The sequence below is a fragment of the Denticeps clupeoides genome, chromosome 3, assembly GCF_900700375.1.
Source record: "Denticeps clupeoides chromosome 3, fDenClu1.1, whole genome shotgun sequence".
NCBI classification, from domain to species: domain Eukaryota; kingdom Metazoa; phylum Chordata; class Actinopteri; order Clupeiformes; family Denticipitidae; genus Denticeps; species Denticeps clupeoides.
In genome coordinates this window covers 11,119,815-11,263,993 of record NC_041709.1, presented here as the reverse complement: position 1 = coordinate 11,263,993, position 144,179 = coordinate 11,119,815, and the positions used below count along the sequence as shown (strand labels likewise).

Below are 144,179 nucleotides of genomic sequence, written 5' to 3'. Positions count from 1 at the left end.
GCTGTGCGAATTCTCTACAGGGAACTCATTGGTTTACGTTCACAATTCAGCCCTCTGGGTAACTGAAGCCAACTCAATATGACCAACGGCAAGTGATCTTAGACATGGTCAGATGGTCATGATGCTTTCATATTCTGACTGTGAGTTTGATGTAGCAGGACTTTCGTACACATGAAGTTCACATAAAGTACACCAGACTCTGACAGGCTTTCAGCCAAAACTGGAACAGCAGAAACAAAAGGCCAGAACTGTTAAACTTCTCACCTCACTATATCAGGTCCTCAATGAGCTCATATCAGCAATAACAAGGTCTTATCCGCCGCAACTTTTCCATCATGTTCTCGGGATCACGAACATCTCTCTGTATTTAAACTGGCTTCGGCGCAGATGTCTGTGGCTTTCTGATCTCACAACTCAGCTGACTGGCCACACAAAAGCAGGGATAATTTTACTGTGTCTGTCCTCGTTTACAGAGATGGGCACATCAGAAGATTACCCGCAGTTTCCGTGGTGACGTCCGAGCGCTTCCTTTGTCGAGAATGGATGCGGCATATATATATCACCGAGCCCTTGCCAGCTACAGTGGATTTGTGAAAGGCTTTTTGGCAGTTCTGGTTTCTGGTTTCTCAGATCAGAGGGAGTCATCAGAGAGCTCCCGGTCCGCGGCAGGCCGCACACCGCATCTGTGGGGGGATTAATGGTCAAAGCCTGGTCTGTTTGAGGGCTTTAAACGTCCAGCCATGGTGCCCTTTCCCCAAAAACATGTGTGAGTGATTATTGCTGCGGAGGGAGACTGTGAGAGGGTGTGTGTTTATTTAGTGTGTGCAACAGCGGAGAGATCAGCAGATTTTGTAGATGCAACACACACACACACACACACACACAAACACAAAGACATACTTCTGCATACCTGCATCCTGTGGCAGACAACAGTCATTATTCCCTCTGTGAAAAGCTAGAGATGATGTCAGCCATAAGGTTGTGACATGAAAAAAGGGCATGTGTGTGTGTGTGTGTGTTAGCGTCCTCTCTTCCTTTTGTGAGCGAGCGGGCGTGTGACATCAGGTCGTGTCAGGCTTTGTGGCAGAACTGGGTCAAAATTACCGTTCCCTTCATTGTTTATGAATGTTAAATTGCTGTAAATGCTGGTAGTTGGCGCTGACAGACGTTTGTTTAAGATGAAACCCATTAATTATATTTCTAAAGTCTGAGAGCCTGAGAGAAAAAGAAAAACGTTTCATTTATTGAAATGTATAATCATTTGGCTTCATTGTAGAAGTCCAGTTGAACCAGAAAGGTGAGGATTAACTTTACTCCGGTAAAGGCATTGATTTGCATTTTCAACAAGGTTGCTGGTATTTCCGGTTCTAGCTTCTGCCCCTAAAACATGGCCCTTAGGGGTAAGCAGGGAGGGAGAATAACACTGTGTTCTGTGGGGCAATTATCAATCCAGTCCTGTTACATGGGGGTGTGACCTGAGGACATTTTGGCATCTGAAGGCAGCAGTGTGAAACTGTTCTTTAATTTTAACCCTATAAAGCACCGTATCACTGAAAGGAGTCAGTAACATGCAGCATTATTTTCACAGCATTTTACACTGTACATTTGCTGACACACATACAAATGTATGCTAGTGTACAGACACACTGTCACGATCCGGTCCGAAAAGGGGTTACCCCGGTCCGGCATGCGGACCGCAGTTTCATTGTTGTCCTGTGTAATGTTCCCTAATCGTTTTACATTTACATTTACATTTACGGCATTTGGCAGACGCCCTTATCCAGAGCGACTTACAACGTGCTTTCAAGTTACCATCGATGAAGAGATCAATTCCGGTTCACTAGGACCCCAACTATGAATACATCTATTTAATTCACTCTGTTGTAGATTCTGTACACAAAGTTTGACAAGAAAATTACAATTTAATCTAAATATTCTTTAAAGAGGAAGGTCTTGAGCTGTCGTTTGAAGGTGCTCAGTGACTGAGCTGTTCTGACCTCGAGGGGAAGTTCATTCCACCACCGAGGGGCCAAGACGGAGAAGAGTCTAGATGAATGTTTTCCTTTTACCTTCAGAGATGGAGGGACCAGGCGAGCAGTACTGGAGGCTCGGAGTAGACGAGGTGCAGTGCGAGGTGTAATAAGGGCTGTGAGGTAGGATGGTGCTGCTCCATGTTTGGCTTTGTAGGCCAGCATCAGTATTTTGAACCTGATGCGTGCAGCTACTGGGAGCCAGTGGAGGGAACGTAGCAGAGGGGTGGTATGGGAGAATTTGGGAAGGTTGAAGATCAGTCGTGCTGCTGCATTTTGTATGAGTTGTAGAGGTCGGATGGTACATAGTGGTAGACCAGCTAGAAGGGAGTTGCAGTAGTCCAGTCGTGAGATTACTAAGGACTGAACCAGTAGTTGGGTGGCCTGGGTTGACAGGTAAGGGCGGATTCGTCTGTGTCAATTGTATAAAGCTGTTCGTTTCTGTTCGCCGTCAGGTCTTTAACGTTATGTTCCATGTTCACCACTGTCAACGTCTCGGATGTCTCCCCTGTCCTGTGATTCACCATTGAACCCCAGTTTCGTGATGTCAGGTGATAGCGTCCTTCATTCCTCGTCACTCTTCATCCTCCTCTCCGTGCACCTGCCTCGTCCTGCCCGCATGGACGTGACACACACACAAATGAAACAAATGCATACACATGCAAACAACCATTGAGTAAATTACTCATTGACCAACCTATACACCAGCATACATTATTTAACTGTGGGTTTGTGTGTGTGTGAGACAATGAAAGCGAAAGAATGAGAGAGAGAGAGACCACAATGAAAGAGAATTGTAGTGCATCGCAGACAGTAAAGGAATAAAACAGCAGGAAATAGTTGTCCAGAAACATCGTACCAGTAAATCCTGGCAGCAGTGAGTGCAATGAAAGACACGGCATCATCATACAAGAGAAGTGAAGGAAGCTGCAAAAAGGAGCAGATGGGATAGTGCAGAATGGTTGGTGTAATTTAGAGAATTGAGGAACTGCAAACAGAGATTAGGTGGATTGCGTGGTAATCAACAATCCTGACCTGTTCACCACGGCAACATGACAAGCAACAGTTCCAGTCTACCTAGCGCTGGGGACAAGAATTATCGGCTTGGAAAAATTACAGCGTATCTCCTCTCTGGTTACAAAGTGCCTAGAGAATACAGAATTCAGACATCATTTACAGACAAATCTTACAATGTGCTCTAAGTCAGCAGAGTTAGCAGAGTTGAGAGTGGTGGTGAGTCAGAGCTGATGGGTTTTAGATGAACGAGGAGGCTGGGAATTTCCAAGCGTTCGCCCTACAGGAGGAGGCCTGCTGGGAGCGGAGGCGTTCCAGTGGGGAAGAAGTTTTATCTGGAAGGAATGGCTGTCAGGTCGGGTAATGGGATGGTACAGATAAGAGATGTCTGGGAGTGAAGATGTGCAGGAGGTTACGTGCTGTCGGCTTCTGTTGCTGGGATGGACAGGAGAACTGTGGCTCCAAATGCTCTAGGGAGAAAAAAAGGATTTAAAAAAAAAGAGAAGGGGATAGTAAGACTCGCTGAATACAGTTTAGTCAAGCTCCATTTTTAGCCATTGTGCTTTAGTATTCATTATAAAAAGGATTGGAGAGCTCAAAGATTTATATTTTATGATTTGACTCCCCTTGAACTTCCATGAGACTTCAACTTAATGAGTGCAGTTAATCTAAGTCTGCAAATAATTAAAATGTGATCAGCAATAGAATTCCTAATAGCAAACATGTGAATTTAAGAGGTTTGATGATGCCAGGGCAAGACAATGGGCTCATCAGGCCCATCCTACTGTGCAAGTGAACAAATGGAAAAAGGAAACAAATTTAACAGTCTGCCACAATGTTTTTTTTATTTCCCCTTTCTCCTCCCCTTCACATGCAGACAAAAACAGACAATTAACTCAACCATGAGCATTTCATGCTGTCCTCCCATAAGTGCAAAAAAAAAGAAATGAGACAAAAGCCACCCCTTTCTTTTCCCTGCACAGAGCGGATGACTTAAATAAAGAACAGATCTGCAGTCACAGTCAGAGGCATCTGGAGACATATGCTGCTGAAACCTGCTGCGCTCGTTTTTTTTTTTTTTTTTCTCTCTCTTTTGAGGGTCTCATTTTCTCCCCCCAACTGCTCTCTCCAACTCTGCTCCTCTTGCTATATCCTGTGAGGCAGAGAGAGTCTCATGGCCGCAGAAGGCCTCATTAAAGTCTTGCTGGCCTTATTTTCAGGAGGACTAGGAAATTGGCTTTGCACAGTCCCCTGACTGCATGCTAAATGTGTGTAAATGGGTGGTACTGTAAAATGATAAGGACCACCTCATCATTTAAGTCATCATGCATGTAAACAGGTCTAATGCAATGGGTGCACATGACTGTTCCGTTCTGGTTCTGGTGCATAAAAATGGAGCAAGGATTTGACATTCAAGCTGCAAACAACACTGCATGCAACCATGTACTACTTATTTTGCATAAATTAAACTAAACACAAACTGGCCTAAGTGCTCTACAAAAGCTTCACAATTTTTTTGCTGGGCTTTGAACTCGAAGTTGTATTGTCTGCCTTTGGATAACACAGTTACAACAATGGACAATGATACGGATATGAAAGTGATGTGATTGTCATTGTGATACACTGCAGTACAGGACACAGTGCACCCAACAAAATGTGTCCTCTGCTTTTAACCCATCTACCTTGGTGAGCAGTGGGCAGCCATGACAGGTGCCCGAAGGGACAGTCTGTGGGGACGATGCTCTGCTCAGTGGCACTCACTGAGGCCATCCACTGAAAGAGGAAATTAGCAGAGAATGGTTCATTTAAGATCCTATATGATGCTTACAGTGCACAGCCACAATGGACTGGTTCAAGTAAATAAGATATTTAAAACATTTGCTTATATAAGATATATATAAGCAAAATGTCAATGTGCAAAATTAGCAGATTTAGTGTGTAATGTCAAAAGGTTAAGTGTACTGGAAGTGTACTGTATTCATATAGCTCCATAGCTGTTGAATTCTTGATACCAGTTTGCCACCTGCTAAATTTTTGTGTACTTTTTTGGTCTGTGACATAATAGATCAATTGGAAAAAGCACAATACTGTCAACTTGCCACCTGTCAAGGTGCAATTAGAAATACTTCAGTTAAAAACTGTATAGATGTATACTAAGGCAAGGACAATAGTATGATTAATCAATATTTTGGCTAAACTGTGCATGGAAATGTACAATAGGTAAATTATAAACAATCAGCTTGCTTGTGGTTAATAATATTCTCTATAAAATCAACATTCATTATAAGCTTGGCTAACATGTGCATGGAAATACCAATACAAGTCAACTGTAACAAGAAATTGTGGGCCGGCACTAACTTTGCAAAAAGGTGATCTAGGTACCACATAGGGGCAGTGGAGTCGGGTAAAGAACTGTCCCCCGTAATGATAAGGTTGTTCAAATCACGATTTGCCAAGGTGCCACTGAGGTGCACACACTGCTCCCCGGGCACCTCTCATGACTGCCCACTGCTCACCAAGGGTGATGGTTAAAAGCAGAAGACACATATAGTTGTGTCACTGTGTGCTGTGCTGCAGTGTTTCACGATGACGATCACTTCACTGAACATCTGAACAGCTCTGACCATGGCTACCATTTTACTCAACTAGACTATTCAGCTTTGTCTTCAGTCTTTAGTGTCCTAGTATATGGTTCAGGTTTACATGCACAATAAATCACCCATCCATCTTTGTAAAGCAAAGCATAATGTCACCTACAACAATTCTAATATTTCATAAATATTAGAATTGTTGTTTATTACATTTTTCTGGCTAGTCAGATGTCCGAGGCTTGAGCCTGACTTGAGTAAACTCATGTGACTCATGTGCCCCCCTTATATACCTTATATACCTATTAAGAGTTTATGCGTGTGTCTGGGCTTGTCCACATGTTCGATTGTGGATATAATGCATGCAGTGCACACTAGTGACCATGTCATTGAGGCTCAGCCAATTCATAATTCATGGAGAACTATTACTGCTGAATCTGCCCGCCCACCTTAAATGAAAATCTCTTTTATTATGAATAATGTCTTTGCAAGTAAACATATAAATAAATTAAACAAATGATGAAGGACGCTCAATTCATCATCCTTCGCCCCAGTTTTAAGACACTGTAATTTTAAAGAATGAGATGCTTGCTAACTGATAGTTGACAGTGAATGATATCACACCCTTCCCAGGCTCTTTTTGCAGTTTGTCACAGTACAGTGGCCACCTCAAGGGCATCTTTCATCCGCAAAACCTTTTAGTGCAGTCAGTGAGCTCCAGTCCATGCTACTTTTTCATTTAAATTATTATACTTTCTCATTTATTTTGAATATGAGATTAAACTCATTAGTCATTTAATGCACAGTGAAGACACCATTTTAGGGCCATAATCCATCGAAACAAGATATTTTTCTGTTTTGGATGTATGGGTATGGTGACTACTCTAGGTAGCCATCCTGGTAAAGCCCCTGGTCAGTTAGCTGTAACAAACATGATCTACCAGCCATTTAAATGAATGGGCATTGAGCTATATAGGGACTTTCAATGGCTACCATAACATAAAACTGATTGTGTTAAAAGCATCTTAAGTATTATGATCTTGAGTTCCTTTTGGTTTGTTTCCTCCCATATAATGCATCTAGTACAGTTGATGCTTTCACAGTTCATTTTAATATTGTCCTGAATAGATGTGAAGTTGAAGATGTGAACGGTACATTTAAGACATGTAGGTGGGGTGCATTTTCAGCCTGCACTTGCGTGATTTTGCATCAATTGCATTGTATGCCAAGCTATGCCCAGGTTTTCCGGCTTGTGCTGAGCCCTTTCTTTGAGACCAACAGTAACAGTATGGAAAGCGTGACATCTATATTGTTTCAGGTAAGTAAGATTTCTGCTGGCTCATCCATACATTCGTATTTCGCAATACATCCACTAGAGGCAGTTCAGAGGTTTCCAACATTAGAACTGTTCCAACACTAGGTTTTTATAATGTATTAGTAATGTATAATATATATAATGTATAATAATAATAATGTATTTTAAAACAGGCAAAATGGGAGGCAGCAAAGGTGTTGGTCTATGAGACTATTAAACAAATTTCAATATTTGGATGGCTTCGAACTTTTTTCCTAATTTTCATTTTCTTTACTTTCTTGTATTATCGTCTGTACAAGCTTCCCAATACTTAAACAAAAATGGACAAAATGAATGCAGCGATAGATATAAAGCTTTGTAAATATACATTGGTGGAATTTGGGTTTTCCACTTGCTGTAGATATCACAAGCATAGTCAGTCAGTCAGCCGTCCTCAACCCACTGAGTGACTCCCTGCTGTCTCTCAAGATAAATTGCCCCCTGCTAATCTCTAATTAAAACAGTGATAATAGCTGTTAGCTCACCCTATAACCCCCTTCCCCTCCAGTCCTCGTCTCTTCCCTCTCTTCCTAGCCCTTCCCCAACAAATCCCACACCGGGGATTCAAGTGCACACTCACAAATATCTCTGGTCGCGCTTTGGAGCGTCCCCGAAGGATTGACCTAGAATAGGTCTGATGCTCTGGCTAATTTCTGCTAACAGAAAGGGGGATTAGAGGCGGATTAAGACAACGGGGTCCGCGGGGGTAACAGACGAACGCCAATTATAATCCTCCCCGTTTGCCCTGTCCTTTACCCGCTGCTACTGTTCCTCTTCACGAGTAAATGAGCGGGGCTGTCGCCGTGGTAACTCTGCTGTAACATCGCGGCTGGGTTCAGTGCTACTTCGCTTTTTCGGGCCCACATACGCCGCTAATCCCGTAAATTTGGCACAGTGGTTGAGTTGCTTGCCTGTTCAGGCTCAAGTGTTGAGGCAAGAGGATCTTAACGGGGAGGCTAAAGCGGTTTAATTGGCCCAAGAACATTGCATGTGGATGAGAATCAGGTTTGGGGGATTTGGATTGCTGCAAGCGCACACAGTAGCAATGCTTTCTTAAGATCAGAGACCAGGGAGGAGTGCCAGCATAGAAATAGCCTGGCTGATGTGGGTCAGGCTTGTGAAGACTGGAAGGTTTAAAAGTTTAGCAAATAGATAATGACAAGGACCATAACACTGGAATACATTTCTCCGACAAGTAGGAATAGTTCCCCGACAACGGAAACAAGGAAAAGGTATCCTCAATTGGGGGTTCTTAGGTGGAAACACTGCTTAGGTCTTCCTGGAAACAGGACAGCAATGGTTATGCCCAGGCATGTTCCGAGAGAGGTTAAAATCACAGAAGGGGACTGAAGCATCTTCATATATGGACAACAAAATGACAAAGTACCCCGAAAAGCTTATGCTTTCATAGATAAGACCTGACACAGTTTTCAGGAATATTTAGGGCAGATTCACCACAAACTCACAAAAGTGAGGAGGTTTTAAAAGTTGCTGCTGAAATGAATTTTGCTAGCTCAGATTTGCCCTTATCTGCCATGCATACGTAAAGACAAACATGCATATGCAGATGCGCTCTTGCATGACCTCATTAAGCTGGCGTAAGTGTTTTTCTTAATTAGCTAAAGTGCTGGTTTGAGGCAAAGCGTCTGGGCAAAGTACTGTGCAGACGTCTGGCTGTTAAAATAAGGAAAAGTGCTTTGATGTGGCTATATTATCACACACACCACACTTTCATCTCATACATTTCATACCAAATTCAGCCCTTCATGCGTTGAGGAATGTGCTCAACACATGTGCGTCAGTGTGCATGTAAGTGTCTGTTTAGTGTATTTTTGTTTGGTATTTTGCGTGTGTGTGTGTGTGCATTTTGTGCAGGGTGATATATGTCCTCTCCAGCCTGTGTGTATGTTGCACAGACACATAGAAACGCAGAATGTAGTGAGGTCTCGCACTGACCCACAGCCAGAGTCGCTACACGGCTGAGTTAGAAGCTCTCTCAGGACAACATTACAGCTCCCCAACAGAGTTTAGCTGTTTAGATATTTCCACGTCTGGAGTCTGGAATATTCTGACCTTTTCAGACTCTCAGGATGAAAGAGAATTCAATTTCCCTAGCTGTCAGAACCAATATAAAAAACGAAATTATGAACTCATGTAATAAGACTTGGAGTGAAGAAGAGTGGAAAAAGAGAGCATGAACAGCGTATACACATAAAGGTGGGCAAGTATGAAGGGGGTGATTGAAGAAGGGAACAATGCGAAGTCCGGCTCTACAAAACTTCATCTGAAATACAGATAAAAAGCCGTGGGGCTTCCCCACAGACAGACAAACACACTTATACTCATAAATGCACACTCTCTAACACGTGCATGAATGCAATCCCCCTCAAAAAACACACTCAATCATATAATACATTCAAGCACACACACACACACACACACACACAGTCAAGAACACACACAAGCACAGCATGGGGCTACAGGCAAGGAAGATGAAAACAACCAAAATCCCAGACATCTGTTGGACGTCCTGCTCAGCTCAGCTAATTACAAACTCTGTGGCCTTCCTCTCCTCATGTAACCCCCCCATCTCCTACCACAACCCCCTAACGCACACGTATACACCTAAACATACCTAAAAACACACGCAGGCTCTGACCAACACACTCACATGCATACAAGCAAATTCGTTTCCACAAACAGACAAAACAGACCCAAACACATGACTGCAATACTATCTACACAAAACCATTCAGGCCCACTTGCATACAATCCTTTATGCTCCATGCACACACATATATTCCAAACACATACACTGAAAAACAAAACCATGCACGCACGTTCATTCACACATGGACGCTCCATCTGTTTGTGTGCCGTTTAATTAAGGCTCCTGCAAAGGAACGGCAGCCCTGCACATCAGACCACAGAGCCTGGAGCCCAGAAGCTCGGGGTTCCCTTCAGCCCTTCATTCCTAATAAAAGTAAACAGACCAGCTCACTGCTTCCTGGAGGACGTTTTCCTTTCTTCTCGCAGGCTCATTAGCCCAGGCCATGCTAGCTTGTCACGTTACAGCACGTTCATTTATCAGGCTCTGATGTAGAGGGGCTCTGTGACAGCATTAAACACCCCCCCCCCACACAACACACACACACACACACACACTTGTGCCGCCGGTGTCTGTCAGACACAGGGAATCATGTCTGGGTGGCCAACAAAGCAGTGGTCTGTTAGGGTTAGCATCGTTTTAAGGTCACTGCAAGCTCGAGAGCCTAGAACTGATTTGCCGAAGAAGAGATAATAACTCAAGCTTGGGAGGAGGGGCTTCTAAATGGCAGGTTTGATGAGGTACAATAAAACAAATATTGACTGTGTGTAAAAAGGCTCATGGAGAGTCATGGGTTTATGTTAAAATTTGGCATCTTCTCGTGGCATGTAGCCCACCAGTGATTTAAAGGGTCTGATTGATTGTGTTTGGGAGGGGCTTCAGTCAATAAGATAACACCCCAAGTTATCTTGCAAACTGTGCCTGAGGTCATGGGAAAATCTCATGCAAGTCCTGAAATATCTAAACATGTTTTAGATATTATAGTTTTGGATGCTGGACATTTGTCCCCCCCAATCTCTGACCTGGCTTTGTGTGTTTATTGTTTGCAGTGTGTGAGCGTATGGTGTGTGTGTCTCGTGTCCCTCTCCTCCCAGCAGTGAGACTGATATGCTCCTACTATTATGACACCCACTTAATTGTCACTGTTCTGTCACTGGTCCTGGTCCTTCTCAGAATATGGTGTCATATTTGGTGCCAGAGTGATAGGCAATATGTGTTACGGCTGCCATCATTGATTCCCTGGATAGTTCCTGTAGCTTCAAGTTGCCTTCAACTTTTGCTGGCCACGCCTCTCAGGCATTAATCAAAGGCGGAAAGATGTCAATAACACAGTGAGCGGTGACTCATAAACGTGTTATTAAAAACAATAAAAGTCTGTTCCCAGCGCGTTCTTATCTCACCGCCTCGGCACCATTTGCCTGGGACAGAAAAGATCAAAGCCCCAGACGTGTCAATATATGACCAGGTCCAGATGGGTCGATACCGAGGATACCCTCGCCACTCCTAGACATGTAATTACTTTCCCAGTCAGCTGGGAAGCAAAGTCCCTAATGAGAAAATCACTGAGGTTGATAAGAGTGAGGGATGGCTTTTTTGGCACATTCCTGTCTTTAATTAAAGACTTATAAAGCTAATGGACTTTTTCTTTCAGGGTGTGTCCCCGCTGGCTTCGAGAACAGCGCAGGCTTGCTAACTGTATAAAGCCCCACTCACATACACCCACCACCATATCATCGCACACTCGGCGAGTTCAAAGCCCCCAGCCCCCACCCTTCCGCGGTCAATTTTCCTCCCTTCTTATCCAACCTCAGCCCCACCCCTGCAAACAGCCATGCAGCAGCAGCAGGAGCAGTGGCTGAAATTGTAGGGCAAACACTGTTTAGTGTGACAGGCTGATTAAAAGAGCAATTTGACCGTGTTTCAAAGGTAGGGTAAACAGTGCTGCCTGAGTCACATCATCACAGAAAACGTATTTGCAAGTACGGTCGGATTGGTGCACGAACAAGAATGTGAATCTCTGAACATCCTCTGGTACCTGGGCCTCCACTGCTGTGTTTCTGTACAGGCAGGTCGTATTTGTGGGTGGAGAAGAGCAGACCAGTGGCACTAAAAGGCCTCGCTGAAGCAGCTAATAACAACGCTTTAACCACAGCCTCCATCAAAATCAAAAGGCTGGGAGAACACTCCTACCCCATGCGGGCTCTGTGTTTAAATGGAGGTGGCGGGCGCGTGCTTTACTAGGTGCTGAAGGGTGCTGTCGAGATGAAAGGGAGGTGTGGTTATCTGCTCAGCTGATGTGAGGGCTTGGAGAGTGGGAGAGCTGGGTGCCGTGGGGAGACCCACTGTGTTCTGACCCCATTATTTATTTATTTATGACCCAAAAATCGTGTTCTTTTCAGGATTTAGATGAATAATGTAATGTAGTTTAAGCAATATATATCTATATGTGTGTGTGTGTGTGTGTGTATATATACATATATATATATATATATTTTTTTTTGTAGTTCAGGAGGTACGAATGGTTGCAGACAGTGCCTGAACCTGACTTTGCCAGTACCCTTATCTGTTAATGCACACAATCAAACAAGGAGAGAGAGAGAGAGAGAGAGGTCACAATCAAGGGGTTATCTCTCTCGCTCACCTGTTAACCATAACTCAAGGCTGATGCTGTGGTCGTCGGATTTGGTCTTGTTTACTCCAAGTGCCTTGCTGCCTTATTGTCCAGTTCCTGTGAGAGGATGTGGTTCCAGACATGGGTGAAGAGGTTGAAGAACAGCTAATCAGTTAATCCTATGGATAGTTGACATCCTATTATAAACTGAAAAAGCATAACTGTTTAAACAGCTGCTGATGTAATCACACATAGTGTACTTAATCTTAAATATATATAGTTATGTTTTTATCACTGATTATTTTTATATCTTATGTTATTCCTATAATTGTATATGTTTTTAGAAACAAATTGAACTTAGATGTGGACAGGATGAACTATATTACACATCATCTAAAATGAAGTATTACTATAAAATTGTTTCCTGTTTGACAGTTTTTTATGGCAACTGTGATGCCCAGGCGCCAGTGGGCCTAGCCAACTGGTACCAGTAAACCTCATTATTGGGTCCTGAACCCTCCCACACTCCCCTGTCCATCTTTTCAAGTAGGTGGTGCAATGTGTGTCTTTAACTTGTGTGTTCCTTTCAGGCCATCGAGCTGTCTTTCAGTTCTCATTTTGTGTCCAACTTGTCGACCGTTAAATGAATAAAGAAAAAGAAAGCGTCCAAACTCCAAAAAATCTGGCATAACAGCCGCATGGGCTTAAGTGCCGCCCCACATCCACCTCTTCTATTTTATAGGCTGTTGTTGGACGGGCCGCAGTCAGGCTTTGTCTCAGCAGGATCCTGCTCTTGTGTGGTCTGCATCGCAGGACTCTAGAGATCAGCACTCTTCTCCTCCTCCCTCTCTCCATCCTTTTCCTATCACTAACTCTCTCTCCCTCTCCCCATTTGCACGGCTACTTGCCCATTCCTTTTCCTTACACTGTTATCTCCTAATGTTCTCCAGGTGGGCCTGCTATCAGGCAATGTGGAGGTCAGCCAAAGGGGTCCTGTTTTTCTGCACAGACTGATGGCAGGGTGAATTAGCACATTACAGGTCCTGTGTGGTCCAAATGAATCATGTAGGTCTTGGATTCACACATTAGCCTCCATCCTCTAGTGCTGATTCTGTAAATATGTGCGTACCATCAGTGCATTAATGATGTCTCATCCACATCCTGCCCTTTGTCTTCTATGGCAGACAAGCAGACCTTTGGCACACAAGCAGGAGAGGCCATATTCTCTTGACATTAAATTATGTTTTTTAATAATAATATAATAAACAACAATATAATAATATATATAATAATAAATCGTGATTTTAACAAATTTATCTGTTGATAATGCTTGAAATAAAGTATCAGTAATGAAGCTACTTGACTTGGTCTCAGTTGTGCTCCAGAGAAAAGTGGAGCCCTAAGAAAAGTGGTGGGTAAGGGAACGAACCAGAAGGTTGCCAGTAGGTTGAATCCTGGCCTGCCAAGGTGCCACTGAGCAAAGAACTGTCCCCACACACTGCTCCCCTGGCGCCTGTCATGGCTGCCCACTGCTCATTAAGGGTGATGGTTAAAAGCAGAGGACACATTTTATTGTGTCACCTTGTGCTGTGCTGCAGTGTTTCACAATGACAATCACTTCACCTTTCACTTCAGAGGACATTTGTGCTAACATCCTGTGGAGAAAGGTTACGAGGGTTCGAGAATGAAGGGAGTAGACATTGTGCAATCCATCGCAATTCGGATCTCAGAAATAACTGCACCTAAACATTTGAGTTTATTCAGAGTTTATTCATCCTCTCCAAAATGAATCTAAATAGAAAGGCAGTTCTGTCTTGTTTGTATTTTACTGCAAAAAGTACCTCACATGGCATTAGCAACAAAACAACCATTAGTGTAACTAGAGAAACTTTTGTCAAGATGTTACAATGCTGGCCTTTTGCTAAATGGCAACAAAGACATTGATAATTTCACATATGAATTGCTGATGTTTATTACATTATTTAAATTGCTACTTTCTATATAATTGTTTTACTTTCTGCTCTGTTTGTACTGTATGTAAAATGTCCTTTTGGTTCACTGCCAACTTCTAATAATTACCATTATATTTATATTCCATGGGACATCTTGCCAAACCAGAACAAGTCGTTACGCATGGTTTGCTGAGTTGAGTGTTTCTGCTCACAGTACATTTGATTGGATGATTGTCAGACCCCTCTTTGCATCACCCACTATGATTGGCTGACTGACAGAGCGGACAACGCAGGACGAATCCAGAAGGCGACTCCAGGGCTTCACTCGGACAGGCTTCACAAAGAGCGCGTGCCAAGCTAAATGGAACCGCCAGACACGTTGCTTGGCAACAGGAACCTGTGGTATATTGTGTCGCTCTTAGCGCGTGGGCAGTGTGTGTGTGTGTGTGTGTGTTTGAATGCATATTCTAGCAGGCTTGTGAGTGTCTCTTTTTCAGTTTTTTTTTTATGTCTTTTTCTCATTTCACATTCAAGCAGCAACAGTGTGACCCTGTCGGAAAGCTGAAGGTTGAAGAGTGTAAACTTCAGTGAAAAAGCCACAGCCACATTTGCATCAGGCAGCTGCAAGGGAGGTCATTTTTCAAATGACCTCTTTCCGAAGTTGCCTGGTCATGAGGCAGCCATATTGCTTTACCTTTCCTGCTGGACAGAAGACAAAAGAAGCCTTAATGAGATTCATCTATTTCAAGAGCTTCATAGCCATAGTTTTAGTTTTGTGCCTTAATAAAATGCAAAAACATACTCTAAACACTAATCTTGATCCTTTAGGTTCCTTCAAGAATTTTAATGAAATTGTGAAAATGTTGCTTTCAAACTACATATTGTGCTGTGTCTCTGTAAACAGACACATTTATGAGCGTAGTTTTATGATATTGCAGTAATGGTAAAAGGAGAACTAACAAGGTTAAATAAACAGCACCACATGCAAGTACCACACTAAACTGACGGCAGCTGTGTGAGTGTGTGATGTTTGTCTGTATACCAGTTCCTTCTGAGGGGTCAGGACAACATCAGTGTTCAATGCCCAAAACTTACCCGAAACAGAAAAGGATGAGGGGAGCATTGTGGAAGGAATGCAGTAGGGGGGGCTCAGAAAGTAGCCTCTAAAACCCGAACAATCTCCAGGATAAAGTTTTCCTGCTGATTGTAGCTTTCGATGAATAAGAAATTCTGATGATTCCTACGGTCCAGAAGCACAGTCGGATTTAACATTTCAGGTCTTCCTTCAGGGAAAAATGGCTTCATAATACACACACATTCTTTTTAATGCAGGCCAGCAACAATAAAAGTCCTGAATGCCTCCTAAAGCTTTGTAGATATGTGAAAAATGCAGTAATGAGGTTGGAGCAGAGTCCAGTTGTGCTGGAATGAAAGGCTGGCCACCATCAAAAGCTGCTGCTCCATCCAGCACTGAAATGACTGTCTACTGAACCAGACCTATGCTAATCCACAGCACATTTCATCATCCGTAGGAAATATGATCTTTCATTTATTCTTTATGGTTATTTTTATGTTTGAAGTCACTTTGGAGCACAGATCACTGAGCACACTGAGGACAAACAAACTGATTTCATCAAGAGGAAAAACTCTTTTATTAGCCATGAATTTCACATTGTGAAAAAAAAAAAAAAAAAATCACTTATACAAAATAAAGTTAACCGCTGTGGTTGAACAACCAAACAAAAATAATCAATGAAATAAATGAAATTACATTAAGTCATAACCATAGAAGAACATACCCACATTGACATTGTTGAGATGCATTCTGTGTGTGCTTTTGCAATTTTTTTTTTTTGAAAGAGCACAGCAAATAACTACCAGACGGCCATATGATGTTTTTTTTTTTTTAAATAAATCAATCGCAGCACATAAGCAGATTCCCGCCTTCAGCTCTGTAGAGAAAACGTGGGAGCGGGGCAGGAACAGGAGAAGGAGGGAAAAAAAAGAAAAAGAACAGAACCCTCAACAATTACAAGTAAAATGCTCATTCATTGTTGATCGTTGCTGTGGCAACTCCACTCGAGAACGGGAGGAACCCTCTTATCTGATTGGCATGGGGTGTTGCGCAGCATTCTGTGAAAAGGCTTTTTTTTTTTTTTTTTTAAGGGGTCGAGACCACGGGGCCGTGCCGAACATCCGCGCAGGAATTCCCGAGTTCAGTGGGGTTGGGTGGGAACACTACAGGAATGCAAAAGGCCAGGGTGACTAGTCGAGTGCAGCCGTGCCCCCGACGTGCTGAAGCTAAAACAAGGTGGGGTGTGCTTCTCTTAGGCCTGCCTCTACCGCGGCAGTGTTGCCATGCAATGCTGTAGATGGCGTGTGGATGGCCTGGCAGCAGCGTCAACCTTTCATAAAAGCACATTTCCGTACGCTGTTGGCAGGGCTAGCACCTGTGTGTGAACGAAGGCCGTCACTGCCATCTATGTCTCTTGCTTCCTACAGCTATGCATACACCACCACAGCTGACAGAGTCGCATTGAGAGACGTTTTCTAGCCGGTTCTTCTCGTCTTTTCTCAGTGGTAAGAAGCACAATGGTGTATGCCCTTTTTTTGAACGCCTGGGGTGAGGCCTTTGGATTTCAGCTTGTTCTTTCTTTCTTTCTTTCTTTCTTGTCATCTTTTGCAGGGGACAGATTAAGAACGCAGTCAGATGCAGGCCAGTGGAAAGTCTTCCTGCATGTGTTTCGCTCTCCCCTTTCTCAATTTACACACAATGACTCAGAGAGGTGTCATTTCTAACGCCGCTCGTCACCCACTGGGTGCTGCCGATGGTGTGAGTGTGTGGCGGTGACAGTTACAGCTGTTCCCCAAACAGCTGTAGCAGCAAATTCCATACATACCGCCACGTGGTCTGATAGTGTGGCTGCCATAGGAGCAATATGTAAAAGTGTGTATGTATCATGACATAGTAAGTGACACAATGGAGGACAGCAAATGTCTCTGACTGATGTGGAAATGCAGGGTCCTCTGAAGGCAGGGTTGGCTCAGTCCGTACTGAATGGACACACTTGAAATCCAATTCCGGTCCACTCATGTTGCCTACCTCACCAACATGACCTGCCAACCTCTGCACTCTGGGTCATCGCATGATGTCACCCCCCCCCACCTCGTTCAACAACCTTTGGCCTGTGATGAGATCACATGACCAAGAGGCACTGGGTTCTCAGGCGGCCTCTGGCGGTTTCCCTCCCTGCAGAAGCTCAAAATGTGCAAAACTAGCAGCTCAAAGAGAGAGAGAGAGAGCGAGCAGAGCAGAGCAAGGACAGCACGGCCATGCACATTACCAAAAATAATAGAACATAATACCAGATACTGAACAGAAGCACAGAAACAATAAATACAAAAATACAAGCTTATTAAGGAACAAACTCATAAATTAAGACCAAGAATAGACGTAGAATATAGTTCTTAAGACAACGATGCTGATATTCAGAGATAACTTTGTGAGTTTTGATCCAGTTCCTTTTTTTTTTTTTTGGTTGTTGCCATGGAGATGAAATTTCTTAAGCAGTCAGTTGGTGTGGTTCTCACCTTGTGCACCAATGTTCTGTGTAACCATATGCGCTCAGAATAGTTTGGAATCAACAAGGGCAAAACACCAGAAATATCCTGAAGACGCATAAAAAGCAAGCCGGTACACACGACAGGACACGCAAACAAGGACGTAAAGGTTCTGTACAGTTACTGCACAGTCTGTCATCTGTTGTCGTTAGACGCTGGGACAGAGGGAGTCACCTTCAGTCCCAAACTGGCCGTTTTTCTGAGGGGGGCAGTGTCCAGGACAGCATGGCAGACCCCTACCCCGTACCCCCACACGCAAGGACACGCACATGCACAACCCAGCTGGTGCTAAATCTCTAGAGCGTAAGCAAGTCCAATGTTGGCAAAATGCTCCTCCCTGGTAAAATAAAAAAAATAAAAAAAACACTATCTAGCCAAGCGAGCACGCAGACACCATCTGCTCCAGTAAACTGCCTGTCTGCAGGGGGCTGGTGAGAAGGTGACTCGTCCAGTTCTCCCCGTCTCCTTGTGTGTGAGCCAGAAGAAAAGTGGGTAAAAAAAAAAAAAAAAAAAAAAACCCTCTCTGGGGCAGATGTGCGTTTTTAAATAACCAGAGGGTATGGAAGAAAAAGAGAACATCTGAAACCAACATGCTAAAGAGCCCAATCCCAACATTCTCCTGCTTCCTCCAGACAGTTCATCCTTCATGCAATATACAGTACTCAGCTTCCTGTATATAAGGCTTTTTTTTTTTGGGGGGGGGGGGGGGGGGGGGGGGGGGGGGGGGGGGCATATCTCTCTCCTGCTATTGGGTTCTCAATCACAAACGCTACAGATGATGCAAATACAGGTGGAAAGGGCCTTCGGCGCTTGAAGGTGATTGGTCTTCTAGGGAGCGAGCAGCTGTTGGTTTGTTTGACTGGCACGAGGGACTATTATTTGGCTAATCCCCCTTATGAAAAACAGTGCATGACATCATTCTGTACAGACATCCTTTTTTTTTTGTGAAAGAGAAAAAAACTATTCAAAGTGTCTTTGTGTGTTTGGAGCATTGCAAGAGAAAAGGAAAGAAGCCTGGCTGCAGGTTTGTGCCATTTACAGTTGAGGGGGAGGGGTGTTTTAAAGTGTGCTTCTTCACATTTTTGAAATCCAGTAGACAATGACACGACAAGAGCAGAGGGCGAATCTGTGGAGAGAAAAAATGAACAAACGTTAGTCCCATTCAGAAGATGAATGAGCATGGGAGAGCTTCAGTCAACGTGAAGAAGTACAAGCCAACGGCAGTGAACTAGACCCACATGCACAGATAAAATTCCCTCCCTCGTCTCTGATGGCACCATTTGTTCCCTCTCAGCTTTGGGGGGGAAAAACAAAAGGAGTGAGAGGCCAAACAGTCCCACCTGTGGCAATGCGGACATGCTTAACATCATGCTGATGGGCTCAGGGTCTAGGGGAGCCAGTCCCAAATGACAGCGCCATGGCCGACCCCCATATCAGCTCAGAAAGAGCCTGTTGTGCTTATAAATCCAAGTTGCAGGGCACAGCATCATTTTCTAGTATTTTCTTTTTCTGATAATCTGCATGGAAAATGTTGTTTTGCATAATTGAAAACAGTCCTCTTACTTTTCGGTCTTTGTAAATACACAGCAAGCAAAGCACACAGTGTACACAACAAAATGTGTCCTCTGTATTTAACCTTTAGTGAGCAGTGGGTGGCCATGAAAGGCGCCCGGGTAGCAGGTGTGTGGGGACGGTACTTTGCTCAGTGGCACCTCAGTCGGGTCAGGATTCGAACCGGCAACCTTCTGATTACGGGGGCGCTTCCTTGGCCGCTAGGCCACCACTGTTGATTACTTATTGTGAGCTACGTCTTGCTGAGGACATTTCATTTTTAATGCCTGTCCCTTCATCTATGTTTTTTTTCAAGGAACGCGCACACTAATTTGATGAGAATCCAGTTTTTTCGAAGGCATCTACAGCTAGTCACCGGCTTTGAGCCACTCTTTGAATAGCCACGTTGGGGGAACATGTAAAGAGAAGCAGCCCCTCACCCACACTGGCTCCTAGAACTGAGCCAAGGGCCATAACCCCCACCCCACACGACACCTTCCACTAAGCTTCAAACTAGTCAACTGGTAACCTGCCTCATACTGCTCATCCCAGCCTGACCATGTACACTAGTGTGAAAATCCAACGGAGCAGAAGGATTAGTAATTAAAAGTCGTCTGGCTCACCAGCATTTTTCACGGCCTGGAGAGGGCCCACGCGTAACGCCGGTCTCATATCCATTTTAGAAAACAGGTCCCCCCCCTCCTCCTGCGCCTTATCCCCTTTCCCTCCCAATCCCCCTATCCCTGTCCAGCCTCCGGCTACAAGTATGGACAGAATCGTTCGGGGAAGCGCCGCGGCTGCCTTTATTTCCCCCCACGAGAACGGAGTGTGTCAGAGTCACCCAACCCCCCCGCAGCCGGGGCTCAATGCGGTCTCGCAGAACCGATTTCGCATCGCAAAAGGGCGAGCTGGTCCCGCAGTCACAGGCAAAGAGCAAATTCTTACCGGGTCTTTATTTAAAAGAAAGAAATTTCATTTGAAAAAAAAAAAAAAAAAGCGAGGATGAGCTGGAAAGGCTGGGAGAGAGACCACCAACCACCCGCACCCGAACCGTTAGATAGACAAAGGCTGCACAAGGCTTGGCTTTAAGACAAAGCACCTTTTGAACCATAATCCCCTTTCAGAAATCACCATGGAGCCTTTTTTTTGTGAATGAAGCGTTGCTAAGACTAATGAGTCCGTATCTCCCCCCCACCCCACATCAGCAGCCCCCCCATCGCTGTTTTAAATGTGGATGTTGGGAGTAGAATCTTGAATTTGTCAGTTAAGATTAAACAGTGTGTGGCGAGAAGCGTTCTGTCGAGCGAAGGCTGGGTCTCGAAGCGTGCCGTGTTTATGCGTCTTTCTGCTCCAGTGAGTAAATGAAAAGTGTGTGTGTCCATTTAAAAAGACAAATGTGAGAGCAGCGAAAAAGGTAGGTTCTCTCTAAATCATCGGGATTTTTGGTTATTGTTGGTGAGTAATCTGTGTGTGTGTGTGTGTGTTTTAATGAATCTGAAGGACAAACAGACCCATCTGTGGGAGGGTGGTGCAGCCAGATCCCAAGGGGTGAGTAAACATCGCGAAAACACTGTGAAGAGCGAGGAACGATGGAGTCCGTCCTCTCCTCCCAGAATGTCCCCCCTCGTCCTACCAGCCCCCCCCCGAGTGTCATGGTGACCTCATTGTCTCCTCTGGACCCCTGGTAAGTCCACTTCATTGTTGTTTAAAAGCATGGGAATAGTTACCCATTGAAAAAAGTGACCGGCTGTGTTGGGGGGGGTGGAGTTGGTGCTTTGAAATTTACTGCCCGTGTCTTTCTAGGTGGGCAACATTCCACTCGCGGGCCGTGGGGCTCGCCCTGCCCTCTTGTACCAATGGGAGGCTTTAAATCCCACTCGCCAATGAATGGGAGACCACGGGGGCTCGGGAACGGCTAAAGTTTTCAGGGAGGTCACTATGGTGCCTTTGCCGTTTAAAAAAGCAGCAGTTTTGGTGATTTGTTACAGGGTGATTTTGCCCTGGGGTCCGTCAGTAGACCCTCATTGGTGGTCATTTAAATGCATTTATTTTTCCTTGACTTTTTTTTTTTTAACGCTCTAATTTAGCACAATGCATCTTGTCCTTTTAAGTCATCTGGCCCACTGTGACACTCATTACGTTCTCATGGGGGAGAGGAACCATGACAGATGAAATAATAAGAATTGGGATCTCACCCCATTCATTAACCTCTAGGCCAGATCTGCGAAGAAATGAGAAAATAGGAAACCGGCGGCAACATTCGGCCCTTGGCCCATTACTCTGTATCCGTCCCCTCGGCTCATCTCCTCCAGGACGGGTCCATTTCAGAATGGGTGTGTGTGGGTGTTCCATTGTCACAGGCCAGGTTTAATATAATGGCAGCAAATAAAAACTGCTTCCCTGTGCGATTACAGCGCATATCAGCTATTCCGCTCTCCCTCGCTCGCCCACCCGCCAGGCAGAGCGCACCGCGTGTGTGTGTGTGTGTGTGTGTGTGTGTGTGTGTGTGAGAGAGTGTAGGGGTGTGCACGTTATAGTTAATGCTTTCTGGCATGTGGGTCCATGCGCATGAGTAAGTGTAGACGCTGGTGTGCGTGTGTGTGTGTTCTTGGTGACACACGTAACGTGTGAACGCTTATCTGAGGATGACATAAAGAAACGCATTTCTATTCCACTCTTTCCTTCTCTCCTCATCACTCGCTCTTCAGTGTGTCCATCCTGGCCAACCTCGCGTTCACCCCATGAGAAACGGTGCAAATTTATCGCCATGAGCAGCTGGTGTGACCTATATGATTCGGAAAAGTAGTTAAATGCCATGTTCCACATTTCTCTTTCCTTTTGTTCTATCCATCTTTCATAACACCCTCTCATCATTTCCTTATCCCCATTTCTCAGGATACAGGCAAGGATTTTACAACATAAGAGGCAGAGATTTCCCGACTGGACCGTTCCCAGAGCTGCGTTTCCGCCTTTCAGTGAGATACACTCCTTACTGCCCCCCTCTCTCTCTCCATTCCACGGACCAATATCCCCCTCAGGGACAATAAAAGTATTCTATTCTGTTTCAATTACCCTCCGAGCTAGAGCTCACACAGCGTGCTCATAACTCACAAGGCCTTCCCCAGTCTCCCCGTGAACACTTTACTGCTGAAATCTCATTTACAACTTACAACATCCCAGACGGATGCACAGATCTGAACAGGCCCCTCGATCGGGACGAAGAACAGTGTCAATCAAAACCAGTCCAGTCCTGCTTTAATGCAAAGAGCTAAAAGGTCACATAAAATGATGACACTGTGCACACACCACAATATTCTCTATAACAAAAGAACTTAACACACACACACACACACACCTCTTGTTACAACCACGAACATAGCGCCGAGTTCAAAACCCGGGGTGTGGAGCGGACGGCTAAACGAAGAGTAATGAATAAACGAATTTCAGGAATTAGCCGACGCATAAAAAGAAAAACCGAGCAGCGGAGTGCGTGATTAGCATTTGGGGCACGACGGCCGCTGTCCTTAAATCACCGTCCAATCTAATTACTCCATCGATACTCAATTTGGCCTTGATTTAATAGGGCCTTTGTCCTTGTAAACAGGGTGAGGAAAGAGACCAAATGAGATTTGTCCACCAGCTGCACTTGTGCAACCGCGTACATGTATAAATCAGACCGGCGCTGCCCGCCAATCTTCCTTCGACAAAACGAAACCGGATAATTACGCAAATATAATCAGCAGCGGCCTCTTGACTTATTGTCGCTCATTAGCACTTTTGTTGGTTAATGGGTCTGAAGCCAATTAAAAGGAAATTAAGCGAAACAAAGGCCTTGCTAAAGGAGACACGGACCTCAAGAGGGTTTTGCGACATTGGATGGGGGGGTTGCGGGGTTGTTGTTGTTGTTGTAATAGATTCGGGTCACATTACGTTTGTTAGTTGTGCTCAACACTCCGATGGACATTTGTGGCACCGGCATCTGAATAAGAATCGGATATTATTGCGAAATACTTGAGCGGCCGTCAGATTTGGGGTGGTAGTAGCCTAGTGGGTAACACACTCGCCTATGAACCAGAAGACCCAGGTTCGAATCCCACTTACTACCATTGTGTCCCTGAGCAAGACAGTTAACCCTGAGTTGCTCCAATGGGGGACTGTCCCTGTAACTACTGATTGTAAGTCGCTCTGGATAAGGGCGTCTGATAAATGCCGTACATGTAAATTTGCCCGGAATTTGTGGGAAAATCGCTCTGTGCCAATGAACTCGTACCTCATCCGGGGACGGCCGGGTTTTTCCCAGCATGCATCGCTCAGGCCGGTAGGTGTTTCCAGGTGCTGACGAACGCGGTGGGTATCAGAGAGTAGGGTACCGTGGTGATGCTGTTCCAAGCGTCCAGGGTGGGATCGTAGCAGTCCAGCGTTTTACACCGCTGCGTGCCGAAGTAGCCGCCGACCACGTACAGTTTATTCCCCGAAGCCACCGCCTGGCAGCTCATGCGCTTGGCCGTCACGTCGCCCACCTTAGTCCACTGGTGGTTCTCGCTGCTGAACTTGTAGGCCGAGCACGCGGAGAACTCCGTGTCGCCGCCCATCACGAAAATCTGGTTGCCGAGCACCGCGGCGGCCGTGTACCGCCACGGCTGCGGGCACGAGGCGGGGACCGTCCAGCGGTTCTCCAGCGGGTCGTAGCACTGCACCTTGGGGAGCTTGTCGTGGGCCACGCTGGTGCCCCCGAAGGCGAAGAGCTTGAGCTTGACGCTCACCACGGCGGCGTTGCTGACGCCTTCGCGCAGCGGGGCCACCATGCTCCACTTGTTGGCGGCGGGGTCGAACTGCTCCACCTGCTTGAGGGAGACGGACGGGGAGGCGGGCAGGCAGCCGGTCGCGGCCGTGTGGCCCCCCACCACGTACAGGCAGTGCCGGAGTTCGGCCGAGCCGTGGCCGAACCGTGCGATCAGCATGGGGGCGGCTTTGGACCACTCCTCGTGCAGAGTGTCGTACACCCAGACATCTTTGGACACGCCGTTCTCCGAGCCTCGTCCGCCGGTCACGTACACCTTGCAGCCGATGGCGCAGGCGCTGAACTCCTTGCGCGGGCTGGGGATGTCGGCTTTCGGAATGATTTCCTTGGCCTTCTGGTCGACCAGGTACAGCTTGTCGCACATGAAGGTGGGCCCGCCGAGCAGGAAAAGGGCGTGGCTGGTCTTGCGCGGGCGGGCGCACAGGCTGTTGACCACGCCGTCGTTCTGCAGGATCCTCAGCTTGCACCGGATGGCCTCGTCCACCAGCTCCTTGCTCTTGGCCTGGGCGTTGATGAGCTCCTCGGTGGAGACGTTCTCCATGAGGAAGATGGCGGGCAGCAGGGCCAGGCGCACGGTGCGCAGCAGCTCGGGGAGGTGGCAGTGGCGGCGGTCCAGGTCGTAGTTCACCCAGTTGAGGGCCGACTCGTACACCAGCCTCTCGTCCTCCGTCTCCAGCTCCTCGTGGGACAGCAGCTGCGCCAGCATGTCTTTGGGCAGCTGCAGGAACTCCTCGGTTTTGCAGATGGCGGGGAAGTTGCTGAGGCACATGCCCCAGGACAGCTGAGAGAGCTGGGCGCACTGGTGGGCGTCGGACAGCAGCAGCATTCCCAGGCAGTTGCTGGGGTGCAGGTTCTTCTCCAGAAACTCGGCGCAGGCATCCCGGATGTCCTGGAACTCGAGCATGTCCCCTGCCTCTAAAAGCGACTCGGCGTTCTCCTCGTTTATGACCACGCGCGAGGAGTACGCGTAGTCCAGAAGCAGCTCCAGCACCTGTTCAGACAGACAAGCAGATCGATGGGCTTCAATTGTCCCAAACCAATGGAAACAGAAAATGATTCGGCATTGGCTAAAACCAAACCATTGGGTTAGTGGAAGAAGACAAATAATAATAATAATAATAATAGTGAAGTGATACACAACAGCACATCACACGGTGCACACAGTCAAATTTGTCCTCTGCATTTAACCCATCACCCTGAGTGAGCAGCGGGCAGCCATGACAAGCGCCCGGGGAGCAGTGTGTGGGGACGGTGCTTTGCTCAGTGGCACCTTGGCGGCTCGGGATTCGAACCGGCAACCTTCCGATTACGGGGCCGCTTCCTTAACCGCTAGGCCACCACTGCCACCTGTGTGAGGAAGACGGTCTCGGCAGCGACGGTACCTCCGGGTGGATGGAGTCCCTGAAGTCCACCTCGCTGGCCTGGCTCTCGCGCAGCCCGCCGCTGAACATGGCCTCGAAGTAGCGGCTGCACGCGGCCAGGACGGCGCGGTGGCAGGGGAAGGAGCGGCTGCCGGCGTGCAGCAGCACATCGGTGAAGAGCTGCTGCTGCCGCAGCGCGTTCAGGTGCATGAGCACGTTGTCGGCGTAGGACGACTTGTGGAACAGGTAGATGTTCATGGAGCCCGTGCTGGCACGGGACTTCCGGTTCTCATGGACGCAGACGGACATTTTCATTGAATCCTGGGAGGGAGGAAAAAACATCAACAGGTTTCAGCCACGAGGTTTCTACAGAGTAGGAAAATCTGCAGAAGAAGAAGCAGGGACAACCCGGGGAAACGTGGCGAGCGGTAAATTCTGTAGTTTAATCACGTTTAACCGCCAGGAACGCGGGAGACTCTAAACATTCCCAGGTGCTCACATGCGGAACACGGATTTATAAAAAAAAAAAGGAGGAAGCAAGCAAATAAAAAGAAAAGAGGAAACTTTCAAAAGTCGACATCCGCTCTCCGATATCTGCCGAAATAAATACATTTCGGGGGCGAAGGGCAGGGCGCGTCCGCCATCTGTCCGGCCGCACTCGAACCCCCCGATCAGTCGCCATTTCCCATGTAACCGATACGGGAGGCGCTCGGTCCCGGCCGGCCGCCGGCGTCCCTCCGGGGCCCGCGGGCGACGCGCAGCCTCTCACCTCGCCGAGCGACGCGGGGGGGTTCGGTCAGCGCCATTGATCCGCCGCGCACGACGCGTGTTCCACCGTCACGGCTCGATTCTACGAAGAACGGAGGTTGCTGTTCGTAACACGGCGAATTATGATTATTAAAAAAAAAAGATGCACGTGGCTTATAACGTACTCGTCACATCGCCACATCGTCGTAAACAGCGAGCGAATTTGGTTGACAGTGCGTGTGCGTGTACGTGGGGGCTAGACCAGGCGTGTCCCCGCGCGGATCGCCTCCACGGTAAACACTGGCACGCACCTTGACACCCACAAACTTCTAAAACGGAACAATTTGAACTGAACGCAAAATCCCCCCGATTAGTTGTTTTTTTTTTCATTAAGTTTGCAATAATCGCGGCGAGTCGTGTTTTTATTTGCGCGTAAAACAACAACCCAAAAAAAGAAAAAGTCTTTATTTACCTGTTTGGGTGAAAGCAGGAGTTCAACTCTGTCCGCGTTGCTGCTGCTCGCACATCCCAGTGTGGCACCGGGCGCGCTGACAGTGGCTCCCGGCGCCGCGTCGCTCGCGTGGGGCTTGCGGTGGAGTCGCGCGTCGCCGCGCCGCGTCGCGTCGGGGGTGCGCGGGGTGACGCTCGCGTCTGTGCGCGCAGCTCCGCGAACGAGCGCTTTTTGGAGGGGAGGGGAGGGAAGGGAGGGGGGACGAGGAGGACCGTGTGCCGCTTCTGTTTGGGAAGTGATGTAGGAGGAGTATGCAAAGCTGGCTGGGGGGGTGGAAATCCAGTTTACCGACCGATCGGGTGATAAAACGATAGAAGAGTTTCGTTTAACCCGGCGCCATATGGCAGACATGTATATTAATATATCTGCACAGACGCATGTGGAATTTTGCGCGCTTTGAATGAAACGTGTAATTAAATGCCGAGCATCGTAATCTTAACACAAGCCAGTTATTTCAGCCAGTTGTAGTAATGGAATGATTCGATGCGGATAAAACGGCGTTTTTTCTGATGCGTTAAGCGCCGCGGTAATGAAACTGGGCTGTAGGTCATGAGCGACGGTGGGCAGGACTGAGACAGAATCTGCGACGCGTCCAGGATTTTGTTGTCAACGGCGCCTCCTGCTGGATGTGATGGGTACTGCGCAGAACACGCAACTTTTTCGACATGCTGCAGTGTCGAAAAGTGTCTTGCTCAGGGGACACAATGGTAGTAATGGTAGGGATTTGAACCTGGATCTTCTGGTTCATAGGTGGAGTGTGGTACCCACTAGGCTTCTACCTTCATGTGTGCAGCTGCAGCGTTCTGAATCAATCAAACATGCAAAAAGAAAATTTTAGGTTTATACATACAAAAAAACAAACATGTGTAGGTAAAAGACAACATTGTACAGTTAACACGACTAAAGGTCAGGTGAGAGAGGAGAACGTCATATATTATTAGACATTAATATAATAAATACGTAGTTGTTTTACATACATACACATAAATATCTCATAAATATGATCAGATGGGGTCGAAGAGGCTCCTTGGGAGAAGATGAGCCGCCTCAGATAATAACGGTGCTGTTGTGACAAATTTTGGAGACATTGATGAACACAATGGTCGTCTGAGATGTCGATGTTGTGTAAATTGATGCTGCAGTCTGCTGGTATAGTAACCTCACTATAACAAGAGCAGTGGTGGCCTGCAGGGACAGTGGTTAAGGTAACTAGGCAAGGATAAGGAAGTGGCCCTGTAATCAGAAGGTTGCCGGTTCGAACCGATCCGCCAAGATGCCACGGAGGTGCCTCTGACCAAAGCACCGTCCCCACACGCTGCTCCCCAGGCACCTGTCATGGCTGCCCACTGCTCACTAAGGGTGATGGTTAAAAGCAGAGGACACATTTCGTTGTGTGCACCATGTGCTGTGTATCACTATGACAATCACTTCACGTTCACTCAGTATCAGAGAGTTTTGAGCGTGACCAGTAAGACCAGTGGAAGTGAAGTTCTGTCAACAGTTCTGTTGGGTCATGGCGAGCATGTGTTTATATCTGCCACTCATCTGCTGAATGCAGGATCTATACTGCTTCCACCTACCTTATGCTTCTCTTTAGCAGATAAACAGAAGAGATGGACCCCTCTACTCTGTTTATTTAGTTAATACTATGTTATTCTGAGCCTGTTTCATTTTTCATTTGAAAACTTTTACATTCATACTTATTATGTTGTATATTCCTGTGTCTCATAAACTGGCTTTTAGGGACAAGAATGAATTGAGTATGTTTAAAAATGTGTAGAGCTGCACAGTTCGAATCCCGGCTCTGACCATGTCTGACCACGCCTATGAACCTTGAATAAAATGATGCAGTATTCGAGACAAAGAAGTCCTGAAAAAAAATCTCTGGGGGATGTAAACACACCTTCTTTTAAGGTGGTAAACCTACTGAATTTTGGAACTAGTGAATGGAATGAGGAATTTTTTTAAATTCCATATCAGATTTGATGCACCAGTGGCCATTGAAGGTGGTTCTTTTGTGTTCAAGTTTCAACTACATACATGTTAGACAGTACATAGTGAAACACAACAATGTTTCTCCAGAACCTGGTGCTACATGTAACATTTAAATAGTTACGTGCTGAAATAAAGATCACATATGGTGCATTAAATAAGAAGTTGTGTGTGTATCAGGTCAAAGAGGAAAGTCCCTGAGTGTTCAGGTGTCTGATGGCCTGTGGCAGTGAGGGCCCGAATGCTTCGATACCTTATCCCAGCTGGTAGGAAGGTGAAGAGTGCATGTGAGGTGAGTGTGGAGTCCTTCACAATGCCGGTGGCTTTCCTGATGCAGTGGATTTGGTACATGTCCATCATGGAGGGAAGAGAGACTCCCATAACTTTCTCGGCTGTCCTCACTATCCGCTGTAGGGTCTTGCCGTCTGATGTGGGACAGTTCCCAAACCAGACAGTGATGCAGCTGATCAGATTGCTCTTGTGGCAGTATGGGCTGTGGCTGCGATATGGGTTGATAATTCTAACGGTCAACCAAGCCCCAGATAGACACTCCCCAATAAAAGCTTAGTACAGGAAACAGGATGTTCATCCATTGGTTGTTCACTCCCACTTCTGATTGTGTCATGTCATTGGCGAACAGCAGGGTGTCATACCAGCAGGGTGAACTGCATTGGACTGAGCACACAGCCCTGAGGAGCTCCAGTAATCAGTGTGGTGGTGCTGGAGATGCTGCTTTCAATCCAGTTGCAGAGGGAGGTGTTCAGGCCCAGCAGGCTCGATCAGGTGCTGAGGAATTATGGTGTTGGGGCAGTGGTGGCCTAGCGTTTATGGAAGCGGTCCCGTAATCAGAAGGTTGCCGGTTCGAATCCTGATCTGTCAAGGTGCCACTGAGGTGCCACTGAGCAAAGTACCGTCCCCACACACTGCTCCCCGGGCGCCTGTCATGACTGCCCACTGCTCATTCAGGGTGATGGATTAAATGCATACTTAAGTTAATAATAAAAATAATGTATCTTTATCAGTTGAATGTAAACGTCAGTGTTAGAATGTGTTATTATTATTTCTTTCTTTTTTTAATTGCGAAAACCCAGTTTCCACATCTAGACAGCGTGGTCTGCCCACTCGCAATATGGCGGACGCTCTGACGTATTGCGTCACCGGAACACGCCCAAATTCACGCTGTGCTCATGGTCGCTCCACCCCCGGCCAGCCCACTTCCGTGTTTATGCCATTAGCTCCGCCTTCCCAGCCCATTTACTCCACCGGAGTCAGCTGGCAGACCAGAAGTGTGCCATGGCAGCGATGGGCGCTCTGTTGAAGTTCGGGGCTCTGCTGTTGGCGGCGGTGGCGGCCTGTGTGGCGTGGGAGGACGGCGACGTTTGGGACTACGACGGACACAAGCTGAAAGACTCGGACTTCTTGGCTCTCTGGCCGCTGCCGCAGAAAGTGCAGTCGTCCGCGGTGTCTTTTCAGCTGAGCGCTTCCCGTTTCCAGTTCACCCACGCCGAGGGCTCATCTGCGGGGTCCGACTGCAGTATCCTGCAAAATGCGTTTCGCAGGTAAACCGCCTCTCCGCGCTGACGTTCCGTTTAATGGCATGACGACGTGCGTGTGAGTGATTGATGGAACATCTGACGTGCAGATACTTTGATTATATCTTCGGCTTCACGAAGAAAGACCGGGACCAGCGCCGGAGGAATGCAGCCGGCAGTGAAGTGCTGGAGCTGCAGGTCGCGATCACGTCCCCCGACGCGGAGTGCGACGGGTTCCCGAGTCTGACGTCCGACGAGTCGTGTGAGTGTGGCGCGGCCCCATCTTCCGAGTCCTCTCCACCCGTAATCGCCTTTCTGACCCAGATTACCCAGTGCAGGGCTCGCCAGATGCACCAGAACCCACCTGTCCACACTGTTTCAGTTGCTACGGAGTTACAACTTCATTCCTCCTCAATCTCGCCGATTATAGCACAGGATCTTGGAGTCAGAGTGGACGCAAGTGACATTTGGGGTTAAACCTGTTAAACGAAAGCGCTTTAGCATTGAACAAGTGAGATCTGGCTAGTGGAAGAACGTCATGAACCACAGAAATACTACAGTGCAATCAAATAGGATTATTTTTTTGTACAGGAAACAGACCACGTAAATTTAAAAACGAATTTGAAGCACGGCAGTGTTAATGGATTCCACGTAGTAGCCTGCTGGGTTTAGCTGATCATAAATGTTCTGTGGGCTTATGACACAAATACGTGTTTTTCTTGTTCTTCTGCAGATGAGTTGTCAGTGGACCAGCCTTCGGCCGTTCTGAAAGCTCCAAAGGTTTGGGGAGCTTTGAGAGGTAAAGTTTTTTTTTTTTTTTTTCTTCTTCTTCATTTTCTTTAATTAAAACCCACGTAGATATTTTAACGCTTTTATTTCATTGTCAGGTCTTGAGACGTTCAGCCAGTTGGTGTATGAAGATGCATATGGCGCTGTGAGTGTTCATTTGCATTCTCTTTTGTAAGATGTCATTGCCATGACTAATGTGTTGAATTTTTCTGTCTTTCCCGGCAGAGGAACATCAATAAAACCGGGGTCTCAGATTTCCCTCGCTTTGCCCATCGGGGGGTCCTGTTGGACTCTTCTCGTCACTACCTGCCTCTCAAAGTGATCTTGGCTAATCTGGTGAGTCGGTCGTTCTTGCTGAGCGCTTCCTTCGGCCTGTGCAGTAGCGACATTGAGATCATGCGTCTGAAGCATAACGACTGAAAAAACACAAATTGACAAGGAAAAGGAAGTTGTAAGCCCAGATCACAGGTTTTGTGGCGGATCATAAACAGGTTCAGTCTTGTGACGGTCACATGGTGTCAGCAGAACTTCCTTCACTGTGTCAAGTCAGCTTTTCTCAAATGCAAACCTTAGATAATTGTACCTTATCATCTGAAACTTTTTTTTTTTTTTTGTGTATAAATTCAACTGAGCTGATATTGAAGTTCAATCATTTACAGAGTCGTAATTGCACCAATAGAATCCGCATGACGGAACAATGTCTCTGTTGGCACTGCATTCCTTTCACTGCTTGTGAGCTGACTTACGTTAGAGTCTGTAAAACATTTGGGTTACGTACTGATTAACATCTACATTTACTGAGATTTGACAGTATGAAATATCTGCCATGTTGCTCCTTACTACTTTTCTTAGCATGCCATACCATCATGAATAGAAATGTGAATTTACAGATGGATTCAAAAGATGGATGAATTGTGTTGTGGTATTACTGTATGGTTAAAAATTATGTCTGTTATAGACCACACTTACATGGAATGATACTGCATTATACACTGCAGATTTTTTTTACATCACTGAATCTGTCTTGCATAAATTGATAATGTTGCATAGCTTGAAGATTTTCCCACATGCTTCTTTGAGTTGATTTATTGCATGCATTTCCTGGCAGGAAGCCATGGCCATGAACAAGTATAATGTTTTCCACTGGCACATCTCAGACGACCAGTCATTTCCTTACGTGAGCCGCATGTTCCCTGACCTCAGCCAGAAGGTAAGTCTTGTGCAAAATTAGCACTTTGCGAGTGCATTTGCTTTTATCGATTTTCACTTGCACACCTTTCCTGTTTGGTGGCTCTTGGTGGTAGGGTTCATATCATCCATACACACATGTGTACACACCAGCTGATGTGAAGATGGTGATTGAGTTTGCCCGAATGAGGGGCATCCGTGTCATTGCTGAATTTGACACTCCAGGTCACACGCAATCCTGGGGCTTTGGTGAGTAAGGATGAGAGGTTTGATTGGTTTTGCGCTTTATTAAGGAATCCATTTGCAAGCAAGCTTATGAAAATGATGTGCTAATCGTTCGTTCATGGTAATTTAAGTAGTAATGATTAGCCTTTTCATTTTCTCTTCCAGGACAGAAGGATCTGTTGACCCCCTGCTACACAGGCAGCTCTCCTAGTGGCACCTATGGGCCTGTGAATCCTATCCTGAACACTACTTATGACTTCATGGCCGGTTTCTTTAAGGAGATCAGCACAGTGTTTCCTGATGCCTATGTGCACCTTGGTGGCGATGAGGTCGATTTCTCCTGCTGGTGAGCCACTAATTGGCATTAGACTCATGTGTAATCGCTTTTGTGACCGGGACACGGGCTTAGGCCTGTCCTCCAGTCATGAGAGGACAATGTCCACATTTACGCGTAGAGTTACTTTTATTGTCTAATCACCTACTGCAGTCGTTTGGAGGAGTTGGACTTTTTAGATGATGAGTGTTCCTTAGTTTTTATAACACCTTGAGGTATGTGACTAATCTGTTTGCTGTATCTTTCGGTCATTCACACAATTTTTTTTGTGTTACTGATTTCATTACATTTTCCCGAATTTCATAAAATCTTTATTAGGAAGTCCAACCCTGACATTCAGAAATTCATGGACCAGCAGGGCTTTGGAAAAGACTACAGCAAGTTGGAGTCCTTCTACATTCAGAGGTACTGTAAGCGTTTCCACTCCACAGCGGATCAGTCGGAAATGTGACCTTTCCACGGTTTCCCCACCTGCACAGTGGTAATCTGCCTGTCTACTGTCTGCAGGCTGCTGGACATTGTCAGTTCAACCGACAAAGGCTACATGGTCTGGCAGGAGGTGTTTGACAATGGAGTAAAGGTCGGTTGGGTGCTGTGGCCTACTCGATGATCATCAGAGATGGGAATATTTTAAAATTCTGTTTGGGATTGAAGATCTGCATTCATAATAATGTGGAAAAATGACTGTGGTGCTCTGATGGTCATATGTAGGTGAAATTGCGCAGGCTGCTTCTGCTAACATCTCCTTTAAATAATCGACTAATCTTGGCCTTTGTTACTATACCAAAAAACATATTAAAATAAGTAGATAAAATTGCCCTTCCTAATGCATTTACTCTTCTGGCTTTTGGAGCTTGCTTGTCTGGCCTTTTTTCAAGGCCTTTTTGGGGTTTTGATAACATTTTAGAAAGTTTGAATATTGTGAAAAGGTCATTTCTAGCCCCAAACCATTGATTGTAAAAATGAACCCACATTTCTCTGTAGTGAGTTTCCATTGACCATAAATAATATAATCTAATTATTGAAAATCCTGGTTTTCATTAGCTGTAGATTCTAATAGCCAAAATTTACCTTATATGTACACTTAACCCTAAATTGCTCCAGGGGGGCACCGTCCCTGTAACTACTGATTGTAAGTCGCTCTGGATAAGGGCGTCTGATAAATGCTGTAAACTGTAATGTAAAGTTATGAAAATTAATGACCTTTATCACAATATTAAACATTTTTTTTATAGATGTGTTCATACTTTCAATGAGCTAACTCTTTAGTTCAGTCATTGCTGCCTCTCAACACCTCTTACACTGACAGCCCAGTCATTAAAGTACCTTAAAGCATTGGCTGCTAGAACGTGGAACAAGCTGCTTGATTCGATCAGTGAGCAGCCAATAAGACATGTGGTTGTTGCAGTTGAATCAAAAGACGGTGGTGGAGGTGTGGAAGTCGTCTGAGCTGGAGGAGGAGCTATACAACGTGACTGGGGCAGGATACACCACCATTCTCTCAGCCCCCTGGTATCTAGACTACATTAGCTATGGCCAGGATTGGCAGAACTACTACAAGGTGGAACCCCTCACTTTCAAGGGTTAGTTTAGTAACCACCCCATCCTCTTCCTGTTGACCTAGAGAGATGTAGAGCATAGATAAGTACATTACTGGAGGCTGGCATTTTATTAGTTAGTCCAAGTGCTACTTTCTCCTAGCACTATTGGAAATGAGAAGACTTCACTGACAGGCTTCCTGAAAATAAAATGGAGGAAATCACTGAGCTGCGTTTGATTTTGCGGTAACTCCGTAACATGACTCACCAGCTATACTTTACTACTAATTCCACCTGGATCTGGGTGGAGGCATCATGATTGGGGAGGATTTTCCACGTTCTGTTCGCTTTCTCCCCCTGAGCATTGGTATTGAAGGGCTGTGTTGGTCCTTGGCTATCTTCCTCTAAAGCGTCCTCAGGTAATACTACCTTTGTTACACTATGTGTACAGCTGAACCCAGATGCCCTCACCTATGTATGGCAGGAGGATTTAAAGCTGAGCTGGCCTGAGTCTCTGCTCCCAGGTACCTTAAAGTAATGGCGTGCAGACGTATTACAAGGAGGAGTCCTCCTTGCACTTTCCTTTCAGTCGTATTAGTCAATTTTATATAGCGCCTGTAAGGGGACAGTCACTGGTTCGCTTCTGAAAAAAACACTTCTAGTTCCTTATTCCTGCATCAGAACTCAGGTTCAAGGCAAGTTCAAGTGAGCATTATTGACATTTCAGCTACATACATGTAACTGAAATGTTAATAAAGGGACACAGGACTGGTTGGTTTACCTCTTCATATATGGTCTTTTGGTAACCCTGAGTGTCTCCAGGGGGACTGTCCCTTTATCGAATGATTGTAAGTCGCTCTGGACAAGGGCCTCTGCTAAATGCTCTAAATGTAAATTGCTCTGGGCTGTTTTTTGTGTTCTCCCGTCAGAAACTGGGCCCAGGTCACTTTCTGTCGGGAGCAGTTCTGGTTGTCCTGGCCTTGAGCTGTTTTCTGTGTGTCTGTCTTGAAATCAGCCAGGAGGGTTTTTTTTTCTCCCATGTCTGCTTTCTGTTTGATTTCTGTTTGGGTGAAGGAGGCGCTTGTGTGAAACATGTCCTCAGGTATGCCACCTGTCCTGCTCTCTGTGTGCAGCTGAAGTCAGATGCCCTCATCCACGTGTGGATTTGGTATCAAGGCGGAGGATATAAAGCTGAGCTGGCCCGAGTCACAGCTGCTGGGTACACAGCGCTGGTCTCTGCTCCCTGGTACCTTAACATAATGTCGTACGGACAGGACTGGCAGACGTATTACAAGGAGGACATTCAGGATTTCAATGGTGTGTTTGCCCTTCAGAATGAGTATGCGAACAGTGATAGGTTTGTCTTTAGATTGCGGTCAATGGCTACAACATTTTTTGCAATGAATTAATCATGGTAAAAGTGCGGGAAAGCGGCCCATCTGTGTTTTGTTTACTTCCTGTGTGGCAACGGATGAAAATATTTAAACATGCAGAGTACCATTTTTTTGTGTCTGAAAAATGAATCATGATGTATTCATTGCAAAATGAACAATTTAATGTGTTTTTCTTAATGATCTACTGCTCCAGAAAAACACATCAGAACTAACCTTAATAGTTCATATATTGAATGCCTTTTATTGTCACTATACGCATGTGCATGGAGATTAAAAGCTACTCCTTCAGTGCAAACATGAATGTAGTAAATAGAGCAAGAAAATACAAATATGCAAAAACAAAATACAATAAGGGCCAGGGATTACAAAATGAAGTGTCAGCGTTATATACATATGGGAAGAATAAACTGAGTATGGCTTTATATACAGTGTATATTATATATAGTATGTGTGGGTTACATTATTGCATATATATTTCACATTGTGTGCAAGTATTCACAGCAATGATGAACATGTAGTGAGTGTTGGACTGTGAGAATAATGCTATTGAACTGTGTACAGATATTGCACAGTATTCAATGTTAATAAATATTGATATTGCACAGCTGGAGGATGGAAGAAAGGAAGTCTGGGGGTTCGGGCGTTCTAGTCAGTGCACGTGTGATTTTGGAGTGGTTATGGCTTTTGGGGGATTGTTTTTTTTTTTCTCTGCTGAGGCATCGGCAGATGTAGATGTCCATCAGCGAGATGAGAGGGTGGTCAATGATCTTCTGTGCTGCCTTTACTACTCTTTGAAGCCTCTCCCTGTCTGCCATGGTGCAGCTGCTATATCATACTGTAATACAGTATGTTGGCAGACTCTCAATGGATGAGCGGTAGAAGGTCAGCAGCAGGTTGAGTCCAGGTTGAGCTTTCTGAAGAAAGTTTAGCAAATGCTGAGCCTTCTTGATAATTGCTGTAATGTTGTATGTCCAAGAGATGTCAGCGGAGATCAGGGTGCAGAGAAACTGGTGATGTAAAGGAGGACTAAGTCAGTTCTGTGCCTCTTGAATTTGACTGATCTCCTTTTTTTGGTATTCAGAACCAATTGTTTTTTGAACACCAGGCTGTCAACTGCAGAACCTCCTTTACCTCCTCTCTCTCTCTCTTTCTCATCTATAGGGGATGTGTTGTATTTTGGAATATTTGCTGTAAATGTGCACTTAATGTGTACTATTTAATTCATTCGGTTGCATTGTTCTTGGCTCTCATAATTTTGGGAACCACAACACAAAGGTCATTCCAAATGACCCTCTTCAGCATCAGAATCAGACAGCTCCATCTATAAACCTTTATGCTCCATGATGTTACTGATCATAATCAACTATGCTGCAGCCTTTTTAAAGAATGTAATGATATGTGTCAAGAGTTGATTTTGCTTCTAGATCCCCAGAATCAGCCCACAGCTTTTTGTCATCGCCAGCATGGCTGCTCACTGCTCTGCTGCATGGTGCATGCTTTCCCCCACATCTGCCATGATATCTGTTTACCAACAGATTTCTATAAGAGCATAAAGAATCCATTCAATTCTGTCAGCTCATGGCTCTGCAGTCAGGAAGTGCCAGTTTTCAGCGGCTTTGGGGCACAAACGCAGCCCATGAGCCCTTAAGCTCTCTCTCACCTGTGTGTTTTGTGTAGCTGAAAATGGACACACTGATCCATGTGTGGAAGGGAAATGAGGCACAGTATCAGGCTGAGATGGCCCGTGTTACTGGGGCGGGGTACCGTACCCTGCTCTCTACACCCTGGTACCTAAACCGCATCAGCTATGGCCAGGACTGGCGGGACGCTTACAAGGCTGACCCCTGCAACTTCACGGGTGTGTGTCATACTTTCTGACCCCAGTGTGGAACAATTTCCCCCTGCATATGGTTTTTATGTGTGTCCAATAATAGTCCAATAGTCCACTTCGATATAAGCTGTTTTCAGGGTCATTGTTCATCAGCTCTCTGTCATTAACAGCGCTTTGTGTGTCCGGTGCTTTGCAAGGTTCCTGAGTGGAACCAAGCCGGTTCTCAAGGCTCAGTTTTATTGTATGGTTGAAGACTGAAATGCAGCTATTATCTAAAATCTGTGCTGTGTGAAGCCTGTTAGTGAAGTTGCTCATTAAGCAAGTCAAATTAATTCAAATGTTTGTCACTGTTAGGGTGCATTTTAAAAATGGCCAGCCATGTTGATCATATAATAAATGGCAAATAGTTGTGAAATTGCTGAAGTGTGTGTGTGACCCCAGGTTTTTGACCTCAGGTACTGATGCACAGAAGAAGCTGGTGATTGGTGGTGAGGCTTGTCTGTGGGGAGAGTATGTGGATGCCTCCAACCTCACTCCCCGACTATGGTGAGAAAGCAGCTCCCATTCTGCATTTCCTCCAACATGTTTATATTAATAAGGTATTTAATATGTATAAGAGCCAAGTCAAGACTGCCACATACAAATTGTGACACACTGCTGGACAATTTTTGTGAATTAAATGCTTAGGTTCTAGTGTGTGTGTGTGTGTGTGTGTGTGTGTGTGTGTGTGTGTGTGTGTGTGTGTGTGTGTGTTAATGCCAGGCCACGGGCCAGTGCAGTAGCTGAGAGGCTGTGGAGTGATCAGGGTGTGAGAGACATCAGTGACGCCTACGTCCGCTTGGTGCAGCACCGCTGCCGCATGGTTGAGTGAGTAAAGTGACCATTACCCTGCTATGCCCAAATAAATAAAAGCTATTTTTAAGATGATAAACAACTGAATTGTGATGTGAAATTTGCATTATAGTGGTGGTTTCTGCTGTCGGAAATCGTTTCTCTGTCTCATTCAGGAGGGGAATTCCAGCAGAGCCGCTTTTTACAGGATACTGTCGTCATGAGTACAGCGGTGTATGAGCACAACAGGACCCAAGCCAAAGAGATGAAGGGAGATCACAACCGCTTACACAGTACTCAGACCAATCAGAAATCACCTTATTGGGTGACCTCATCTTGCCATGATCTGTCTACCGTTTTTTAATTTGTCTAGACTTGTTAAAATTGCACTGTTCTACAGATCACTGTACACTTTTTTTTTTACATTTGTATTATTGAATAAACTATGGTTAAATGGGAGGTCAGAATAGGTGACAGGGTTTATATTAAAATAAAAGTGATTATGAAGTAGATGTGTTGTGTTTTGTCCTGTTTTATTTATGTTTGCAGTAAAAATGCTATACATGCATTTCCTTTTAATATTGAAGACACCAGAACTACTATGTTGGAATAAAGGTATACAACCATTGGTCAGAATTGTCAAGCTGCTTGGCTCAGCATTGATCCCTCCTGAATCCACAGCCCTAGTTCTTGTGTTTTTTTTCACTGCATGGCCCCATCTGTGCTCCATGCTTAAAGGCAGCAGGATGTTCATGCTAAACCTGCCATCTTGCTGAGTAATGCATTCTGGTCCTGGGCGTTCATAGCTTCATAGCTGGACAGCTCCAGTGAGAAAGTGGCATTCCCAGAAGTTAGTGTTCGCAGGGCTGTGGAGTATCCCTATAGTAGAAGAACAGACACAGTTAGAAGAAAAAAAATCATCATATTTAGCTGCATTTACAGAGCTTAGCCGCTTTATAGACATGAGCTATGGTCTACTGTGCAGTATTAATTTATTAATTTGGATTAAATTTTATGTATAGTGAAAGTAAAGTGATAGTGCACACACTGAAATGTGTCCTCTGCTTTTAACCATCACCCTTGGTGAGCAGTGGGCAGACATGAAAGGCTCTGGGTAGCTGTGTGTGGGGACAGTGCTTTTCTTAGTGGCACATCAGTGGTTCAAGGTGGCCCGCTCATGTGTTTACATTATATCATTTAATATTAAACACTATATTTAATGCTAGGTCATGATAAATTACAGAGATTCCGATTTCTTTAAAACGCACACACATACCAATACATACCATCATCTCAGCTAGTGGAACAGTAGCCAGCAGGACCTTGTTGTCATAACGACTCTGAACATCACACACAGCCCCCCGGCGTTGGGCGAGATCGGCAAGCACAGAACTCAGATGCTCCTCTCCCACAGTCACCTCCAGTGACATCATCGGCTCTAATAACTGTCCTCCGGCCTGCTTCAGAGCCTACATACATAATCCATCAAACATTACACATCATAGGAACAGAGGCATAGAACATAGAGTTTGGAGCATCTACCTTGAGCATGCAACGGGACACGCAGGCAGACACCATGGCCATGGAGGTTCCTGGTTCTAGGGTGACGTTCTGGATTATGGTACCTACTCCCTGCACCGGGTAGCCCAGCAGCGGCCCTGGTGCAACAGGCAACACAGTGCAAGTGATAAGAAGCAGATGTAACCTCGCATCAACAACTACATTTTGCTGTACCTTACAGTTTTCTTTGAATCCACAGCGAAAAGTACCGTATTTAAATTTTTAAAAATTTAAATATGGCAACACCTGGCTTTTCAGCTCACAGGCCTACCTTGTAGATGAGCACTCTGGACACCATTCTCTACAGCGCTCCTGATATCTGCAGCTAGCTGCCCCTCTACGTCCTCTTTGTAGGTGATGTCACAGGAAGCGCTGTGCGAAAATTCATCTAAGGGTCTGACGGAGAGTGCAACAGTCACCACGTGCCTCTTCTCCCCCAGAGTGCGGTCCAGAATGTCTATGGGACAACACATTATCTACAAATTTTCTGAGCAGTTGGTCATGCAGAGTACTGATAACATTCAGTCTGTGGATTTCAAACAGCTGGAGAAAGAACGCAGGGAAATGTCCTCAGACTTGTTGACAGTGATTTCCCTTATCAACTCAAGGGCCAAAAACAGAAATAGGTACTGTATCAAACTAGGTGACCTTTAACCCTACTGAAGAATGAAAAGACGTTTGCATGTCTGACAGGGCTGGCCTGCTGCCTGTGATCTAACCTGTGGTGCTGGCTGATCGGAGGATGGTCTCCCTGTAGGCCACCTGCAGAGGACCCAGGTGAGTCTCGATGCCAAACTCTCTCCGGATGCGGTCATGAATGATCTGAATGTGAAGTTCTCCCATGCCGCTCAGAATGGTCTAAGAAAGCAAAATGAAGGAGGAGGAAAGAGATCAGAAGTAACGGATCATGTCAATTTTTCAACCACAGGATGATTTTCATGGCACTATGCACGATGTAGAACACAGAATTTTATTTGTCACATACATAATCATACATGGTATGATATGCAGTGAAATGCTTTTTGCGACTGCTACAGACCACAGTATTGCAAATGTTGCAAGTATACAATTAACCAATATGCAAATATTGCAAACATAACCAAAAATTACACTTTAACTTTATGTCTTTAACATAAAATATGTGTAACTGGTAGGGTGAAGGTGTGCAAATGAGTGAAAGGCAATGTTTAAAAAAAATAAATAAATAAAGAGCAGTAAATTAACTGTACCTGTCCTGAGTCAGGGTCAATGTGAACTTTCAAGCTGGGGTCCTCCCTTTGAAGGCATGTGAGTGCATGGTCCAGGTCTACATAAACCATGTAATCAATAGAATAGAAGATGTTAGTAACACTTACATAGCTTACGCATAGTTTACCATTAACACAAAACCGTTTAATGTTAAAACAATAAGTGCAAGTAGTATGATTGGTGCATGGTGAATACGTAGATAATTGAGCAGGACCTCACCCGCCTGTTTGGCCATGGATGGTGGCTCAATGGTACAGAAGAAAACTGGCTCAGGCACCTCCACCCCTGCCAGCACCAACTCAGATGCCTCCCTGCCAGGATTCATCTTCCCCTCTGACTCTTCCTGAGCTCGACGGGCCGCAGCCACTGCTGAGGCTTTAGAGGAAACTATGGTGTCACCGGTGACCGTCTAAAACAAGTTAGTCACATTGTGTTTACTGGACCAAATGATGAGCACAACACATATCTAAATCAACAGTAGTAGGGACAAACAATTTCACTACATTAATTAATATTATTAATGACTTAAAACACTACCTAACACTTTATTTAGGTTAAAAGCAATAGATATGGTAACACATTCACCTATGAACCAAAAGACCACAAAGTCACTGGTTCAAATCCTTCACTACCATTGTGTTCCAGGGAGACTGTCCCTGTAACTACTGAACGTAAGTCACTCTGTATAAAGAGTGAATGACAAATGCTGTAAATGTACAAAGGATTAAATGACCTATCCTTAAAGTCCACTACCTGTTTGAGGCCGACAGTGACTGCAATGTTCCCGGCAGTCAGAGATTGGAGCTCTACATGCTGATCAGCAAATGGCAGCAACAGTCGACTCATTCTCTCTCTGTAGCAGAGAACATAATGTTTTTTTCAAGTTAATAATGCCATATTTTCCTGAGATTCAGCTAAAGTAATAGAACCTACGTTCCATTGCGGTTGAGGTTGTAAACCGAAGACTGGGGTTTCATGGAACCAGAGTAAATCCTGACGAACACAAGAGGTCCTCTCTGCTTATCGTGGAGCACTTTAAATGCAAGAGCGCACAGGTCATCCTTATACCAGCGTCTGTTAGAAAAACATGAAACTGCTTGGCAAGTCCCACCAAAAACAAAGCTTAACAGGCTTAAAGTGAAATTTCAAGCGAACCCTGAGAATGAACTGTTTCTAGGTTTAATGTGTTCACTGTATCATCTGTTTGCTATTTTAAGTCACTTTGGATGAGTGTGAAATGAATGTGCGTATCTAAATGTAATGTTAGCAAAGTGAACTCACACCAGGTCATGGTGTCTCTCATTGGGGGCAGGCAGGTAGGCAGTAATGGCATCGAGTAGTGGCTGAACTCCCTTATTCCTCAGGGCGCTGCCACACAGAATGGGCACAGCCTTCTGGGCCAACGTGATCCGGCGCACTGCTTCCTGAAGCTGTGAAATATGCAAATGCACATATTCACAAACAAGCGTGTACACATAAATGCATCATAGCTGACCATATACAACACACACATATAGAGCATCTGGAACTTTTAGCCGGTCAGAATTTTTTATTTTTACTTACTCTCCCAGGAGGAATGGCATCAAAATCCTCACTAAACTCCTCGAGCAACAGTCCAGCAAACTCATCATCCAGATCAGCCACCTGCTCGCTCACACACACATATAGCAGCCATCACCTACTGTTCACTGTACAATGAGCTTAGAAAAGTCCTAGCTAATCATACCCACAAAGATAAATATACACTTCGGCGGCATCTTTAAGTTCTTATTAGTAACACAGCAGGTCAGAATTAGACATTTAGATACATCTAAAATATACAATTAGATATGTTTGCATTAGCCTGAGAATCATCTAGCAGGAATCCCAAAGAATACTAATAAAGACTAGGAATATTTGGGGTATCATTTGAGAGTTGACAGCATCGTTAAGCACAAAATATATCTTGACAGTAAATCACAGCATCTGTTAAAAAGCTGCAAGTATTCCACTGCCATGAGTCGGTAGGGTTACATTCATTACCTGTTCTATAAGCGCCCCCCTGGCTTCGCTGGCATGGTGCAGCAGCTCAGGGTCGTCTGAACTCCCCAGCGCTTTGGTGTTAAAGTCGTGTCCGCTGTCGTGCCAGGAACTCCCAGGATGCCACATTATCCGCTCTTTTGTAACTAAGTCCACCACCCCAGTGAAGTTTTTACCACTGCCTATAGGAATCTGTGGAGGAATGCATTAGGATGAGAGCTCCTCATGCACTCGAGAGTAATGCACAGCATAGGGCAGTTATTTGATTCATACCTGCAGAAGAATTGGGTTGGCTTTCAGTTTCTCCTTTATGCTCTCAATGGAGTATTCCAAACTGTGAACACGTTTATAAAAACAGGGTTAAAAGCAGATTAGAACATGGTAATGCCAACAGCAATAATAATAATAATATCACGTGAACGTCGCAATGGTCATATAAATTACCTAGCCCCTGGCTTGTCCATCTTGTTCAGAAAACACACACGTGGAACCTGGTGCTTGTCTGCTTGGCGCCACACTGTCAACGTTTGGGCCTAGATATACATACAGACATGGGGACTAATAAAACACAATTTCCTGCAGCTGTGCGGAAAAACGTAGGCCTGGCGCTGCCCTACCTCGACGCCAGCCGAGGCATCGAACACAGCCACAGCCCCATCCAGGACCCTGAGCGCTCTCTCCACCTCCAGAGTGAAATCCACATGCCCTACACGATCAGCCAATCAGAAACAGAAACTATCAAATTCATCAACCAATCCACCGGCACACAGAATGACAAGATGCCTTCACGCATTACAGTGTGTTTCAGTGACAGGAAGTGAGCGTGTGTACCCGGCGTGTCAATGAGGTTGATTCTGTGCTGTTTCCAGTCGAAAGTGACTGCTGCCGACTGGATGGTGATCCCTCTTTCTCTCTCCTGGGCCATGAAATCAGTCACTGTGTCACCATCATCCACGTCTGTAGACCATGAAGGAGAGTTGTTTTTAACCCAGTGACAACCAGCCACCCAGGGCTTTTCCAAAGCATTGTGTACAGGCCTGTTTTTTTTCTTTTTGTGGGAACATGGATGTGTGTTACTATTTCTTTTTACATGTGACTTCCGTAACGTTCATATTGATATATGATGAAACCTATAGTTCAGGGTTCTTACATTTTTTTTGAAAATAATTAGTAATGACTTTTCAATTACTGTGAGGCACATTTTCATGACCATACATTCTCTGAAGTTTTAAACAATGTAAATGTAGCAAAACATTTCTTGCGCAGTCTTACGGGAACTAAGTACCTTGTTATACATTCATGTGTCAACGCAATTTCAATGACTTTTCCATAACTTTATATGTTTATTTCATGGCCTGAAAAATTCTCTTTTCAAATTCCATGACTTTTCCAGGTTTCGGGTGAGAGTAGGAACCCTGCTAATGGTATAAATTGGCCAGAAAAGATCAATGCTCAACCACCTCAAATTCACACCACTTTACTCCCAAATAGCAACTACTTGAGTCTTGCTCTCGCGATGCTTCTTCTTCAGCTCCAGGACTCTACACCTGTGTTTATCGTCCCTGTTGTGTCACATCCTATCCGTCCACCTTACCTCCCAGGGCTCTGGTGTAGCCGGAATAATACAGCATCCGCTCCGTTGTGGTGGTTTTACCGGCATCAATGTGAGCCATGATGCCAATGTTACGGATTCTTGACAGAAAGAGCGAGATGTGGAGAGAGATGGAGTTTTACTGAGGAAATTACAGCAAAGATACATTTTCAGACTCGTTCTACGGCAGAACTCACTTTGATATGTCTGGATTAAGCACAGCTCTAAGAGATTTAACATCATCTGGAAAAAAGCATGGAATTCTAGTAAGAAACTGTAATTATTATATTAGTAATGAATTTGTTCGTCTTGTGGTCATTGAATATAATAAAACCCGAATTCACCTGGCAAAATCCTGTAGCTTCTTTTTCCTTGCCATCTACAGTTTTGAGCTCCATTCTTGCAGGCGCAGGCCAGCTTCAGGAAGAAAGTAAGAAACAAAAAATTAGCTTTCATTCAGGCATTTAGATTTCGGTTGATTTCGGGAGTCGCTCACCCCCCGCAGGACGCTGAACGTCACCCCGAACCGCATGTTCAGACCGCGTTTAAAGTGGCTTCAGCCAGTGCGATTCAGGCTCTTTAACGAAGAACGCGTTGGGGCCATTAAATATACCGCTGAATAAACGCGTCAGGCGACGCGACGCCGCCGAACTCCCGCGTCCCGTTGACTTTTCCTTGCATTCCTCGTACGGCCGCGTCCTCGTGACACATGTCCGTAAGAAACAAGCGCCGCGGACATTTCAGTTCCGTCTGGGGCTTTATAAATAGTTACGTTTCTCATACAAAACAGTATGGAACGGAACACATTCATTCGATTACGAATTATATTCCTAAGAAGATGTATGAAACTGGTACTTAATAAAGCGCCCATTTTTACATGTATGGCATTTGGCAGAGCGATTTACAACGTTAAAATCGATGAAGTAGTAAGTTCTGGACCCCCAACTATGAATACAATCTTTTTATTCACTATGTTGTAGTTTCCGACAATAAGAATGTTACAAGTTAAACTAAATATTCTATGAAGAGGAAAGTCTTGAGCTGCCGTTTGAAAATACTCCGTGACTGAGCTGTTCCGACCTCGAAGGGAAATTCATTCCACCACCGAGGGGCTGAGACAGAAGAGTCTAGATGAGCATCTTCCTTTTACCTTCAGACATGGAGGGACCAGGCCACCAGATGGCGCCACCAGATGTCTTCTCGCAGGAGACACCAACGCAGTCAGTACAGAGGTTCATGTAGAGGCTTTCATCGAAATGGGGTTTAAAACGACACCATGCTGTGTTTTAAACCCATTAAAGAGCAAGGATTGTGGTCAAGTGAGAGCGTGCTAGAGTGTGTGTTTAACAAGGGTCGCGAAGCCCCCACCGCAGACACTTCCTAAACCGAACATAAACCCAAGAGGAGCTGTGATTTGAAAAGGTTAAGAAGATGTCTGTCTCCTATCCATCCCCCTGCCAGAGCCTAATGAGCTTGTTAGTGTGCTTGTGTGTTCCATGCTGCTCTCCCTGAGGGCCACGTTGCACCGCCACCTCACAGAGGCCTGTTAGGGCGCTCGGCACACTCCTTTCACAACTTAACGTGAGGAGAATCAAGGCCCTGTGTGTGAATGTCAGTCTTTTCCAAATATAATCTCTGCCCCCCCCTCCCGAGTGCACTTAAGAGGAACGGAAGCACATGCTTCCCAGCATACATGCAACCGAGGGAACGCGGTGTGCTAATTCGCGAAACGTGAAATGTGCGGGGGAAACTGGGTTGCTGCTCGCTTCCCTGCCACCACCCTTGGGGGTGTTAAGACTGGGGAGGATCACACCCCCCACCGCCCCTTCCCATTCTGTCGATGTCGTTAACACGGCTCAAAGGCACACAAGGCTCATTTTAGAAGCTTTGACCCCCGTGGCTGCAGTTCATGCTTTTCAGATGCGAGTACTTGTGCTCGGCTTCCTTGCCAAATCTGTCCGTCCTGTGCTCCTCCATCACAGTCTGGTATGGAGCGGTCGCTGAACTGCAGAGAAGGTTGTCCCCCTGCCCTCCATCCAGGAGAACCAATAAAAGTTCATCACAGATCCCTTTTTGACCTGCTGCTCTCTGGTAGAGAACATTGAAGCCTGCAGGCCAGGACCAGCCGACTCGAGAACAATTTCTTTCCCCTCACAGACACCCTCAGCTCAACTGTTGCACTGCACTTTATGTACACCTGTGATATATAGTCTTTAATTCATTTTATGTATATAAAAGATTTAACTATATTGTTAATCATGTTGTTTCATACTCGTGTGCTTGATTAAACTCCTTGGATGCATTTGCCTACACACTTGGCCAATATTTCTTATTATGGACTATTTATGACTATAGTGGACTATATATTATGTATTATATTATGGACTGTAGTATGTTTTTAACTGAAGTGTGAGGTGTGGCGCTAAGTATAGAGAAAATATATTCCTCCATAAATTACAATAACAAGAACAAAGGAACTCATCACAGCAGATGAAGGTAACAGTAAGAACTTTACTTCCTTTGGTGCTTGCAAAAAAACAAACAAACAAAAAAAAAAATATTCTCATGATGCTGAAATGGCAATCTAGACAGTGTATTAAAATGGCAGCACTAGTGAATTAAAAAAAGAAAAAAAAAATCATATAATAAAAGCACTAATAAATTACTAGCATAGCTTTTAAATGTGACATAACAGAGGCACAGATACAGCATCTGCCACACAACTCAATTCAGCTTGAGGTAAGTCAGGGGTCTGCAGAGCCTCAGACAGACACAAAGTTCATATTTAAAGAAAAGAAAAACAGTGCTGCTCTACACAGATGGAAAGCTGATGAGGATGAATAAAGAGGTATGGGCCAGTGTGGTGGGAGAAAGCTGACCTGGCTGGAATTCTCCCCTGACATGGGGGGGGGGGTAGATATTTTTGCAGAATATCTTGTGGTTAAACTCAAGTGAAAAATGTTTTCTGAACAAGATCTATGCGGCAGACACGTCGGGTCAAACCAGCCAGGAAAATATGAACGAGCAACAACACACATGCTTTTGTAAATACAAATGAAGGCGCAGCGTTTCTAAAAGCTCACTCGGCCCCCAAGGCCAATGGGTCACCCTGTGCGACGGCTCCAGTCACAATCCCCACGGCGCCATAACCCACACGCTCAGGCACTTGGAAGGAGTGCAAGTCCTGACTGTTTCAACTAGCACCTATCACAGGACCATATCGAGCTACGGAGGCATCTACTGCATCTTCTGAAGTGAACGTGTGCGAATAAAACTGCTCAATAGCGCAACAGCACTGACCTGAGAGAACATGTGAGAGGGCAACCTTGACCCCAGCCCCGTATTTTTAAATCCCATAAAATCCCAATTCCAAACCTCCTAACCACGTCCAACTGTAACAGACACCCTGTATGGTAACGTTAATCCACACGCAGAAGACTTGTTTAAAAAGCGTGGGACTAAACCGCATTTCAGTGACTGTGAATGGACTTGGTAGGTCCTCTCCCAAACAAAAAAAAAACGTGAGGGGTGCTCTTAACACTGTGCTTCATTTACTGTGATACAGTTGTGCTAAACTAACAGCAAGTGCAAGGATGTTAAATGTAACCTCAGGAATAAAAAGAGTCGTTAAATTGAGTTTTTAAAAGAAGGAATAAAGGAAAATACAACAAAAGGAACTCAAAGTGACAAATTTGTTCATGAATCAGGTTGGCAATAAGTAGCTGCACTTCATGGAGAGAGGCGAATAATAATAATAAAAAAAAAAAAATAAAAATAATAATCTGTCTCATTCTCCAGCCACACCCTCCATCTGTTATGGACATGCGGGTCCAAAATACCAAAACCAACCTGTTACACAACTGAACAATTCATCACAATAGAGACTAAGACGATTGTCTGGCTCACATATGATGCACTTCTGCCTTGGCAAAAAAAAGCTGTGACAACCCCCACTGTTACAACTACAAAATATCCACAAATGTCACAGTATTATTATGAGCATGAGAGAGAAAGAGAGGGAGGGGAGGGGAGGAGGGGAGAACGGCATTTGCCTGGAAGTCTGGACCCACAAACATGACACTTTGAAGCTAGTGGTCATGGTAACTGCACCCTTTTTGAAGAGAACGGATATTTACAGATAATTGTAAAAAAAAAAAAAAAAAAAAAATAAAAAAAAAAAATAATAATAATTTTTAAGATCTCATATTTTGTTAAATCTGCCACTAATTACAAACTTAAAATCACATAGGAGGAAAAAAAATGTAGTGTCATACACTAAAGCATTAACATTGAACACTTTCTTAAAATGCTGCAATGACAGAATTAAGGGGTGCAAAGGCTATTTAGAAAGGACTAAAATCTGAAAACAATTTCATATAAATATATACACATTTTATCATTAAAAAACGCTACTTTGTGGCTTTACTTCACAGCAAATATATAGATAATAGTTTTCTGCTTCTGCCATCCCTCTCATCTGGACCATCAAAGGTTTTGCTGGGACCACGGAGCAAAGGATGCTGGGTAAGGCTATGTACACTCTGAAGAGAGGCATAGTTTTGAGGTGCGGGGGGTGAGACATGACAATGTGGCTCTGCCTCTTCTGGCCTATGGAAGGCTGGCGATGTCCCGTTTGGGTGGCGGGCCCTCAGGTTTACAACTGCCACCGTTAGCCTTGTCCTCAAATATCATCACCCTGTGAAAGAGCGAGAGGAAAAAAAAGAGAGCAAGAGAGTCAGTCATTAGAACCAGGGCAAGATTGCATAATCTCTAATCTACATGACCTGCGGATTTAATTCACTGCCATTTACAGCGCTTCATAAACATTGTCAGGTGAAACAAGATTATCCTCTTCAACGACACTCAAGGGTTCGATAATTCCTTTCATCCGTGTGCATTACTAACACTCACATACAGGCAATGAGACATTTGATTTTAGGAGAAAAGGACTGCATCACCGCTCCATGTTGTGGAGCGAATGGACGTAATGACCCACTTCTCTTCTGCCGTTTCACGAGGCCAATGGCCAGAGCTGACAGGAACATTCAACACCCTGCTGTTTTTAACAAGTGGATTCATCTGGGAAAGAAGGCCTGATAGTGGCAAGGAGGGAAACACGGTACAGAAAGAGGGTAAAAGATAGACAAATGAGAAGAGAAATGACAAGGAGGTGGACCGAGAGAAGTGACTGGTCTATTCAGAGCAAACTTCTTTGCGTTCCATTTCTGGTAAACCTCTACAAAGCAGATAAGCTGTCAGCAAGTCCTGCATTTTAACGACACTAAGCACAGCACAACCAAACCAAGAGTGAAGCATGAACATCAGAGGCACCAAAATCTATTACTTTTCTCTGGAAATCCTGATATCCAAACAGTAAATGTCTGTCTGAGTGTTGTGACCTAAAAGGAGAGTGCGAGTTAAAATGTCACCTGGTTGCACTTGTTTGAGTGCAAGACAATATTGACTTTTGGTGACCTTAACTGTGATCAATTCAATCAGCACCATAACTGCAAAAAAATGCTTATAAATGGTCATAAAAACACCACCCCAAGTGTGTGTCATATATATGCCACGCATGGTTTCACAATATTTCAAGTTCTTGTTGCTAAATTTCGTACAAATTATGAAATCGCACTGAAAATATGCAGTATTTGACTGATATACTGCTAGCTAGCTAATAGGGTGGTAGTAGCCTAATGGGTAACACACTCGCCTATCAACCAGTAGACCTAGGTTCAAAGCCCACAACCACTGTGTCCCTGAGCAAAACACTTAACCCTGAGAGTCTCCAGGGGGGGGACGGTCCCTGTAACTACTGATTATAAGTCGCTCTGGATAAGGGTGTCTGATAAATGGGCTAAATTTAAATCTTACCATCATCCAGACACTTATTAAACAGCTTTCTTGATGCTTCTGTTCTGTGGTCAGAACTTGGGCAGCATGATAAATCTCATCACAATCGTGATGTCAGATTGTCCGATCACATGAACGCAAAATGATGTGATTTATATTAGGGCTGCACTGGATTTTAATAATAACAATCCTGATTTTGGCTGCCACAATTAAGTGATGTATACATTTAAATAACCAACCACCAGGGGGCGAATTAAAGCAAAGCTTGAGTGGCAACCTCAGTTAGTGACAGTGAGAAGTGCGTGTGCACCTGAAAGAAAGTCCCTCATTTGGGGTTGAAAAAGTTGGCATGCATGCATGCATGCATACATACATACATACATACATTAGAGGTCGCATTCAGCCTCTCAGCAAGAGTCAATATGCAGTCATATTTGGACAGGGGTCCAAGCTCGTTTGACCGCCCTCCTCTCTTAAAAGATCCCCGCACAATTTACAAGTAGTACGTGTGACGTCACGACAACAGCCAATGGTAATGGATATGGAGTGGGGCGACAATGAACTGGAAATTAAAAATGCTCATTTTGTTATGTGGCTTTACACGGACTGAGAGCAAACAAAGAGAAGTCAACAAGTACTTAACCCTAAAATATCCCATTTATATCCAGCAGTTCCTATATACCACTATCTTTAGTACATATTTCTTAAAATGTACTACTGCAGCATTTTTCTGTGTTTAATTTAGTAAAATACTGTATTTAAAACACCGGCTTTTTCAAGTTATTAGTTTGTATGCTTCACTTTGAAATCAAAGATTGTTAAAAGCAATTTTATGAGTTTTTATTGATACAAATGCAATTTATCAAATTGCAATCGCAATATTGATCAAACAAAGCCGGAACCCACTCTTCCCCAAGTTCAGCCGTCTGTCGTAATCCGTTCCTGTTTAGGGAAGCCAGCATACCATAGGCTCTAAAGCACTTTGAGGCTGGTCCAGCACGGCAGGGATTCTCTCTGATGTCCAGGATTATCCAGCTGGGCGGGGGGCTGGGAACGGAGCACTCCAGGAAGTCTCTCACAGCACCCTGTCCTAACATTTCACACACCCGTCAAAGCACACTCTTACGCCGGGTCACAAATTGGATCTAAACGCAGCACTGCACCTCTGATACATGCTGAAGAATCTAGGGCAACCCATTACCGGCTTAACATCTCTCACACACGCATGCAATGACCTCACACAACCACGCAGGAATCCTGATTCTTTCAACAGCGTACGGATTCACGACTGCCATTGAGTTTACGAACAGTTGGCATGTAAAACCATACTTTCAGATGAACAATCAGGCACACATGTTTCTTAAGGGATTTTAGGTTTTTTTCCTGGTTGCAAGGGTTAATTTAAGCATAACATCATATGGTAAACTTCTCAGCAGAGCCAAGAGTGCAAACGCATAACATTCCTCTCCATCCCACCAGCCATCCTCACTGGCCTCCCTCTCTCCCTCAAGAAAAGGAAAACAGAGGGGAAAAAAAAGAAAAAAGAAAAGATAAAGGAAGCGGTTGTTTGCTGCCAATGCCAAGTTGGAGGGTATCCACGCTCATGCATACATTAACAGCTACGGAAAGATGGGAAAGGGGGCAGTGAGTGAGTGGGAGAGAGAGAGAGAGAGAGAGAGAGACATGCTGTGAAACATGTCACAGCCTAGGGGACAGTAAACAGCTTCATGATGCATAATTTGCTAGATTCCAATATTTTTAGATGCTGTGCACTAATTTGCTTATGTGTTCTATAGATAGATAGACAGTGGGAGGAGTCTTTAAAAAAAACCCAAACTATAATAAAATTATATTACACTTTCTCTTCCTTCTGCCTCTCCTCCTCTTTACGCTACCTTGGTTTCTCTCCACATTTCTCAGGGACGTGGATGTGTTTAATATGTACGGAAAGCTGGAGCGATGTGGAATGCACCAATACTGTAGCGATGGGGGGCCGGGGCAGTGCAGATTAGATAACAAATGGTCCATCTGACCTCAAATACCATGAATAATGCAGGGCCAGGTCCAGATGAAAGGACCCTGTGTTGGTTTAAGGTCTATGCTTACATTCCACGCAGGAGGAGATTATACAGCTGGAAAGGTGCTGCCGCCAAACGTCCAGACCCAAACCGCATTTGTGGAATGAAACGCCTCTCGTCCGCCACTCCAAAACTATAATCCCACGCAAGCCTCACTCGCGGCCACCCCGCATCCAAATACGCACCTCACAGGTCACACGCCCCCAAAAATGAGCAGTGGAGCTGTAACAGGAAATTTACACCTTCTGAACTGCGAGTGGCTGGGATTAAAAGCGGAGACCGCGGACGAAAAGAAAGGGAGAAATGACTCCATTTGCTGAGCGATTAGTATATTAGGGATTATACTGGGGATTTGTACAGAGAAGGGGTTGTGGGATTTATTCAGCAGTTTTCACTAGTCCACAGAGCAGTAAACACACACAGGCTAGACGACAGATCGGGGGGAAAAAACTGCACTGTGACTAATTAGAGGTGGAAATCTAGAGAAAATCCTGGGATCTGATAAAATAACGAAAGGTTGATAATTGATAAGATGTTGCTATATTACTGATTGTGATAGAAAACATTTGCTGGGATGTAAAAGAAACCCCAGTCTTTTATTAAACAAGGAAAAAAGCAGAAAAAAACGTCATACGTTGCAAGTGTTCATCCTAAACTTCAATGCATGCTTCTCCAAAAGAAGAATCATTACATACTACAGTGTTGATTTGTATTTAATAGCTATGAGATCTATTCTAGTTTTTAAAAGAAAAGACAAGCAAAGAAAATGTGAAACATTTTTGTTCCCCCCCCAAGAATTGATATGGCTGAATGTTATATTTAAAGCTAGTGACAGGAAAACTCTCGGTCGGTCACACTCATCACACATTCTCCCCTTCCTCCAAAAATCACTCTGTCTCAGATATTCTGGCCTCCTGGCCTCAAATTTCCATTTTACCAGAAGCTCTGCGACTCTTTGTGGACAGTGGGCAACAACCTGTGTCACAGTGGTGGCTTCTGTGACAATAGAAAACAGAATGACAGCCACAAAGATAGAAGTGGACACCTTTAAGAGAAAGCTGATCTTTTTGGGTCTGTTCCCATGGTGCCACCGTTACTGGGATTGCTATGTAGGGCTGCGGTCTGAGAAAAATAGAGCAGTTTTATTTTTCACTTTAACTGGGTCTCTAGTACGCAGCGTTGGAACACTCACTGTGTCTGAATATACTGCTGGCTTGGTGTGTTTATGCTAATCAGATAAAGGGCAGGACTGAAAAACATGAGGGACCATGTGCTGAACGGTGAGGTCACCCGTTAGATGACACCACCACCACCACCACCCCACTGAGGGATAAGAAACCAAACATGCTGATCAAGCAGCAGATATGCTGACACACACACACACAGCATAATAAGTCACTTAAATAACAACATAGCAATTTGGGACGGCCATGAATAACAGCCGACTGTGCACAAACACACATAGAGACAGACAAGCCATACTCACAGCTTCAGAACAGCCGATCTCTTCCCAAGCATCATCTTGACAAAGTCTCTATAGTTGATGGTGTCACTGCAGCCCCCGGTCACCTCACAGATCATCTTCTTCACCTCCAGATGGGTTTTAGGCACACCCAGCTTCTCCATCATCCGCTTCAGCCCCATCATATCTACAAAACAGTGTTACAAACTCAACCACATGCAGTCACGCCCCCACCTTATCAACCATCCACTTCAGGCAGACTTACACACCCCCTCGCACAACCTGCATATCTACAACGCACAGAGAATACACTTCCGCCACATCCTAGCAATCTCACCTAACACCCACAGATCTTATACTCATTATGGTTCAACTCAAAACACTAAATGCACAGCACACACACACACACACACACAGTCTTTCCAACACCCAGGTGACATGTTGCATAAAGTGTACAAGCTAAATCCCCAACAATATCACACACAGTTGTCACAGAAGGATTGTCCCACACACTTACACATACAGTAAATGCCAAAGGTGTGGACACACCTTATTATACAACATGTTTTCTTTATTTTCATGACCATTTACATTGGTGGATTCTCACTGAAGGCATCAAAACTATGAATGAACACATGTAGAGTTATGTACTTAACAAAAAGTGTAGACCTGGACTCTACAGTCACCGGACCTGAACCCAATCAAGATGGTTTGGGGTGAGCTGGACTGCAGAGCGAAGACAAGACTGTTCAAGACTGTTGGACCTTTTCAGATGACTACCTCTTGAAGCTCATGGAGAGAACGCCAAAAGTTTGCAAAGTAGTAATCAGAGCAAAGGGCGGCTATTTTGAAGAAACTAGAATATAAAACATGTTTTCAGTTATTTCACCTTTTTTTGTTAAGTACATAACTCCACATGTGTTTTGATACCTTCAGTGAGAATCTACCAATGTAAATGATCATGAAAATAAAGGAAACACTATGAACGAGAAGATGTGTCCAAACTTTTGGCCTGTAATGTACAAACAGCAAAACGGGCCATAAGGACCCTTTACTCAGCACTCTGGTCTAGAACAGACAAAACATGTGTCACACACAGCTGGAGACCACCACGACACATGAGCTAGACAACATGTCCTCGCTCGTGCTCGCTCACACATGCACGCGGTCAGTCACAAAGCAGTCTTAACTACAGTTACAGAATGGATAAGGTATCCATTATCCATTCTAGTGTCCAATATACACGACACACACACAAAGCTGACACTCACCAATTTCACCCTGGTCGTTCAGGTCAAACTCTGCATACTTATCTGGAAAATAAACCACACATTTTTAAGCGGTGGCAAGTTTGTGTGTCCACATTTCTTTCTTCGTTTTTCTATCGCTCTCAAAACACACACACACACACACACCTGATATTTGGAATGACTGACAAAGCAGGTCAAGACAGAAAGGCACATAGAGCAAAGTAGGAAAGAAACACCTTGTGCCTGATTTTCTCTGAACTATAATTATACTTTCACAAGTGTCTAACGTTCATAAATAATCAGACGCAAAAAAAAAAGAACTGCTTGTTAGTTATCTGTGCCTGTGGATGGAGAAACTAACTACCAATGAGGCCATTCTGTTTTTAAATGTCATTATTTCTGACACCTGGAATATGCACAGTCTACCGTTTATGGTTAAATTTAGATCACAAAATGAACTTTAGGCAACATTGCACAGCCCTAATCGTAGCTATTCTCTGCTAGCAAACCAACCCTGTGGATAAATTATCAGTGATTACATTCAAACGTGCTGATTGGAGAACTTCTGAATATCACCCTTCCACAGCCCATACCAATATTGCACCTTGTTCTCCTCCACCCACCCATGACCTACGGACCGCTTTTACTCCCTCCCTCCCTTATTTTGATACTTCGTTACAAAAGACATTTTGTTGCGGACGTGTGCTCAGTGCATCACCCTGTGTGTAACAAAGGCTGCCTGTCACATTTCAACCCCCAGCCCTTTTCCTCACAGTCACATCAAGCCACTGATTCAGATAGACAGTAATTCACTGCAGCTGATATTGCCTATTCAGACAGACAAAACCAAATAATAAACAGCAAAGAAAATGATAATAATAATAATAATAATTTAAAAAATCTGATTCTGCTGTTCACTCATGACCTGGGTTTCATTCCAGCTGTGGCCTGAATCAGGAGGAAGCGGGGTTTCATTATGAGGTTATTCTTAAACCCTCAATCCCAAACCAAAAAAATAAATATAACAACATGACCTGACCTTTCCTGTCCTGGCTTCCCACTTCCCATCCACATTTATCACCACACTGCTGCCTTGCTTTGCATCTTTTCACTCAAGCGTAGGCAGCACAAAATAATAGGTTGTTAACATTCACACCACACATGTTCATTCCCCACTGTCTTGCTCTTTCTAAACCAAACAGAGGATGTGGGGTTAAAGTTGAGGGGTCAGGGAATGAATGTATAGCTTTAATGCATATTAATATGAAAATAACATGCCCATATTAAAGTTAACCGGTTAGCAAAGCCTATTAAGTAGTAGTAAAAATAATAATGATATGTACATTTTATTGTGTAGGGTAATGTTAAGAGCCCTGATACTGTGGGTTATGAACTATACATTGCACTTGTGGCACTGTGGTGTATTGCAGCATTGCTCACGAATTAGAGCGCATAGCTGTTAACATAAAAAAAGTATGGATATTTCTCTTCAAAAATCTGCTGAATGATCCATCCATCACACGGCATTATGCAATTGTGTAGTATAAATTAGTACAATTATAATCAAAACAATGTTTTATAACTAAAAACAATGAATAAAGCAACTCATAAAGACAACATTCCTTCATATCTATTTACACAGAAAACCAACACTTTCCTCTTAAGATATAAACACACTTGAAATATATTCTTAAAAATGCACCTGAGTCAGCAGCAATTTGCAGTAAAAAATGTGCAGTCTGGTTTGCTTACACACAGTCCCTTAACCTCACACATTCTCCAATATGCCTACACCACCACATTCCTGACTGGTCACCGCATAGCTTCCCACCAGGCTAATGAATCAGAAGAGGGACAAGTGCAGAACTGAAGAAGACATATGCACACACCCATTACGATTTATGGATGTAATATTCTACATTTTCCTGTCCGCAATTCCCCTGTCAAACTGTGCACAATAAAATAAAAAAAAATACCAAGACAGACTTCCGTACTTTTGAAGGAATCCAGTTTCTCTGCCAGATCTTCCTCATCCCGATACTTCTGATCTTCCATGTATTCCTGAAGGGAACAAAGAGGGAGGGGGAAGGGGGGGCAAAGACGTATCAAATGGCTATTCATCAGAGCCCATTCCAATCAGACAAAATCTACAAATGGACTTTCTGTACAGAACCAGCAACCAAGAACCCACAAAATGTTTCTGGACCTTTCAGATGCATATAGACAATCCTTTTATATGATTACGATTATATCACAATATATTGTGATATTCTACAGTTCATTGACAATGTAAAAACAGAGCTGAAATACAAGATGGTGTGTACGATCTGGGTGCATACATTATTAATTCAGCCAAAACAACATACCTTAGAACAAAACTGAACTAAAATTGTATTAAAAAATATTGATATTTTGTGATAAGAACTGTATCGATACAATATAATCACGTAAAATATCAAGATATATTGCCATATCGATATATTCCAATAGCCTTAGACAATACCCTAAAATACCATCAGCCGTGGAAAAACTAAATATTAATTCTGCATTTTACAGTACTAAGTAGCTGATTCAGAGCCCATCAGTACTAGCTGCTGCCCACAAAAGGTTTTCAGAAATAACACTGACTAAGATAGATCTGAGGGTAAATGTAAGCATCTTGGAATGTAAGGCTTTTCAGTAAAGTGTTACGAATGGAATGGGTCCAAGGCCTCCATGCAAAACAGTTATGAAAATGGAACCCACAACGGACGCCCGTGTCTGACACATTTGTTTCTACACAAAGCTGATGTGTAGAGAGCCTGTGTCTTTGTCCACTGCTAATTAATGAAGCACAGAAAGGACATTCATGCCTTAGATCTGTGTTGGATTAACAATCCCTGGAGACTCCACATTTTCTCCACAGGGGCAGTGGTGGCCTGGTGGGTATGGAAACAGGAAGGTTGCCGGTTAGAATCCCGTACCTCCCAGCAAAGTACCGTCCCCACACGCTGCTCCCTGCGTGATGGGCTAAAAGCAGAGGACGCATTTCGTGTGCTGTGCTGCAGCGTTTCGCAATGACAATTACTTCACTTTTTAGGGGCAGTGTTGGCCTAGCGGGTAAAGGTAACAAAACCATTATCAGAAGGTTGTGGGTTTGAATCCCAAACTGCCAAGCCGCCACCGAGCAAAGCACTGTCCCCACACACTGCTACCTAAGGGTAATGGTTAAAAGCAGGACACATTTCAATGTGTGCACCGTGTGCTGTGCTGCAGTGTTTCACAATGACAATCACTTCACTTTTTTCCACTGTTGAGAGCAATATTCAGTTCAGACACACCAGAAAAATTCCACGTCACTTCTCTATCTGCCATTTCCTAGTGAAGAATACGAATGCACCTCGGATTCCTGCACTCAGCAAAGGAATTTAATCTGAATCCAGTCTCAATTACACGCGATTGCATGGCGAACAGTGACTTAAAACGAGGGTGACACGACGACGAAGACAAGCCAGCCTGTCGTCGACACGTCCGGACGTCCCCTCCTTCACGAGAGACCCCCCCAGCAGCTGAGCGGCTCTGTGGGAACAGCCGCTCGGCTCCGCTCCTCCAGCGGCCGCCCGACACAAAGGGCGCATTCATCCCGCCCGCGGACACCTGTTTCCCGCCGCGGCTCCACGGCGGATAGGTTGGAGCTCGGCCGCTTCTGAGACCGACAGCTTTTCTTTTTTTTTTTTCCCCTTTTCTTTGCTCGGCATTGTATTTAAAAGGTCGTGGCGCTGAAATGGAGACGCGGGAAGGAGGGGGGTTCCAGACGACGCCGGAGCAACAAGTGGCTGACGGACAAACAAAGACAAAATAAGACCAGGACGGGGCACGGCGACGCGGCGGACGCGCGGCCCGGATTCCCACGCCGGGTGGGAGTTCGTCGGAGAAACTCGCGGCTGTTTCGACGGGCTCCGGTACTGACGGGGCTCGCGGCTAACAACCCACCTTATTTATTTCCTCCAGCTTCTCCGTCTGCTGGGCTTTCAGCAAGCCGAAGGTCTTCCCGCCTGCAACCGACAAACATGCCGTTGAAATGAGTAAAGGAGCCAAGACGTCCTCATTCGAGCAGGGCGCGATGCTAACGGCGGCTAGCGCCCCACTTCACCCGAACCGCCCGCCGCAATGGCAGAAAGAAAAAAAAAAAAAAAACGAATACGACGCGCACCTTGTACATTCTGATTCGAAGGCATCGCTGCGGGATTCCCGGGACTCGAATCTGGGCGACCGTGAGACGAGACGAGGACGGGCGGTGCTGCTGGTGGTGGTGCTGCTGCCTGCGCCGGTTGATGGAGGAGCGGCGGGCGGCGCGCATAATCTAGTCTAATCTGGCGCAGGTCTGTTAACCCCGCTCTCCTCCTGATGCTGCGCGGCGGGAGCGCCGGGAATGCGGGCGCCTCTCGGCCCCCACCTGGCGGAGAAGCGGAGAAGCGCCATGCCCTCACCCGGCATGCGCAATAAAATGCAGATATGCAGCACAGGCCAAAAGTGTGCACACACCTTCTCATTCGCTATGTTTTCTTTATTTTCATGACCATTTAATTGGTAGATTCTCACTGAAGGCATCAAAACTATGAATGAACACATGTAGAGTTATGTACTTAACAAAAATGGTGAAATAACTGAAAACAAAATAGCCTTGCTTTGCTCTGATTACTGCTTTGCACACTCTTGGCTTTCTCTTGATGAGCTGAAATGGTTTTCCAACAGTCTTGAAGGAGTCCCCAGAGGTTTTTAGCACTTGTTGGCCCCTTTGCCTTCACTCTGCGGTCCAGCTCACCCCAAACCATCTCAATTGGGTTCAGGTGACTGTGGAGGCCAGGTCTCCAATTTTTGTTAAGTACACAACTCCACAATACACACACACACACACACACACACACACATATGTGTGTGCTCAGGGAGGCTGCAGCATAACCTTGGAGGCATCAGTCAACAGCTACATCAGAAAATGCACTGATGACATCACAGTCTTCAAATCCATCACCACAAGTTCCAACCAGAAGCTGTGGATGACTGCAGAGATACGTGAACTGCCCAAAGCTCGTGACCATGCTTTCAGGAAGAACAACAAGGTGGACCTTAGAACAGCGAGGGCCAAACTGTCTCAACCCATTAGAGCAGCAAAATGTGCCCACTGCCCACTTCCCGGGCATCAAGGCCATCACAAACTACCAGACTACAACCTCTGCCTGTGACAGTGTCCCCTCCCTACCAGATGCACAGAATGTGAGGAAATCTCTTCACAGAGTTATCTCAAAAAAGCTGTTAGACCACAAAAAAATTCCTGGGAGATGTTCTTACCGACATCTTTAAAATCTTACTAGCACCGCTGTCGTTCCAATGCTCTACCATCCTGTTGCACCCATCATAATGGAGTGCTTCGAGAGGATGGTCATGAGGATGGCCATCATTCCACAGCACCTGGTCAAAAAGCTGAGCCTGCTGGGCCTGAACACCTCCCTTTATGGCATATGTTAAGGACGTTTCACGTCTTCCCATTTTTAAATCCATAGGCATCAGTATGGAGCAGATTTTTGGTGAGAATGCCTGGCTCACAATTGCCATTCTAGCTCATCCCAAATGTGTTTAATGGGGTTGAGGTCATGGCTCTGTGCAGGCCAATCAACTTCTTCCTCAACAACCTTTTGGTCTCTATGGACCTCCAAAATTCATTCCAACAAAACTGGAATCAGAGAATTCCCCACACACTGCTCCCTGGGCACCTTTCATGGCTGCCCGCTGCTCCCTCAGGGGATGGGTTAAATGTAGAGGACACATTTCACTATGTGCACTGAGAGCTGTGCTGTGTCACATGTGACAATTATTCACTTTTATATTTTTTCTTGTGTACAGTTGTGATCAAAAGTTGTGAGACTGATATTCTGCAATAAGTACAGGGATTGGTCTGCTGAGAACTGGGGTAAAGTCATTTTACTCTGATCTTTCTCTGATTGTTTGGGGCATCTGGACAAATGATTGTCCAGAGATGATGAAGCTGAGCGCTGCCATCAGTCCTGTCTCGTGCCAACAGTAAAGCATCCTGAGACCATTCATGTGTGGGGCTGCTTCTCATCCAAGAGAGTGGCCTCACTCACAATTTTGCCTAAGAACACAGTCGTGAATAAAGAACGGTACCAAAACATCCTCTGACAGCAACTTCTCCCAACCATCCGAGAACAGTTTGGTGAAGAACAATGCCTTTTTACAGCATGATGGAGCACCATGCAACAAGGCCAATGTGATAACCAAGTGGCTCGGGCCACAAAACATTGAAATTTTAAATGGCCAGGAAACACCCCGAACCTTAATCCAATTGAAAACTTGTGGTACAAACAAAACCCCACAAATTCTAACAAACTCCAAAGAATGATTATGAAGGAATGGGTTGCCATCAGTCAGGATTTGGCACAGAAGTTGATTAACAGCATGCCAGAGCCAATTGCTGAGGTTTTGAAAAGAAAGGGCCAATACTGCACAAACTGGATGTAATTGTCAATAAAAACCTTTGACACTTGCGAGTAATTATATTTCAATGAACCACAGAAACAAATGACAAAAATATCTAAAAACACTGAAGCAGCAAACTTTGTGAAAACCAGTATTTGTGTCATTCTCCAAACACTTGGCTATGATTGTACAGACAGAAGACTAGTTTCTGACTGGTTTTGGGGATGCATGTGACCGTGCATTTTTTTTTTTGTTTTGCCAGTCCCAAACCCAGGTAAATGGGGAGGGTTGCGTCAGAAAGGACATCCCGCGTAAAACGTTTGCCGGTTTTGCCAGCGTAAAACCGGTTGACCTGCTGTGGCGACAGCTAATGGCAGCAGTCGAAAAGAGACAACTCTTGGTGTCAAATACTGTAAAAACTGCCATCTGGTATGAACATATATAAGCCCCTCTTTTAGGCTTCACAAACATTTGAGATAAGATTACACACATTTGAGATAAGTGTACGGGGGGCTTTATCCAACGTTGTCCTGCTCTCCTTTGTTGAAGAGAGTAAATTATATTTATTTGTCAGTAACAATTTACTGAACGAAGTGCAACACACCATCAGTCTTTATTAAGCTACATCATTATTCTATTTGCTCTGCATTGCTGAGCCTTTTCCGCCTTGGACACATCAATAACTCTGCTGTGGTTGATTTGGTTTCATAACTTACACAAATCTCATTCCCGAAGAAAATCGAACATGAAAATGTGGGAAACGTCACGTTCCAATCACGGCCAATCACATTCATCCATTATTCATCAGAAATTATTGTGCTCTCATTGTCAAAGGATCTGGCATCTTTCCTGTTTTATTTTTTTGTTTGCTCAAAACTAATGAAAGACAAGGATGCAGAGATGAGATAGAACAGCAGATGGACAGGGAGTGATGAGGCAGCAGGTACGCAGATGTAACAAAGGCTGTGGGAGGAGTGATGGAAATGAATCGAGAGATGCGTACGCTCCTAATATCTCACGGTCCATTAAATTGTGGAATATGTTTAGGAACAAGAGCCAGGTAGTTAAAAGAGTTAACTGATATTACCAAAAAATAGTACCCAAAGATAAATAAATAAAACCAGACATCCTGAAGATGTGTTTATGTGTGTGTTTATTTGTTCCTGCTACGAGCTTAAGGCCCTGTTTGATAAAATCACAGCAGTACGTTCATCTGTTTCATGAATGGCCCCAAAGTTAAATTAGTTGCTTAAATCCTAAATTACATAATGATACCTGCAGAAAAACAAATGTAAATTATGCAAATGGCTCTCATGAAAATCAGATAAGTTATAATATTCATGATCATATTACACACACACACACACACACACACATATATATATATATATATATATATATATATATATATATAGGTTTTTTAATTATGATATACAGATCTACTGATGGAAAAAATATTATCTGGCATTGTTGTAGAACTTTAAAGATATACCAGTTTATATGTAAACTGAAACTTTATTACAACAGATACAAAATTATGAAAACAATTTAGTAAAACACTGTCTTATACCTTCTAATTGTTATATGCCCATAGAGTCTGTGAATGCCTTTACCCACTGGCCGCTATGGACATTTTTTGGGCAGGCTGAGGGCAATGTCCCTCAAGCTGTCTCTTTCTTCGAGAATTTCCTGAATGCTCTCGTCCAGATTGGCGAGCTGGCTCTGTTGTTCCTGTGCTGCATTCCGCAGGGTTCCGATCTTTCCCGCCAAAGCTGGACTCTCCACACTCCGACGCAGAACCAGCAGCCGGTTCGCAGTCTCATTCAGGATCTGGTTGAATTTCTCAAGTGCAATGTTGCCCTCTGTTCACACAGTGGAGAAACATGGTTTAAGTGAGTAGTGAGCTAATTTCACTAAGGAGTTAGAGAAAAGCTAACTGTTTGAGAAGGTCTGTGCATGTGAAACAAATAGCAGATGCCATGTTCAAAAGAGATGCTTTTATCTTTCTCTTTCTCTGTATTAATAAAGTGGGCCAGCGGTAAATGGAAAAGAGGACATCTAGTTACCCTACTGGTTATGGCCATGAGTTTCAGTCTGTGTAGGTCATGGCAATATCAGAAAAAAAAACGAATTGTTTGATATGAGAAAGTATATTGTGATCAACGTTTCTTGCGATATCGCCCAGCCTAAAGAATAGGATAATGTTGAGATCTATGATGTGTGTATGATGTCTATGAAGCAGTCACCTTTGTGAGTGAATTGTGAAGAAACATTTGTACAAATGCACAATTAAGAAGACACTTTAGACATTTTAAAGGTGATTGGGAATAGAAGACATGGATTTAAATACCAGGCAGTGTACCTTTTTATGATGATTAATAATAAAAAAAAAGTGATTAAAACATGTAAACAACCCAGCAAGATATGCGTAACCTACAGGACATTAGCTGCAGGGGTTAGCAGTTCTATTTATCACCCTACAAAACTCAGCAAAGGGATCCTTGCATGATGTGCATACACAACCACTTCCAGCAGCAGCTTTAGTGGCCACCAGGTGGCAGTGTTTAATTAAAACTCACCCAGTTTAACCTGTAGCTCAGCCAGCATGTGAGAATAGGACTCCAACCGCAGCTTGGCTGCTTCCATGTTCTTCATTACACTCCCTAGAGACAATTCAGCCTAGCAGAACAGAGAGGAAAAAAAAGAGTAAAGAAACACAACATGATGAATCCAAGCAGAAACAAGGTAATGAATCAGTTTGTGTATCAATCAGCTTGATGGTTTTTACTCTACCTCATCTGTCTGCACCATCACGTTGATCTCAGCAGCTGATTGTTCCTGCTGGCTTATCTGCAGCAGAGTCGTGTCCACGGCGGACCTAACCTGTGCAGAATCACTCTTCATCTGCTTTGCCTGAGTGAGGGTCCTTTCGGCATTCTGATGACATGATGTATGATATTTTGGGACAAAAATAAACAAAACAAAATGGAATGATAATCTCCTCAGACTGAAGAGGTAAATCAACTTGTGTCACTCACTTTAGACACAGCTTCAGCGATGTTGTGTGCCTCTGAGGCGGTGCTGTTGGCTTGCGTGGCGTTCTCCAGAGTGGGCCTGATCACGCTTTGTCCCTGACTCACCAGCTTCTTCACCTCCATCAGTGTCTTCTCCTCCAGCACTCTGCCCTTTCTCACAGCAGCCTTGACCTGTGTCTGTTTACGAGGCCAGTCCTTCTGCATGCCTGAAGATGGTTGAGTCAGACAATTGAATTCAGACACAATTCTATCCCGCAAGCAAAATTGCTCTCAGCAACACCACACTTATGGATGAAGGACTTAAGTATGTATGCATAGCAGAATCATTTTAATTATATATAATTATATATTACATAATTAAATAATTAACTAAAATAGCGTTTTGCTTGGAAAATGACCAGTCAATGGCTCTGCTTCTTGTAGCTATATTAAAAATGATGTTGGTCTCATTTTCCGTCAGCCGAAACTCTGTAAATCACCCAACTAACAAGAGGTCATAAGGACCTCTCCTCCAGAAAGCTCAATCATGAATGTGTAACATTCAAATAACAAGCTGGCTGAAACAGAGCAGACACACTCTGACCTTATCAATGTTAATGCATTAGCAGTTTGCTTTTTTCTTGATTTCTACCATCGTCCATGCTTTTGATTAGAGTGAAATAACTTTTTTCCCCTTCAATGCTGTTGGCATGGCAACCCAGCAAAAGACAGACTGGCTGCTTATTTGGAGGCGGCGGAAAGGGCACCTTCTAGATTTCTCCACAGAGCAAAGGCCTCCGACTCTGTCTCTTTCGCCTTCACCACTGACGCCACAGCGGTGACCTTTAACCCCTGCGCCAGATGTGACAGCTTCTCAAAAGTGACGAGAGGAGATGACAAGAAAAGTAATTTTGACAAAAAAAAATAATTGACAAGTTGCAACTTCAATAGCACAGGGTGCCACCATGGCCAGGCTACAGGCCAACTCTACATCACTCACAGGCATATTTTCAGACAACTGAAGACTAATAAAAAAAAATGTCACACATATAAATAAAACAAATATGGTTAAATTATGTTACGGTTAAATACAGCTGAATTACGATAAAGAGTCGCACTTGCTGGAATTCTTTTATGGTCTTCATGTTCTTCTGTCCATCACTAATGCGAGACATCAACTCCTTCTGAGTCTTATTCACTTGCTCCTCTGTGGACTGGACCAGAATTTCCAGTTCTGTTGTTCTATTTAACAAATCCTGATCCTATAAGCACATGAACATGGTAAATGACAGACGATAAGTTTTACTAACCACATTATTTGTGTATTTCACAGAGAAGAGGAGCTTTCATTCACTCATCTTACACTGGGCACTTGTGTAGGTGTTAAATCGGTAACGTTCTGAGGTATGCTGGCTAAAGCTGCAGAGGAGTTCACAGGAGATGTCTCCAGGGTCTCTTCGCTCAGCTCAGCCATGGACACAGTGAGATTCTTCAGCATGGCTTCCATCTCACCGTTCCTCTCCTGAACAGTCAGGTGGGAGGCCAGGCTTTCGTTCACCTGAGAGCCGAGATTCCTCTTCATCTGCTGCATAGCCGCAAGCCTGGTTTAAAAGAGGAACAGAGAGACAGACAGACACTGAAAGAGACAGGCGGGCAGACAGGGAGATGGAGGGCAAGAATGTGATGCCTCAGGAACCGCTCCTTTGGTTGCACTCCAGCATATAGGCTCAGATATTCTGCCACTCACTGCAGCAGGGAACAGATGGGACGAGCGTCCGGAGGGAGACTGAGTCCTGCCTGTCCGCTTCAGCTTTACAATGTAATTAATTATAGAGTGACAAGTGTTCACACACATACACGCAGAGTGTAGATCCCAGTACTCACTGCTCTTCTAAAGCGTGGGTGTGGAGCTCAGTTGAATTATCTTCAAGAAGTTCCAGCAGGAGTGAATATGTTCGGTTCGATACCTGCAGTGCTTTCAGGGTGATCAACTGTATTTGACTGGCCAGATCTGTCTGACTGTCAGAAGAAGCAAACAGAGAGAGGCTGTCAGAGAGTCCGTGGACCAGAGGCACTTATGTGGCTGTAAGTGATGGCAGCTCTGTTGGTAATTGGGCCATAAAGCGTGGAGGAGTGTCTATTTCATCACAGCTTGTGGTAGTATTGATTTTATATCAACTGAGGATATCTAATAATTGACAGAAAAACAAGCAGTGATATCTCTATTTTTGTATGCCCTAACCCACCTGTTGGCCAACGCCTCTGATTCATTGACTCGTGCATTCCACTCATTCGGCCCTTTTGGAATTGCAAAAGGCATGACCTTGAAAAGGAGCACATGAATTCGTTATGCAAACATCAGCATGAAAAATGCATGTAGAAAACTGTTTAAGTGAAAAGAAGAATTAACTTTTTGTGAGGCAACCATTAACCCAACAGCAAATGAGGAATTCTTTCACACTTTTAATTTGAAAGAATTAAGATCATCTCTATAAGACAGCAAGAGTGACTGCTTTTTTGATTTGTCACTTGTCTTTATACTGTGAGCATTTGTAAGTAACGATGCTCCACTCGCTCTTTTTAGAGTTTAACATTTGCACCATAAACGTGTAGTACTCTGTGTAAGCGAACGCATGCCTGAAGGGCTTGTTTCCGCCTTGCACGTATTATCATATTCATAGGCGGTTGTGAAAACACATTTGCGCTGGCTGCGCTCATGAGGAACGCAGGCCGGGGCGCCAGGTGATATTTATTTGGAGTGAGAGCTGCTGTGAGTGGAAATTGAATGAGCGTATTAGTCCTCCGCTCAATTTCAGCTGCCACAAGCCTCAGCTGCCTCTGGAGCTGAATCACCAGCCCCTCAGGCTGAGACAGTGGGACATGGGCAGGTAACGTTGTGTGTGAGTGTGTGTGTCTATGGATTTTGTATTGACCTGTTTGGCAAGGACAAGGTGATTCATTTGCATGCATGCATACCAGCACTACATTATATCATTAGGCTCCCCACTACTACAGCCCTCAGTGATGACCACTTTGACCTCATGGTGACCTGGTCCTGGGAATGCCATGACAGATGGAAGCTGGGTACAATTTGTATGAGTGCATGAGAGCATGTATAAACCTGCTGGTCATGTGGTAACTACAATACTGCCATGTGATACATAGTGGAGGTGTGTTTCTGAACAGAGGTTGCTCCATTAAATAATGGAAGTTGGTTCAATGGTTGTCCTTACTTGTACACATTTTTGTTGAACACTACATATTGCGACCTGTTACAAAGGTCTTCATAACTTGGCCCTTGATGTTGCTGCCTAATACACCCCATCACTTGGTAGGTGCCATTGTACTGAGATAATGTTATTTCCCCTCACCTCTCAGTGGTGTTAATGCTGTGAAGTTGTTCTGTATGAATGTGTCTCTAGAGATTTACCATGTTACCCAGGTCCTTGGTAGCCTTCTCCAACTGGCTCAGTCCATTTTTGACAATAGCGTGCATCTCTAAGATGGGCTGGCACGCCTGTTTAATCTCCTCTTTGTCCATTTCCTCCAGGTCCTTGCCCTGCCTCACTCCAATGCGGCATTTCATTTTTACTGCGATGCCACGCAGCTGCAGCTCCAGGGTCTGTGAAGACGTCTCCAGCTGTGTGAACTGACTGATGAAGGCCTCTCGTGCCTCTGATAGCAAGACACGGGGAATAACAAGTGAGGGTGTGTAGTCGAACATTTTTAAACCAGGTGTAGAAACACCAGCTAAACATTCTCTGTGGGAGAGTGTGTGCTTAATCGGCCCTAAGACAATAAGCGATGCAGATGATTACATGTGCTTCCTGAAGCACAGTAGGGATTACAGTGGGGAATACGCAGCATTGATGCATTCTCTCCCCCTTATTCAAAGAAGACAATTAGCTAGGAGTGCTACGTTAAACTGCATGGTGGTGGAGGATTTTATTTCTTTGCAATTCATTACATTCTTTTTATTCCAATCTACTGATTAAGATTTATGGATTTTATGGTTCCCACTTGGACTTCCACAGCTCCCAGGGAAATTGGGAGAGTACTACATGGCAGTTTTTGGCTGTAAATCAAACTATTTAATTAAGAAAACATTGATTTGTGGCAACCAACGGCACTTGGGCTTCTCATAAAAGTTGGCACTAAAACTGCTGGGATAGACTCCAGTGACCCCAGTTAACCCCAACTGACCAAGTGTGTTTAAAAATGCATTCAAAGACCTTGTATAGCGAGGAAGTCTTCTATTGCATTAGGCAGATAGTCCTCCCCCTGGAGCTCAGGAAGGTGATTTTCACGCCACTGACTGCTGTGCCACGGATACAGACGCCCCCGACTGTTTCGGCAGTCATAGTTGGACAGAAGCTTCTCGAGGTCCAGCAGCTTTGCTTTCATTGAAGCTGCCTACAACCACAACACCATAATGAGGCTTAATTTCTCTACTTATTGTATGTTAAAAAGCTGTCATGCACAAGTGACAAAATCATTAAGAGCTGAACCTGAAAGCACTTTTGCATGTGTATTTAAATGGAGCCAACTGGCAATTAAGTAGCGGGGGGGGCAGGAAAATTGTGGAGCCCTAGAGTCACACCGAACTGAGCACTGCTTACTGAACAGACAGACACTGACTAACCTGTAATTTCCTGAGATGTGCATGCTGGTTTGAATGCTAGCAGGTATGGTTAGGGTTGGAACCTGTCATTAGCAAAAATCTGAGCTTTATTTTCAGAATTTCCTGCATACTGTAATTAGATATGGGGGACAATTTGGACGTGAGCCATTTGGTCTCAATCGGCTTAAAATTACTGTATAACCAAGAAAAATTCTCCTGGCTTTTCCCACACTAAACAATGTCTTCTCTAATGTTTGGAGGATGGTGACCCTCAGGCCTGCAATATAAGAGCCATTGGATGATTGAAATGAAATCAGCCCAGAGAGAGCGCCTAATCATGAGCGAGTGTTTGTCTCTCCGACTCTGTGTGTGGGTTTGGTGTTTATCTCTCAAGGGAATGAAGCTCTGATCCTGTGTCCACATTTCTGCCGTGCAACACAATGCGCCGTCTGTGTTGCCGAGCTGTTGCAGAGAATGAAGCCTCATGCTCCAGCGCTTCGCCACTGTGTGTCACAAAAGCTGTTTCCGTGAAGCTGATTACTGTTGCCCAGCGCAGCCAATACACAGAAATCGTTAGTTACAGAGCTGAGAAAAATCACTACGCCTGCCCTAAATAGAATGCAGTGTGACGGACAGGGATTTAAGATATTCATAAAGGAGTGACTACATTGCAGTGTCCAGAAAAGTCAAACATGTTTCACAATCAACACACACTAGTTTACCTGGTCTCTAACAAGGCCGTAACACACAGGACATTCCTCACACTGGTATGTCTCTCGGTTGTGGTAAAAGTTGAGCTGGCATTTGTCACACTTGTACCCCACAAAGCCTTGTCGGCATGAACAGGTCCCGTTGTCATGGCACTGCATAGAGATGGAACCCATTGGGTCACAGTTGCAGGCTGACGAGAAAGGGGCAGGGCTGATGAGTGTAATCAGGGTAGTATTTTACGCTGCTGTACGTTTATACAGGCACATTTAAACGCTTTGAGATACCTCTGCAGCCTCTGGAAGAAAACCCGAAGAATCCCACATGGCAATGGTCACATGACTGTCCGTCTACGCCAGTGCGGCAGAAACATTGACCAGTAACTGAGTCACAGGCAGGTGTGGTGGATCCTATAGGGTTGCAGTTACACCTAAATTGAACACAGAAGAAAGTATTGGAGCATGGTACACAGGCTTATCCCAGTAACAAAAATGATTTAGGGAAAACAAAGTTAGAACATGTCTGAAATGTCCTTGACAGGCCAAGCCACAAACATGACGGCTCAGTATTATGACCAAAATCCATATTCCCAGGTGCTCCATTAGAGCTAATTGATCTGTGTGTCGATACGTAAAAATCCATATTTTCATAACCCGCCTCTCACAGCCCAGGCCTGGGAGCAGGTTGAAGAAGCCAGGCTGACACTGGCTACAGTCACGTCCAGTCACATAACTCAGGCAAAGACAATCTCCTGTGTCAGGATGGCAATACTCCAGCGACCCGGATGTACCTTCTGGACTGCACCTGCAGGCTGAGGAACAAAATGCAATGTTAACCATCACAGAACTTGTCAGCTACTTCAATGGGTCTTAAAGCCACTGATCCATGAGGTCACAGTCACAGAATTGACAACCCTGGGTGGGATGTAATGGACTATACATTAACAATGCTGAAAATTATAGAACAATCTGTGAAAAAGCAATCCACATTATTATATTACAATTATGAATAAAGATTTTGATAAATGAAAGCATGTACAAATAAGTGCAGCAGATGTCTGATTGGGACAGAACAGGAAGACCATTCAGGGAGAAAAAGATTTGAATATCATGGAGGGTGAAATTAAATTTTGATAATGCAATTGTACCATTATGTCAAATAAGGATGGCATAACAGACTGCAAATGCAGAGACAATATTTGTCTTACTTTGTCCTTCTGTACAAAGCAGAGCTCTTAAGATGGTAAATCTCAAGGCGGTCTGTTTTTATATGTGCAGGGGCCAAATATTTATTACTGCTCTTTCTGTCGTGGCAGCACATCCTCGGTGTGCAACTTTTCTCTCTGAGTGACAAGGTGAGACAACATTTCTCTAACACACGCACTGTCCCAGCCACAGCTGTCACTGTGTCAATGTCAGCAGTGATCGTGTATGACAAAAACATCCAAGCGTCTTCATATGTCTTTCCGGCTTTCCACCTTTTCCTTTTCCTTTTCCTCCTCCTCTCCTCTGTCTAACGTTCATCCTGTGTTCTCCTCTGCACTGCTGAAGCATGGCTCAGCAGAAGGACGACGATTCATTCATGCCTCGGTCAGTTCCCAATTTTAATTACATAACATTCCACACAACATTGTATTTCCTGTCTGGAGGGCATTAATATAGGATGCTACTGCACACTCAATCGCTGAACTTCCTGGTTGGGAAGTAAGTAAGAAAACGCAGCCCTGTGTCAGTTTCGAAGGTTAAGGGCCTCTCTCTTCTGGATTATATACACACACACACACACACACACACACACACACACACACATATATATATATATATATATATATGTATCTCTTCTGGTGTGGGTGTGTCTGATGGATATCAGCTTCATGACCCACTGCCTGCCACTAACTTTTAATTTGAGACAATTTATACACACACACACACACACACACGCACACACACACACACACACACACACACAGGCAGTGGGTCATGAAGCTGATATCCATCAGTAGTTTGCTGGCCTGCGCTCAGAACTTTCCTAAGAGTCTTGAAAACAAAATGTTCTTTCTCCATTTCCTCCTCCTTTCAGTCCCTGTGGAGATGCTAATGGCTTCGTAGAAAATGATCTGCATCTCTCCAGATGCCATAAACGTGCGCACACACACATTTTTTTCAAGCACACACACACACTTTCACCCTTGAAAAAATTTTCCCGATGTCAGTATAGACTCACTGAACCAAAGTTTGGGCTTCATATATTTTTTGCCACATTCAAACATTCACACTTTCCCATAACTTTCCCACACTCCGTGAATCCTTCCTACAGCCACCCTTTAGAGAATACAATAAACAAACAAGCACACACAATGATGCCACTCACGTTTACACTTTGGGTACAGACGGGTGGGGTCGACGGCATTGCCATAGTAACCTCTCTGGCATCGTTCACAATGATCTCCCTCGGTGTGGCCAAGGCATTTCAGGCAGCGACCAGTCATATGATCACAGACCCCCACGTCATTCACATCCACGTTGCCGTGACACTTGCATGGTTCACATTGCCATATTGGGCCACGTTGCCCTAATGGGTCACCATAGGAACCATCCTCACAGAATTCACATCTGGTACCTGTCAACAGATTCACCAGTCAAAAGTACATAATATCTACTAAACAACAGCTACTTTCACATACCACAGTTCTAGTATTTCTGTTTTTTTTTTTTTTTTTTTTGCTGATCGAGTGTGTTTTCAGAATTGCTGGATGGCCAGATCAATATTATAAACATTCTGTACACGCTCATTTTTTTCAGTATAAGGAAGAAATGATTCTGCATTATCCAACCATCCATCGTCATTTCAGACATTCTTTTGAATAAGAATATCATTTTACATTCATCGTTTGATTAATTTCATGTGAAAATATATATCGTGATTTTAAGATGATTTTAAGATGCTATTTAGTTTTGTCCTCGTCTCATCTGTCACGGAACAAGCAGAGTTTGTTTGAAAAATAGATGATGGACAGAACATGCGGCAGATGATGGACAGAACAAGTTTCAGCATTACAACATGCTCTATATAATGATTTTTTACCAGGGACTTGAACGAAGGTGTTTGAAAGAGCATTTTCCAGCACCATCGACTAAACCGCAAGGCTCTAGCTCCTCACCGCAGTCATGGCTCTCCGCCACAGCCCCCCGTGCTTGTTCTGGTGACTTCTGTTTCCGTAGGGTAACCAAGTTCAGCCCCACCCTGTTGCTGCATGAACATCTTCCATTATTTTCTCGAGTATCGGCCCATTAATACCCTAGATGCCTGGTTGCTCACAAGTTCAATGCAGGCAGCCTTAGCCGACGGCATGAATAAAAGAAATGCAGTACATTCTGAACTGCAGATCCACATTTAAGTGTACAGATGTGTGCTTCAGAGGCGCATGCACAAATGCCAATATGCAGCAAGGCCAGCGTTCACCAGCTGAAACCGACATACCGGGCGATCGCAGAGCGCAGCGCCGACCACCACTGAGACGGGGTGGATGGAGGATGGAGCACGTGGACTGAAATGAAAGCTTTTAAACCAACTGCAGGTGAAAGGTAGAAGGCAGGAGGTAGGGAGGGAAAGATGGAGGGGGTGCAACATGGGCTTGCAGCGGTACGAGCATGTTTACGAGGATGGCTTTACGGAGGCCAGACGGCCACGGCTGCTGTTTGTCCTGGACAGCGGAGGTCAGAAGCACAGGCTGTGTGAAGACACACATTAACCGACCGAGCCTGAACCTGGGTGAGGCCAGTTAGCCCTCGGCTTATCCCGTCTTGGCAAAGCCCGGCCTTTTGTGTCAAGAGGAGGAGTGCAGAGCACTCAGCAGGGCCCGTTCTGTACGCAGTTTAAAACACAGGCTGTTCCACAAATACCATTTTCTGCAACTTAATGGTAATTATTGCTTCTTATGTATTTTTTTTTTTATATATCTGGAGAGGCAATTATCTGCAATCTGCTGTGATTATTACTTTCACAAAGGCGAGGTGCATAAGAGTCACGCAGGGTCTAGATCTCGTCTGTGCACGGTAATTATTTCTGCTTTTGTGTGAGATCTACCTGTCAGTGTGAGGCACAGAGAGAACAGCTTAATCGGCGTCTTGGTTTCATAGCAAGAAATATTAAGGAAGCACTTGAACTGGTTAGGAACGCTTTTGACAAAGACCATTTGCCGAATGCATGCTGAGTTCAGCGAAATACTATACATCGCTCCGCTCTACAGACTTACCAGCCTCATTATGCAGTGTTCTTTTGATGGCTCGGCTGATGGGGAAATAAAGCATTGAACTCACCTCTGGTTCCGGGGGGGCAGTGTGTACAGACCACATCGCCAGTCTCGGGCGTCTGTGCACAGCTGGTCTGGTCTGGGCATGGGCAAGGCCGGCAGTCTCCGGAGGTCCCAATCATGGCATTTCCATAGTAACCGTCCAGGCAGTGCTCACAGGTAGGGCCGGTGGTGAAATCGGCGCAGTGACACACTCCTGAAAGAGACACACATACACAAAATGCATTCATTACCGGCCAGTACATCACTGAAATTACCCATTAATCCTCTCATTATGCTGTATGCCAATTTGCCCTTTGAGTTTAATAAAGCAGTGGTTCTCTCACAGGCCTGAAATTGCTTGCCTTTTGCTCATGTATTGACCTGGACCTAATATATAACAATTGGACACATGGATGCTTGGTTGAAAGCCTGTACAGACTGTGCACACAGCAAATGATATTCAGGGATATTCACATTCAAAAAGAGTGAATATTAAAAATAAATAAATAAATAAATAAATAAAATGTTAAAAGCATCATAATAAACATACTTTTTAGTGCTATTTTGCAGTTTGGTATAGAGTGCAGAGCTGAATAGATTCAGATTAGGTTCAGATTTGTGATTAGTTTAGGTTTGAATTAGCTTGTGAGCTGCACTGATTTTCAAATATGAGAAATGAATTTATTATACTCCAGAGTCACTCACCAGTCGCTTATATGTAGCACTCAATCCACACTTACTTAAAGTGTGTGTTAAATTAAGGCATGTTAGCAGGAATGTTCATTTCATAGAACAGCATTTGTTTCATTGAATTATTGATCTCTTCTCCCACTCAAAAATGCATTTGCACCTGCTGCAAAATACACCCATGGAATGAGATAAATGGTGGAAAAATGAACACCTTAGTATACAATATTGTGAAAATATTAATTGATATTCCAAAGATGGAAAAATGTAGAATGCGGTTAGCACCTTCTTAATTTAGCTCTCATTTGACACATTTTCAGATGTTGAGCATATCATCGACGAGGCCATTAACAACAGGTCATCAGCTCTTGGAATCGATGCTATATTGTGATTTGTAATTTTGAAAACTATGTTATATCGAGGTATGAGACTTTGGCCACATCCCACGACCCAGGTATCGATCCTGATTTTGTGCTTCATGCCAGATGCAGTTCTCCTTCTGTCCAGCAGGGGGCAGTGCGCAATCACCCCGAATCTGCCCGACCGTCTGTGTGCGTGTATGCGTGTGAAAGTGAGAGAAAGAGATTTAAAAAAAAAAAAACGGCGACGGAGGAAGACTAATGCGAAGTGCAAAATCCGAATCTTAAATCCAGCCACACTGTAATTGCTTTAGGGACACCAAAAAAATGAACGCGAAGGAGGAGACGCGATGTCGGTCCGGAAGACCTTCAGGAAGCGTGGCGCGGTCCCCCTGTACGGAGGAGATTACCATGCGCACGTCCTCGGAGCAAACACTCATTTAGGAGCGGCGCGGCGGGGGGAAAAAATCCAGCAGCTTCTAAGCTCCCGCGCGCGGCTTTTCACATCCGCCTAATATCCGTATTCCTGCAGGAGTCCTCTGTATTCGGCCGGAGAAATTGATTTGCTGTCGCCGGAGCCTGGAATCAAATACTCCACTCTGGCCATATACGATAAATCGGGAATCCCTGCAGTTCTTTTCCTTCAGTTTTCTCAATCAGACATCTCGGGTCAGGGAGGACAGTCCATATATATACAGTACAGGCCACAAGTTTGGACACACCTTCTCATTCAACGTGTTTTCTTTATTTTCAGGACCATTTACATGGGAAGATTCTCACTGAAGGCATCCAAACTATGAATGAACGTAACTTATGTACTTAACAAAAAGTGGAGACCTGGCCTCCACAGTCACCGGACCTGAACCCAATCTAGATGGTTTGGGGTGAGCCGGACCAACAAGTGCTGAACACCTCTGGGAACTCCTTCAAGACTGTTGGAAAACCATTTCAGGTGACGACCTCTTGAAGCTCATCGAGAGAATGCCAAGAGTGTGCAAAGCAGTAATCAGAGCAAAGGGCGGCTATTTGGAAGAAACTAGAATATAAAACATGTTTTTAGTTATTTCACCTTTTTTTGTTAAGTACATAACTCCACATGTGTTCATTCATAGTTTTGATGCCTTCAGTGAGAACCTACCAATGTAAATGGTCATGAAAATAAAGAAAACACGTTGAATGAGAATGTGTGTCCAAACTTTTGGCCTGTAATGTATGTGTGTGTGTGTTTGTATATACACACACACAACAGGGAAAAATAAATTTGAAGATCCTAATAAATATTTAATCAGTACTCTTGCTCTGTGTGTGTGTGTGTGTGTGTGTGTGTGTGTGTGTGTGTGTGTGTGTAAAAATGGTGGCCAGAGCCGAATGTTAACAAGCAGACTGAAACTTTTTTGTTTTTACCAAACGTGCAAAATAACGGCCATAAATACACAAGACAAGAGAAGCGACATGAGAGGAATGTCAAGAGCACATTTTCACAAGAAATGGTTCCCGGAGGCTGGGGAATAAAAATAATATGTGAAAAAGGAAGGATAAAAAACAATCCTCTTTTTGCAGAAAGGTCATGGCTGTTTAAGTAATGCATACGTAGTAGAAAGATCAGCAGTAATGTGATAAAACATCTAAGACTATTCCTGCACCATGATAAAGACATTACATGCAAAAAAGAATGCAAAAGAATGCAAATGATATATCCTTGTGGTCTGATACTACAACACACACACACACACACACACACACTTACACATGTGGGTGTGTGTAAATGAACTAACACACGTTTATTAGCACCGGCCATAATTATCCAACTACCTAGTGAGGCAGAGCGGCAAAGAAAGATCATTATGTGTTTGGTTGCGTGCAGAATATTTACTGACAATCAATCAGACAAAAACAAGTGGTTCATGTTCAGACAAGACAAGCCGAGGGGATGCACAGATGGGGGAAGATGATTTAGAGATGCTGGTTATGTAGGTGTTTTTTGGACACTGGATCTTCCCCTTTGTGGCGCTGCCTTTCATCTGTCTTTCACTCTTTCATTCACTAACAGTTTCCTCTTTCTCTGTCTCAGGCTCCCAGATAAATAAACATGTGTTACCCCGGACCACCCCTGACTTGCAAGGGATGGCTTATCTGGGGGGTCTGAGAGGGGATGCCATCCCCCCTAAAATAAAAACAAAACCACCCCCCTTCTAAAACTAACATCCCCCCATTCCATCCCCTGTGCTATTTTATCAACGAATGCATAGGTCTATTTAGGGCCTGATGATTTCCCTATGAAATGATGACATGCACATATTATTTACATGTAAATGTAAATGCAAATCCACTCCACAATCATACAGTTTTTAGTTCAATAAATATGTTTATAACTGAAAACAAAATAATTAAAATGGAATTTGAATTCTAACTGAATTTAGGAAGAAATAAAATGGGTTTCATAGGCAAATGCAAAAGGAGCCATCAAACCAGGCGGTGCCACAAAGCTAGTTTGTATTAATGTGTCTTAATATGAAAAAAAAACAAGAGCACATTAATTTACCTGCGAAGCATAGCCTATTAAGTAGTAGTAGTAATAATAACTTTCCGCGGCCCACCCTCCCCTTTCCCTGTCAAGCCAACAGGGCCAATAATCGGCAGGTTCACAATGCCTTTTTAAAGGGTTAGTAGGCTAGAGTGCAGCACACACACTGCTGTTTGAGTGAAAATTCAAAACCTGACTGTTTTGGGAATGAATCCGAGTGTCTGACGAGTGTCTAAAAGAGCTTGGCTACTGTGGTGGCGGTTCTGGCTCTCTGTTCCTCTAACAGCCCATGAGCCAGTTTATTTATTCTGATGAATTTACGTCTTTATTCATCAGTATTTATGTCTTTAGGAGGTCTAGGAGAAGGAAATGTGTTTGTGAGTGTGTGTACAAAAGCGTTTTGAAAGGACTATATTGTTTGAAAGAAAATAGATGAGTTGATAAAATTTCTCCAAATGCAAGATGGAATGTACACTTTTTCAGATCCATTAATTAAGTGAAGATCTGTGGAAAATATGTAGTTGAGAAATAGTAATATTCTAATAACCCATGGGGTCAATAATTTACAGCAGCGTACCCTTAAAATCTCACTTATAAGGTTTCTTCCGAGAATAATTCCTCAATATTCTCCATGGACTCAGTAATCCTGTCTTTTTGTACACGAGGGTAAAGAATATGAAATCAGACTGAGGGCCTGGGGACTGTGATATATTTAGTGTTGCATATACTGTCTTATAGACTGCCTGTAGTCCATGAGTTTCAAGTTGATTATCATGGGCTGGATGCCTCTGTGTGTACAGGGCGATCAGAGGAACAAATGTTGAACTGGAGACTCAGAGAATGTCACAAAAGAGGCTGCTTCCATCTGCCGCCCGCCCCCTTCAATGCTAATGCTGCCCCAGCTGTAATGCAAGACAGATGTGACAGTCTCTACAGATGTGGCTACACACACACACACACACACACACACACACACACACATTTATATACTACACAGCACCATCCATCGCACACCAAGTCAGGATCAAAAGAATCTGATCCACGAGTCTTAAAATGATACACACACATACAGTCGTGACCAAAAGTTTTGAGAATGACACAAATACTATTTTTCACAAAGTTTGCTGCATCCTGTTTTATTATGGCAATTTCCACATACTGACACAAAAGGACCTGCTGAGATCATTTCAGTGATCCTCTCATTAACGCAAGTGAGAGTGTTGAGGAGCACAAGGGTGATGCTTGAAATCATTGTTCTCCCTCTGTTAACCATGGTTACCTGCAAGGAAACACTTGCAGTCTGCTGAAGTCTGGGCATGACTGCTGAGGTCTGGGGTAAAGTAATTTTCTCTGATGTTTCTCTGGTTATTTGGGGCATATGGATAAATGATTGTTCGGAGAAGAAAAGGTGAGCACTTCCATCAGTCCTGTGTCTTGGACAAACAAAAACCCACAAAGTTCTGACACACTCTGACACACTCCAAGCACTGATTATGAAGGAATGGGTTCAATCGGTCAGGATTTGGCCCAGAAGGGCCAACACTGCAAATATTGACTCTTTGCATAAATCTGATGTAATTGTCAATAATCAATCAATAAACATTGAATCTGATATGGGAAAAACATGTAAAAATGATTTGAGTTGATACAACAGTGGGTAGCTGGCAGTAGTTAGTAGTAGTTGGCAGCAGTAGTAGGGCACCTTTCATGGCTGCCCACTGCTCACTAAGGGTGATTGGTTAAATGAGGAGGACACATTTAGTGTGAACTGTTGTGCTGTGCTTGCTGTGTATCACTAATGACAATGACAAAAATAACAAGGATATGGCACCATCTGCCAGAGGACATCCAACATTAACCTGAGTGCTCTATTAGGACTCTATTAACTGAATGGTATGCTGACTTATTACAAATATTCACCTTTCTCTGATTTAAAAATATCCCACTTAGTTCTCCCTGAATGCACTAGTGGAGAAACCCTCGTAGCTCATAGGATATTGCTTATAGTACTAAAGACCAACTTATGGTACTGCATCAGACATCATGTCCTTGAGGACAGGGTACACGGTGCTGAACACTACATATCTGAAAGTACATATTTTCCCAATGAAAATCCATGGCAAATCACAGACAAGTATTCACATTTCGTATAGACATGTATATGACTATGGTACACTTTTCCAGCTTGCTGGAAAACAGTATGTATGAGATGAAAATCCTTGTTGTTCAGACTCAAATCCGAGTGATATATCTTACCTTTCGTTGCAATAGAAACATGGAAAACAATTTCTTCTATATGAAGTCTTACTCATCAGATCAGTGTGTCAGAGGGTGTGCATGGTGGTCTGTGTTTATCCAATCGCTCAAGTCACTGAACCCAGCATAATTTTCACCCAGTGCCCTCCTATTCTCCTCTTTGAGCTCATTCACTTTCATGCGCTCTCACCATGACATTTGTGTTGCTCCACACTTTTCTGAATTATTCACTGCCTTTATGCTGTTAAATGTCATGACCACCGGGGGACAAAAAGCTTTTAGGCGAGTTGGTGACAAAAATGCTCTTGTTCCTTTTTGGGCTTTCTGAGGAAGATGGGATGAACAAAGGAAACCCTGCAGTCAGTTGCACGATGCCCTCTTTCTGAAAGGCCATGCCTTGCCTCACTACCTTCCCTGTATGTTTTCACATGAAGCTACCAATAAAGTTTTTCATTTGAATATTTATTTAAATATAGTCTTATTTCAGTACTATAAAACGTTCCTTAACACTCATTTCAAAAGTTGTGTTAGTCTGCCCTACTCCATCTGAAATGTAATACTTTTTCCCCTGTGGTTATTACAACATTTGAATAGTTGGTTTTAAGGCTCTTGGGAGTGGCATATTGGGATGGTGTGACTCAAAATGTTCTTTTTTGGTTGTATCAGGTTCAACCGTGACCGTTAGCTTTAGAGAAAAAAGCAAAAAATATTTTTTTGTACTTGCAGGACATTATGTAAGTGTATTATGCACTGGGTATGTTTTGTGCCATTTCCACATTATGTAAGACATCATGCTCATAATGCTCATAAAATGCCTACTGGCATTTGCAAAATGGACAATGTAACTGGTGACAAACAAAGAATGAATTACACTCTCAGTTCAGTGGACAGTGATTCAGTCTAATAAAAGCCTTTTCAATTACAACGTGTGGTACAAATAAGGCTTAGTGCAGGGGGCATGTTCAGCAACATCATCAAGTCCAGTTTCTGAGCACAGTCTGTACCTGGGAGGAGAGTGAAGCCAAAATGAACCACTCACTATTAGATTCTTGTTGGCTTACATTCATAAAGTAGAAATTGTGCTTTCTTATTTAGACTTAGTTTGGCAATGCTTTTTAAAATAAACAGATAGTGGGATATTTTTATTTCTGTAACACATAGCATAATGGAGACATTCAATTTTCAGATTTTCGGTGTTGGATAGCAGTTGGCCGGATGTTTTTGGACGGCCACAGTCCACCAAACAGTGAATTAAGCATAGTCCAGGACCTGAATATTCTCTCAGCATTGGTCCATTGATGAAAGGGCTGTACACAGTTGGGCTGTACACTGTACCTGTACACGTCTAATGTAAGTGTACATTCCGTTCTTTTCCACAAGATCCATTGTTCTCCATCTCCCCAAGAAAAAATGAATCATATTCCATTCCAAATGTATGGATGGCATCTCAGTAATGAACACACATGCAAGCACACACTCAGACAACGAGCAGAGGGTACATGTGTATCACAAGGACATATGTTTGACTTCATTAGCCTTGCAGCGAGACGCTACTAAAAAAAAATAAAAATAAAAAATCACACTTGTCCTCGCATTCTGCTGCAGACATTAACATTTCCAATCTGTTGTGTTGCGGCAGAGTAAATAGAAATGACATGAGCTGGAGAGCGTTAATAAATCATGATTATGAAGCACTGTTGGCTCCGGCCTCTTGCGCAGACAGTGTAAACTCCACTCCTCTTTCATCAGCAGGCAAACAAACAAAACCAGTGCCCTGTGACAAAGCCATTAGCTAATTACACCCAATTAAGCCTTCATTAGCGCACACAGCATAAAGCCCCACCCACGGCACCCATGCAGAACAAACGCGGTGTGATTGAGCATGGCCTCGCTGAAAGTTTGCTGAAAGAACATTTGCTTCACTTCCGGCGGTTACAAAGCCAAACTTGGTTCCTGCGCCAACGTCTTGCCATTACAGTAATTGCCGAGCTGATACGCGCGAAGTGAATGACGGGTGTGCATCTTAGTGTTGAGTCGTGTGCGGCTCCCGTGGAGTCTTTCTTTCAGGGCCAATTCTGTTTGCAGACCTGAGGCAGCGTTGCTAAATGGCCGAGAGGAGAACCTGCTGGGTTTTAAGCTGAGCCTCCTTTGAAGTTAAAAAGGTTAATAAATAAGTAAAAGAGCGCTCCTCCTCCTCAACTGGGACACGGAGGCTTCCTAAGCATACAGTTGATCCTATTTCTTCTTCCTAGAGCTCTTTTATGGCTGTTCACATTTTTCACTCTCTCTTTCTCCTTCTCTCTATGAAAGCTGAAAACATTTTATGGCGTTTAGCAGATACCCTTAACAAGAACAACATTCAGTTAGTACTTACAGGGACAGTCACTCTGGTGCCATTCAGGGTTAAGTCGCTTGCTCGGGTAAACACGGTACTAAGTGAAAAGTGATGCACAGCACACAGTGCAAACAACGAAATGTGCCCTCTGCATTTAACCCATCGCCCTTGGTCAGCAGTGGGCAGCCATGACAGGCACCCATGGAGCAGTGTGTGGGGACGATACTTTTATCTGTGGCAGCTCATTGGGATTCGAACCTTCTGATTATGGGTCCGCTATGCCCCCACTGCCCCTCAGCTTTGAACCTGTGACCTGTGTGGTTTTCTAGTTCATGGGTGTTACCCAATAGCCTCCTACTACCCTTGTCTGGCATCAGAAAAAAAATGTAAAAAACATGTTCCAGCATAATCAAATTTTACCCCCATAACATTTTTGTGGGTAGGGAGAGTGATGGGGAAAGGAAAAAGTAAACTATGATGACAAGAGGAAGTGGAGAGTGTCACAATGAAACAGGAAGCAAGAGGATAAAACAGGCCAGACCGAGATATAGATTACTACTAACTTTCTGAGAGAAAATTAGGGAACTGGGGAGAGAAAAGGAGAACAGGGCAGGGAGGGTCTAGGCTGACCTCTCAGAGAATAAATGAACTAGTTAAAGTGAGAAATGAAGGAAGGAACGCAGCCTCACCACATGGAGCCCGAGGGCAAGTTAGGCTAATTAGAGAGGAGACCATCAGTGACACCACAATGGACCTCAGACACACCGGTGCGACAGCCCCTCCGTCTGAAATGGGTCATCACATACCTCTCTGTCTTTGTAAAATGCAATATATACTGATCAGACGTAACCATGAAACCACCTGCCTAATATATTATAGGTCTCAGTCGTGTCCCCAAAACAGCTTTGACCCCTTGAGGCAAGAACTCTAAAAGCTCTAAAAAGCTGGTTTCTGGTAAGAAAAGATATTAGCAGGAGAGTTGTGAGCTAGGGCTTCAGCAGATCGTGTTCCAGAATATTCCAGGGATGCACAGTCACATTTGTAGATCTGGGGAACTTGGATTCAAGTTGAATGCCTTGAGCTCTTCTCCATAAACTTCTTTTGCAGTGAGGAAGTGTGCATCATTCTAATCATGCAAAGGCAGTTGATAAAATGCCTACATCTACAAGGATTCCTGAGATTGTTTTCTCATGACCAGCTGTTTGGGCATCTTTTCTGTGTATTGAATCAGGTGGGCTGGTCCTCAGGTTAATCACTGCATTTGTGTTCCTTTCCTTGAACCTCTTTTGGTTCTTACCCACTCATCCAGCATCACACTCTGGTCATTGTCAAAGTCACCCAAGTCCTTAAACTTGCCAGTTATTCTGTATTACAATACATCAATTTCAAGAAGTGCTGCATAACACATGCTATTCCCTTGCCATCGTGAAAGTGTAGTTATTGTCATTGTGAAACACTGCAGAACAGCACACAGTGACACAACGAAATGAGTCCTCTGCTTTTAACCAACACTTTTAGTGAGCAGTGGGCAACCATGACAGGCGCCCGGGGTACAGTGTGTGGGGACGGTGCTTTGCTCAGTGCCCCATTGATCAATGTTGTTCACTTTGCCTGTCACTGGTTTACAATATTGTAGAATGTAAGGCTCAGGATAAGAAATGTCACAACATGAATGTTAAAAATATAGACCTGAAGATGTAATTTAGAGCAGAACAGGGACAGCGTGTGTGTTTATGCAGATGAACAGAAGAGGAACAGATGAAAAAAATGATGGGTACCCGTCTCTGGGTGGCAGTCTCCATGTTGGTTGCAGTTGCAGGGGACGCAAGTTGACAGAGGGCCACCATTAGGGGTCTCTCGTGTGAAGCCAGGGGCACAGCGCTCACAGAACTGCCCTGTCAAGCCCAGTGGACAGGAGCACTGCTCCACCCACAGAGCTGCACCAACTCCTTCAGATCCAGCAGGAACATGGGCAGCAGAGGCCAGAGTCACACCAGAGAGCTGAGATGTGTCTGAGAGAGAAGCAGAGACAGAGTTTACGCTAAACTAGTCACAAAGTTACAGGCCTAAATCCCACTTACTACCCTTGCGTCCCTGAGCAAGACACTTAACCCTGAGTGTCTCCAGGGGGACTGTCCCTGTAACTACTGATTGTAAGTTGTTCTGGATAAGGGCCTCTGTTAAATGTTGTAAATATAAAATGGAAATGGTTAAACAAATGTTTATTGATACTATTTTGAACTTGAAAGTTTATAAAATTCCAAAATGCTAAATCAGCAGCATCATAATATGCTCACGCTGGTAAAAACTGTGCCAAATTATAGTAGCATTGTTTCTGCAAAGAAACATGTACACGTCTATGTTTGGGCAGGAAACATGAAAATTGGATCTGATCCTATTGGCTGCGACAGTCCTGCAGTCACAGTCCTGCTCCAGGAGGACCCCATGCCACAAGGCTGATGTTCCAACCCGTACTGCTCACAACCTGCCACACTCATTATTAGGCTGTTAAGAAACACTTGAGCCTAATTAAGCTTGTGTTGGAGAGAAACCGCTCTGACAGAGGAGTCCTCTGGGATAGGGCTGAGAAGCACTGGATTATAATGCTGCGATGCAGCGAAATAATGCAGCGCTGCAGAGACGTGACTCTCTTGCCGGATCTCTGTTGTGATGATTTTCGATGTCGCTGCACGGCACGGCTGTATAAACAATATCAAACGAATGTGCATTATATTTTAACAAGGTAAGAGTGGAAAATATTCCAAGTGAGCGTTGCTGAAGAGTGTGTACATGTGTTTCTTGTCATGGCGGCTGTTAGCTCATTATAATTCGTCTTGATCACAAGACCTGCGTGTCATAAAAAAGCACAATAAATTTGTCCCTCTGAACTCTCCGACTCTTGCTTTCTAAAAATATAAAAACTCACGTACACACACACACAGCACTGACACATAAACTCACATGCTGACATTGAAGGAATTTTTGATCAAATTAATGAATAAATAAAGTAGCCATAAATAAATAAGGAGGGAAAGGGTGAAGGAAGGGAGGAACATGATAGAGGTGAGAGGGCCACTGTCCCACTGGAACTATACCCCTCTCATGAATACTGACAGGGTTGTGCCTGCACTCATACGCACACACACACACACACACACATTTGAACTACAAATTATATATTATTAACTTTTATGTGAAATAAAATTAATAGATGAAGACATTAATAGCATGAATATAAATGTTGTTTTCAATTTACATTTTTTTGACTATAGAAATTGCACTGGTTTAATGCTGATTATTAGCATCATTAGCATTCATTAGCATTCCACATGCTTGTCTGTTAAAGCTTTATTAATACTGTTCTAATCACATTCTAAAATGTTAGTGCTTGTATGTGCCTAGCAGCCTTTAACTATGTAGCACATTAAATACAATAAAACATTTTAGAGCAATTTAAAGTAGTTCTTCTCAGTAACTATATAATGCATGCATATCTATGTGTTTGTGAGGGTGAAATCTCAGCTCCACAGCTCCTCTGCAGTTTTAATCCGGCTTGTCAGAGGGTATTTTAAGTCACAAAGCGACATAAATCGCCGGGAGAGAATTCTGTCATAGGAATAATACAGACTAATAATGCAGCGCTAATCCCCCTTTTTGGGGGAAAAGAAAAAAGAACACAATTTTCTTTGTGGAATTTCTCACATTAGTGTCTGCCTTGCAGCCTCAGGCGATAAGACACTTCTAACAATGTTTGGGAACTAATTTGAGACCTAACACGTCGCGTTACTGTTTTCCCGGAGTGTGTGCATGAGCATGGAGTATGTGGTCCGCGGTTGCAGCGCTAATCCTAATTAATGTAAGAGACGCAACTTTGCTTAGCTGCAATCTGCGGGAAAGTATGTGTCCTCTCAATAAACTCTGCCAAGGATAGAGGAGATTTCAACGAACAAATGACGTTCGGGTGAGACAAATACTCCACTGCGGAAGCAATGCAGAAACACTCAAATCTAAAGGTTTGTTCCTTGCCAACTTTTTATTTCTTGCATGAGGGTGGCAAAACATGAGGGTGCAAATTCATGTACCGTGACAATGGCGATTATTCATTCTGGGTGATCTTTTGAGCCTGTCTGGGGTGACACTCAGTCCTCACATACTCTGCATACTCACAGTTGTGTCCTCCTGCGTTGCTGATTCTCAGTGCGGTCACATTGGACAGAAGGTGCTGGAACTCGAACGATGACAGAGGAGGCCTTAGCTCTCGCTCATTTAACCTGTATCCAAAAAAAAACACAGCTCAGACCTCAAACTGTGTGTGCATGTGCATATATATCCTCAAGCACAGATGAACCACTATTGGTAGCCGCCTTGGGTGCCATAAATTCTTTAAATGTGCCTGAAAGCAAAGCATTTTATACTTTGGGGGTACACTTGAAGTGTAGTTGACTGCTAAACACTTTTCTATTGTTTCGGCCTTCAGATTTAGTGATTATACACATTTCAATGGGAAACTGAATGAAACACAGTGGATAACACAATTTTGGATGTCGAATTACTACAGAATAATTAATTCTCACATCCTCTTCATCGGCTGGACATACACTAGCATTAGTGTATGTCTGCTTTTCATTATTATGGCAGCGGCTGAAAGATTATGCATGTTACATACAAATGCATAAGCAGACACTTGGTCCTTCATGTTTATTTATGTTCCTGTCAATCTTCCAATGGCTTCAAACTATCTCGTACCTGCTACCAACGTTTTCTGTCTGTTGCACACACACAACACACACTCATATGCTTGAAGCTACAGATTGAGTCCTGATAAAAAGCTATGAAGGGCCCTCTGCTATTTAAATTCCCTGCCTCTTCACTTTTTCCCAGCTGAGCTGCTCCCGAAATAAACCCAGACTCCCCCTCGGCAGACCCTCTCTCCCTTGCTTCTAGAAGGCATCTGTGGAACAGCAATGACGTCTGGGGCATCGTACCCCAGCAAAAACATATTTAATGACACGCAGAAGCATGAAGTCTAACCCCAAGGAAGAAATGAAGGGTTGCAAAGGGTCCAAAACGGCCCATTTCTCCAGGAAGGATTGACGGCTGCGATGCTCGTTATAACCAAGTATCTGTCACCACCGACAGGCTCCACAGTCACACAGCTTATGCACATCTCCATATCAAAATGTCCCACTCCCTCGCTCTTTCCATGCACACTTTCTGATTTAGACAAATATCGGTGCCTCATCCATGGATGCAGAGGGCCTCATTACTGAATATCTGTCACTGGAGATGACACGACTCATCACCGGGATGAAGTTTCTGTATCTGAGATGCCCTGTGTGGGTCCGGCAAGTGCTTCTGTGACATGAAGAGCCGAGAAGAGCCGGTCACTCCTGTCCTTCAGGAATGGTTTCTGAGCCGCGATGCTTTCTAAAACGGTTTTCTTTCCCAGTGGCTCTGGATTTGCTTTAAAATTTGGTGTGACATGAAATCCATTTTATCTCAGTCAGGTCTCTAATTACGCAGCCTTGTGGACTATTTAATTCAATTTATTGTGCATTTTAACTACTAATTGTGCCATTTATTGAAAAAGTGAACCCTTATGAAGTTTGTTCAGAACTGCCACAGCTGTACCACTTGAAGCTTTCCTACAATTTTTGCAGCAATTATTTTACTTTAGAAGAGAGGTAGAGAGACAAGGTAATTTTATGTCACTTATATCAACATTACATGTAGTCACAACAGGAGACAAACCACAGACTCATTATCGGAAGAACTAATGTTACAATTTCCTCAGAGAAATCAACTTATAAATATACTCTTAATGTTTATTAGAACAAAGCAGAAGTGATCATATAGGTATAATAATAAATATGTGTCGCTCAGAGGTGGAATATTTTCTGTCTGATGAGCACAAAAATACTGGGTGGCATTTATAAATGACACACAGGCCCAAACTGAAAAATGTTAATGTAGATATAAGCATTGCATAAGCTGTAGTTTTTTTTTTGGTCTCCCTTCAGGATAGAGGTCCTGTTACAGTCTATCTGTGCATGACAGGTACAAAATAAACATATAAACGTTGCACAAGCACAAATTATGTCTAGACTGGTATTACATTTTGTTACAAGTATATAACATTGCAGTTAATGGCGTAGATGCATGTTATATTAGCAGCGTTTCACTTTAATTCGAGAGGTTCCTTGCATACGGTCTATACTGTACAGTCACTGCTTCTTCCTAATCAGGGTCATGGATGCCTGAACCCATCGTGGGACACTGGTGTGCCTATGCCTTGTGCCCATTCACTCACACCTATAGACAATTCAGAGTCGCCAATCCTCCTAGTGTACTTGCCTTTGGTTTGCCTGAGGGAGGCTGAAATAAACTCTAACGGTGGAAGGTACCTGAGGGTGAAGATGTGTTGGGGGCTGTGGGCAGCTGAGGGCAGGTGGTGTGACTGAGCCACTAGCGTTGCAACCACTGAGTATCCAGATCCTTCCAGAAACACAGACAGCGTCTGGGGCAGCAGATCCTCAGACTCGGCTGTGAAATGCAGCCATAGGGCCTGTCTGTAGCTTAGCAACTGGTCCCCCATGAACTTTTCTGTGGAGAAAATGAAAGTAGGGTTGGAGGGGGTTGAGGAGACGGTCATCACTCAGCAATGCTATGTTAAACCCTGGATGTATGAGGAATAACTGCTTTTTTTTCTGTGTGACAGTGTATTTACTGGTATGTGTGCGCGCGTGTGTGTGTGTGTGTGTGTGTGTGTGTGTGTGTGTGTAGTAAAAGGTGAGAGCTACCCCATCAAAAAGCTGCTGAGCAGCTGTTAGCCCATGCAACGGACTGTCAAGAATGTTGGACCACACACTAATCAGCTAATAAGCATGTAAGGTCATGGTGGGTGGGTACACAAGAGTGTGTGCATTCATGTGCTGGTGTGAACACAAAATCTAGATAGCCTTTAAGGGATTGGATGGGGCTGTGTCTGAAACACTATAGGGTTCAGCATCAAGTAATCAGACCATCTTCAGGGAAACAATGCATGAGGTTTTGTGTGTGTGTCATGAAAGGGGTACAGATCTCTCAATAGGAGGCTGGGTGTGATTATTCGCCATATCATCTCTGCATCAATATAGACAATTAACTCCACTTCAAAGCAATTGTACAGACTATCTCTCTCTCACACACAAACACAAAGTCACGGTGGCATGGTGCATGGAAGGACGCATTCGCACAGGGGGGGTCTATCTATAAAACAGGTACACGCATCAGCACAGGACTTACAGCTTAAGGATCCGACAGGGAAGCGATACAAGAGGCAGATATTTAAACATTCACAAGAGCAAAACACAATGAAGTTCTGGCCTGAATCCTGGAGCCGGAATGTCCTCTCCGAAGTCAGTCCATGACACATACACACACACACACAGAAAAAGCAAAGCACTATGCCATAATAATTTAACTGTAAAACTGATGTGAATTTACGTGGTATTGCAATTAAACGCCCTTTAATGCAATTAGAGCAAATCATTCAGTATGATAACATTTGATGTATGTTACCCTAGCAAAATTGTATTAAGCTCAGACACAATCATTTGTGATAATAATTTTTATAAGTGTGTTTTTAATTATGCTAATTAATCATGTACATCCCAAAATCCCCACATGCAGTTTGGTCCTTTCCCAGGTCCTTCCCATCCCAGAGTTACATGTAGTGGGGGTCTGGAAGTCCAACATGGAGTATATTAAGCCCCCTTCACAAAAGGAAATCCTACATGGCTTTCAGTGGATGATATCTCTATTAAGAGATAATTGTTTGAGTAGCTGGTCAGGAGCTCTTACACAAGCAGCCATTGTTTTCTATGCGCTTAATAGCCTTCAGGGAATTAAACCCAGGTAGATGTGACAAAACATGTCATGACTACTGATGCCAAATAAAATATGGAGCAGAGACCTAATGGATCCAGTGACCACAGCTACAAGGTTTTTTCTCTTTTAATGCTTGGTTTTCAATGCAAGATCCTCTGGCGCAACGGTAGTGCGTCTGACTCCAGATCAAAAGGTTGCATGTTCAAATCACGTCAGGGCCAATACATTGGCGGGTCCAGACCTTAACCCCATTGATAATATTTGGGATGTGCTGGAGAAGAATTTACGCAGCAGTCTGACTGTCACATATTCCCTACTAGATCTTAATGAAAATGTAATGCAAATCTGGACAGAAATAAATGTTGTTACAAGCTCATGTAATCGAAACAATGTCACTGTGAATGCATGCCAGAATCAAGGCTAAATGCGGTCCAACTAAATATTAATGTGTGTGATTTGCCGTTTTTTTAACTATTACTAAAAAATGATCATGATTAATAATTTTGCTATATAACAGCAAAACCATGGATTTAAGAATGCATAAAAAAAATCCCTTTTGTACAGAAACAGTCTCTTTTTAAACTGTCACATATGCAATAGGCAAATATCTGGGTGTATTTTTTTGAGCCCTCAGTCAAGATTCAGACCACTTTCCATCAATCCCACCTGAACACTTGAATATGCTGTCTCCCTGTCAGCCCTTCACGAACCCGCTCTCGACTCACTGTGGCCCCTCCCTCACACAGTGGTCCGAAGTGTGGCCCCCTTTTAACATTCTTTAACATTCTCCATGCTCATGCTGCTATGTTCTCAGCCACTGCCCTTCCGCCACTCCTACCAGGAGTGACTCATCAGGATGCGAGCGTGAAGCGCCGTGGTCCCTGCGGTCGCCCTGAGCTGATGCTGCCTGCTCGTATGAGTAATCAGAAGATGCCACGGAGCACCCAGCGTCCACACCAGCCCTCACGCCACTCACGCGGGCATGTTTTCCACCAGCCTCCGGAAGCGGGGGCGAACACTGAAGGCAATATAAGATCTTATTTTGGAGTTAATGGGCAAGACAGAGAAAAAAAAAGACATAATACCAATAAACCAACTAAACAGAGGCTGCGAGGGGACAGATGGGGAGATTGAGAGAGTACCTATGAATTAAAATGACATCCTCGTGGATTACCGGCACTTAGATTTTTTGCAAGACTTCTTTTCTTTGTTTCTTTTGGACTCGATCAGACGTTCTCGGGCCTGCGACCCTTTCTCCAACACCATTGTGCAAATTACCTTTTGCTGCACCGACGTCTGATGACATTTAGCGCGCCGCCAACGGGACAACGATCAGTCTGGGCTTTAAATTTCCTTCGAGCCAATTAAATCAACTCAACTTCAATTAAATTACTCTGGCCTCACACAAACAAACCCAATTCCCCGAGTGTGGCTGGGATGACATTCACTGCACAGCCAGCCAGTTGGAGTTGCACCGAGCCGGATTTGCTTTGCCCGAGGTGTCTGTGAAGGATATTGTTTACCGACTGGCCAAGGTGGAGATTAATCTCTTGTGCCCGACAGAAATGATGTGGTTATGTGGTGAATTGAATTGTAGCGGGGCCATTTACAGTTGGCGGATGCCCATTGTTCAAGGCGCATATTGTTCCGTGATTGTATGGGGTCTTAGTCTGTTTCAGTGGGTTTGTGCAGGGAAACACGGCTTAATGCGGTTTAGGGGGTTGTTGCATGAACCTTGCTGTTTGGAGGTGTCAGTCACCTTTGTCTCATGGGCATTCTGAGGCCAAGATCATTTTCAGCTCTGTGATTGGATGTCATGGCAGCTGGAGTGAATTTAGAATAAAACCAACCCTGTGTGAGATGGCACCACGCTGGTGCGCTGTAGGGTGGTGTTTATGTAAGGTGACGTTCTGCATCTTGCCACTGTCCATCATGTCCATCGCTCTCTTTTGTGGGACGGAGGTGGGGGGGTTAAACGTTCTTCACATTGCCATCCTATAGAGCAGCAGCAGACTTTGGCTACAGTGTCACCCTGAAATATCTGACAGAACTAAAACTGACATTGAAATGGAGGGGCTATTACTGAACTTGTTTGTGTGTGATTCAGCCATTGACTTCTGGGCCAGAAAGGCACTACATACACACACACACATGCAACATGTGCACTATTGCCAACAAAGGCTTCATAAGACTTCCAACTGAAGCCTTCTTGCCATTGTTCTCTGCAGAAATAACACACATTGACAGCAACTTACAAAGGGGATCTCACTGTGCACAAGTGGGTGGGGCACAAGTGGGTGAGGCACACGACACAGGAGGAGAGTTCAGGTTTACTGTGGCATAGCTGTACGAGGTGGGCTGAAGAATGGTCAGGCAGTGATTGTCGATAACAGGAACATCACGGCCACGGCCTTGTCTACTTCTGGGTGGCGTCCTCTCGTGCATTTGTGTGCCCCCTGTGGGCCCGGAAGGTGGAACGGGGGCCGGTTCAAGCAGGGAAATGGGTTAGAGTGAATGAAAAAGAAGGAGGGCTATTTTGTGCTTATGGCCTTTTCACTCAGTATGATCTGACTCCGAAACCTACAAGAGACCCAATGGGAGGATTATAGTGGAGTGAAAAAGAGAATAAAGAATGAAAGAAACTGTTGCTGTCTCCAGCTGTAATCTTTAAAGAACACATACAACCCATAAAGAGGGAGAGAGACGAAAGGGGATGGGGAAGGATGGGGGGGTGGGGGAGGTGTGAGGGAAAGAAAATGAGATCATTAAACAGGACAGTGGAGTAATAGATCTTTGCGTATTAACACTTGGCGGAGAACAACACGAGCGAGCGCTGCGCCGTGGCGATAAGGAAAGCGCTGCAATGAGCCACCAATGCCCTCTCTAGCAATATGGCCACTACTCAGGCTGCCGAGGCCAACGCAGACACCATGATGGATGAGCCACTGCCCCTTCACCCACCCCACAACCAACTAATAAATACATAGGCTCATAAAAAACCAAATGCCCTCTCCTGAGAAAGAGAAGGTGGGGCCGGGGACAGAATTGTAGTGCACTTAAAGAACGTGAAACATCAGCTGTCCAATGGTTCTGAGCCCTTGTGGATGACAGCTTTTAAATAATGCGAATTCTCCTCTGATCACAAGGCCTGAAGGCTGAAACGCATGGACATGCTGCTAATGAGATTTTTTTCTCTCTGCTTCCTCGCCAAATAGGCAGGAAGTCTTGGGTTCATTGGGCCGGGCGCCTCCGCTTGTTGGTGGATGATTAGTGGGCTGCAATCTTTTGCAGACTGCCGGCACCAGACAGGCCCTGCCACAGCACCATTGCCTGGGACTGAAAATGAATGCTTCAGTTGTGGCAAATTTGCACTGAATGTTTTTTTTACAATTTTTTTTTCCCATGGTTTTTTAGGTGGTTACCAAAAATTACAGGTCCTGATTAGCTTTATAATAATTTTAGATTTGTCATATTTGTGACATCATGCATGCACACACCAAAAAATAAGTCATGACTCGCAACTAATGCTGTATTGCAAAAGAATAACTATATATGTCTTGATCAAGTGCTTTCTAAATGAAGTGCATGTGCAGATACCAGAGTGTCAGTACCTGAGAAGAGATATTGTGATCATCTCTGAATCCAGCTATTTCCTCACTTTACTGCCCTCTACAGGAAAGTCAGGTCATGGACAACAGAGTTCTGATAGACTCAGCACACCGCAAACATAAAACTATATTCACAGATCCGTCTTGAGTTTTCCTGGGCCCTCCAAGTTCCATGGAAACTGGCCCCATAATCAAACAGATGAACATTCAGATAAGCTGCACCCAAAAGCACCAGCATCTATTAGAAGAATATTCAGATTGCACATCATGTGTGACTTTTCCTACCTTCAACAATTGGTGTTAAAGTAATGATCAACCTTTGTTAAGGTTTCTACTTCGGTTTATAAAGCCACTGTGGTTTTAGCGCTGTATAGTTTGCAAAGATGGAACAAAGATCAATCAAGGTGCAATCAAACATGCAAACACGCATGTATTCACAAGCATGTGCACAGAGGCCCTGACCCACCCCAAAGAAAAATTACAAGGGATTAATAACATTCCAGAAGCATGCTGGGTAAAATACCACCATTGTCACTCTCCATTTTCTTACAGTGAGAAATCCTTAACTTTCAAAAAATTTCTTACATTAGATGGTGAAAATACATGTGTGACCCTGAAACTAAAAATATCTTACTGTTGAACGGACTGGGAGCTCCAGACTACAAATTTATAATCTGTCTGTGAATGGCTGGGAGTTTTGGCACCTTGTGTAATTTGTAAGACCTGATACTGACCAGTGTTGCTATTGATTGGTTCTTACCTGGTGCCTTGTAAAAGCCCTGGTCGAGTTCGTTGTAGGGCAGCAGGTACACTTCTCCTTCCTTCCATAACAGGGGAACCTCTAACCCCCCAGAGAACTCACCCACCCAGCCGTCCGTACCTGAAAACAGCCAGAGGACCATGGATGTGGTTTTATTTATTGTATACTGGTCAGTAACAATGACAAATGAATGTGTAAGCTTAAAGAAAGCTACCCTTTAAGACAACCTTTTCTATGTACAGTTAGGGACTATGGTTGTCATGTACAGTGGTTGTCATGTACATTTGTCTAGCCCACAGCAGTCAACTAACCATAGACTAAAGCCTCTATAATGTATGTGCAAGGTACGTATTTCCAAGCAGGCTTGGGCAAATTATTAGAGAAGGCTGAACATGTATACCTTACCATAAATAATATGCCATTACAGTACATTTAAGTTATGCATATTAAACATTTAGGAATGCGTATAAATGCATTCGTTTTCTTTTTCAATAATTAATAATAATTAATTGCAGCATTAATGAACTATGACCATAAATATTATTTATTATTTACTGTTATCCACATTTGCATGAAGCAGAATTGTCCCCTTGTGAGTGTTTACATTACCTTCACACACATACAATTTATGAAAAATTAAATATGATAATATAAGTCACAATCAAATTGTGTGAGAAAGGAAATCCTGTGTTGGACTAACGATTTAAATATGGAATGTCAGCTGATGTGCTACAGGTGGCAACTGGCATATCAGCATCAACATGAATAAAATATCAACATGAATATTATTCCCTATTTACTGTCAACCACATCTGAATTTGAGCATGCAAAGCAGACTCATTTTTTTTCAATATAAAAAGCAGATTTACACCAAATGTTCTCTTATTTTCCAGAAAACTGACCAGACATATTATAAAATGTAACGTACACTGAAGACATATAGTGTTACATTTATTACAAAGCTGTATGTAAGGATGTAGCTGAGAAATGCAATATACTTGTCTGGTGTGGCCGGTGGGAGTATGTTGTGGAGCCTTTTGTGTCTTATTTCACCAAAACTCCATCTGTTTTTATAACCTCAGGTTAGAGAGATGGTGATTGACTGATTTGGGAAGCTTTTCACTGAATTATTTATCTAAATGCCCACAGTTGGGAGCCAATTGGGTAATGAACTAACTGAAGGTCAGAGGTGATGATGATTGCTTAATTATGTTTCACAGTATCAACATTAAATTCGATTGGGTAATTACCCTCCAGGAAGTCGGAGGTGATGTTGACTGGTCTGTACTGATATGAGGATGTGCAGGCGAGGGAGTGGCCAAAGCAGAAGCATGTCTGACAGCCATCAGGGTCCTCCTGCTGCAAGTTAAATGAGCCAGGCTTGCATCTACACACACACACACACACACACACACACATTAACATTATCATAGTGGGTTCACATTAATGTGATATGTAATTATTTTGTGTGTGTGTGTGTGTGTGTGTGCATGTGTGTGTGTACCTGTTACAGCTGTGCCCCTCTACATTGGTTTTGCAGTAACAGTGTCCATCACCAGAGGAGCAAACACCCACACTGCCTCTGCCATCACACTCACACAGACTGCAGAGAATAAAACTGGTCAAATGTATCACCTAACATAGCTGTACACATAAAAAATTCCACACGCTGCCAAACAAAAAAAAAATCTTACAATTAGAACACACATATGAATGTCAAATATATCAAATCACCAAAAGCATTTTAACAAAATATATAACTGTCTTTTCATTTTACGTTAACAGCTACAATTAAAAATAAATCTTAGGGCTCTTTTATTTATTTGTTTATTTTAATTATACATACATACATACATGTATATATATGTATTGTATTAACTCCTAGTAAAACTATATAGAATATATAATGTGCACACACACACATGAGTCACAGTCTATTACACACACAGAGCACAGATACGGTACACACTATGAAGAGTGACATGTTTGAGAAATCGCTCTCTGAAAGATCAAAGGGACTCGCTGTGGGTCAGTATCTTGTCAGTCTCAGCTTTGGGCTTCTGACTATTCATTTATTCCTCAGACAGTCTGACGTGTGTATGTTGAGTGGCTACATTTACACAGGAGTAAAGTTAAACAGAATCAATGTTTTAAGCATGCTCCCATTAAAACTAATTCAATTATCATGAGCATTCCCACTTCACTGGTCCTCTCGTCTTCTGTTCAGCTTCACTGAGCTGGGCAATTCACACCACAGTTTCGCCCCTTTCTCTCTCTCTCTGTATGTGTGTCTGTGTTTCAGGGAGAATCTGAAAAAGTGGCCGTATTTCATGATGGGTGAATCTCATGTACAGAATTGCTGGCAAGGGGTGAGATTTTACAGGATGGGAGTTAAAATGGAAGTGTGTAGAGAAGGAGTGTGTGTTAGTTGTCAGTACTTAGTAGTACGGCAGTGTAGACATACTGCAGGAGGCCAGTTCAGTCAGACATCAGTATGCAGCTGGCACTGCAGAGCTGCTTTACTGCGTGCTGCACAGCACACACACACTTACATAAACTGGCAGGAGGGCAGCAATGAGCATCATTTAGAGAAATGTACATGCACATACATCTAAATCAATGAATGTATGGACAAATCCTAACATTTTCCACATCGTGTTATACCTGAACAATATACACATGAATGTGGGGTATTGTTCTGAATTTTATATAATATATAATTGTCTAAAATATATATATTTTTGTTTTTCTTTAAAAAAATTAAAATAAATAAATAATAAAAAAGACTTGTTTAGGCACACAATACAATTCTGGAAGATGGCACCATATTTGTATTGTGTGCCTAAACACTAAAAGTATTTTTTTAAGAAAAACAGTTATATATTATATTACATTGCATATGGTGCCATTAATTAATATTAATTAGTTAGGCCAATACAGTATATCAATATATTCTCAAAACCCATTATACAATATTCACACATTTAAGTGTTTGTATGAATATGATGAGCTTCCATCCATCCATTCATCCATCATCCCCATACCTGCATCCTCCTGGGCTGAGGGAGTGGTGTCCAGGCTTACATGCATCACATTTCTGGCCCATCACATTATCCCTGCATACACACACACCCTGTTCATCACACTGCAGACTCACTGAGCCTGGCAAGATAGAGGGGAGCAAACAAGCAATGTTTGTTTATTGTGTTTTTGGTATATGCATACATCCATATGTCATGTGACTCAACGACAGGTTGTATAGACTTGATGAATGAGAGTGTACGATTGCGTTTTATGAATGTGTGAATGAGTTAATACATTGGTGTGTCACACATTAATATGCATGATTGCTCATACACATATCTGCTCAAGTTTGAGTGTGCTTTACGTGTTTGTGTGTATGTGAGATGCTCACCCATAGCATTGCAGCTGCAGTTCGAGCAGACGTGGTCAAGGTGACGTCTGAAAAAGTTGCTTCTGCAGTGTTCACAGTGAGCGCCATCTGTATTATCCCTGCAACCTACACAGCGTCCCCCGCTGCCGCTCCTGCGGTACTGTTCCGGATCAAACACGCAGGTGTCTGCATGGTCACTGCAGTTACACACTGATAACACACACACACAGCATACACTTAACAATGCAATATTACAATATATACAATATGACATTTAATGAAATAAATAAAAACAATCTTGTTTACAAGTTACGAAGTATAAATGCATGTAAAAACGGAAAGTTAAAGTGACATTTTAAGTAATATTGTGGGACCAAAGAGACCAAAATGAGAGGTCATGGAAACGATGGAGATAAAAGACAAAGTTCAGAAGGTACAGGAAAGGAAAAAAAATGAATAGACAGGAAGGAGCACACATTCAGACATATAGAAAGGTTAACATGCTGACCTGGATCAGCATCCTTGTTGTCTTTGTAATATGTCTTGTTCAGGAATTGTTCACGGAATATCTATTAAAGTCATCCTGGGACCTGTTCTGGAGTGTTGATTTGAGTGCTAGCCATCGCCACACACCTGCGGGCTGGTTTTCGTTGTCCCCTATTTTTCCCCCTGTTGTAGGCCATCGTGTTTCGTTATTGTTAATAAATCCTTGTTCCCAGAATGTCTCGCCTCTGCGCTTCCTTCCCCCGTCAGCGCGCCAACATGACAATTAGTGAACTGGTCAATCTGACAAAATGTTCCCAACATGTTGAATCTTATTTCAAATGCCCACCTTAATTAACCAACCCCCCAAAAAAATCCCCCTTGCATCATTATAATAACGCCTCTAACCACAAGAACAAATTTTCCAAGTGGTAATGTCCAATCAGGAATTTCAAGTGGTCTGCCCAGAAGGACAATGTGGGCAAATTATCCATTTTATAACAATTCACACTGTCTATTGAGTTTGCAGTAACCATTAGATTATTGCTCCCTAGTGAAGAATACTTTTGGCTAACACTGACCCTTTTTGCAGAGAAGAGTTCACTTTCCAACATGTTACCTGATTCCTCAATTCCCTCCATTTCCAGAACAATTACAGAACAATAAAACAATCATAATAGCATTGATGTAACAATACTGAAAGATGCGGATGGAGGGGCTGCAGAAGTGTGAAGGAAATTAGAAAAAGGTGTTGTGTGTGAGAGAGAACAAGACAGTGAGAAATTAAGGAGAAAAAGGGAAGTGTAGCTGCTAAATTGATGTGAAGTGTGAAAGGAAAAAACTCAAAAGATCTGTGGCAGTGTTGGCCTAGTGGGTAAGGAAGTGGACTCGTAACTGAAGGGTTGATGGTTCCAATCACTGAGGTCACTGAGGTCCCCTTGAGCAAGGTCCACACACAGGGATGGACAAATAGATGGATGGGACACATACAGGCACATGCCTTTATGAATCTCTCACAACGTGGCACTCACATCGTTCATTCATAAATACACAAAACTCATCACATCTCCTGTTGCGGCTTTAAAATGTCATTCATGTTTAAAGATGAGGACTACAAAAACAAATGAAACATTCAAAGACATGCGAACGGCAATAAGTACTATGTCTGACTGGCCACCGCTAATGTGGTTAAAGGTCATAATGATTCGTGGAGTCCACAGGGATTCGATGGTAATATTTTTACTAGAGGGAACAGAATTTCTAGTTCGAGCCATAGGCATAAATATACTACTGCGCACACACAAAACACACAATGCGTGGCTGAGTACTCACTCACACACTGGTTGGCAGAGTCAGCAGTGGCACGTGCCCATGGCCGATTCTGGTAGAAGGGGGCGCACAGATGGCAATCTGCCCCAGCGGTGTTGTGCTCACAAACACACACAGGCTTTCCCTCATCGCTCAGCACACATTCACTTGCGTGGCCATTGCATTTACACCTGGAATACACACACACACACACACACGCACACACACACACACACACACACACAAAAGATAAATTTATAAACTACATCCTTCTTTTAAAACCTCCAGTTTTTAAAAAGCTTGTCTATCATATTCTTATACTTATGGACATTATGGATGTAAGGCTCTCAGAGGGCTATCTCAGAGTCATTTAGCTGCCTAAGAAGAGTGTCCCAGTGTCTTTGGTCATAGAATGTCATAAAAATATTCAGGTAGACAATGCTTTCTCATCTCATTATTCCATGACAGGCAGTTTCCAATGTCTGGAATGATGATTAAAACACTTTGTGGTTACATAATTGTGAAATAATAATAATAAAAAAAACATTAGGAATGATGTCAAAACCTCATTTAATTTCTGACAATAGATGTGGAACTGACAATTATAGAATATTTGGTTTGGAAAAAATCTTAGCAATCACAAGCCTGCTTAACTGTTTGGGTCAACAGGAAAAGAGAAATGAAGTAAATGTGTGTGCGTGGGTGTGTCTGCATATTTTTGTGTCTGAGAATGTGTATTGAAACTATTGTGGTATTGAAACTATTGTGGTAGCCTAGTGGGTAATACACTCGCCTGTGAACCAGGAGACCCAGGTTCAAATCCCTGAGCAAGACACTTAACCCTAAGTTGCTCCAGGGAGACTGTCTCTGTAACTACTGATTGTAAGTCGCTCTGGATAAGGGCGTCTGATAAATGCTGTAAATGTAGACAAGCTTTTATGGGTGGTAGTGGCCTAGTGGGTAACACACTCGCCTATGAACCAGAAGACAAGGGGTTCGAATCCCACTTACTACCATTGTGTCCCTGAGCAAGACACTTAACCATAAGTTGCTCCTGGGAGACTGTCCCTGTAACTACTGAATGTAAGTCGCTCTGGATAAGGGCGTCTGATAAATGCTGTAAATGTAAATGTATTGTGTTCATTAGTGCTCTGTCTGCTATATGCCTGTTCCTTTAACCAGAAACCAGTTGATGATATGATAATCGAATCAGGATGATAATCGAATCAGGATCAGCTACAATCATTTGATTTTTAAGCCCCCTCTAAATGTATATCTGTAAAATCTAAAAACGTTTATACTGGAATGCATACATGGGCACCTTGCATAAAAACAGACTGCTTTTCATTGAGTATCATTTAAACTCATTTCATTTTTACCAATAATGTGACCAAAGCAGGAACAGGAAAAATATTAATTATAGAACAAGACTAATGATCAATAAACATGGCAATGTGGTGTCAAATAATAGAATTCCAGGAAAACCCTTTTTGTTTAAAATAATTCTGAAAATAATTCTGAGACTGTATACACTGTCCATTGTTAGGCATGTCAGTTTTAACTGAAATGTCAAGTTTTGATTGATGTATCCTATATTGAGGACGAAGGGCAATGTCATTGACCCGTATACACTCAAAAAATGATTTGTTGAATTAACTTAATTCAATTATGACACCTATTTCCACACATTTGAATTATGCTATTTGATACTAAATAGACCAAATAGAAGGGTCCTATTTGCCTGCCTTAGTTTCAAATAGCATAAATCAAATGTGTGGAAAGAGGTGTCAGAATTGAATAAAGTTAACCCAACAAATAATTTTTTTGAGTGTAGAACTGCTTGTCTTCATGAAAGTTAAATCTCTAGTTTCTTCATAGGGTTTTGGTGCAATGCATAGTATGTTACAAATACACATTCAGCAGTAGCTCTGACATGCTGGTCTGTAGAGGACCTGTTTAGTGTCTTTTGTGGTGGTGCTGGTGGGGTAATTGTCTCACCTGCCTCCCACTGAGAAATCAGAGATGGCATAGAAATAGGAGCGAAGCACCTTGGCATCTTTGAAAAACTCGTCACCAAATGTATTCAGCCTGTCTAGAGATATCATTAGATCCGTGGCTGTCACCCAGTCCTACACATAGAAAGATCGAAAAGAACAATACAGGAAATATATTTTATACTTTTGAACTAACCTGCATGCACATAGACATACAAAAACACACATCTAAAAAAAAGATCTGTAAATGTCTCCTCAACGTGAGAAGACTGGAGTTTAAACTGCAGGTCGAATAAAGGAATAAACATGAGGGACAACTAAAGGAAAAACAGAATGAGGGTGTAAACAGGAGTGATCAGATAAAGGAGGGTCAGACGTGGTGGCACTGCAGGAAATTCTCCTTCCCTACAAACACCTCAATTTTTCAAAGAACTGGAGTGAATGAAATATTTTTTTCTTCCTCTTCGCCCCTGGTTGGAGGTGTGCTGGTGACTAGAAAGGGCTGAATGTTTTTTGAAGAGCTGAAGATGCGTGCTGATCAGTTTCAGCAGACAGATGTACAATTCACCTGTACCCCTCCCAACCACACACACAATCAAAATCACACACAAGATTCAGTTCCCCAGTGTTAGCGGGATTCACTTTTGACTGAATGCACAGTATTGTCCAAATAATAAACTTGTAGCAGGTCACTGTGTGAGTTTACATGTGTGTATATGGGTGTGTGTGTGTGTTTTCAATGCTAATGTCAGTTCATACTAAGAGATTCTCTTCATTGTCTGCTACATTCTCATGCTCAGCAGTCACTGCTACACATATAATACATATATTAATACATATAATTTGTTTAGAGCACATTTATAAGAAGTTAAAAAGTATGAGTTGTTGATCTCCCAAATACACACAGTTAGTCAGTCAATTGTCAATGCACATAGCGAGAATATACATAGTTTTACTAATTCATTCACAGTGGATAACTTGAATTCACCATGACCTTAACAATCACAACTGTTTAATTCCAACTGTTTCCAATTCTAACCCTGATGTAACATCTGACCTAATCAATAAGAAGGTTAATGTATGTTGCCAGAACAATTAAACAATTTTCTGCCCTTTGTTGAATACAGTGTAAAAAATATATACTTTAACTGATCAATTTATCTAGTAAACCAGTTAAAACCAGGGAGAAAATAGAAAAGTTTAAATTATAAAACTCATAATTGACCATGGTTCTTCGAGCAAGAACTCTTAACTCTTAACTCTTGTTCAATAGTGACAACAGTGGTGACCTAATGGGTATGTAAGTGGACTTATAGATGGAAAGTTGCAATTTAATACAGAGGACAGATTTCATTGTGTGCACCATGTGCTGCGCTGCAGTATTTCAAAATGGCAAAACAAATCAAAACAAAGTTGGTTTTATTATTGCATTGTATGAATCTGAACCAAGAACAATGGTCAGAATGTTGCTTTACAAAACCTTGTCACTTTAAACTTTCATGCACTTTAAAGGGTTAAGTGTCTGTGGAGAGTTTGGTCAAGAAAACCCATATGGAATCAGTCAGCACTGCACATGACCTGTGCACCTCTTGCTTGCTGTGACTGGCTTTAAAGTCACAGGTCACCTCCTATTCAAACATGTACAAAGAGAAGGAGGGATCTAATGCAGACACAATTAGATTAATGAAGTCTTTGATGGCCACAATAAGGTGTATAAGAGGATTGTGGATATTCTCTGTGTTTGTATGTCTGTATCTTATTTGCATGTATGAATGTGTGTTTAATGACATGTTTTGTGCTAATGCATTTACTAATGTTAAATAATAAAATTATCTAGAAACAGAAGTGAAGATGAATCTTCACATAGAACTTCATTCACTGCAAAACTGCTAACACTGCTAATTAGCTTTACTTATTCCAACTGTAATGTTCTCATGCTTGACAAATCTTAATTTATGCCCCTTGTTTAGTTTCATGTTTACACTTGCAAAGATTAGCACTCAGAACTGTACACACAGTCATTTCTGGTAATTAAATTCATTTAATTTTTTTTGTTTGTTTTTTTAAGACTTGACATCTAGCCACTAAATACCCAATGTGAGAGGGTCAGAGAAACATTTCCTGCAACACAGAAAACAGCTCAGTTCAGGCCAATTAATGTCAAATACATATTACATTGTCAAGATGAAAACAGTAGATAGATCATACTCAGCATGTGTGATTTTCTGATCTTGCTCAAATAAAATGTATGAAGCAAAGATTTTTGATTACGCCTTTTTTATGAAGTGACTACAAAATTTGGTTCAGTTAAGAAACGCATTTGTCAGTGTAAACCAATCAGAGGCAGAGATTGCATTGTGTATGCAAATGCATGCACAGAGAAACAAATAGGCGTCACCAACTTGTGTCTCTGACATTGATGAATTGATAATTTTTTTTCTGTTAATGCACTGGTTGCAGGTGAAGAGCTGTAAAAGAGATTGCACGATGCACCATTTTTTAAAAATAGTTTTCAATTCTGAATGGCAGCAATTATACTACAATGGGACTGCTGATGTGAGTTGTGTTGGTTGAAGGAGGTAAAATCCAGTAACCTCTATGCTAACAAAACAAGCTTTTCCTTAGTGCCGGGGTAAATGATTCTGTCAAATTACCTGAAGCAAAACAACATAAGCTGTACCACACAAGCCAGAAGGCAGGGCAAGGAGGATGGATAGTTCTCAGGCATGGCTGAAAACTTCCCAGATCTGTCTTGACTAAGTAGATCTGAAGACACGAGAGTCAGCAGGACCAAACCCACAGCTCTGTGCTTCTTGACATTCCCCTCAGGGTTCTCCTCTGATATCACCCTATGCTCCCTTGGGATCCTTGCCGTGGCTGTCCTGTTTACACTGGAGTTATGCTCCTTTTTTCCCCACACCTGTTCTGCATTTCCCTCTTCCCTCCTTCAAATACTGGCTGTAAACCAACAGCCAGCTCCTGTAGAGCACTAGAGCTGTAGAGTTGTGTCAACCAGTGTAGTGCCTGCTCATAACTGACATATGCAAAGTATAACATTGCATTTCCCCAATTCCCTTCAATTCATTGAAGATGCTGAAATTGTGCCACATCAAAATATAATTACTTTGTCAAAGCCAGGGCTCTGGTCATTAGGTTTTCCCATAAACGACTCTAACAAGGGGATAAATCTGATAAATGCTGTAAATGTAAAAATTTGGATTCATCCTAATCCAGTCTGTCCAGTTTTGAATTGTTAGTGAAAATAAGAAAATAGGGATATGAGAAAAAAATAAAGACAGGAAACAGGAAAAAAATGTTTCATGGTTTACAATTGTGAGAAAAGAAGTAACTGTCTCATGTTTTAAGTGCTGAGCATGTTCAATTCAACAAAATAAATGAAAACCAGACCTTGGTTTCTGCCTGCACACACAGGCTTTTCCTTTTCTTTTCATTTTCTGACCTGCTCCCTTTCTTTTTCCTACTTTTATTTCTCTATATGTTGGCTGCTGGCGACATTGGCATGGTACAACAGTTTATTTCTCAGGAGGCAGCACATATGAAAAAAAAACAGCAGTTAGTGCTGCAACTGCTGTGGCCACCCTAGGGAATTTTCCAGAGAGAGGCGGACGTCGGTAGTGGATAACCGAACCAGGACGCTGTCTCCAACACAGCTAATCTTCACATCTATTTCTGACTTGCCCGTTTCCTCTTATCTTTATTTGCAGTAAGACCAAAAAGACCTCCATTGCCTTTATGTGAGTTTTGCATTTTGAACTTGATGCCGTGTGTCTTTTCTGTTTGTATATATGTTCATTTGCGCGGGAGGTACGGATGTGTTCTGTATATAGGGGCCCTGTGGTGTAAATTTAGAACATCCCGTCCAGGGAGCTTTATGGATTGAAATCAATTGTTTTATCTTCAAGCAGAACAACAGCAGTCAGACATCTGGTTCTTCAAAAAACACAACCCAGACTGCACACACACACACACACATACACACAAAATAGACTTTTTATTTAATTACATTTTTGAGTTTAAGAACAATCATATTAAGGCAAGTGCATCATATTAAAGCAAGCTCATTTTATATTCTTTTACTGAAGGAATTACAGGACCAGCTCATGCATGCAGCGATTGCAGCTCAGTGCTTCGTATATACAGCCTGAATTTAATCAATTACAGTAATAAGAATCATTCGTAATTAACAATCTCATCCCAGAGATCACATGTTCACACACTGCATTCTATTTGCACATGAAAAGGACACTATTGTCTGAGCCAAGCAGTATTATTCATGGCAGGTTAACTGTAGTTCATTGCTGAAGCAGAATTGCTCTTTGAAATATCATGCGGTTAGCAGTATAGGAACAATTTTTAAGAGGTTAATTATTAGTCACCTTATTGGCTGCTTTTTTGTGCAAACAGCAGCAAAAGGCCTAATTATGGCTTGTTTTTCGCTAATTTGGTGAATGGTGCTTTAAATCTGCTTACTGTGAGAGATCAGTGCATTAGAGACATACACTCACACACAAATGCCAATATGTACACACAAAATGCATTGCACACATACTGTAAGTGCAAGAATGCTCAAATCCGACAGTTTTTTAATTGTTTGACGATTTTATAGAGTTTGCAAGTTTATTAGAAGGGTTAGCATAAATGGGTAGAAATTGTAAACAATGCCTTTGATCCTGGGTATGAAAAATACAGATACAGGTGCATGCACATGTGCACTCATTCACATTCCTAATACCACTCCCAGTAGTAAAACACACACGTGCACACACCATGCCAGCAGCATCTTCCACAGTGAGAGTTGATTGCTAATGACAGGCCCAATCCTTTCATACCCATCTTTCTTCTTTCAATTCATTCCTCCAGTCAGAGCCTATCCAGCTGATACCTGCAGACCTTCTTCTTTCTCTCTGTCTCATGCTCTTATTCCTCTCTTGCCCTTCCCTAAAGGGACAGCTTCCCTCATCGCTATCCAGATCTCTCAGTATGTGTACATCCCTTGCCGTTTCCTACCCGCCCTTCTTCCCTTCTTTCTTCTCCATACTTGCAAGGCTTCCAGCCAGAAAAGGTGAAGGGAGAGGCTTGTCGCTCATTTCAAACGTAATAAGTTTTTAATTTGATTGCTTAAGTTCTGCATGGCCTCCCTCTCATTCTCATTCATGGCCACACTTCCAATTTAGCACTCAGCCTTCCTGCTTCACCCAAAGAGAGGGAACAACAGAGGGCAATGGTAGGGGGGAGATGGGGTGATGGAGAGTGCTGCGGAGAGAGTGCCATTTTAATGGATGACTGAACAAATTAAATTTGAATTCATAGAGCGGCTGTCATCTTTCACTCGGATTGGGCAAAAAAATGCTTTATAAACTCCAGAACCACGCTTTCTTTTAAGTAATCCATTACTCCACTGGAAAGTGTCTCAGCACCATCTCACAAGGCGAATGTTTGTTATTCTGCTCAAATTTGTATTGTAAATTAGGGAACGCAGAAAAGCGAGCATGTTGTAATGACAACCGGCGTCTGTGCCAGAAACAAAACAAACAGAGCCAAACCGTTTATGACAAAACCAGACCAAACTACAATGATTCAAACCTAGGCAGGCCTAGAGACCAAAAAACAGAAATGAACAGGTGTCATATATTGAGGTGGTGATGAGACACTCAATCCCACAGAAGTTCTCATTCACTCAAAATACACATCTCCATGGCAATCACCCAATGTGATTTAGGCACTTAAAATGACACAGGACATGGTGGATGTAAAGGGACTAGACACAAAAGGGCGGCATATTTTTCTATTAAAAACCCATACATTGTTTTTTGTTCTGTAGTATTTATTTGTTTATTCACTGGTCCACTGTTCCAACATGCCATCCTTTAACACTAGAACTCTCAGAGAGGGACCATTTGGCCCTATCCCCCTAGCTCTACCAGAGAAGGGCCGTTTGGCCCAGTTGTTTTTACCTAATATCCTTAATCACATGTGAATGTGATTAATCCACTCTCTAACTCGGAACACATCTCATCACCTGAAGACATGTCAGAGTCCGAACGCTCTTGCAAGTCAATGGATACCTCCCCGCCATCCGAGTCACAGTAGTCCATGTTTTGCAGCAGAGCCAAAGCTTCGGCAGCATTGTAATCTCTTGGCAACTTTGCGGCTTGTTCGTACCCGTGACCATACCACAGCCATGCATGAAGTACTTTAGATTTAGAGTTTTTATTTTCCAGTGAGAGTCCAGAGGTGTTTGTCAGTAGCTGTATTTTACAACATGCTGGACCTGGTGGTGGCCAATTCCTACGTTCTGTACAAGGCATGTACAGGGTGGGAAGGCAAAAGAAGATTCTTTCTGAATCTTCTAGCCAAGGAACTCCATTGCCGATTTATGCAGCAAAAGGCAGTGGAGACAGAGAGGAAGGCTGCTGCTGTGCCAGGACTTGTGTGGACAACTCAGTGCCAGGTACAAGAGAACTGCACCAGAAATCGCAGCAGTTTCAACTCTGCAAAGTGTTAAAAACTTGGAATTGAACTATTCTGAGTAAAAAAAATGCAACTGTAACAGGCCTCACAGGTAATGGGTGATGGGGAGTGACACATTCCAATGAGCCACCCATTTACAAATGAATGGGAGCCAATTGTCGGTGATTGAGTTCTTAGTTTCAAATCGAGGGGCCATTTGACCTACCTCTGGTAGGACTGAGGGGGTCAGAAAAACCTGGGAGTTCTACAGTAACATGAGAAGGCCATTTGCTGATGCCTATGCAATGGTCCACAAATGAGTGTGGAAGGTAAAACGTACAGAACATTGGAAGTACATTGGAGTACTATAGAGGAGCACACTACTTTTATTGCCTGTATTTAATTAAAATACTGTGCAGAATATGATAAAATCTTAAAGAAATATAGCACACACTTTTTAGTTCAAACACATCTTTTATAAACTACATTAAAATGATATTTTTCTCTGGCCAAATGTCACATTTAAAAAGTAATTCAATAAGAAGTCTGTGACTGGGTAGAATTATCATGGCTGAAGGAAGGGGCAGGCCTGAGTTGTACAGTAGGTTGTACTGAAGCTCTTTAGAGGGATTGCTCTCTCCAGAGGCTTGGAGCCCAGGGGAGCCTCTCATCTTTGTCAACCGATTTAGAGTTCAAACATCTCCTCTCGTTTACCCCATTCTTTTACCATTCATTTTTTCACCAGCCTTACAGTGGAGATAATCGTGTCGGCATGAGTGACTGTACTGCAAGCGCAGTGGGAGAAACACTTCCGCTGCCTGAGCCGGGATTAAAATGCTAATAAAAACGAGCGGGGAGCGCTTCCTGGTTTAAGGCTGATGAAATATGCATGTTTTCCACGCTGACTTATGGCAGCAGCAGAAAGATGAGCACTCTTCATTTTATGCTCTGTTGACATTTGCAGCGCAGGGGCTAAGTTGAAAGAGCGAGAGAATAACATTTGCAGGTGCAGCACTTCACTACTTACAATGAATTGTGGGGGAAAAAAGGCTTTCTGAGTCTGTCAATGACAAAGAATATAGCAGAAAGTTGGGATAGTTAACAGAAACAACATCTTAAACGGCTGGGCCAGGAGGCGTGGCCAACATAAACAAGCTTCAGCTGTCTGACCTCAGCAACCTGAGCAATCTCATCGTCCTGTGCATTCGCTGCTGCCTGTTCCTGAAGCTCCTGCTGCCCAGACTTTTCTCCACAAAAGTTTTCTAGTGCATCACTTCACAGTCATTCCCCCCTGTACCCTAAAAACAAAAAACTTTGAGGTGTCTGAATTAGTTTTGTGACCCAGCTCATCTTCAGTTTCTGAACAGGACACATTAATTTGAGATAAATAATTACTACAGAAACTGATAAAACAGAGAATAATTTTGGAATATTTCCTATGTCTCGGGTTTGTAATCAACATTTTAAACTTCTCATAGCTACTGGTTAGATTAATTGACTTTCACTTGATACAAAAACCTCCATTCCAGGGCTGGGCTGTGGGTATTGCAACAGACTTGAAGGTGAAAGCCCGAGCACAGATGATCCAGGGCACCACATGACACGCTCTGCTTCGCAGCACTGCAATGTCAGAAAAGGTCATTTTATCGCCAAGAAAATGTAGGGCAAGAGCACGCTTCATTGATGGAACAAAGGACCCATAAACGGCGAAAAATTACTTTCTATTCATTTTCATCAGATTCTGTAGAAAGGATCTGGAGAGGACTCATTTTGGCTAAGGAAATGACTCCACAGATGATAGTCAATTATGCGATTCCTCGTTTTTGTTATACAGAGAAGAGGATGAAAAGAAAAGCTTTGGAGAATGGGAGTGTTTAGCTCCGGTCACCAGAAACATTGGCTATCTTATTTGTGTAATCTTGGTCTCCTCGCGATCTTCACATACTTTATAATCAGTGTGTCAATGTCATTTAGACCTCAGTGGGATCTCCAGGCCCGAGGCCTATTAGTGTGATTGGCCGCCTTGTAATTACTCCAGGGCCATTAAAGCAACAAGATTTGGCGTGAATGTAAAAAAGGTTATAAACTGTTAAAGAGCAAATAAAAAAACTGACAACAGACTCAGGATATTAAAATGCCTGTGAATGCCATGAACTATCCTGTGGCATGTTAGGATTGATCTTCTGTATGCAAATCCTGACATTCATGCAATTACAGCAAAACAGTTGGAAGCGCTATGACAACACAAGCAATATGACTTAAAGATGGGTGCCCAAAGGAAAAGAAAATGTGTGACAAAAGAAACCAAAAAACAAGGACTAGCTTCAGTGCTCCTCATCTTTCATTTAAACTAGACACCGTAACGTTTATGAAGAGGTGGACACCATTGATCCAAAAAAATATATGTATGTGCCATTTCACACTAGTGGAGTCCAATAGATCTGAGCTCTAGTGACTGATGGTCAAATAAAACAAACTGTATTATGGTTATATTCATTAAAAATAGAGCTTGTGTGCTGTGCATCGCAAATGTATACCTAGGCCATGTTCTCAAATGCTCTTCCAGTCCTGCATATGCTTCTCAAGACATTTATATACTTTTCCCATTTATTGATATTCTATGTGGTAATGTCATCTAGTCAGTTTCAGTTTTTCAGACATATTTGAAAAAAAGGTTTATCCTGCAAAAGTCATAATCCCCCCTCCAGAGCATGATATAAACTTTATCTCAACAACTGAAAAGATAGATAAAGAGAAAACAAGGAGGAAAGGCAGATTAGCCTTGTCTGTTTGTATTTTTGTTTTTTAAAGCATCTCATCCCCAATGTCCTGGCAGATCCTGTTGTTTGATAGTGAGACGGGAGAATACAAAATTTGCTTTCTTAGTGAAAAAGATTCTTTCTTCCTGTCTCTAGTGGGGCAGGCTCAGCTCTTGTGCTCCAAGCAGAGGAAGACTGTTTGTAGAGAGGCTTGTCAGAGATAAAAGCCCTGACTCTGATTAAAGAAGCCCCCCCCGCTGATGAGCCCTACTCCACACACAGGCTCTGCAAAGGGGAAAAAGTACTTTTTAAGTGACCACCTCCCTCCACCAACGACTAGCTTTTCCACCCATCTACTAACACAAACAAATAGCATGTGTCTATACTTAATATCCTGTGAATTACCCATAATTAATTACAAGGGCTATTATATTGCTGACACATTAGTGTTAATAATTTAATACTCGTCAATTAGCAACACATCACAGTGAATTACTGTGTTTTGTAAATGGTTGCAACCATTTATTGTATTATCATAACCAAATAATACAACTTGTCTAATTACACAAGTGTCTAGCAAAAAATAAATCTGTGGATCTAACCAATTTGCAAATACACACAGATTTGTTCCTGTACAGCAGAGTACAGAGCAACCCATTAAATGCCACATGAGCCAGACTTTTCTGGCTTACCAATGTTAGCATTTTAGAGTGGTTCAAAGAGCAGACAAGCTATAATGTTTTAAAACCCTTTACAAGTCACTGTAAATCACACAATTGAATAATGAGTGAATTATTGACATGATTCTCTTCCATTTTTAAAGGTAGTTGTCACTTGTCTTTGCCATTATTTCTCCTGTCATCTGCCCCAGGCACTTGTGAAACTTCACATCCCTGAACACTCTAGGCACAACCACTGCTTGGTCCATCAGTGCTTGAGCTCCTTACTTTACAGGGCTTTGTGTTTGTGTGGGGGTGTCGTCTGTGTGTGCTAGTTTGCTTTCCTGCTGAGGGTGACTGCTGTCAATGCTCATTTGGTGAAGCTGGTGTGACTGCGTGACTGTAGGGTACTGATGGCACTCTTTCAAAGAAGGTTGTCAAGAGCCAAAAGAATGTTCTATTTAGACCCCCTATCTACTGGAAATAAACACAAGAGCTGAGAACAGATGCTTCAAGCTCTCTGAAGGGCAAAGGGCCCAGGCACATAGCTTACTGCATTATTAAGATGTTTGCCAAAACCTCCATGTTCAATGCAAACGCAGTGATGTATGGGAAGGTTATACATGTACTGCAGTATCACGGGTCAGACTGGACATTCTGCTATGCAGTATTTTCAGAAAGATTGACCCCCAGATCAGGGAAATTGGAAGACCGTAAAGATTTGCATGGGCTTGCATGTTTCATGTTAATTGCTAGCCAATCTCCAGGAGGTTAATGAATCTCCTCAGAGAGATACACTGAAAGCTATTACAGTGTATCAGAGCATTTCTGTGGCCTGTACTGATATTATGCATGATAACAAGTTCAGTTCTTGCAGCCAACAGTCCAAAAAATTAAAACTTTGTCTACTGGTGCTTACCAAGGAAATCAGTGAGAGCTTCACATTCACAGAGCCACACACAGACACACACCTGTAGCACAGGGCTCTGGTCAAAGTTGTAGGCACTTGGCCGCCCCTCGAGCGTGGAGAAGGCTACATTTCCACCTGTTAAGGGTGAAATGTCACTGAACTCGTCTGTACAAAGGGCTTCCCTCTCGTCACCACCCGGCCGGATGTAGCTTCTGGTGTTCCTGCCATAGGTCTTGCCACAAGAAGCGCTGTAGTACTGATATGGCAGCCAAGGTCCATCCTCCTGGGTGCGCTTGTAAATAGCAAAGCTCTCTGGACGACTGGTATAAAACTTCAGATGGACATATGTGATCTCATACGCCTTCCCTGAAAGACAAAAACATCAAAACCATCAATTATTTTATAGTTGTTATATTTACCTTTGATATAAATTGTCAAATATACAGAGAAACATATACACAGAATATGCACAGTAACAAAAGCCTTCAAATGTTCATATTCATTATAAATCAAATGGGCTTGTCTACCATCTATGCATGCTGGTTAGCAAAACTAGCAACCCTCTTCTATCATAAAGATAGGCTATTGTTATTTGCAATCTTGCTGAAGCAATATCAAGTTCATGACCACCACTCATAAAACAGTGAAAGCTCTCACTTTGCTACAAAATCTGTGAGATTTTGGATGGTATCACTAGATTTACACGAGAAGCCAACAGGCCAACACAATTAAGCAAACTGCTGTCATGTGACCTCCATTTGGCCAAATGGACTGTAAAAACAACTTCTAAATTCCCCACAACCATCTGCCAGCTTGCATCCAGGGAAATGGAGGCGCAGTAGCCACAACCACGCATGACCACCCATGCTGGTTTGAGAACAGATTCTGTGTATAGGAAGTAAGGCCGCTTGTATCTAATAAGCAATATTTCTAATCCAAATATCCAATTTCAAAGTTAAACCCGTCTAGGCCAATTCCTGAAAGGTAAAGGCAAAAAGTAAATGTTTTAAAACAAGAAGCAAAAGGTACGTGAATTATTGATGTGCCTTCATCATACTGACCGCTGCACAAATGAAAAAAAAAATTACACTCATGTAAGATTTAAGATAGTGCTGTCAAAACATCTGCATTTTCTCAATTTCTTGCAATGTCAAACATGAGTCATCTGCTTGGCCATGTTTCCTCTGTAAATAATGCATTTGGCTCTTTTTGCCTCGTTTTTCATGAAATAACACTCCCAGCACCTCACTCCCAGCAGCATCAATAGCTCGACATCTGACATGGCAGACTGGTTATAGCTTCTTGGATATTTCAGTAGAAATTGAGGAGAAGGTGAAGTCCAGCGTGAGAAGGAGAAAGGATGGTAACTACAGTATGAGTAAAGGGCTGCAGAAGAAAAATATGCAAAGAAAATAAAGTAGGACCCTTTCACAAGACTTCATAAAACATATGTATATATATTTTTTGCAGCTGTAGAGGAGAAGTTGTTTTCTGAGAGGCTGGAGGATTTGGCTGGAATGGAGCATTCAATTGCTTTTTACATTTAATTGAGCCACTGAGGGGCACATGCCATTTTGTACGGCTTATATGTTCAAATATAGATCTTTTTAGGCTGCATAGTGCAGAGACTGACCCCAACTCACTTAATTAAACTACGCTAGTGTAGAAAGGTAGACTACGCTTTACTCCCCTCTTTCTGCATTCTCATTGTTTTCACTCTCTTTTGTCCTTTTGAGTTGTGATGCTTAATTACTTATAACTGGGTATTTGCCTTATGATTACATTATTTCCTGAGCAAATCTAAATGGAGGAACATGCCTGTGACCACACAGTCATGCTTGTACAGCAACTTGGCTCCTTAATAAGATTTTCTGCAGTTTTGGTTGGCCTGTTAATTGGCTTTTTTTTAAAGCCAAAATGTGATAATTACCAGGAGCCACACACACATTCAAATGCTTGATCATGCAGTTTGTCCCCAACGGACCCACTCACCCTTCCATGTGTGGGAGATGATTAAGTAAAACATAAGGCCACCCATGGTAGCAAAAAAAATAATAAAATACTTGCTGGGCCAAGCAGCTTCTTTCAGCACTGCGATGGAGATGACAGATCACACGACCGCTGTCTCAGCCCTGGTGTTGCAATCATTTATAGACAGTGGGGGGAAAGACAGTCTGGCAGACACAGAAAAAAAAAGGAATGGCAGATAGAGGAAAGGATAGAGGGATGGTTTTCCCATGGCGAGAGGAAGACTGATTGATCTTGAGTGTTAGATGTCAGTGTTGTAATAATGTACAGCAGCAGCTCACTAAAAAAAGTCTCAGATTTTGGTCTGTCATGAAAGGAGATGGGATGGAGGAAGCAGGTATGAGCCGATTTTAACAAAACCCCGAAACAGAAGAAATCTGAAAAACAGGAAAATAAACACGCTGAGACACACAGAGTGAGACTTGGAGAATAACTGGCAAAACTCAAGATTTCACAAAAGTTTGGTACTTCTTAAAGTCTGGTATATTTAGAGGGAAGAAGGAAAACAGACATAGGACTTGCATGTGAGGGTAATTTGGTCCATGTGATTAAATGTTGCATGGGTTTGTGAAATAATCTTTAATCCAGCAAGTAATTAAATAGTTCCAGACCAAGGTCAGAGAACCAGTCAGCCAGACAGCTCAATTAGTTGCTAACAAATGCCAGATAAACTTCACACACCAGCTTATAGAATGAACCACGGCAAAGCATTAAAGTGTAAACAGGAAGTGACACAAGGCTGTCGGTGTAAGGCTTGGTCAGAACAAAGAACGACTTAAACAGCAAATGTGAAACAAGATCGACGAATGAGCTTGCTGCGTCCGCTGGGCTTGTTGCGCCTTTATGCTCCCTGCTGACGTTTCTTCTATACCAGGTTGGAGAACCCTCGGGTGGTCACGAGCCCCCAGGGGCCGTGGTGGAGTGCTGGTGGCAGCGACAGGCTTTGATTGGAATGGGACTGGAGCTGCCCTGGACAGGACAAATCAAAATCACCCATATTTTGGGATGTCCCAGACAAATGGCAGCCCTAATATGACCATAAAGTGGTTAGGCAGAACTGATGGAAAACAGGTATCTCATCAAGATACCTTGTGCTCTGCCATGTGTAAAAATAAATATCTACTCATAGGTGAACCATGTTCATTTTTTGTATGTGTTTACATTATGTATATGATATCTGGACTCAAAAAACCTTTTCCATGCCCTGGGAAGTGAGCAGGGGTGGGGGGTGTTTTATATTCAACATTTTTTTAGCACATAAATTGTTGGCCGCTGGTCCCAGATATTTAAAAGGGTGGTAGTAGGATGGTAGTAGCCTAGTGGGTAACGAACTCGCCTATGAACCAGAAGACCCAGGTTCAAATCCCACTTACTACCATTGTGTCACTGAGCAAGACACTTAACCCTAAGTTGCTCCAGGGGGGACTGTCCCTGTAACTACTGATTGTAAGTCGCTCTGGATAAGGGCATCTGATAAATGCCGTAAATGTAATGTAAATGTAAAAAGCTTGAGTATAACCCTGATCATCATTTTTGTCAAGTGGGGTCCATGGGTATGCTCCCCAATGAAAACTGACATGAAATATTAGTTTTTGCTTTTATATAGGTGTTATTGGTCCTCTAATACTGTATCTGAAGTCCCTTTCAATAATTCAGCCTTGGTGCAGAATTACATCATCTTATAGCCAGTCCCACAATGAGATTTAGCCAGGACACGCCGTTTCGGTTTGAGTAGCTTTAAATGCTTATAAGGAGAAGAGAGGCGGGACAAGGAAGAGGGCAGGCTTTGATTCTTTCCGGAGTTTCGTTGTGGACCTGGTTAACCTGATTGTGTGCAGCTGTTGGGAGTGTTTAAATGGCAGCCTCTTGAACAGCTTCCCTGTCGGGCCCTTAATCTGTAATTCTTGTAATGCATGTGCTTGCTCATTGTAATAAACCCCCGTTTCTGAAGCCGTGCGAATGTGTCCTTTCCTGCACCATGCCGCCGAGACAAACCCAGTAAAAGCCTATATTTTCAGTAGCATCTGTGGGCAGAGCTCTTGAGACCCTGAGCCTAGTAGGCTCTTGAGCCTATCCATAGCTGCTTGTATCTCACCTACTGAGATACTACAGCCACAGTAAGAAAGGTCAGTAGGTGGCAATTATAGTACTTCAAAATAAACTAGGATTTGTAAGTAGCCACTACTTACTACTTACTACTTTGTAAGGACACTAAAATGTATTTAAAACAATTGGCTATTAAATAAATCATAGAGTGTAAGTACACAATAGAAAATCTATAGATATGGTTTAATTTTTTAAACTCTGTGTAACAAGACAGCTCACATTCTGCCTCCAGATGGACAGATGTGCGAGGGCGGGTTTATCCTCCACTAATTTCTTACATAAAGTGACGAGTGGATGAGCAATAGGAAACGACAGATCATGCTCAGCAAAGAAGGATGAATTTTTTAATTAGACACGCGATTGGTAAAATTAACATTCATTAAAAGACTAACATTTAATTAAACTGATTTACAACATGTGAAACACTTTTACCGTGTTTGCTGACTGCTTATTTGCCGGCCGACATAGAGGCCGTACCCAGCAAGATTTGGTTCTAGTTCTAATGTGAGATGTGCTCGGACTGCTGTTTTATGACTGGAGTTGAATTTGTGCCATGACAGAACTCCTGGTTAGTGGATCTTTTGGCACCAGCCTCCAAAGGGCTTTTTGTCATGAACTATTTACTCCTTATGCCTTTGGGATCTTCCCTGTCTTTATAAAGGTGCTGTCCATGACTTCCGGTTTTTCGTTGCCAGTATGTGAAACACATTCGCAGGTGGAGCGACCTCTTGATCTGTATCTGTTTGAACAAGACCAAAGGCCCGTCCCCTTCCTTATATCTGATCGGCTTCTGATTGCACCTTTTAGATATACGGTCCGATCACTGGAGAAACCTAATTTTGATTCAATTATTTATTCTTTTTTTCGCAGCCACGTCGGTACGCCAGACGTCTGTATATGGCTTAGGGATGGGTTACAAATGTAGTTTATGTTACAATGACTGCTTGACTGATACTCTACAGATAAAAGCTTCTTACTTGTATATCGTTCCCCTTTAACCCCAAACTGGAGGCCACCTGCATTTTTAAGGTGCCTCTGCAAACTACACAGATTTCCCAGCCTTCTGTTTGCTCTAATGACTGTCCCTCAGACTAAACCCAGCCAGGCCAGACAAGACTCAATATTTAGATTATGTTTACAAGCCTATTTAGAGGAAACCCCGTCTGGTGTGAGTGTTCTGGCTGCTCGTCGCTAAGAAAACAGAACCTCGATATCCCAGCAAGGAGCACTAGGAACACACATTGTCTCTCGGTCATCCAAAATATTTAAAGCCTTTGATCCCACAGCTTGCTTGAGATTTGGGATTTTTAACATTTTAAATGTGTGTGGGAAAGGCCTGACCCTATTTCCACACTACCAGAGCTCCCACCGCTTCTTGTGTTTTTTCCTTTCCTCATTGCAGTTTGTTTACTCCCCCACAAATCCAGGTTGGTCTTTGGATGTGTCTCTATATATGAAAAAGACTTCTTTATTCCTTAGTGCGTGTGTAAAGGCCAAAATTTAGTTGAGATGTATGTGTGTGATTTCAGCAATTGTTTGTTGAGGGTCGTGCAACAGGATGTAGCAACAGTTCACATCTGTTCACAAGCAAAAACACACACACACACACACACACACACACACACACACACACACACGTGAGGCTTACATGGGCTCAAGCACTGAATATGTTTCCACTCACAATACACCCAGTATATTGTAAAGATGAAAGTATGAAGTCGTTTCTAAGATGTGCGTTTATGAGAGGTAGAGTGTGAGACGTTCTGTGTCATTTCAGAGTCTACCTCCCTCTGAGAAAAGTTGTTTAGTTTGGAGAGGAGAGAACAGAGATCCCAAACTGCATCCCATCTGGAATCCGGGTGAGAGAGAGTGAGAGAAGTGGGGGTGGGAGAGAGAGAGGAAGGTAAACAAACAGCTAGATGCATAAGACTGGAGGGAGGGGGCCGACACGCAGACAGGCGCTCTGCGTGAAACGAATGAGTCCAAATGTGGCAGAGCCCTCGGTGGACATGTGTGCCCCCTCTCTCTCAATAACAGAACTTCTCATAGATGAGGTGCACTACAAAGCCCCCGCGCCGGCCTCCTCCCGCTACAATCAATAGCAGAGGGCTGACAGACCGTTCCGGCCCTTCAAAGCCAATATCACTTCATTCAAGCACACTTCCTCTGCTGTCACAAGCCTACCATTTAACACTCCGTCATCCACTCTTAGGATTTACGCTCTCTGCCCATTCCCACCCCACCCAAACACACACACACACACACACACACACACACACTCACTGGATCTCAAAGGTGATATTTCCTACTTCGTTAACGTAATGCTAAAACTGGTCATATTTATGAACATAAGAAAATCAGAAGTGAGAAGATGCCATTCAGTACATCAAGCTCACTTGATGAAGATGAATGAAGATGATGAAGTTTGAAGCGATCCAGGGTTTTGCCTTGTACCACTCCTGTGGGCAAACAACTTTCACATTCTAACTAATTAAAAAAAATAGATGAAGTAGTTATTTGGATGAAAATAAATAATAATTTATATATAACAATATATATTTTACATTTCTAGAAAATTTCTATAAATTTCTACGTAACATGACACAGTATTCAGCCTTACATGCAAAAAAAGTGTGTCTTATGAGGCGCATAGAATGAGGTAAAGCAATTGTTACAGCAGTCCATTACAGTGGTCCTTCATACTTGACACTTGAAGTACTTCCACTATCACTTGCATTAAATTACAATTAAATTGATTTAGTTTACACAGACTTCTAGTTTACAACTAGTTTACAGAGATTATGCCATGTTTCCAAATATGAGAATTATAATTTATTTTATTCCTATCCGCTGTCAATACTGCAAACACACATCAACCCAAATGTCAACTGTGCTATACTGAGCATATTACAGGTAGTAGCCTAGTGGGTAAGGAGACCCAGGTTCAAATCCCACTTACTACCATTGTGTCCCTGAGCAAGACACTTAACCTTAAGTTGCTCCAGGGAGACTGTCCCTGTAACTACTGATTGTAAGTCGCTCTGGATAAGGGCATCTGATAAATGCTGTAAATGTAAATGTAAATATTACAAATATTACAACACTTTATTCTTGACACACAACTATACCGAACTGTTTTAAATAAACACTACCAATGCTATTCAAGGTTTGCTCGAGAATGCTTTTAATCCATTCTGAATATGGCATTCTATAATTTTGTAGGAACATTTGACCAACAAAGAGGCATGTCTCAACTTTATTTCAGTCATAGTGCAACAATAAACATATTTCATACATAAGTATTGTATACATAATATAAAGTGAGGACTGAAGACAGTAACCTGATGTTGTAGTTAAAATTCTCAATCACTCAATTAAATCTCAAACTACTGTTAACTACAAGGATCTCAATGTCCACTATTTGGATGAAGAGCATCTTTACCTATTATAATCTCTTATGTCTGGATCACCCACTCATCAGTGTCCTTTGTTTGAAGATAAATTTCAGTTCAGTTGAACTTTGCTCATAAGTCAACCCTTTAATGCCAGGAATCATGTTTCTAGTCCTGTGCTGAACCCCTTCTGCATCAGTAATTTCCATCTGCATGTAACATGACCTAGCATGGACACAGTATTCAAAGTAAAGTCTTACTTTCAAATCTTTTAATCATAGCATCACTCACTCACTCCCTCACTTTCCATCTGTGCTTCAACCTAATCAGGTTTGTGGCTGCCAAAGCCCATCTGTGGACATTTAACGCAGTGCAGGAACCCACCCAGAGAACCCACCCACCACTCACAAACCATTCACACAAACACTCATTCCCACATAAAATTCAGATCCGCCAATTCACCTAGCAACTGCAGAACCCGGAGGAAACTGCACCAGCTCAGAGACAGCATGCAAACTCTACATACAGACACAGGATTCAATATCTCAAACCTGGAGGTCAAGGCTACTTCACTAACATCGCACACCAGGAGGAGTAGCCCATGAACACATTCATTCCAGCATTGTTGTGAGGACAATGGTAATCTGTCTGCAATAGCTCAAAAGCAAACTATATGTAAGAAGAATGTTCTAGGCCTAATCCTGCACATTACTGCCTCGATTACAAATTCCCTCTACATCACTCAGTGATGAATGAGGTGATTGTATCTTTATTTGTGGATGTGCTTGCATACATGTGTGCATTTGAATGTGGGCATGTTTTTCATTTGTGTGTGCTTGAACAATGATTAGGTGGATGCGCCCCGCTGTTGCTAATCTCTGACATCTGACAGTCAGTACACATCCCCAGCCCGTCAGAGTGGAAAGGCACTGGTGAGAGGATGGATTGCCCCTGTCAGCTGCCTGTGAGAGGCATCGGCAGCGCTTCAGTTCTCATCACCTCATAATCACTGGTATACAGCGCTTATGGTTTTACTGCTCTGCCCATTACACAACCGTGAGTAAAATCTAACTAGCAGAACCGATACGCTCACATTACGTCCCTGCTGCATGTGGAAATAAGTGGGGAGAAGCTTTGCATGTATGATGGAGATAATGATGATGAAGTGTGTACAGAAAAAAAATGCAAGACTGTGCGTCTTATGAGGCGCATAGAATGAGGTAAAGCAGTTGTAACAGCAATCCATTACAGTGGTTCTCAAACCTTCATACTTGGCACTTGAAGTACTGCCATTATGACTTGCATAAATTAACTTTGTAAACTAGTTGTAAACAAGTAATCTGTGTAAACAAAGATTATTCATTGTTTCCAAATATGAAAATTATTATTTTATTCCTCTCCGCTGTCAAACACACATCAATCCGAAATGTCAACTGTGCTATACTGAACATATTACAAATATAAACAAATAATCTCAAAGAATCCTAGTGTAAGGGGAGCCAAATACACCAGTCAAAACACTTAATTCATGACACACAACTATACTGGTTTAAAATAATTAATACTAACAATGCTATACAAGGTTTGAGAATGCTTTTAATCCATTCTGAATATGGCATTCTATAATTTTGTAGGAAACTTTTGACCAACAAGGAGGCATGACCAACTTTATTTCAGTCATAGTGCAACAATAAACACATTTCATACATCAGTATTGTATAAATAATATATAGGGAGATCTATAGACAGTAGCCCGATGTTGTAGTTAAAATTCACAGTTACGCAATTAAATCACAAACTACTGTTAACTACAAGCATCTCAATGTCCACTGAAAGAGAAAAAGCCCACACTCTCCAACAGTCCCCAAAATCAACACAAACTTTTTCGCTCTTGGTGATACCACAGTTGGAGAACTAATGGTCTAATGTGAAGCTGGGATATTTCAGTAATAAGATTTCTTTAAATTTGATGAACAGGCAATGACAGTGTCATTGGATTCAAAGCCTTGATAACACATAGTTGTTTAAACAGAAATAAAACCAAATAAAATTAGAATGAAAATCAAAACCTCCCATCTCATCAGGATACATTTAATTGGACACCAAAGTATGAAGCACTTTATATATGAAAATACAGATGCAATGAACTAAGATAAAGTTCTACCAAATTAAGTTCTGTCTCTAAACCACACCATCTAAGGAAATGGCCAGGCGTCATAAATGACTTCCAAGAAAATTGGAATCGGAAACTGTTACTGGGCACTGCTCAGTTATTATTCACATATTAAACATATGTTTGCTGAGGCTTTTTTAGAATTCTGAGAGTGCCACATCTGAGACATTAGTTAGTTCAGTCATACTTTAGTGCATTTCCGAGGACTACTAAAGGCCTTCCTGGGAAACACAGATGTTTCACATAGATGAGTTCAGCTCACACAATGGTTCTCTTAGACATGCGTCTCACAGCAGAAATTGTCCGTTGTAGACATTGTCTCAGAAATGTATTATTTTCCTATTTTTGCTAATTTAGTTGCCCTTGATAATCAGGTGCAGGCACTGACAGATTTACAAAGCTTTGCCAAGTGGGCCTCTCTAAAAAATGTAACGGAATGACCATTGTAGAACTTTAAAATATATATTGTACCCAGCAGGAAAAGCAGCAAGCAAGTGAAACTGGATCCAAACTACGTACACTGAGCTAATGAAAACTTGTGTAAAAACAGGCAGAAGGCATTCATAATTTCAGAGATGAATTGATAGACGGATGTTGGAGTTACCAGGTTTCAGCACGCACTAAAGACCTCCATTTTTATTGGATTATAGTGTACAATCTTAACTTGTCCTCTGACAGAATACAAAATATGCAATCTGCTTATGTTTCCTACTTGCGCCATATATCTATATTAATGAGAACATAGTCAAAAAGTGGGCCTCAGTCTGATGGTTACATATAATCGAGAAACATATAATCGCTTCTTTGTTAAACAGCCATTCATTAGTACTATGAGAAATATACAGTAACATTTTATCACGAGAACATTAATTGGTGATTGTCTCTCCTGTTCAATAACTTGACTTCAGTCCAAATTCACTCAAACAGAAATATTCAAACAGTTTTTGACAGAAATAAAACCAAATTAGAATGAAAATCATTGGACACCAAAGTATGAAGCGCTTTTAATGTAAAGTGCTACCAAATACATTGGTATGTGAAGTTTGGCCGATATAAAAATACAGATGCAATGAACTAAGACAAAGTGCTACCAAATGAAATTAGAAAGTAGCTTTCTGTCTCTAAACCACACCATCCAAGAAAAAGGCAGGTGTCATAAAGGTGACTACCAAGAAAATCGGAATTGGAAATTGTTACCAAACACTGGTCAGTTATTATTCACATATCAAACATTTGTTTGCTGAAGGCTATATTAGAATTGTGGCAGTGCCACATCTGAGACATTAGTTAGCTCTGTCTTACTTCAGTCCCACATATCCATATGTGGAACACCAGAGAAAACAGCATGCAAATATGCAAAGTCAAAGTGATGCAAACAATGCAAGGTCTTCTTACCTAAGTGAAGTGTAAGGTTGACCGATGTTGGGTACTGGATGCCATAGAACATAGACTGACTCTGCCACCAGGTAGGCTCATCGTCGATATGGAAATCAGTTAGGTAGGTAGCGTTGTGATGATGGTTGGGATTGGCGCTCTCACATTGGTGGCAGGAGCGCGTGGAGCCCGTCTGCATGCAGTAGTCCTCCGGCGGTGCGCCGCACACATTCGAAACAGTCACGGAGCGGTTGAAAGCAGCGTTCTCAAACTTCGGCATGCATCGGCTTGCATTGCCGTTCTCATCGTAGCAGGAGTCCATTGCACCCTGAACAGGGCAGCCCATGTCGGTGAGGAAGAGGAAGGTGAGGAAAAGTACAGGAGACAGTTGAGGTGTTTCCATTGTTCATTTAAAGCCCCACAAGGCACTTGCACACAGCACCCAATTGTAAGTAAATACAGGCAATGCACACTTAATTGCAGAAAGTCACACTTTTAGCATGCACCAGCTTTAAAGTCTCACACACACAGTCACATCCCCACATTTTAAAACATGCACACCTACGCCTACTGTACAACTGAAAATTCATAGAAATCAAGAGAAAGACACAAGAGTTAGACACAATCAAAAACACCCAACAATGTCAACAAAGTCTTAGACAATGAAGAAGTTAAATTAAAACCAGACAAAGCATGCAGCACTCAGCCAAAACAGAACCAAGTCCTCAAGAATGTTCAAAGGTTCTCTTTTCCCTCAAGTTCCCCTATTTTTCCCCCCCTCTGTCTCTTTGTCTTCGTCTCCCTTCTCTTTGTAGTCCTCAAACATGTGTTCTTTCTCTGAGGAGAGATATTTCTGGGGGACCCTCTCACCCAGGGCAGGGAGATAGCCAAGGGAGGAACAGAGAAAGAAGGAGGGAGAAAGACAGGAAGAGAGGGAGGGATGGGGCAACAGCATGTGCAGGACAGAGTAATGGGGGGGCGCTGGGGGTTACAAAAAGGCTCCCTCTCCTGATGGAAGGAGGAACTGAAGTTAGCCGAAATGCTGATAAATGGACAAACGTTTTTCTTTAAAAATCCCATGATGACTAGATGTACTTCATCTAGTCATAATAGGGTTTTCGTGGAAAAAAGATACTGTTGTTGATCACAGAGCGCTAAATGACCTAAATGAAAAAGCCTTTTTTCTAGAAAGAAGCACATTTCACTTGATATAGTACAAATGAAGACTTCCATCCAAAATTGGAGCCAACATGTCTTGCTGCACTGCGTCCATATCCGACAATTTTTCACAAGCATGAATCATTCATTACAACCTTTCAAACCATTGTATGCCTCTTTTATTGTACATGTTTGTCAGAAGGAATGGAATCATCAAGAGTCTGCTTGATGAAAAAATTATTACAGAACTGTTCTCTTACTCGCATGTATTATAATGACATTTTTAATAAACAATCAAATTAGAAAATGAGTATGTGTCATGGAAATAGCTGATTTCTTCAATAAGCAAACATCTGACCATAATACATGGGCTGTTGCTCTGGCATTTACATAATTTAAGTAATCAAAAATAGAACTGAGCGTTTATCAGCCCATCAGATGCATAAAATTAAAAGCAGATGGTGCAGATTAGGTGGCATTAGAAGGTCACAGGGCCGTCACCACTGCGTAGCATAGCAAGCAACTGTCTAGAGCCCCGAGATGAAAAGGGGCCTTTGACAATGGCTGATTATGCACTAAGACCACAATCATTAATCAGTAAAAAACTGAGAGCAATGTTCATTACTGTAAGGAGATTGAGGTACAGCATGGAGTTTGTGATTTTACTAATGCTACAGAATAAGGCTGGTGTACAAGCAACTGCAAGAGATGAAAACACATCCACAAATCTTCTAGATCATATAAACTATTGTCCAACAAGTTCCACAAGTTTTAATAGTTCAGTGTATACAATTCAAATATAGTCCAACTAATTCATGAAAAATAGCAAATTTTACCTCCAATTTTACCAATGTTCTTATTATACCTAATATTGCTTGTATCTTGTGATGCACAATGCCCGTTTAAGGGTTAATTGATTTCGCATACAATTCAAATAAAACAATTAATCTTTTCCAGTATGTGATCCAATAGTGTGAAACCAACTATAACATTTTTAATATCCCTCATATAGCAAGCCCTGTAGCCAGACCTGATTTGTTTTGATGCTGGGCCCTCTGGGTCTCTTTTATCTTGTTGAAACAGCCTTATTTAAGCAGAAAATGGTGTTTTATTTGCTGTTGACATTTTTGTCATCATGCTAGGACCTAAAGAGATCTGTATTGCCAATATAAAGGTTTGTCAAAATAAAACTGGAAGAAACATTCAATGGTACCAAGAGTGTCCAATAGACATTGCTGCAGTTTTACTGTTAACACTGGTTTAACAAGAGAATGGGACTGTGGTGGCCTAGAAGGTAAGACCCGTGATTGGAAGGTTGCCGGATCAAATCCCGAACCTCCAAGGTGCCACTGAGGTGCCACTGAGCAAAGTACCATCCCCACACACTACTCCCTGTGTGTCCCCTGGGGTCGTGGAGGGGGCAGCAGCATATGTCCTTACTTGTAGGTCTGTGGTCTCTGTCATCATAGGACTCTTGATTCAGTTTGGTCTGGGCTCTGGATTCAGTTGGACTCAGAGAAGCAGCAGCAGACGATGGCAAGGTACAATATATGTGATTATGTTATTATTATGAAATATGTGATTATGGTGGTACACTAGTGTAATAGAGGCCCAGTACCCTAAATAGGACAGCCTCATGGAGGTGATATGAACACTGAATACTGTGCTCGACTAATTTGTTTTAAGGTAGATTTGATAATTGAAACAATGTCTACGATTTTAATTTCAGAAGTTTAAGCAACATTTAAAAAATTGATTATTTTGTACTTACTTTTAAGACAACAGGAATGCAGAGGAGGCATATTTTAAACTGACCTCGTACTACTATGTGCTTCCCATAAGTTAGTATAAGCTGAAGGCTGATGACATGTTGATAGAAATCATTTAATGTAATTCAAATTACAGTACAACGAAGAATTATGCTGGTGTTGCTTCATTGCTGCTGTGCATTCATATGGAGAACTGCTGTGTCATCATTACTGTGATCCAGGAGGAATAATGGCAATGGGGGCTCTGCTAATGCTGACTTGGTCATTTACCGGCAGGATATGTGGATACAGCTCACGTGTAAGTGGGACAGTGATTAGGCAATGATGGATGGAGAAATACTCTGCAGTCTGTGCACAAGAACAAACAATAGAATTGCATCAAGAATTCAATTTCAAAAGATTGTCAATCAATTTGTAGAGCCTAAGCACATTTGAATGAGCATGAAGGTTGACATAAGATAATAACAGCACAGATCAGCAACTACCAAGGCTGGTAGTGCATAGTAGACAATAAAATCAGTTTTTCCAATTACTGCCACCTGAAATATTTTAGTGATATGTATAATTCTGCATGACAGCTTATTTTTTAGAAAGCATTTTTGGAGGCCAAGTTAGGATTTCTGACAAAATGCTATCAAAGCTTCAATGCACTGTTTATCACATTTGCAGATAATACCTCAATATTCAAAATAATTCATCAGAGTGTATCAATATATCAAAAAGTCATTTAAATAACCCCACTGGTCATATCCACATCCTGGTCATAATCTTTTTGAACTCCTCCCCTGTAGCAGACTGTCAGGATTGCCTGCAGCTGGCCTCCACACCTGACTTTAATCCTGACGCCCCATAAATGCCGGAAGTTTCCGCCCGTTCGGGGTCGCTGGCATTTTCGTGAACTCTATGCACGAACTTGACCTGGTTTAGTTTTATGTGTTTTGAGTTCTGGCAATCGCCACACGCCTACGGGTTTGTTTATGTTCTTTATTTAAGTTTAAATCGTTTTCGGCCACCGCGCCAGTCTTTATTTGTATTTCTTTGTTTGTTTAATAATAAAACCCCCTTCCCAGTATGTCAGACCTCTGCGCTTCCTTCCCCCGTAAGTCCGTAGTCGTGACAGAATGCCAGCGACCCACCCAAAAGCGCAGAGGTAAAAAACAGAGGAGAAGAAACGCCGCGAAGGACGCAGCCCGGCGCGGCGAACGCGGACGCCAGGGGAGAGACGAGACACCCGTTCTGGTGGAGCGTTTTCTCCCTGAGAAGCCGTGGTACGCGGCGCCGCGTGATGACGTCACCCGCGGGAAACTCCGCGAAACCCGGAAGCGACAACGTCGGCGGGTGAGTGGGCGGAGCGAGGACGTTGGCGTCGGCAGCAGCGAGGAAGTGACGTGGGCAGCGAGCGCAGAAGATGCGACCCCCACGATCTTCGGCATGTCGAGCCAAGAACTCCACGCTCTGCTGGCAAGGCTCCCCGTGGACTGGGACGACACGGACGACGACGAGAGCACGGGAGACGAGAGTTGGGCTCCGCCCATCGCACCAGTCTGCAATCGTCGCAAGGTCCGTGGGGACCCACGTCACTTCCAGGGGGGTGAGAAGCGGCAACGGCGGCGTTCGTCCAGCGAGGAGGTGGGCAGGCTCCAGCCCGAATGGCCAGAGTTCTGTCCCTGGGAGTTGATCGCACCCTGGGTCCAGGATGTCCGCAGGGTGGACGACCCTCGGAGTCACAGGTGGGAGGACACGGATGACGAAAGCGACAATGACGTGGATTTTCGTTGGGCAGTCGGGGCCGGGATGGCTCCACCCAGCGCGCGCGTCCGAGATTGTCGCGACATCCGTGAAGATCCACGTGACTTCCGAGGGTATGAGGTCGACACGGACCAACACGAGGATGACGCCGATTGGGCAGTCGGTGCCGGGATGGCTCCGCCCATCGTGCCCGTCCATGATCGTTGCGAGGTCCGTAGAAACCCACGTCAGTCCCAGAGGTGCGACAACAGTGAGGAGGAGGACAGCGATGCGGGGGTAAGCTGGTGGAACAGGGCAACAGGAGGTCGCCAGCCAGCAACTGCACTGCCGGAACTGCCTCACAGGGAAGATGCCCTCCCAGTTCCAGTCGCCGACCCGCCTTCCCTCTGCTCGGACGTTCCCCAGCTGAACGGCAGCGCATCACCAGCGCCCCCGCATGCTGGAGAAGACGTCCACCACCCCCCACGCCACACGCCCACCACCATCTCCAGCGACGTGCCCAGCCCCGTGTGGGACAGCCAAATGGTCCCAGGACCCTTCAGTGGGGCAGCAGACACTGATAAGACCACCACCATCCTCGCGTGTCTGCTTGGGTCAGCATGGGGCTGGAGCACAGCCCTCTGGCAGCAGGGAGAGACCGACAGGAGTTTTCGGGACTTCCAGCAGAGACTGAGGGCGGAGTTTGATCGGCCTGAGCCAGGGATCGAACTCTGCCCCTCCACCACGTCCAGCGCCAGTCAGGATCCGGGGCAAGAAGACCAAGCACTGGCGGGCGACGAAAAGGTCGCACCTCCTGAGATCCTGGCTGTGCCCCCTGAGGAGGTCCCGGAGAGCCCAGAGAGGGAGCCAGACGACCCTCTCTTCTGTCTGTCTCTGTCTGTGTGTGTGTGCGTGGCATATGTGTCCGTATGTCGCCCCCACTTCCCCTCTTTGTGTCCACCAGATGGCGACCCAGCCGCAGAGCCGAACCCTAGGGAGGAGGTTCCTGACCCGAATGTGCTGGTCCAAGGCGAGGTGGACAAGCCCCAAGGTACCCCTAAGTCCAGCCGGGGGGGGTGCTCCCCCAAAGAATTTTTTGGGGGGGTGCAGTTCGGGTTGGGGACTCCTCCTGAGGGGAGGGGAGGTGGGGAAGCGATGGAGCTGGGTCCTCCGGTAGCCAGTGAGGAGGGCGGGCCAGGCATGGGCCTGCGTCTGCCTCCAGAGGGGTGGAGCGCCATAGAGCCCCCGGGTAGGCAAGAGGACCCAGCTGGGACAGGCAGGAAGAGGGCCTGCTTGTCCCAACGGACGCAGAAGGGGCTAGCCGGATGGTCTGGCAATGCCCCCCCCTTGGCACCAGGGCCGGGCAGCGAGAGGGGCTGCATAGTCCCAGAAGGCACCAGCCTGGGGTGCCTGGAACAGTCGCCGGAGGCTCTGGGACAATCTCCCTGCGCGGTGCAGGGGGTGACACAAGATGTGTCAGAGGGGACATGTGGAGACAGGGCCCACACGTACCCAGATGGATCGGCCCTGATTATTGTGTGCAGGTACGGGAGTCCGGGGCCGCCATGCGGGACCACGCCGGGGAGCCAGGCCGAGGGTCCGGGGCCGCCATGCGGGACCACGCCGGGGAGCAGGCCGAGGGTCCGGGGCCGCCAAGCGGGACCACGCCGGAGAGCCAGGCCGAGGGTCCGGGGCCGCCAAGCGGGACCACGCCGGGGAGCCAGGCCGAGGGTCCGGGGCCGCCAAGCGGGACCACGCCGGGGAGCCAGGCCGAGGGTCCGGGGCCGCCAAGCGGGACCACGCCGGGGAGCCAGGCCGAGGGACCGGGGCCGCCACGCCTGACCACGCCGGGGAGCCAGCCCGAGGGACCGGGGCCGCCACGCCTGACCACGCCGGGGAGCCAGCCCGAGGGACCGGGGCCGCCACGCCTGGCCACGCCGGGGAGCCAGCCCGAGGGACCGGGTCCTCCAAGGGGAGGATACAGCAGGGCAGGAGCCCTGTGGTTGCCGCCGTCCACCCCGCCGCCTCCACTGATGGTACTGTTGGGGCTCCGAGGACGTAGCCCTTGGAGGGGGGGCTCTGTCAGGATTGCCTGCAGCTGGCCTCCACACCTGACTTTAATCCTGACGCCCCATAAATGCCGGAAGTTTCCGCCCGTTCGGGGTCGCTGGCATTTTCGTGAACTCTATGCACGAACTTGACCTGGTTTAGTTTTATGTGTTTTGAGTTCTGGCAATCGCCACACGCCTACGGGTTTGTTTATGTTCTTTATTTAAGTTTAAATCGTTTTCGGCCACCGCGCCAGTCTTTATTTGTATTTCTTTGTTTGTTTAATAATAAAAACCCCTTCCCAGTATGTCAGACCTCTGCGCTTCCTTCCCCCGTAAGTCCGTAGTCGTGACACAGACAATATTGATGTCTGTATACCAGAACCAACTGATTTGTTTCTTCTTCCATCACACCATAAACAGCTAATCTATGAAATCATATTCTATATCCAATGAACTACTTTGCCTACACTCCACGATTGCACTGTTTATCTGGCACTTCAAATAAATCTGGTTGTTTAATCTGTATTTTGTTTACATCTGTAAGGGCTTCCATCAATGAACATATTTGGCCTTCCTCTTCCTGTTCTCATTCTCATTATCAGTTGTTTGTGACAGGTTTGACTGAGGTGCATAAGCATCACAGGTGCTTTTCAAAGTTCCTTTAAATAAATGACATTCACTTATACAAGTGCAACATCATATTAGGTACCACAATCTGGTTCCAAGGCACTAGGTAAGTTAATGTGTCTGTCCACATTTTTTAAATCCTCCACTCCTAGGATTAGTAATTAGCTGAGGAAAATGTAAAGGAGAAGAGGAAGATGGACCAGCAATTATTCCACATAAATGTCTTCATTAGCATTCTTCATATGCACTCTCTCACTCTTCCTTTTCACATCACAATTTGCACTTTCAATTTGTGCCTATCAAGATTGCATATGCACATCTTAACAATTAATGGGTTCATGGCCAATATGTATGTGTCCACACTACTAATGAATTTTTATGTTTTATATCCTGCTGTTAATTAGCATGTATGGGATCATTAGAATCTAAAATCATTAGAATTATTTTTATATACACAGATTCATTAATGAGGAAAAATTAATTTAAAAGATTTTAGCAAATATGCAATATAACAAAGAGTGAAAAATGTGTAGGGGTGTGAATACTTTCCATACCCACTGTATATATGGATAGAGATATAGAAGACATTTTGGCAAGGCAGAAGAATATGAAAAAAATAGATTTCGAATATAGCATTAATTATCTGGCCATGCACACATTCAAAGTCGTTTGATTTTACTTTTTTTTTTTTTATATCTATGCAACTACCTCTGTGTAACTGAAACAATAAAGTATCTAAGATGTACATAATCACAGGAACATCTAATCCAGACACACATATATTGTTTTTATCAGAAGTGCTTTCTGTCAATTCCAACCTTTTGTCCCCATAAGAGTCTTCGTCCACACATGTTTGGGCAGTGGGTGGCCTAGCGGTTTGATTCCCAATCCGCCAAGCGGCCACTGAGGTGCCACTGAATAAAAGCACACTGCTCCCCAGGCGCCTGTCATGGCTGCCCACTGCACACACACGCACACACACACACACACACACACACAAACTGATTAGTGTAGGCTCACCAGTAAATGGAAGTGTTTTTGGCAATGCATCCACAATTTTTCTCTGTGCTTTGAGTGAGATCCTGAATGATTTGATTTTGGAAATAATTTTCAGAGGTTTTAAACAGGCTCTGTTATCAGCATATTTCATTCGTGCTATTTCAAAATAAGTAGCATTTAATTTACAGCTGCAAAATGCACATAACTATGTGGAGTCAGTACATACAAAATACAGAGCGGCACACACATACACACATCTCCATATACACATTCATTTCAGAGGAAGAGTGGCATGCAAGGTTAATTCACAAAATGGTCATGATTCCCCCTGAGATTTATGGAGTACTAAATGTGCACGCTTAAAAATTCAATCTTCATAACATTAGAGGGAAATGATCCATGTTCTTTTCGACCTGGAACCTAACCCATTTCCACCTGTTTTAATAAGCAGAGGAAAAATAAAGAGTAATGCACGTGCCAAGCTAAACACTTAAGATATCTAGACAGTTTCAGAATCAAAACAATGATATATAAGTTTATCTGGCTGTTTGTTTGGTTTGGTTTTCTCTACTTTACTGGTCTGCTGAAGCTGTTTGCTGTTATTACTCCTGTAGTACATGCTGCAAAGTCTCATTGCTAGGTCATCCTGTGCTTTAAACAGGGAAGAGCATCTCTGTCATTTTTAAAAAGCCCATGTGTCAGCCCTAAAACAGAATCCAAACTGTATGTTAAGGGTGGACATCAGAGAATGACCTTGTTCATTTGAATCCATTAATAATTAGCAATGTATTCAAACTCATTTGATGTTACCTGGACATACAAAGGCATAGAACAACAGAATTTACAGGAATTAACAGATTTTAATTTATTACCACATCAAGATCCGGAAGAGGCTACTCTGTGGTTTGGACTGGAGTTTCGTGTGTCCTGCGTTTTTATGTTTCCTGATTGTTCTCACCTATTTATGATTGTATAAAGCTGCGCTGTTTGTGTCTGTTCGCCGTTGGGTCATTGTTCAATAATCCCATACTGTCTACTGAAGGAGCAGGGATTAAACTCCAGAGATGGAGCCTTGACCTCAGAGAAGCAGGGACAATGAGGTGTAGAGCCCAGAAGCTAGGAGAGAAGAACCCCCAGCAGTTGAAGGGAAAACAGCCCCCCAAATGAGGTCTGAAAACTTCCTTTATACTGGATATTGGGATCCCAAAAAGGTCCCAAATAACCAATCAGATTTTTCTTTGATGTTTTTGCTTTGTCCAGAGAAATCCACATATACATGTCAAGTGGGAAGTCTTCATTAATACATGATGAGTTATGTACCTGGAATCTCCTATCTTACATGGTGTTGTCATATTCCTGACAATTTCAAATGAAAAATGTGATAGAGACATAGGTTGCTAACCTGTGATTTGGTGTTACGATTTCAGATGGATATGAACCACTATTTCATTAAATAAAACTCATTTTGCATTATAACATGTAGGTTTCAAATTAAAAAACTTCCTGAAGCTAAAATTGTTTTTCATGCATTTAACAAATCTATAATTACATTATTTCTACAATTTCATAATTAAGCTTAGTGTATGTTTCCAGTATCTGTTCTGTTTATACTAACTGGTTTAACAAATGAAGATAGGAATTAAAAATATTAAAATATTTATCAATTAGCTGTTAGCAATTTTTGATAAGTGATTATTTGCTAATTTGCATATGATATAAGCCAAATTGACCATTTATGTATACTTTGAATGCGTAAGTATTTGATTATTTTAGTTTTATTATTTATGATTTTTTTTATTTCAATCTATATCTACTATGATCAATTCTGTGATAAATTTTCTTTAGATTAATTTGAGAGCTTGATATGACTGAAGCAGTTTTTCAGACCGAAAACCCATTGTAATCTGCTGGACAGTTGGCACACTTCACACAGATTAGATGCTGCCAGAAAGGTTATTACACAATTCAGTACTTCAGCAGTAGCATCTTTCAGCAATTGCCCAATTGAGTGTACACATATTTTCATTCTGAGGGCTTTGTGATGATGATGTTAAGCAAAATGGTTCAGTAAAAAGGATTAATACAATTCTTCCTGCTCCTGTTTGCTTGTGATGTTTGTGATGTCTGATACACCATGACAATCATCCTCATTGATTGAAAATGCACAATTCCTCCAAAACGTCATCATGAGTAACAAACCCACATGACTAACAATGAGTAAGGTAATAATGGTAATAATGTCACATTTCAGATGATTTTACCTTTTTACCACAATATTCTGTATCCTCAGTGGAGGTTTCCCATGAATAATTTCATGACAAAATTATATACATGAGACATCCATGGCTTCAGTCCTTTTTTTCCCTGGGAAAGCAAGCGATCATCAATGGATCCATTTTTAGGTTCACTTACATTTTGTCAAGTTTGAAAGCCAAAGGCTTCTATAGCCTTTTAATTTATTTGTCTCATCTTAGTGGGGTGTTAATCTCTTAATTTACACAACTACAACCCATCTGGAAACACTTGCTCTAAACAAGGTGGTCGTGCCAAAGACTTGGCTAAGTGAAGGATATAACACATACACACTTGCTTTAATGTGATGTTGGCATGAAAAAAACATTGTTTTCACATCCATCAGAAAAGATTTGTGCAGATTCCGAACAACATATACATTTTCTGCTGAGCTGCAAGGGGATCCAAATCACTTTAAAATGCATTCAAATATTTGAGTGTGTGTTATGTTGCTTTAGGATAGTTAGTTTTATCCCAAAATTTACCCATCAGGCCAAGTTTGCAATTTCCTTGAATAATTCCACCTGATACTTTTGTCCGAAGGACACTGTTATGAGTGTGATCATTCTAGCTGTTTGAGCTGTTCAGGATATCACACATCAGATAGAAGTGCACTATGGTACACTCCGGAATGCAGACACACATAATGACAGTGGTGGTCTGTACGGCTGGACAAGGAGAGGACAATGAGGACTTGGACACAGACACAGAGGCGAGGAGGGAGGCAGCAGGGTGTCTTCTGAGACACGGGATGAGAGGAAGAGTCTGTATCAGTAGGGCTGAGTGAGAGACAAGACAGGGAAGAACAACTTGGTTTTTCCAGGGCAGGGGTGAACACAAAGGCGGCAGGTTTTATCCAGTTTTATGGGCTTGGTTCGATTACAGTGACATCAGGTGTGTCAGTGGTTTTGGCAGGAGACTTGTCAGGCTCAGAAGAACATACGTTTTCAGAATCAGAATAGGCCGTTCCACTGTCGTGGTCTAGGGAGGGGGATCAGAAAAGTAGAAATTGATAACTAGGCCAGTGTCAATGCAGAGAAAAACAACAAGGAGTGGGCGGCGACCAAGATGGCCACCCGTCCTTTATTGGGGATGTTGACCGTGTCTTCTTACGCTTCTGGGTTATCATGCCTCCGGTACATAATGCGCCCCCTGTGGTGCTGGCAGTGGGACAGTGGCTGGGACCCCAGGTTATAAGTAGTGATTCAAAATGCTTAAAGAACAGAAAGTAGTGAAAGACAAAAAATTGAAGAGTAAGCAATTTTTTGAAAACCTCATTTAAACAACCTCACTGAATTCCTAAGCGAGGTCTCGAAGTGCTGCAAAGTCGTGTGTCCACCTGGTTCATGTAGGGATAGCAGTTATGAAAAACAAGTTGATGCAACTGATTAGTCAATTTAACACAAAGGGAAAGGTGTGCCAATGTTTATAAAGTCTTATTTGAGCTTATCCATGAAGTTGGATTGACATGAAGGAGACTATTGCTCTATTCACCCCTTCCTCTTTTTCAGATGTCCGTTATAAAGTTGTATCAAGACTTTGTGGGAAAATATATTCTGAATACTCAGCTGAGTTTCAGCTGAGAACAATATAACACTGAGGAAGATCTGTGAAGTGCCCAAACTCTAAACTTGCTTATGAAACTTATGAAACTAGTAAGCATATAAAAAGATAAGGCACAATGTAGTTTGGCATAATTTTGAGGAAAGGCAAATCTTAAAAAGTAAAAAAACAACAAGACAATTAACAGGGCCAACAGTCCAGATGAAGAAGAATAAGGGTGTGTGGTGTAAGGAAAAAGGTCTAGCATATTGGCCCTTTGCTGATGAAAAAAATAATAGGAAAAAGTTGAGCTCTGTAACAAATGGTGTTGCATCAGAATGTGCTCAAATAACTAAACATTGTAGAAATCAGTTTCCATAGTGTGCATGCCTTTGAATAGTGAGAGCAATTTGAAGAGACAACCCCAACATTGCAAACTTCCACATGCACTGTATGAGTTGGCATTGAACTCACAACCTTGGAGGTGTGAGACCATGCCACTAACCACCATTTAAACTGGGATGTGGCAAGTGCATCCCCAGGATGCCATGATTCTTGATAGTTCATTCCAATGCAACAATTTAAACTGGAAATAAACAAAAAGTTTGCAATATGTCCCAAAAATCAGACCATGGTGATATCCAAACAGTTCAAACAGCAATTAAATAAAACTTCATACATACCATGTAAATTATGGTTGTCCGGAGACACCTTAATAGTTTGCAAAGTTAAGTTCAAAGCTGGGTCATTGAAGAAAAGGAAGTGAAACCGTTTTCACATAATCAAAATTGGGCCTTAGTCACGTTTATCCCAGCATCCAAATGCATTTTATTATTATATGTCATTTCCATCTGTCTTTAGACATTTTGATGATTGTAACACACTGCATATATTTCATTATATATAATTTACCCCATACTTCCCCTTTAATTCCCCTCTCAGTAAATGCTAATAGGTTCAATCCTTCACGTATTTTGCTTAACATACAACACATGTACCAAGGGAAGGTGGGACATCAAAAAAAGGAGGAAAATGGAAAGAAATGGAATTCAGTGCCTGAGCTCCACTCCACTAGCCGTGAAATGGAAAACGTCTTCTGTTCCTCGAGAATAATTTTTTTTTGCCTTTCATACTTTACACTGGAGGGCAATGAGCCCTTAGTAGTGTCATGGCGGGTGGTAACAAATGGGAAACTAAACAACAGCAGCACCACATGCTCAAAATGCAATTTTTAATTACAGATTTGATGTGTGTTTCCTCAATAAAAAAAACTCTCCAATTAGCACTTTCTCTGTCTGTCTTTTCCCTCTCTCCATTTGATTTACCTTAGATGGTCTGCATTTCTTATTTCTCCAAGAATACAATCAGCCAATTAATCCATAAATAGACTGAAGAAGCCACTTAACACTCCCAATTCTAGGAAAAAAAAGAACACAGGAACCCCAATTAACACTTACACAGAACATTTTCTCTACTCACTGTCATTCCCCACTTTCTCTCGTCTCATTCTGTGACAAACACTAAAGCAGATCAAGATAGTGAGAAAACCATCTTCAGAATAACAAAAATCCACTCTTCTATTCTAACACTGATGTTGAAGGTAATATTAATCCTGTTCATTCCCTCAACTGAAGAGTGACAGTGCGCACAGTGCAGGAATGGCCATGGAGGGAAGCTGATTCTCTCTGAAAGAATCATACAGACAGCACATAAGCAGCATGAGATTAGCTTCCTCTGGCATCACAGGTACAGAACCAAAAGCGAAACACATTTCAGAAAAAAAGGACTGGTGCAATTCAGTTCCCATGAAGACCAAGAACCAAAGGCAAAAATCACGTCACATGAATCAAAGACTTATGTCAGGGATCAGTGGCACTGCAGGGAAAAAGCATGCATTTGCCCTAATAACAATAACAGGGGATTTAATAAGTCACACATAGGCACTCACATTTGCACAAAAGATATCATAAAAGCACAATGACCAGACGAGGACAAGACACAATAGGGATATCTTTATATTAAATGACAGGTGAACACAATCAAAGAATCAGGAACATGCACAATGCGAAACCAGAGCATTGGTTAGGATATGACAACGTAAGCAAAAAGAACTCTTCAAAAATAAAACCAAAATATTGTGAATGACATTGTTAATATTGTTGATATGAATGTATAGTTATTGTTAATGTTGTTCAGATGAATTTACAACAACTCAGTATTTGACACAGTTAATGTTAACTCTTTCAAATCAGTTGTGTTCTCTACATAATGTATTAAGTTCTTTCCATTGTATAATAGCACTGAATGTGTTGAACATTGAAACAATTTGAGCACATTTAATTTACAACACTCACATTTTGTGAATATTTTATTCATCTTTCTGTGGGTATATATGACACTATGATATAATGTAAATTAATCAGTGTACAGCCTAACTGTAAATTTGCTGTCACTTCAAAATGATTAAACACACACCCATTAATGTGTGTTTAATTAATTACCCATTTATGGGGTGGTAGTAGCCTAGTGGGTAACACATTCGCCCATGAACCAGACGACCCAGGTTCGAATACCACTTACTACCATTGTGTCCCTGAGCAAGACACTTAACCCTTTGCTCCAGGGGGACTGTTCCTGTAACTACTGATTGTAAGTCACTCTGGATAAGGGCGTCTGATAAATGCTGTAAATGTAAAGTGTAAAGTCCTGGCAACAAAAGTGAGCACACCTCCTTATCAAAATGCCTATGTCACGTCCCTATGTCTAGGGGTCGGAGTCAGCAACAAAACAGTGACCAGCCATTGTTGGACTGAACTAGCTCGAGCCACAATGCCACAAAGAGTGGTTTCCTGCTCAGTATGGTTTTATTGTGTGAATAACTATGTACAGTAAACAGTCAGTAACGTAAAGGGGAACTGCAAGGCAGCGTGAAACATCACAACTGGACAGTAACGGGACCAATGCTGCCAGACGTTCCTCCTCCTTCCACCCGCTGGTATGCCGGGCTTCTTTTTTGAACATTTGCGCTGATCATGCAGCCAATCGTGTACGTAGGCCTCAACTCCACCAATGCCAGAAGGACGCGTTCTGCACGACAAACAGACCCACCCCGCATGCCTAAAGTGTCAAAATTTGTGTGGCTGCCATTATTTTACAGCACTGCCTTAACTATTTGACTTGGAGTTCAGAAAGGCATACTAGCATGCTTTTAGCATTAAATGGCACTGTACCTTGTTTTTCAGGTATGGAGGTCCTGCATCCTGTCCTGTTCTTGCTTTTATGTTCCCTGGTGGTGTCACGTACGCTCCACAATGATAGGGGAGGCGTCAACACCCACTGTAACCAGCAGGATGCCTGCCCCGGATGGGATTGTGCACGCTCCACAAGGTCAGTAGGGGTGAAGATGCCCATAATGTTTCACATGGTCCTGTTGCTCACTACAGTGAACAATGGGATTGAGGATGCCTGCCTCTCTGCCTCATGTTCCTGGCAGTGCCCTAAGTGTGCAGGAGCAGTCTGGCTGAAGGTGTTTTTCAGAACTATGACAGGAATGGTGGAGAGTTGCAGGACATGATCTCATTTTCTGCCCCAATGATGTCAAAAGGTATGCTAGCCCTTACCTATTCACTCAGGGAACACAGAGACCAGTCAGGTCTAACAGAATGGCAGAATGTCCTCTAAAACTCGACATTAAAACCTTTCCAGTTTTTTTCATGGCTCTCATTATGCACTTGCATGGCTGAATTCAGGTGTGAAAGGAGCCCCTTCAAATGCCCCCTTTTCACCATATGCCAGACATGGGTGATCCTAGAGCAGCAAAGCCATTTCCATCTGATCACATGTTCCTGCTTGTTGAAATCTGTCTAAAAGAGAAACTGGTCTTCTGCCCATGCCTGGCATTTTCAGCTGAAAAAAGGGGCATGACCTATAAAGCACTGGGGCGAAAGATGAGTTTTCTTGTAAGATGCATGGCAGAGCCTTTTTCTGGCTGAACCTTTTTTTTACTTGTAGACCTGTGGTTTTCTTTTGGGATCAATGTGAAACACAGTGAATAGGTGTGCAATGTGTCAGGATCTGGTCCGAAATGGGGGTTACTCCGGTCCGGGTCAGGATCAGGATCCGGACCGGAGTTTCATTGTTGTCCTGTGAAATGTTCCCTAATCGTTTTCACCTGTGTTAATTGTATAAAGCTGCCCTGTTCGTTTCTGTCCGCTGTCAGGTCTTTGAAGTTATGTTCCATGTTCACCAGTGTCTATGTCTCGGATGTCTCCCCTGTCCTGTGATTCACCATTAAACCCCTGTTCCGTGATGTCAGGTGAAAGCGTCCTCCAATCCTCGTCATTCCTCGTCACTCTTCGTCCTCTCCGTTCACCCGCCGCGTCATGCCCGCATGGTCGTGACACAATGTTTTTCATTTCTGGATGTTTTCTTGCATGCATTTGTCTATTAGGTATGCACATTGAGCTTGGAGAAAGACAATTTCATTTTTCCCTTTGTTGTATGTTGTATGGTATGAATGAGAATAAAGTTCACCTAATTATTTACTAAGAAGAGGCGGGTAGTAATTTACTGTTAAATTTATTTGAGTAACTTAAAAAAAAAAAATGTGGCTGATGGCTGACAGAGTATGTTTTCAAAGCTATACTTTTTTACTTGATTACATTTCTGAATTAGAAAATCTACTCTTACAACCATTTATTCCATATATTCTATATGGTTTATTTTTGCCAGTCAGATGTCACCAGCAGATCTAACACATTACTAAGTTTCATCATTCAGACATAAAAACATTTTGTTAAATGGCATCATAAGCTAAGTAAACCTTGATACATTTTCTGTAAAGGAAGAAATGAGCATAATCGTTTAACTGTTTTATCATTTACCTGTTATATGCCAACTGTCATATCATCGTTTTTCTGTCTGAATACAGTGTTATAGTGAGTGTTATTATTTTGCATTAACACTGCTCATATCATGATTCGGTCCGGAAAGGGTAACTCCGGGTCCGGGAATTGGACCAGAGTTTAATGTTCATCATGTGTTATGTTTCCTGATTATTTTCACGTGTATGATTGTATAAAGCTGCCCAGTTTTTGTCTGTTTGCCTTCGGGTCGTTATCTCTTGATTCCCTGTTTCGTGACGTTGTACGTATGTGTCGTTCTGCCTCGCCATGTCCAGCCATTGTTCCAGATCTTCTTCGTCGCCATGTCAATCCAGCATTTTTGGCTACTCTGTTTTGAATACAGAACACAAACATTTACAGAATAATAAATCTTGTCCATGTATTTATGTGCTATACACAGTGGACAAAGTACAAAAACCATGTACTTGAGTTAAAGTAGAGTTACCCAAGGTAAAATTTTATTCCAATGAAAGTGAAAGTTCTCTATTTAAATTTCCAAGTACAAAAGTATTTACATTCAAATGTAACTATCAAAACTATTAAAAGTAAAAGTACAATGGTTTGTTGCTCTAAGGTCTAATTTTTTACTGGTTACATAAATTCATTTTTGGTCACTTCTGACATAGTTTTTTAAGGAAATGCCATTATTTACTCTGCCACTGATAAGTATTACAATTATTATATATTTACATTTATGACATTTATTTTCATTTCTGGATGTGGTGGGCCTAGTGGTTAAGGAAGCGGCCCCGTAATCAGAAGGTTGCTGGTTCGAATCCCGATCTGCCAAGGTACCACTGAGGTGCCACTGAGCAAAGCACCGTCCCCACACACTGCTCCCCGGACGCCTGTCATGGCTGCCCACTGCTCACTCAGGGTGATGGGTTAAATGCAGAGGACAAATTTCACTGTGTGCACTGTGTGCTGTGCTGCTGTGTATCATGTGTGACAATCACTTCACTTAATATTTATTGTACACCCTTTTTCAGAAAAACGTCAATCAGTCATGACAGGGACAATCACCCTGCAGACACTCAGGGTTAAGAGTCTTGCTCAGTGACTGTGGCTTCAGACCACCTTTATATTTTTGGCACAGACAATCTTTGGAAGCTGACCCTGTGACTGAATGCTAGCACTGAGTGTGAGTTACTGAGCACTCACCAACATTGAGAACTTATGTACAATTACTACTACTACTACCACTACTACTACTGTATTCACAATATAATTATGTTGGGTGATCATCATAAAGTATAACGGCTTGAATTGTATAAAAATGGATTAGATGATGTGGTCAATGCATTTGGATTTGGATAAAATAGCTTGAGCCTGCTACTGCCATTATGAGTAGCAGCATATGTCTCACCTGTCAACTTTGTTGAGAATCCATCAGAAATAAACTGTTACCTCAACATGTTTCCCTAGATTAAATTGTGAATTTTAATCGTATGGGCTGAGGCAGGCACAAAAAGCATTTGAAAGTCCTTCTTCTTTTCTATAACTTCCATTCAAAAAATCTCCCAAATAAGGCCATGGACTTAAGCTGGATTTAAATGCTGGCATAAGCAAGTTAATGCAACAGTAGTATAGCGCACAGCACACAGTGCACACAATGACATGTGTCCTCTTCTTTTAACTCATCACCCATGGTGAGCAGTGGGCAGCCATGACAGGTGCCCAGGGGATGGTACTTTTTGTTAAGTACATAACTCCACATGTGTTCATTCATAGTTTGATGCCTTCAGTGAGAATCTACCAATGTAAATAGTCATGAAAATAAAAAAAATGAGAAGGTGTGTCCAAATTTTGGCATGTACTGTATATATCCAAAATTTGTATATAGTAGAGAGCCTGCAAGTCTTTTGCTCTGCTAGAGGCAGGGGTTGCACATGCCCAGAAGGTTCCCCCCTGCAGTATGGTAAGTAGTTGCCGGGTTGTCCAGGACCACCTCATTGAGGGCAGCAGCAGGGACATGCAGTGGCAAGGACAAGGCACCTACCTTGTTTGTGCTTTTGGTTTCAGTTCCTTGCCTGACACCATTAGGGTTGCTTTTCGTTTATTTCCTTTTTGTTTTTTGCCATCATGCCATGTTTATTTGTGTTTTTAATAAATCCTTTTCATTTAAAATTGCATGCATCTGCACTTCATTCCCCTTCGCACCCTCAGACATGACAAGATCTGTACCACATCTAGATGCATATTTAAACTATCCAACATGGAAAGGAAAAATAACTAATGATGACCATTATTCATTATTTAAAAATGTGGACACAGAAATTATCGCACACCATGTTTTCTCTTCTCTATGTAACACACATTTGATTAAATCATTTTATTTTCCTGAAGCACAATCAAAGGAACACAGGAGCAAAGACGCCAATGACTTAAGAATATCCAAGGTCTGTACCATGCAGTGGCACGGCAGGTAGCGTTGTGGTCTCCGAGCTAAGGGTTTCCAAAGTGGGTGCGTGGACTTGAAACTCTAAGGGTTCCTTCCGACATCCAAAAGGCTTGTAAACTAGGTGTATTGAGTGACTCTGAGTAACAGGTCTAAGTGTGTGAGTGAGGAAAAGTAATTTTGTAGAGTACTGTGTATAATGTATAAAGTGGTGAAAAAAACATCAAGCATTTTTCAGATGCCCTTATCCTAAGTGACTTACGATAAGTAGTTACAGGGAGAGTCCCCCTGGAGCAATTTAGGGTTAAGTGTCACAATGGTAGTATGTAGGATTTGAACCTGGGTCTTCTGGTTCACAGGTGAGTGTGTTACCCCCTAGCACTAGAACTCCCAGGCTTTTCTGACCCCCTCAGCCCTACCAGAGGCAGGCCAAATGGCCCCTTGATTTCAAACTAAAGATAATAGTTCACATTAAAATACTCAACTCTAGCTTATTGAAACATGGCTGTAGGTGTCCAAAACATTTGTAGCAGATCTTTTAGGTCCTGTAAATTACAAAAAGGAGACGATTATTATTACCTTGGAATTCTTTGTCAAGTTCTTCACTTCAGCATCTTTTTGCAGATGTCCATTGCCATGTTGTTGTTCTCTGTCTCTAGTTTGTCAGTGCTTGTTGGTGCTTGTCAC

The 144,179-nt window shown here is 43.2% G+C and overlaps 5 protein-coding genes and 1 long non-coding RNA gene across 10 annotated transcripts; 2 read left to right on the top strand and 4 right to left on the bottom strand.

The window, feature by feature from the left end:
- Nucleotides 1-18,497: 18,497 nt before the first annotated feature.
- On the bottom strand, nt 18,498-26,900 carry enc1 (ectodermal-neural cortex 1). Its single transcript, XM_028971145.1, has 4 exons — nt 26,711-26,900; nt 25,513-25,812; nt 23,600-25,121; nt 18,498-18,904 (listed from the first exon to the last, which is right to left on the bottom strand). The coding sequence occupies exons 2-3, from the start codon at nt 25,804-25,806 to the stop codon at nt 23,640-23,642; spliced, it is 1,776 nt and encodes a 591-aa protein (XP_028826978.1). The 5' UTR covers nt 25,807-25,812; nt 26,711-26,900; the 3' UTR covers nt 18,498-18,904; nt 23,600-23,639.
- LOC114785228 (uncharacterized) lies at nt 20,616-23,181 on the top strand. The gene is made up of 3 exons (XR_003749031.1): nt 20,616-20,743; nt 20,830-21,013; nt 22,225-23,181. It is a non-coding gene; the product is annotated as an uncharacterized LOC114785228 (long non-coding RNA).
- Nucleotides 26,901-29,989: 3,089 nt separating the features above from the next.
- On the top strand, nt 29,990-38,915 carry hexb (hexosaminidase B (beta polypeptide)). 4 transcript variants are annotated; one of them, XM_028971150.1, is made up of 14 exons: nt 29,990-30,300; nt 30,415-30,535; nt 31,007-31,072; nt 31,161-31,207; nt 31,288-31,398; nt 32,171-32,272; nt 32,367-32,499; nt 32,641-32,821; nt 33,128-33,214; nt 33,317-33,389; nt 35,481-35,664; nt 38,028-38,118; nt 38,335-38,439; nt 38,580-38,915. In XM_028971150.1, exons 6-14 carry the CDS (start codon nt 32,177-32,179, stop codon nt 38,641-38,643), a joined length of 1,014 nt encoding a protein of 337 aa, XP_028826983.1. In that variant the 5' UTR covers nt 29,990-30,300; nt 30,415-30,535; nt 31,007-31,072; nt 31,161-31,207; nt 31,288-31,398; nt 32,171-32,176; the 3' UTR covers nt 38,644-38,915. The 4 variants fall into 4 exon arrangements, with proteins under 4 accessions (XP_028826983.1, XP_028826981.1, XP_028826982.1 ...); XM_028971148.1 differs by lacking the exon at nt 35,481-35,664 and adding an exon at nt 37,419-37,599 and having other exon boundaries at nt 30,029-30,300; nt 30,384-30,535; XM_028971149.1 differs by lacking the exon at nt 35,481-35,664 and adding an exon at nt 34,218-34,392 and having other exon boundaries at nt 30,029-30,300; nt 30,384-30,535.
- Nucleotides 36,077-45,525, bottom strand: gfm2 (GTP dependent ribosome recycling factor mitochondrial 2). 2 transcript variants are annotated; one of them, XM_028971143.1, is made up of 20 exons: nt 45,318-45,525; nt 45,166-45,238; nt 45,019-45,064; nt 44,825-44,922; nt 44,062-44,187; nt 43,848-43,936; nt 43,675-43,763; nt 43,504-43,564; nt 43,234-43,422; nt 42,775-42,855; nt 42,493-42,641; nt 42,145-42,285; nt 41,965-42,064; nt 41,431-41,620; nt 41,193-41,269; nt 40,683-40,821; nt 40,235-40,420; nt 39,946-40,061; nt 39,690-39,872; nt 36,078-39,282 (listed from the first exon to the last, which is right to left on the bottom strand). In XM_028971143.1, the coding sequence occupies exons 1-20, from the start codon at nt 45,351-45,353 to the stop codon at nt 39,154-39,156; spliced, it is 2,298 nt and encodes a 765-aa protein (XP_028826976.1). In that variant the 5' UTR covers nt 45,354-45,525; the 3' UTR covers nt 36,078-39,153. The 2 variants fall into 2 exon arrangements, with proteins under 2 accessions (XP_028826977.1, XP_028826976.1); XM_028971144.1 differs by lacking the exon at nt 45,019-45,064 and having other exon boundaries at nt 36,077-39,282; nt 44,825-44,963.
- A 3,489-nt stretch (nt 45,526-49,014) lies between these two features.
- aif1l (allograft inflammatory factor 1-like) lies at nt 49,015-59,849 on the bottom strand. The gene is made up of 6 exons (XM_028972673.1): nt 59,657-59,849; nt 59,437-59,498; nt 57,459-57,525; nt 55,486-55,527; nt 54,239-54,401; nt 49,015-49,517 (listed from the first exon to the last, which is right to left on the bottom strand). The coding sequence occupies exons 1-6, from the start codon at nt 59,679-59,681 to the stop codon at nt 49,430-49,432; spliced, it is 447 nt and encodes a 148-aa protein (XP_028828506.1). The 5' UTR covers nt 59,682-59,849; the 3' UTR covers nt 49,015-49,429.
- Nucleotides 59,850-63,069: 3,220 nt separating this feature from the next.
- lamc3 (laminin, gamma 3) lies at nt 63,070-124,894 on the bottom strand. The gene is made up of 28 exons (XM_028972672.1): nt 124,046-124,894; nt 113,013-113,317; nt 102,157-102,287; nt 100,183-100,349; nt 98,389-98,577; nt 98,018-98,135; nt 96,478-96,576; nt 96,224-96,360; nt 94,974-95,093; nt 89,141-89,339; nt 86,904-87,007; nt 84,515-84,748; nt 74,601-74,789; nt 72,652-72,900; nt 70,939-71,092; nt 70,569-70,711; nt 70,296-70,474; nt 69,185-69,365; nt 68,383-68,627; nt 67,199-67,275; nt 66,837-66,971; nt 66,316-66,553; nt 66,071-66,214; nt 65,720-65,822; nt 64,977-65,179; nt 64,732-64,875; nt 64,518-64,617; nt 63,070-63,800 (listed from the first exon to the last, which is right to left on the bottom strand). The coding sequence occupies exons 1-28, from the start codon at nt 124,425-124,427 to the stop codon at nt 63,562-63,564; spliced, it is 4,908 nt and encodes a 1,635-aa protein (XP_028828505.1). The 5' UTR covers nt 124,428-124,894; the 3' UTR covers nt 63,070-63,561.
- Nucleotides 124,895-144,179: the final 19,285 nt, after the last annotated feature.

Coding starts and splice junctions, on each gene's coding strand:
- enc1 (XM_028971145.1), bottom strand. CDS start 25,806: ATGAAAATGTCCGTCTGCGTCCATGAGAACCGGAAGTCCCGTGCCAGC. Junction 25,122..25,512: donor GGGACTCCATCCACCCGGAG/GTACCGTCGCTG, acceptor CTGTCTGAACAG/GTGCTGGAGCTGCTTCTGGA.
- hexb (XM_028971148.1), top strand. CDS start 30,035: ATGGCAGCGATGGGCGCTCTGTTGAAGTTCGGGGCTCTGCTGTTGGCG. Junction 33,215..33,316: donor GAGTCCTTCTACATTCAGAG/GTACTGTAAGCG, acceptor TACTGTCTGCAG/GCTGCTGGACATTGTCAGTT. Junction 33,390..37,418: donor TGTTTGACAATGGAGTAAAG/GTCGGTTGGGTG, acceptor TGTTTTGTGTAG/CTGAAAATGGACACACTGAT.
- gfm2 (XM_028971143.1), bottom strand. CDS start 45,353: ATGCGGTTCGGGGTGACGTTCAGCGTCCTGCGGGGG. Junction 43,423..43,503: donor CCAACCCAATTCTTCTGCAG/GTATGAATCAAA, acceptor ATTCCTCCACAG/ATTCCTATAGGCAGTGGTAA. Junction 42,856..43,233: donor GGGGGGCGCTTATAGAACAG/GTAATGAATGTA, acceptor GTGAGCGAGCAG/GTGGCTGATCTGGATGATGA.
- aif1l (XM_028972673.1), bottom strand. CDS start 59,681: ATGCCTTCGAATCAGAATGTACAAG. Junction 59,499..59,656: donor TTCGAATCAGAATGTACAAG/GTGCGCGTCGTA, acceptor TGTCGGTTGCAG/GCGGGAAGACCTTCGGCTTG. Junction 49,518..54,238: donor AGATCGGCTGTTCTGAAGCT/GTGAGTATGGCT, acceptor GCTCTTTCACAG/GGTGATGATATTTGAGGACA.
- lamc3 (XM_028972672.1), bottom strand. CDS start 124,427: ATGGAAACACCTCAACTGTCTCCTGTACTTTTCCTCACCTTCCTCTTC. Junction 69,366..70,295: donor ACGGCCTTGTTAGAGACCAG/GTAAACTAGTGT, acceptor TTGTGGTTGTAG/GCAGCTTCAATGAAAGCAAA. Junction 67,276..68,382: donor CCAAGGACCTGGGTAACATG/GTAAATCTCTAG, acceptor CTCCTTTTCAAG/GTCATGCCTTTTGCAATTCC.